This window comes from Cryptomeria japonica, chromosome 8, assembly GCF_030272615.1.
Source record: "Cryptomeria japonica chromosome 8, Sugi_1.0, whole genome shotgun sequence".
NCBI lineage: Eukaryota > Viridiplantae > Streptophyta > Pinopsida > Cupressales > Cupressaceae > Cryptomeria > Cryptomeria japonica.
Genome location: NC_081412.1, coordinates 635,966,191 through 636,110,369, shown reverse-complemented (window position 1 = coordinate 636,110,369; position 144,179 = coordinate 635,966,191). Strand labels below are relative to the sequence as shown.

Genomic DNA, 144,179 nt, shown 5'->3' with positions numbered 1-144,179 from the left:
TTGTAATAGTCTACCTAGATGATATCCTTGTATTTAGTAAGTCTTGGAATGATCATGTGAATCCTGTAAAGAATTTTTTTGATGTTTTGAGAAAAGAGAAACTTTATGTAAAGATGTAAAAATGTGAGTTGGCAAAGACATCTCTAGTGTACTTGGGCTATGTCGTAGGAAATGGTCAGTTGAAAGTTGACCCTATGAAGGTCCTGTTGAGCATTGAATTTAAATCAGTAAGATTCCATGGTTTTAATTGGAGCCACAAAAGCTTTCTAAAAAGAAGGCATCACTTGGGCACATTGAAAAGGAGCACTAAGTAAATAATTTCAGTAGAATGCAATTGCAAGGCATAAAAAAAGCTTCAAACAATGCACTTGGCAGGCATAATACCAAACTCCATGACCTTTGACAACACTTCCCTCCCTACGGTAAGGGTAAAGCATTTAGAAAGTCTCAAATAAATGCAAGTGGAATGTGGAATGGCATTGTAGAAAAAAACTGTTAAAACTTTCAAGCAATGCAAACGTAGCCATGAAAAGCCTTTATCCCACATTGGTCGCGAGGAGGAAATTTTAATACCTAAATACAAAGCCACATATATCTTTAGTGTCTAAAGCTTAAAGGATTTTTGACAAAAGGAAGCCGAGCGCCTGGTGGACCCCACGCACATGCACACATCTCGAGATGTCCAAATTTTGTAGTAAAAAATGGAATAAAGAGTGAGAAGATCTGATGATTGGGAAGATGATCCAATGGTGGTCACTAATCCAGAATGGGAAGATGATCAATGGTTAACTATAACGGATCAACAACAAAACACGTGCGGTAAAGAATGAAGATTAACGACTGAGCAAGTCTGAGGAAGATCAACGATGGTCGTTGTACCACAATTGAAAGATGCTTGACGGTTATCCATCGTGACCCAGTGACAAAGAAGAACCAAGGTCCAATGGTGGGTCTGATGGTGTTGAGGTGAATAACATGTGGCAGGTTAGGAGGCACCTAGCTGGATGTGAGGACAAATCAGGAGATGCCACATGGCATGGGTCTGCAGGCAGATTAACGGGTGAGCAAGTTGGAGATGATCTAATGACTATTGTTGTACTGCAATGAGAAATAGCTTGACAACTACCAATCGTGACCCAGGGACAAAGAAGAACCAAGGTCCAAATGGTGGGTCTGACAGTAGTGAAGTGGCAGATGAGGTGGCAGACATGTGGATCTACAAGCGATAGGAAAAAGTGTGGCAAGTTGGTGAATCATCGGGAAGAGCTACACCGATAAGGTAACAAGAAGGTGGGGGTTCATCGAGAACAAGGAAAAAATGTTAAACCGATACCTGATGGGGTCATCGGTGGAACTCATGCCGATATTGGATGAGGCAGAGCACTTTTTGGCAACATCATTGGGTCATCAAAAATTATCAATTTATGCTACCTCGATACCTGATGGACTAAGTGGAGAAAGCGATGCTATCGGAGAAACTTTCTCTGATGAAGCGGTACCAAGCAAAGAAGGGAGCAAGGCCATCGAGATAACATACATTATCGAGAAGCTGTGCTTTGATTCATCCTGATGCCCGATTGGAGAGATGAGCTCGTTGCAAACAAGGAGATTACATCAGGAAAACTCTCAATGATAGGTAAGCAAAGGAAAAGTTCCATCGGCATAACATCCCATATCAGAAACACATGAAATTTGTTATGCCGATAGCTGATAAGGCTATTGGTATAACATTCACCGATAGAAAGAAGGAAGGTCTCATTGAAATTACTTACACCGACATCACATAAGATTAGAAGCAGTATCTAGTCGAGTTGTTGTGATAATGTGTAATCATCAGAGAATAACTATTAGAGTTATGCCGATCCCCGATGGGGGAAGGCACTGAGGTGGTGTTATCGTCATGACCTATGCCAACAGGATAATCTGGAAGGATCAAGCTAGAGGGTCTATCGGGATAACTTATAGCCATCGGTGAAAGAGATTCTGTGTATCCCAAGACGCGACAAAGAAGTCAAACATGTTGCGAAGGTGGACATTTCATCGGGAGGAGTTGTGTTGACGGAGCAGAATGACCAAAGGGTGCACAAATTGAGACTTGATGTCATCGGGCCATCGGATGAACACAAAATGAGTTACCCCAATGCCTGATGAGGTGACTCGGATAGATGAACAGGTGGAGGTCATATCGAGATTACTTTTACCGATATAGTAATAAAACTTAAAAGTAAAGTCCGATAGAAGGATGATTCCTCGGGACAACTAGAATCCATTGGCTAGAGGGAAACTTAGTCATACCGATACCCGATGGAGTGATCGGTGAAAGTTATGCCAATGAAGAAGATTTTGCAAGTGGATTCAAAGTGAACAGAAAGACAGAAACTGAAGGTGGTGTGCGATAAGCGGATGGCAGTAAGAAGAGGGTATCATTGCGGAAACTTGCGCCGATGATTTTGGTCGACATATCAGAAGGCAAGTAAGATGGAACTCACAAAGAGGCATGTCAAGGGGGGACGAACTAATTAGAAGAAGAAGGATGGCACCCAATGAATTTGATTTTGCACTAATGATAACTATGTTAGGATTAGTTAATATATTTCCAATGACTAACGAATGTAATCAAGCAGTCCAAAGGATGCACCTCTTCAGGAAAACAACCTTGCGCTCTCATATGTATAGGGGTGAAATTTGTAAACAGGGGCGAGAGATTCTTTAGATATAAGAAATATAATACAAACTTTGGATAATAATGTACTATTTTGGACTTTTAATACAATCAGTTGTTTTCCTTCGCATATGTGCTATGAGTTATTTAATTTTTTATAGGTAGTTATTTGTGATATTATCTCTGAGAAGATAAGGTTACTTGTATTCTTGCAGTGAAGTTTATGTTCTTATGTTATAAACCTAAATAAAAATATCTACTAATGAATTATCATTGTTCCTTTTAGTTCTTTCTTGAATGGTCCCTTAAGGTTAGGGTTAATTTCATTCAAGCTATCTATAACATAAACATTTGACAGATCTCATTTAAGAAACAGTAATTGACAAATTTACCAAAGGGGTAAGTTTAAGAATTGTCTCATAAATCATACATTATGTCCTAGAAGAATATAAGACTTTGTAGCCCAAATAACAAGGAAGGCACTCATAATTCATAAACAACAACTTTTTACCATATCAATTACCTTTACTTTAAAGCAATAGGAATAGTTGAGTAGGATATATGTACAAATAATTAGCAATAGTGTATACATATAAATTTCAAGCACAAATATCTTATAGCTTTCACAACAACAATTTTGAACTCATCTAAAAGCCACCTATCCTAGGAACCTATGCCATTCTAAGATAGGGAAGAATTTAGATCAAGATACTCAATTTGCTATAAAAAGCATTAATCATCGAAAGCCACTAGTGAATAGGTATACTCGCCTAGGTCTTGTAGAGCCTAAAGTGAGAGAGTTAGTAGCCAAATAGGTTCAGTCTATAAGTTGGCCAAGTCAAATTGGAGGGTTTGATCATAGGAGTTGGCATTTCCTTAGAACCTATCCAATTTGTTGATTTGAGATCCAATAGGTCCAGGTAATTGTAAAATGGCCTAAGCTAAGTATAGTAACCGAAGTCAGAAGCTGCTAAGGTGTTGTTCAGTACTGGAGAAATTTTATTTCTAACTTCTCCTATATAGCATTGTCATTGCATGCATAAAAAAGTACAAAGACAAATTTCTAGTGGGGAGGACCTCAACGGAAGTCTTTCAACACTTTGAAGGAGAAGTTGAGCACCGCATCTATTCTGACTTTGCTAGATTTGCAGAAACCATTCAAGATTGAAACCAATGCAAGTGGGTTTTCCATGGGAGAAGTTATAATGCAAGGAGGTAAGATGGTATGTTATCATTCTAAAACTTTCACATCTCTAGTCAATAACTATCCTACTTATGATAAGGAACTTTATAAACTAGTTCAAAGTGTTAAAAAATGGAAGCACTATCTAATGGGCAAAGAAACAATCATCCACATTGATCACCAACCACTACAATATCTACATTCACAATCAAAATCGCAGCAAAGTAGGAACTTTAGATGGATGGGATTCCTTCAAAGATTTCATTTAGTAATTAAGTACAAGAAGGGTGTCCATAATAAGGGAGCATATATGCTTTCCAGACCTCCTATCATGAATGCTTTGGTTATCCTTTAGGGAAAATCCATGGTTCACAAAAGTTTCCAGTAACAATATGTTGTAGAAAAGAATTATGTATAACTATTCACATGTACTAAATAATCATGCAGATATCTATGTTAGGAAAATTATGTAGTTTACTTTCACAAAACACCTTAGGGTTATACAAAACAAAAGTGTGCAAGCACACCAAACACTTCAAACAAGGGCTTTTTTTAATGCACCAAATTAAATTGTTATCTAATCTAATGCACACTCCCAATTATTTATGTCATAAAAGAAAACAGGTCTCCAAAATGGAACCTATATGTAGCCAAAATTAACATCTAAGTTATATAGTTACACAAATAAAAGCAATTTCTCAAAATAATTCTATAAATAAGCGTAAAATTATATTGAATCATTATTTTATTTAATCCATCATTAATTGAAACAATAGATATTTTCTTTATTTAATAAAGAAAAAAAAAATTCCATTCATATAGTGTTGTTATAATAAACAATGTCCAAGTAAATTTCCTAATTTTTGGCATTATTTTAAAGAAAATATGATCGTATCAATATGTTATAAATAATAGGTCACTTGAACAATTAGATATTAATATTAACCTATTCTCTAAATTAATAAACTTAAATCCGCATAAAGGAAATAACAAGTTTCATACAAAATATACCTTAAAATTTACGACCAAATTCACCTTCAAATTAATGTTCAAATTCACCTTCAAATTTACATTCAAATTCACCTTCAAATATACATTTGTGAGGCCTCACCTCGACTCAAACTGACATTTCAGTGATTTTTATATTGAGACTATTACGAATACTTTATTTTGATGCATTTTGGAATTTAGAACTTATATGATTTTAGGATTTGGATAACATTGCTATATATTGATGATTTATTTATATGCTTTATGAGATAGAACACTACATGATTTTTGAATAAGATGAAATTGCGGTGATAAATGTCGATATTGAATTTGCAAGACTTTACTATGATAATAGAATTATGATGTATGTTTAAGCTTATGTGATTTAGGATGAATTGCTTATGTGAAATTGCTTGGATAAAAGATGTATTTAATTTGTTCAGATGTAAATTGTACGCAAGTGATGATGTGTATTATTATTCATTTGAATTATATTATATGTGGATATTTGAAAGTACTAATGTGTAAATTGAGATGCGCATGAAGTTATCCATGTGACCATGGAAATATTATGGAGAACCAAACCTAGACCTATGTATGTTCATAAGCCAGAGTTTGTCTATTTGGAGAGACAACACCCCGTTTGTGTTGTATTTTATTCGTAACAATATATGATGCATGTGTGTTAAGGGTTATTTAATTGTTTTGTGTAAAATCCACAAGAGACGATTTCATGTATTAAATTGTAAAAGTGTTTTCTTTGTGTCACTTGACACATTTGTGGATTTAAGTTTGAATTTTTATTTTTGTCTCTTGGTGGGAAAGTGTTCAAGTATAGCTTTTTCAATTAATGTAACGTGATGTCATAAATACCTTGGGTAAAGAATCTCTGGGGTGGTCAACATAGGTTTGACCCGAAAATAAACTTTAGAGCGGTTTAAAATGGGTTAAATGAACACCTAGGGGTAGTTTAATGGGGTTTCCTAAAGCCCATAAGGTATACCTAAGGGTTAGGGGTAATTTAAGGCAAGTTTCTACTCCTAAGTGACCTTTTAGACACCCTAAAAATTGACTTTTCTGAGTTGTGCGAAAATTGAAATTAGAAGATTGAACCTAGTTGTAAACTTTCCTTTTGGAATGAGAGTTCCCTTTCCCATTCTATCTTACCTTCCTCTTTAGTTTTTAGAAACTTGTGAGAACTCTCACAATGGGCTTCTTAAGAAAGAATTAGAAAATTTGTGGGTAATCACCCACTCTCCATTTTTGGAGACAAGAGAAATTTTGAAAAGAATAGAATAGATATCGAATAGAGAATTTTGGCTAAGGGTAGAAGGAGAAGAACCGTGGAATTGGGCAGCTCATCCTCAACAAAATTAACCTACCTTTGGGCAGATTAAGGTTGGTTGTATTCTTCTTAAAATGGCTTCTTTTTGCATGTGTTTGAAAATATGTTGGTGTAAGAAAATTTGCTTCCTTGTATGTCCTTTTTGGGGATTTCATTTGGTATTTTGTATTATGTTTTGTATGTTTTTTTTTGGGAGTCTTCAAGAACTCTTACTATTGGGAGAGAGGAGGATTTTGTGGGTGGTAGAAGTGACAACCCTTGAGTGAGAGACTCTCATTATGAGAGCGATCACAAGGGATTTTTGTGTGACCCTTGCTGCATGGCCTGTTTGTGCAATGGGGGTCATAAGGAGGGAAATAAGGTTAGAATGCCTTGGGGGGCATAAGGAATAAGGGGTTGCAATTCTTGATGTATTTGTTGTGCCATGAGGTGGCTACATGTTTTCCATACTTGCAGTTCTCCTCAGGGTATTGGTCCACTACCACCCTTAAAAAAAGGAAATCACCAAAGTGTGGTGCAGTGTAGCCGAGATGGGAGTGTATTTGAATTTGTGTGCATTCTGTCTTCTTTGTGTTTGCATGTTTGTTTCCCGTCTAAGGCTTGGTTCTCCGAGCTCGGGGGTGGCTACCAGTTAGCCTAGGCTGGGAGGTGAGCTCTCCATGGTCATATCTTTGATCTTATTTGCAGGTTGTTGGAAGCAAGGGATTAGGACAAGTGGAAGTTTGATGAAATTATTTGTTGTAGAATCCTTTTGGAAATATGTAATAGTTTAGTTGCTATATTGCAAAAGCAAAAAAGAATGAATTTGGATTCAGTTTTCTAAAGTGTTGTATTCTGAATTTTAATGATTATTGTGCCTATATTTTTAAAACAAAAAATGGAAAAGCAATTGAATTCATTTTACCCCTATATACTTGTGAAATAAATCCAGGGAATAAAGAAAGGATTTGATGATTGTATGCATGTTGCTTGAAATGTGAATATTGCAGTTTAGTCTTCCAAATTGCATGATCTAAGTTTATGGATTCTAGATAATGAAAGTTGCAGAAAATAAAATTTCATAATTAATTGCAGAAATAAAATCTAAAGTATTACTTTTCTATTTCTATAGTTTTAATTTAATATATCCTAGACTTGTTAAGTTGCTATTAAAATTATTGTTTTTCTAGGAAATTATCCTTTCATTTATTTCAGAAAATTAGTATCTAAATAGATAGTTCATCTAGTAAATGTAAAATTTTAACTTGTTAAATTTGCTGTATAAAATTAATTTAATTCAGTCAGTTACTTTATGCAGAAGATAAACCTAAGGTTAATTTAGTACATCTATGTTTTAGCAATAAAGTATTTTGGTTTTAAAAAAAAAAAAATATACCCTTGCTGTAAATGAATTAGGAAAGGATAAATCCATTTATATTTTTTCTTATATCTAAAATCAGAATAATGGTCACCAAAATAAAAATAAGGTATTTATGCCTGCATGTATATAAAAATGCTATGAATAATGTATCTATATATATATATATATTTTAAAAAAATAAAAAATAAAAAATATAACAAATTATATTTTGTTTTAAATAAAACAAAAAAAAATAATTAAAAAAATAAATTAAAAAAAAACAACCTTGGTTTCGGCCGGACACACTGTGTTAAACACAGTGGTCGGCCAGCCGAACCACTGTGTTTAACATAGTGGGATGGCGTGGCTCCCACCACTGTGGGCAACCACAGTGGTCGGCGCCACTGCGGCCTCCCACAGTGGACAACCCTAAGGCCGACACTGTGGGCGACCACAGTGGTCGCCGCCACTGTGGTAACCCACAATGAGCGGCGCCCATGGGGAATCGCCGCTGCCTCCTTCCCCCCCTCTATGTATCGTGCGCCCAATGAAAGGCAGAAACCCCGCCCTCTGCCATTTTTCTTTCGGCCCTGCATAACAAAAAAAAAAGAAAACCCTACCCAGTTAGGGTTAGGGTAAAACATGGTTAATGATAATAAAATAAAATAAGAGGCTTATTTTATAGATTAAATAAGGGTTAGGGTTTGCATGGGTAAACCTTTTAGGTTATATATATATATATATATATATATGGCTGAATTGTTTAATTTTAAATTTCAAAGAGATTGAGATGTTATGAATCCAATAATAATAAAGTAATATTTGATTTTAAATTTAAATAAGTTGAGTTGTTTAAATATTAATGAAGTTAATATTTATTTTAAATTTAAATAGATTGAGAAGTTTATGAACTAAATATTAATGAAATTAATATTTATTTTAAATTTAAATAGATTGAGGTGTTCATGAAATAAATATTAATGAAGTTAATATTTATTTTAAAATATAAATAGATTGAATGTTTATGAACTAAATATTAATGAAGTTGATATTTAATTATAAATTAAATAGATTGAGCGACGATAAAGCTAGTCCATTTTAAACTGTATTTAATCTTAAATTATTTTCGTAATTTAAGTTAGTAGATAAAGTTCATTCTAAACACAGTTAAGACCAAAACTGGTTAGTGCATTTCGTGTTAGCGAACTTATTGTTATTTAGTTGTTATTTAAAAAAAATAAAATTATTTCGTTCTTGCCCTAAATTTTGGGCATGACAACATTCAATTTACTTCCAAATTTACTTTTAAAAAAAAGGATATAAAAGGTCATATAGGAACTTGGTCGCCTGGGAAACAGTTGTGGGCCAACCACTTCCCGACAGAAAGGTGTTCGATCGAAACTGTTTCAGATAAAAGAGGTTCGACTGAAACCATTTTGGCCAAAATGATTTTGACCAAAATATTTCCTGCCAAACATGCTTATTGGCATCCTAAGTGACAACCACATCATCATTTTTCAATAAATTTTAAAACTTTTCACATTTGCTGTATTTTTCTACAGTAAAAAATCTAAGAATGCCCTTTTGTAGAGCGGAAAGTCAAGAATCTAGACATATATATTTTTTAATGTTTTGATAATTAATTTTAATTAATTTTATTTTTTAAATATTGCAAGTAGGTTTCTAAGTTTGAGAAGAGGCTAATTTGAAACTAAATAAAATATTAAATCATATTAAAATATTTTACAAAATATATTTTTCACTAGAGGATAAAATCTTTTCCAAAAGGGTATAATTTGTTTTTTGCTAATGATAAAGTTAAAAGACTAAAAGTGACACCAAATGAAAACTATCAAATTCAGCTATGTTGGACTTTAAAATGTTATTGCGAGGAAAAAATAGATCAAAATTTTCTTTTTCTTTTTTTCTACACTACATATGCATGTCATTTATTTGGAGAATTTAAATCTCGAAAAAATAAGTGTGTTTTCATTCTTTTTGGTGATGCTGACTAGACCTCCTAATTTTCAACATTTTCAGCAATATAAAATCTGCTTTTAAATATATAAAAAAAACATTTTTTTAATATTCAAAACATCATAGGCATAAATTTCCTGAATATTTCTACATTTAATTAGTTTATATCATTTTGAAATTCAAATTAGAAATTCCACTTTTATGTGATCAAAGTTGAATAGTTTTAGTTGTGTTGGCCACTTCCTTTATAAAAGTGTGACACGGGTTTTTGCTTTTACGCATGAAACCATAAATCAACAGTTTATAATATAAGTTAAAAATAACCCAAAAAATGGTACCCAAATTATCTCCAATCCAATATTCTCTATGATCTACAAAAATACGTACTAACATGTGTGACTCCCCCATAGAACTCCTTTACGTATCTAACAAGTTTTTAAATCTCCTATTTTAAGAGATCCAAATTTCAAACGACATAAGTTTTGATCAAAAATTTTGATTGATGAACTATTTGAATTGTCAAAAAGCTCATGAAGTTCTCTATCAATACATAACTCGCTAAATTGGTTACCACCACTCTTGGTCCCAAAAAGTTTCTTTAAGGCATTCAAATTGGAGAGGAAATTTTTTGACATTATTTTAAACTCACTAAAAATAATAACCTTATGTAATTGGAATGTTGGGGCACCATTTTCCCAACAAGATTGAAATCAATGATAGTTGGGATGATATGGATGAGGATGTTTTATGCATATTTATGAATGGTTGAGCCATGTTGATGTAGGAAGAATGTTTTGTGTAGTATGATACATGATAGATTATGATATGATATGTTATGCTATAGATGTAGGATGGTGTTATAAACCTAGGATGATAGTTGGATGTGAATGTCAATGATAGTCTTCTCGCTAAAGAATGAAAGGCTCAGACATTATAGGAACCAAGTATGGAATGAGATTGAATATTTTGATGCTTTCTCAATTGTAGCAATTCCTAGAGACCAAAATTGCTGGGCAGATTCTTTAGCAGTGTCATCATTTCTGTTGCTCCCACATCTTGACTTTGGTACGGATGTTTACAAGATTGAAGTTGTATAGCATCCTAATGTACTTGACAATTCAAATTTCTAGCAAGTGTTTGGAAATGATAAACACATGAATCAATTTTTATAGAATGCTAAAACATTTGCCTCATCTTTCTTTGAAGGTTATGAGAACGAGTGTAATGAATTTTGTTCAAATCTAGGGGAAAGACTTAAAAAAGAAGTTGTTCAATTGAAGGGAAATCAAATTCCAAAAGGCCTTGTATTTTTAGAATGCCTCTTTGATCGCAATGACATGTATGTTAAAGAAGATGTTTCTCAAACCACTGACACATTGGGAGAATATGAAAAGATTAATTTAGGCGATGAAAACAACCCAAAGATGGTCAATTTAGGCACGTCCTATAACCCTAAGGAAAAACATTTGTTTGTTAAATTGCTACAAAATTATTTAGATGTTTTTGCCTAGTCTTATGAGGATTTGAAAGACTTTAGGAATGGTCAGTTTCAACATCATATCCCTCTAAAGCCTGCAGTAGCTCCTTTTAGACAAAAATTAAGAAATTATAATCCCAAAGTTGTAGATGCTATTTTCAAAGAAATAGATAAGATGCTCTAGGTGAGGATTATTTATCCTATTCATCGTTCCACATGGGTGGCCAATATTGTTCTGGTTCCCAAAAAGAATGCAGAAATAAGGATTTGTGTGGATTTCCGAAACTTGAATTAGGCTAGTGTAAAGGATAATTATCCATTGCCATCGATGGATCATACTCTCCTAACTGTTGCTGGGTCAGAGATGATGTCTATGCTTGATGGATTCTCTAGTTATAACCAGATAAGTGTAGCAAAAGAAGATCATCATAAAATGACCTTCACAACCCCTTGGGGAACTTTTTCTTACAATTGAATGCCTTTCGGCCTAATAAATACGGGGGCAACTTTTCAAAGGGCAATGAACCTCTCATTCAGTCACCTCATTGGTAAGACTATAGTTATTTATCTTGATGATTTGACATTTTTCTCTAGAAAAAGGAAAAATCACTTAAGAGATTTGGAGACTTTGGTACAAAGATGCAGGGACCATGGTACTTCTCTCAACCCAAAGAAGTCAGTTTTCTGTGTTACAGAGGGAAAGTTACTTGGACATATAGTTTCACAAGGAGGTATCAAGATAGATCCTGATCGGGTAAAATCCATTCAACAGTTAAGTTTGCCATCAGATAGAAGTGGTGTCAAGTCATTTTTTGGGCAAGTGAGTTTCCTTAGAAGGTTCGTACTAGACTTTGTTGAGATTACTAAACATATTGTAGGGATGATGAGTGATAAGCAAATTTTCAAGTGGAAGGAAGAAGCAAAATTTTTTTTTGAAGAGGTTATAAAGGCAATTGCTCATGCTTCGACATTAATAAATCTTGATTTTAAGAAATGTTTTATCATGTATTGTTATGCTTCGAAACACACAATGTCTGGTATTCTTCTAAAAAAGAATTAACTGAATGAAGTCCCTATCACATTCATGAGTATCCCACTCAAAAATCATGAATTGAACTACTCATTGGTAGAAAAGTAGGCATTTGCAGTTCTTAAAGCTGTGAAGCATTTCAAATATTATGTCCTACATTCCCATTCAATTGTCTTTGTACCAAATCCTACTATGAAAAGTATCTTGACTCAATAGGAGGTAGGGATGAATAATAGAGTGACTTGGGTTTCAAAGGTTTAGGAATTTGATCTGGACATCTGACCAACCAAATTAGTTCGGGGGCAAGGGTTATGTCATTTGATTGCTGAAAACAAGGAAGAGGATGACAAACTCCCACTAACCTTATTTGTTAGTTTGCAGGATGAATGGCTCACTGATGTGGCTTATTACTTGACTTATGGAGAATTCCCTCAATATCTAACTGCCCAAGAAAAGAGAAATTTGAGATTAAAGGCTGCAAAATATGTGATTGTTGATGATATCCTATATAAGAAAGGTTTAGATGGGTCATTCTTAAGGTGTGTTGACAAAGAGCAGCAGAAGAAGCTTCTACAAGTTTTTCATAATGAAGCATGCAGAGGACATTATTCATCCACTATAATAGCATTAAAAATTCTCAGGAGTTGTTACTACTGGGGCAGAAAGTTCAAAGACACCTATAAATGGGTTGTAGGCTACGAGAAATGCAAATTATTCTCAAGAAGGCCTCAGTTAGTTGCTTTTCCATTAAGACCGGTAATCATAGATGAAACCTTCAAGCAATAGGGATTAGATTTTGTAGGCCCATTTAATCCTTTGTCAAGTTCCAGTCATACCCATATCCTCACAACCACAAATTATTTTACGAAGTGGGTAGAATCAGTCCTTGTTAGGAAGACCACTTAATAAATTGTTTGTACCTTCTTGAAAGAAAATATCATGACTAGGTTTGGTGTACCCTGGAAAATTGTGACCGATATTGCCCTGAATTTCTCTTTTGAAGAAATCATTTTTTTTTGTTATGATCATGGCATTTACTTATCTCATTCTTCAGATTACTATCCGCAAGGAACTAGCCAAGCCAAATCTAGCAATAGGAATCTGATTTCTATAATGCAAAAGTTGGTCGTTGAGAATGCAAAGGATTGGCATAAAAGGTTATATGAGGCATTATTGGTAGATAGGACCTCACCCAAAAGGGCCATAGGTATGACATCATTTGAATTAGTACAAGGAGTTGAAACTTAGCTATCCTTACCTCTGGAGTTATCATCCGCTAGGTTGCAGAAAGTAATAGAAGATGATTTCTTTCAAAGTGCCCTGGAGAAGAGAATTTTGTACCTTACAAAAATTGAAGAGGAGAGAGAGGAATTGGTAGATCACATCACTGCTCATCAGGAAAGGGTTAAGAAATTTTTTGATCACAGAGCTAGACCACAACAGTTCATGCAGGGAGATCAAGTTTTACTCCGAGACAAACGCAAAGAACTGAAAGGAGCTCATAAGAAAGTTGATTCTCTATGGAAAGGACCATTCACTATCTTGCAGATACTGGGTCCTAACTCATTCAAACTTGGGTATCCTAATGGGGTTTCCCTACCTCTATCTTATAATGGGCAAGATCTAAAGTTGTATCAGTTGTAAGTAAATCTTTTTCTGCTTTGTACATAATGTTTTTCTTGTGTTGTTTGTCTTTCTTGGTGAGTGTTTGTTGCGATCAGACCTTTTTGTTCTTTCCCACTTGCATGCGAAACTAGAGACTCCAAGTTCCTTTCCTAGTCTTTTTCAGTCCCGGTCCCCAATCAAAGCCAATGCTACCTCATTATCTGTTTTGAACCAAATAATTTGCATTTAATTTTATTTCCCTTTTTTGGTTCTATCCATCTTTAATCATGCACCTTTTGTTTCTTATGTTTTGCCTTTCCTATCCCATTGAACCCACCGGTTGAACCTACGAGTCAGTTCAAGGTTCAAGGTTCAACCGGTCCTCTTGCGTGGATCTCAACTTTGTAATGTTATTAAACGAGAAAGTGTGAAATATGTTAAGTCGGTCTTGAACTTGAACTTTGAACCATTTACAAATTAGTTCAAGGTTCAAGGTTCAATGTTCCCCTTTATGTTTGTTAAAGGTCATTTCTCATTCCCAATGTTGTGTTGAGCCGCAAGTTGAGAATTCTTTGTTTTGTTCCTTGAATTGAACTTGAACCATTGAACTCCTTGAGAGTTGGTTCAAAGTTCAAAAGTTCATCCAAGTTTGGACCTAAGGACTTTAATAACATTGAAGGTGGCATGATAAAAGGAATATTCTTGGAATATTCTAATTGAAAATTCTAAATTTGGAAAGAAATCATGAAAGCAATAACCGTTTGTGCGGAGTTGATATGTAATTAAGAAAGTGTCAGGTTCCTATCATATCATTGGTTATCTCACACGTTTGAATGAATCATTATGAGGTGTGTGTAGATGTTACTCAGTTCTTTTCCATTTTTCTTTAACATGTGAATTCTCAAGTTGTAAAAGTTGTAGCTGCTATTATTGAAGGAGCCAGAGATGCTGAAGGTAATTTCAGCTCCATTCTTCCAAGGGTTTCATAGATTTCATGGTGGTTATAGGTGACACAAGGCTAATTATTGAAGAGGTTCAACCCAGAAGATCAAAGAGTTCCCCACTAAGTTCTTCAATAGTTCGAGTTACTTTATCAAGGAGCAAAAAGAAGAACAGAGAACCAGTGGTGAATCAAATTGTTGTGGACTTGGATCCAGGTGAAGAAACTGAAGTGACAATGGATCAATAAGTGATGAGTAACATTCTAGTGCAGGATATAGATGTTGGTAAGGAACCTGAAGAGGAGCCAAATCCAATGAGCACTATGACTATTGTCAACTCCCCTGATGCTCAGACACCTCCACCACCTAAATAAACTTCCAGCACTTCTCAATGGCTAGGGGCTTCGATTGGGAAGAAACGTAACATTGTTTCCATTACATTTCCCATGGAGGATATGGTAAGAAAGTACCTTGGGAAAATATCTAAACCCAAAAAGCCCAAAACGCAGGCAATAATGGAAGTTGATGAGGAAATAGGTAATTGGATAGCTAGAGTGGCTAAGCCCATCACAGATAGAGATCCAGAAAAGGTCATCGAAGATGATTTTACTATGGAGAAAATTGACCTGGGAGTTGCTTCAAGGGCTACAAATGCTAAACATCTGGAATCCTCCACTAAGAGGATGATATCTAGGTCTTGGAAGGATGAGAAGGACAAAAAGGATCCAAAACAGGTAGTCACTCAGATGGCAGAGTACATCAATGCCATACATCATCCAAGCCCTCAACCCTTGTCCTTGATGACATTGTCCTTTGACCCCAAATCACCGGTGAATCATAAACTCTTAGATCAAGTCCAAAGGAGCGACATAATAGCTGAAGTATTCGATGAATGGCTTGATTCTATAGTACAACAAGGTACAAACTACATTGCCAACCTGGTCAAAGTATATGACAACGCCATAACTGTGAGCAAAGAGTTAGAACTAGAAGTCGTTGCATGGGAAAAGGAAAGAACCAAATGGGTAGTGGTCTTGGCATAGATGAATGATGTGCAAAAATTTGGCATTATGAAATTCCTAAATGAGAAATCAGTAGAAAACCTAGATGACAACATGTTGTATGTGTCAAAGAAGAATGTCGAATGGAGGAATTCTATCATTAAGCAAGGACATGAAGAATCTGCCAAATTGCTTAAAGGATTAATGAGACTGATTGATACAATGCAGAAGGATCTAAAGTGCATCGATATACAACTCTTAAAGGAGGATGGTCAGACAATTGAGCCTGCAACAAATATGGCCAAGATCTTCAAAGAAAGGATACAACTTGTTAAAGAGACAAATTCTCCAACCACAAATGATTTTTCTAAAGTGGCCAGGATAGAATCGATACTGACAGTTTGATTCAATCACTTGGAAACACATAAAGAAAAAATTATGTAGGTGAAAATGGACAAGGAAGTTTGGAAGCAACGCATCCTACATATTGGACTCCCGCACTTTTAGGTCATCCTAAATTTCTCAGCAACACATCTGGCGTGGCAAAATATGCATGGTGTCATGGTAAAGCAAGACAATTCAGCTGCCACTTCTTCACGATGGAGTCCTGATCGGCTTACAGATGAGTTTTCATCCTATTTATGGCCTTTGTTTATTTTAGTTTGATAGAGTTAAAAACAAACAGTTTCTTTAAACTCTTGGTTAGAGTTTAAAAGTTTAGGGTTATTTCCAAACAAACTATTGGCCCGGGGGCTATAAATGTAATTAAGAAAGCTTTGTTTAAGGTCCAAAAAACTTTGATTTATAGGAATAGACTTATTGTCTTTGGATTTTCAGTGTAGATATTTTTTGGAATGAAATAATATTTTGATGCGATCTTCAAATATGTGTGTTTGAAAGATTGGCAATCTTTGTTGGGATAAATTCTTATGTGTGGAATAAGCTATTTCATTACCAGTTCTTTCTTAGTTTGTGAATCCATTGAATTTTTTTGTTTAAAAGGTATTTTATTATTGTTTAAATGGTATTTTATTATCGTTTAAATGACTCTGATCCCCTTTGTCTTGTGAGGCATGAGCGAGAATTGATCAACATTTACACTCCTTTGAAGTATTTTGGGTGGAATTATTTGTAAATTGAATGAATATGTGCAGGAGTAAAGTCTGTGAGATTTACGCTTATAAATAAATATTTTGTAGCATTCTTTTGTGTTGATGAATGAATGTGAAAGACTTTCTCGCTTTCTGGTGAAAAGTGTGTTTGGTTCTGAGTTATCTGCATAAAAATTTATTGAAAATCTTACGAGGAGCTGCACTCTTATGCAGAGGATGAACCTCAATTTGGTTCACCCAATTGTTGGTTCATTTTCTTTTTCATAAAAGGGTATGCATGAGTCATCATTTTAAAAACATATAAAAATTAAAGAAAAGGCCAATCTGTTAACCAACAATGGGGATGTATATGCGACATATGAATATGGAAGCAATATAGAAAGAAAGGTTTCAATTGATGAGAGTATTAAAAAAAAGAATAAATTGTTTTATTAAGCTACATGTAGCGTACATAGTATACTCTTAAGGAAGATAATTTTTTGTATTTCCCCCCTTCCTTTGTATTTTCCTTATGTCTAAATATATGCTTACTATTTTTTTCTTATGTTATAGATGTACATTTTTATATATATTATGTACATATTCATGAAGACATATCTCACTATGAAAGTTGAAACTATTGAGCTTCAATGTGTAACATTTCATCTTTTGATGCTTAGAATTCTAGTTTTGCAATATGAAAATAGATAATCGGTATTAAATGGCTCCAAAATTTGAGTTGGAGTGATGAGTGGTATTTTAAAATGTTGTGTGATAATATGTATTAAAATATAAAATATGTCATGTGTTCATTAATAGTAATAATTACAAATGTAGCATGAAACTCAAATAGAATTATCCATAATGTTTTGTGGCATGATCCTTAACATTTCACATGACACATAATATAAAAATTTATTCAAGATTCAAGATGTTTCTTATGAGTTGTGGCCCATGAAGTCTGAGTGTTACAAGAATGGTGCATGAATCAAGGAGCTATATTTGATGATGTTGTATGATTCTTGATATAAAATAGGGAGCATGAATGTTAGAGGGAATTACATGTGTTGGTGTGACATGATTATTAGAACAATGTGCATGGAGTATGGTGCATGGAGTTACATGCCAAAATGTGTATTATTTTGGATATGATTAACACTAGTGCATAATCTTGTGTAGTAGCACATGAATCAAGTAGGGTAGTGTTTATAGGCATGCCATTTAGGAACTTAATAAGCAAGGGTCATGTTCTCATTAGATTAGTCATTAAGTGGACTAAATTAATGGTGATGAACTATGATTAAAGATAATGAGAAAGTATGTATGATAACTAGAATGATGTTGCAAGCTAATGATGCCCTTACTAGGATGCTCCATGATGTTTATATTATGCATTCATGTGAATATTATTTTGATTATGTGATGATATTTTAAATGAAGGTTAGTGGGTATGTGCACGATCATGGTGTGCCAAAATAGGCCCTTAAGTGGCAATGAAAATTTCAAAAAATTATAGTTATGCAACTTGACATGAAAAATTGAATAAGTTATGAACATTATTTTTAAAATATGTAAGAAGAGAATCTATAGAAAATTGAATTTAGTTTCTAAGCTACTAGTTGTATTTTGAAAAGAAAAAATCCTATTTGATGAAAATTTCAAATTTCAATGCAGTGGTACTAAAATTTCAAGAAAAAGATAAGAAGTAGGTATATGTCTAACCACTCTAATCACAATCAAATCATAATATTTTTTTATATGATTTATAATATAATTATTAGACTCATATCTAGATGTGACACATATTTTTTTATAATTTTTTATAAACTAAATAATTATTTATGAATTTTTTACTACAACTTTTCATAAATTCAGAAACTCCTACGTTTGACCACCTTAACTTCGTCAAAAACTTATGAAATTATTTAAATTTTTTTTTTTTACCTATAGTAGACGAAGCATAGGATGTGACGCATGTTTTAGATTCAAAAAATGTTATACAGTTTGAAAGTTATGAGTGTCTTTCAATCAGTCTATCAAACAAGACTTTTGTCAGAATTCAATTAGAAAATAAATAATAATAATTTATTAAAGTCAAAATAAGACAAGCCTTATATTGTTGGAAAGCTGAGAACATCCTTGAAAAACCCTTTTTGTTTTATCAATTTTGGCTATAAAAAAATGTCGTTAGCCACCAGTATAAAGTCTGGAAAATCAAGGAATACTGAAAAAACACATTTTTTCAGTTGACGTTCCAGGCTTGTCACTTCCAAACCAAATCCCAAAGCAAACCCGAATGAAAAGATGGAGGGAAAAATTATGTTTAAAAATTGGATATCCGTTTTTGAAAAAATAAAAAAATATATTTTAGTAAATTGGGCACAACTTTTGCATTTTTTATCGAAATTTTGATTTTTTACAGGCATTGGAAAGGTAATTAAGAGCTCTATGATATGGAATAGGTATATTTTCAATTATTTTTTTTAAAAAATAATTATAATTCATTTAAATTCATCCTTCATTTTTAAAACATAAAAAACTCGTGACTTTTTCATATGATTTCCCCATTGCATGAATTTTTGTAACAATCATCTCAAAATAAACTAAATAAATAATTAATAATAGAAAATTTATGAATTTTATTAAGTTCAATAAATTTTGATAAGCCATGTTATCTATGTTTGTTCCTTTCTCCACCTCTCTCTCCTAAACCTATCACTCCACCTGTTTGTTTCTTCCTCCCTCTCTTTTGTCCATATTTATACATCTCTCTCTAGACCTATATCTCTAACTGTCATTGAATACCTCATTCATTCTCTCAAGCTCTACAAGGTGCTTACATTTCTCCCTCTTCATAATTTCCTCCTCTATGTCACTCTCTCTTCCCTAAGATCTAGACTAGTCTCTCTACATTTCCTTCTCATCTCTAGCAACAAAATTCAGAGGAGACAAGGAGAGGCGTAGGGAAGTATTAAAAAAGTAGAGGGGGAAAGAGGTGAGAAGGAGAGATTAATTAGGGGGAAGAGAGAGTGAGAGAGAGAGAGAGAGAGATAGAGGTAATTAGGTGGAAGGTGAAGAGAGAGAGAGAGGGAGGGATGATTGGGGTGAAGAGAGAATGAGATGTGAGAGTTTGAGATTATTAGGGGGTAGGAGGAGAGGGGGAGAGGGGAAAGTATCAACAAAGAGAGAAGAGAGATGGGGACAGAGGTGAAGAGAGACATAGAGAGTAATTAGGGGGTGGGGAGAGGGGGGGAGAGAAGTATCTATAAACCCATAGGAGGAGAGAGTTGATCGAGGGTAATTGAGGGAAAGAAATAATGTGAGAGAGAGTTGGGTGTAATTATCGGATAAGAAGAGAGGGAGAAGAGTAAGTATCAACAAAAGGAGAGAGGGAGAGATGTGGAGAGAGGTGAAGAGAGTGATAGAGAGAGGAAAATTAGGGGGAGCAGAGGGGAAGAGGGAAGTATTAACAAAGAGATGGACTAGAGAGAGGGTAATTAGGGGGCTCTCTCCCCATCTCTCCCTCCTCTTCCTTTGTTGATACTACCTCCCTCTCTCCCCCCCTCCCCTTCCCCTAATTACCTCTCTCTAGACCTCTCTCTTTGAACCTCTCTCATCATCTCTCCCTCTCTCCCTTTGTTGATACTTTCCCATCCCCCCTCTCCTCCCAACCCCTAATTACCCCAACTCTCTCTAATTCTCTCTTCCCCAAATGCCATCTCTTTGTCATACCTATCCTCACCTCTAACTTTACCATATGACCCCTTAGGTGTCGTTAGGGGTCATATTGTGTCCTAATGAGTCATATGGTGTCCTATGAAACCTTAGGACACCATATGATGTTGTTAGGGGTCATATGGTGTGCTAAGGAGTCATATTGTGTCTTAAAGGGTCATATGGTGTCCTATGACCTCTTAGGACACCATACGACTCCTTAAAACACTATATGGTGTTGTTATGGGTCATATCGTATCCTATGACCCCTTAGGACAATATATTGTGTCGTTAGGGTTCATATGGTGTGCTAAGGGGTCATAAGATATCATATGACCACTGAGGACACCATATGACCCCTAAGGTGTCGTTAGGGGTCATATTTGGTCCTAAGGGGTCATATGGTGTACTATAGCCCCTTAGGAAACCATATGGTGTCATCATGGATCGTATGGTGTCCTATGACCCCTTAGGACAATATATGATCCCTTAGGTGTTGTTTGAGGTCATATTGTGTCCTAACAGGCCATATGGTGTCCTATGACCCCTTAGGACACCATATGATGTCGTTAGTGGTTGTATGGCATGCTAAGGGGCCATATTATGTCTTAAGGGGTCATAGGATGTCATATGACCACTTAGGACACCATATGACCCATTAGGTGTTGTAAGGGGTTATATTGTGTCCTAAGGGTTCATATGGTGTCCTATGACCCCTTAGGTGTTGTCAGGGGTCATATTGTATCCTAACGAGTCATATTGTATCTTATAACACCTTAGGATACCATATGGCACCTCATAACCCCTTACAATACCATATGGTATCATTAGGGGTTATATGGTGTGCTAAGGGGTTATATTTTATCTTAAAGAGCCATAGGACATCATATGACTCATTAGGACACCATATGACCCCTCAGGTGTTGTTAGGGGTCATATTGTCTCCTAAAGGGTCATATGGTATCTCATGAACCTTTAGGACACCATGTGACACCTTAGGATGCCACATGATGTTGTTATGGGTCTTATGGTGTTCTAAGGGGTCATAGGATACCATATGATACCATATGACCCCTAATGACACCATATGATACCATATGATACCATATGACCCCTAACGACACCATATGGTGTCCTAAAGGCTCATAGAACACCATATGACCCCTTAGGACACCATATGACCCCTTAGGTATTGTTAGGGATCATATTGTGTCGTAACGGGTCATATAATGTCCTATGACCCCTTAGGACACCATATGGTGTTGTTGGGGGTTGTATGGTGTGCTAAGGGTCATATTGTCTCCTAAGGGGTGACAGGGCATCGTATGACCCCTTAGACACCATATGATCCACTAGGTTTTGTTATGGGTCATACTATGTCCTAAGAGGTCAAATGGTATCCCATGACCCTTTAGAACACCATATGACCCCTTAGGACATCATATGATGTCTTTATAGATCTTATGGTGTCCTAAGGGGTCTTATGGTGTTCTATAACCCCTTAGGACATCATATGACCCCTTAGGACACTATATGATGCTGTTGGGGGTCATATTATGTCATAAGGGGTCATATGGTGTCCTATGACCCCTTAGTACACTATATGATGTTGTTAGGGGTTATATTGTGTTCTAAGGGGTCATATGGTGTATTATGATCCCTTAGGGCACCATATGGTATCATTATGGGTCATATGGTGTTCTATGACCCCTTAGGACACCATATGGTATTGTTATGGATCATATGGTGTCCAAAGGGGTCATATGATGTCCTATGACCCCTTAGGACACTATTTGATGTTTTTATGTGTCATATGGTGTTCTATGACCCCTTAGGATACCATATGACCCCTTAGGATGCCATATGGCATCATTAGGGGTCGTATGGTGTGCCAAGGACTCATATGGTGTCCTATGACCCCTTAGGAAACTATATGACCCCTTAGGTGTTGTTAGGGATCATATTATGTCCTAAGGGGTCATATTGTGTCTTATGACCCCTTAGGACACCACATGGTGTTGTTATGGGTCGTATGTTGTTCTAAGGGGTCATATGGTGTTCTATGGCCCCTTAGAACACCATATAATGTTGTTATTGGTCGTATGGTCTCCTAAGGGGTCATATGGTGTCCTATGACCCCTTAGCACACCATATGGTGTCATTATGTGTCGTATGGTGTTCTAAGGGGTCATATGGTGTTCTATGATCCCTTAGGACACCATATGACCCCTTAGGACACCATATGGTGTCATTAGGGGTTGGATGGTGTGCTAAGGGCTCATATGGTGTCTTATGACCCCTTAGAACACCATATGACCCCTTGGGTATTGTTAGGAATCATTTTGTGTCATTAGGGGCCATATGGTGTCCTATGACCCTTTAAGACACCATACAGTGTTGCTAGAGGTCATATGGTGTCCTATGACCCCTTAGGACACCATACAGTGTCATTAGGGGTTATATGGTGTCCTATGACCCCTCAGGACACAATAAGACCCCTTAGCTATTCTTAGGGGTCATATTGTGCCCTAATGGGTCATATGTTGTCCTACGACCCCTTAGGACACCATATCATGTAATTATGGGTCTTCTTGTGTTCTAAGGGGTCATATGGTGTTATATGACCCCTTAGGATACCATACGACCCCTTGGGACACCATATGGTATCGCAAGGAGTCGTATGGTGTCCTAAGGGGTCATATAGTGTCCTATGAACCCTTAGGACACTATATAACCCCTTAGGTGTCGTTAGGGGTCTTATTGTGTCCTAATGGGTCATACGGTGTCCCAATGGGTCTTATTGTGTCCTAATGGGTCATACGGTCATATCTAAAATAAAATTTAAGGTGACATTTACAATGGTCAAGAATTTGAACTTTTTAACCCATATAATACTAGAACTAATTTAACTCAAATGAACTGGTATAGGATGGTATCCAGTAAGGAAGAGTGTGTCATTTAGCACAATGCCCATTGGAGTCACCAGTACACAAGTTAGTGTTTGACTTGTGTTAAATATATGGATAGGAGATCGATATGATTAAACAATTGGTAAATGATGACATCTATAAGAGGGCAAGATGTTGGGCTATTGATTGTTATGAAGAGGGGGAATGTTACCAAAATCACATCAACATCGGAGGTGAAGTATGGGCAGGCCACCGGTGTGTTGTGTGGATGTAAAATTGGAGTATTCCCACAAGATAAAGATGTAGCCACCATTTGAAGAGATGACTGACAGTGAATGTGCCCAACTAGTTCACATATGCCTATTTGAAGATATGTTGCTCAAACAGGGAAGCCACATTGGTGCATTGCAGGATGCAGATGACAAGGATCCACTCCCACCGGTAAGTGGAGGTTATCTCCTATTATGCATGGAATGCATCATAGTTCTTGGAGATAAGATAAAAGAGTTAAAGGCAAGTGTTTGAAGGCTCACACCAGATCAACTGGTGAAACACTAAATTGCCTTAGGTGCATGAGATCAAGGATATGCACCGGATTCGCTGGGTAGACAATGATGAGTTCTTGGTACAAAGATTGAAGGGTATGTTTGTCACTATGACAAACCTATTGATACGAGAACCGATCTATAGATGAAGAAGACATATGGAGATTGGTAAAGGCCGATGACACGATGTCATCAAGGTGTTTACCGATAAGTATGTCCATCAACTCACAAAGTACATATGCAAAAGGCTCCCATCTAATGAAGATGTTCGTGAGGTAGGTTGGCATGTGTGCTGACCGGTTTAGGTGCTCCATCGGAAGAGAAGAAAAGCACAAGGTTGAGGGCAGACTGGTTAGGGTATAACTGATAGGGTCTATGAACCGGTAGATGAACTCGAGTGTGTGGTTGGTTGATGATCCTATCCAAATCGACATAACCAACCTAGAAAAGGTAGATGCCGATAGAGGGACCACGTGGAGCTGAAGTGGCATGCATGCACAGGTCAGTGTAGTGAGTCGATAAAGTTGTTAGTGTCTGGTCCAACTTTTATGATGACTGTGAAGCTCGAGGATTGTGGCTCAAGATTAAGGAAACAATATAGATCCAATACAAACTGATCTTGCAGATCAAAGAGGATGAAGGAAACCACATCACACAGGTGATTGATTAGACAAAAGGCCGAAATCATGCTATAAATGACAAAAAGAGAGAAGACATGGTTCACAAGGTAAACAGTTGGGTGATTCTCATTGATTGAGTGTTAAAAATTGATCAAGGACATGATATCATATTGGATATGATATGTCACAATGATCAGAGATCAGATCGTATGCAGATTCAGTACATGGCAGAAACCCTAGCGTGCAAATGTTCAAACTCAAGTTTAGGCAGGAAAATCAAGCTATAAGAGTGCGAGCCAAAGATGTAGTTGGCGTTGATGCATGAGAGAAGAAGGATAGTGAAGAAATCCAATCATTCAAGTGCTCAATGATAATCAGAGAAGAGACTGAGTGTGAGAGAGAGAACTGGTTAGAAGAGTTCAACCGACATGAGTGAGTTAACCAGTAGTCTGCCATTAAGATTGATAGAGGAGTGCACTGGTGGTGATTGAACCGACCTAGAAGATTGCAATGAAGAACTGGTAAGATGAGAATCGACAGTGATAAGATAGAAGACAATTGGCAAAGTGAATAATACCAGTGGAATCTAGCAACAATGTGATAGAGAGGAAGCAAAACCAGCAGAGAGAAGAACATACAAAGAAGGAGAAGATGTTGAACTAGTATGGTTGCAATAGAGAGTTAGTTTCAGTAGGAGATAAGGTTGCTAGAGTGAGAAGGTGAGTAGAGAACTGACATAGGATTAAAGAGAGGAGAACTGATGGAGAGATTTGCATAAGAGTTACAAAGTTCTTTTGTAACAAAGATATTACTTTTGTATCTAATATATGTTTATTGCAGATCACTGAGTTGGAGCTCAATGCTCCTTGGGTTGGTGCCCTAAAGAAGGAGTGGTACTCCTTGGGTTGGTTCCCTAAATGTTGTAACCGAATGTTTCATTGTGAGGCTGGATTGGAGCAGTAGTCTTCAACAACATTTCTCACTGAGGTTTTTCCCATCTTGGGTTTTCCTCATACATATGGTATTATGTGGCATCCCTTTTATTTGTGGTTGCATTTGTGTCATTCTCCCTTCTAACCGGTATGTCTGTTTTATGTTATATCTGCTAACCAGTTTACACACAGGCTAGAAAAGGGTTAAAGTTTGGAAATCACTGATTCAACCCCCCCTCTCGGTGACATCTAGTGTTCAACAAAAAATGGTTGATCTAAACTTGATAAGAAGCTTGATTTTCTAATTGAATACTTCACATAAACTTTCACTTTTACTTCATAAGAGGCTCCTTCAATTGCTAGAGTTGTTAGATCTTTCAAATGAGGAAAGGAAAGGTTATATGTATAAAAACCTAACTTTGTTTTTGATCATAGGCCGACCTAGAAATCATATAATTTTACACGAAGTTGATTTTAAATATTATAATATATCCAAAACATGATCCTAAAATTTGAGGAGAAAAAGTAGGGGCCGATGTGAACCACATTGGTCTGACCAAATTTTTTCCAAAATTTTAGGGATGCAAGGTATCGTGACTATAAGGCGATCCCCAACTCGATGCAATGATGCAAGATGTTTGGATATATGAAATTAGGCTTGAAGGTCAAAATATGACATAATTAGGGCTTTGATGAATGAATTAATTAAAAAGATAAAATAAAGAGGGGTGCACTTATAGTTAAGGGCCCATTTTTATGATGTGTGAAGTGATAAAAGAGGATTTTCGATTTAATTAAATTGATTAATTAAATGCTTAAAAAGAATTTAAAATACAAAATGCAACACACTAAGGCAGGTGCTAACCTAAACATGAAATTGAACCACCCAATTAAGGGTGAACAATTTACGACGCTACAATCTTATACTATTATTTTAATATTTTATTGTTCTTAATGATGTTGACATTATTGTTATCAACATTCATGATTTGATGAATTTATGTGCTATAATAGTGTAGGGTAAAATGTGTTAAGCAAGTGTTTGGTTAATTTTTTATCGGGTTTTAGAAGTATCACTAACTAAACATCCAAAGGTAATTGAATACCTATAAGACTCTTACACATAACCTCCATCTCATGCACCTAATTTATAGGATATAACAAATGCCATCCATACCAAAACCAATGATTTACATGGGGAAAATCCTTTCAAAAGAAAAATAGCACACTCCAAAGATTCCCAATTTATTATTTAGAAAGAAATAAAAGAATACAATATACTTGCATAGCAAGTTTTTAATAGAAGTATCAATAACTAGACATCTAAAGGTAATTGAATATCTATAAGACTCTTACAAATAACCTCCATCTCATGCACCTAGTTTATAGGATATAACATACAAGAAACCGTCAAATGGACAATACAAGAAACTATCAAATGGTATTACAAAGCCATGAGCTAAAACCAACTAAAAGTGGTGTCCAAATTGTTTTTAATTGAAGATTCCCTATGATGTGTTAAAACACACACCAACACATGTAACTCCCTTTTACAACTCATTTACGCTCCAATACATTTTTATATTTCCCATTTCAAGAGACCCAAGTTCTAGAGGTCATAAATTTTGATATGAGAGTTTGATTGACAAACCACTTGAAGAGAAAAAAATAACATGATGTGCTCTATCAATCTAAAACCCAATGTGTTAGTTAAAACCAATTTCAGACCCAAAAATGCCTCTAAGGTGTTCAAAATTGACTTTGAAGCTTTTTTCAAACTTAAAAAAATGGAAAACTTAATGTGTTCAAATCTAGGCACGATCTTGAGAATAAATTTTACCAACATGCTTATTTAGTAATCTGGAGCTTTGGGGTAAATTTTAGACCAATTCATGCTCAAATATAAAATTACTATAAATAGGAAAATTATGTATTTGCAAGGTTGAGACACCATTTTCCTAACAAAAATGTGGAACCATATATAAAAAATGCTATTTTTTTGACATATTAAATAAATGTCATCTCATTGAAGAAAAGATTGCAAGATATGAAGAAATTAGATTTTTCAACAATGTAATAATCTCACAAGAAAACCCAATGAATAGATGGAAAGCTAAATTCTTAAATATAAACATAATATCCCATTTATAAACTTAAGAATGAAATGTAGAATACAACATAATTCCTCGATAAAACTTAACGAATGAAGAAAGTAAAAATATACAAATAGTAGAAAGGGATCAAAAAATATAAACAAGACAAGGCTTGGCACCTAGCTTAATTGGTAAGAGCTTCCTATGGTAGGCACGAGATCACAAGCTCCAGTCTCTTGTAGCCTACATGCTACTAGAGGGTATGTTGCATGAACAACATAGGTTACATTAAAATTTTAAGAAAACAAATGACTTGCTTCTACCCTATAATGACAATAAAAATATTTACCAAACTATCATAATCCTTAAAACCATTGCAACATTGTAGGGAGATGGGATATGAACCATTTTGATACCAATGATCTAGATCTTATGGGGTCCAAGAGATAATAATCTAAATAAGGATGTAATTATGACATATGAAAGTTGAAGGAATATAGAGACAGGTTTATATTAAGAATAAATTTAAAAAATAGAATAAACAATCTTATTTATCTATACGTTGGGTACATAGTATACTCCCAAGGAAGATAAATGTTTGTATTTCCTCCTATCTTTCCTATTTTTCTTATGTCAAAATATATTCTTACAATTATTTTCTTATGTTATCGATGTACATCTATATATTGTGTACATGTTCATGAAGACACTTCTCATTATGGATGTTGAAATTGTTAAGCTTCCATGTGTTAGAATTCATCTTTTAATGATTAGAATTCTAGTTTCTTAATATGAAAATAGATGACCAATATTATGCAATGGCTCCAAAATTTGTGTTGGAGCATTGTGTGGTATTTTAAAATGTTGTGTGATAATATATATTATAGCCCTTTTCATTCTTAAATTTATTGATCTCTCAAACAACAACTTATCAGGGAGCATTCCTTCTAAAATGGGATCTCTTCAAGGCTTGATAGCCCTTAACCTTTCAAGGAATCATCTTAGTGGCCGAATCCCAAAAACATTGGGATACATGGATCAACTAGAGTCTCTGGACCTCTCGCTAAACAGTTTGAATGGCAACATCCCCTTAGAACTTGAGTTCCTGAGTTATTTGGAGTTCTTGAATATATCTTACAACATACTTGATGGAAAAGTACCCCACGGAGGACAGTTTCTAACTTTTGGAGAGTCATCCTACTTAGTTAATTCTAAGCTAAGTGGGATTCCATTTACCAATATAACCGTCTGCAACAACTCTTCTGGCTATGGCAACTGCACAAGTATTGAGAAAATTGGTGAAGCAAAGAATTCAGATGGTGAAATGATAAGATGGGCAGTCGGACTTGGATTGAGTTATGGTTTGGGATTCTCTATTGTGATTGGAGTATTGACTTTAAATAAGAGGGTGAAAAAGAGAGCCTTCGATAGTTATGATGTTGTAATTTTAGCTATTGATGGGTGTATAAGAGGTTGATCGATGAAAGTAGATACAACTGTATAGAGGGTTTTGTTAGTATAATGATAAAGTTTTATGTTAGTATATGGCCACTGCAAATTGATTAGCATGAGGTGAGCTAGAAATTGCTGGTGTTAATGATGATGGAAACATTTCAATGTGTATTATATGAAATTCGATATGTTTCCTTGGTTTTAGCTTTACAAGCGTAAAGGTGTTTTTTCTTCCTCGGTGTAAGAAAGAGGTGAGCATGAAGTTTTTAAAAGTGTTTTTGTTTTAATAAATAATTTAATGTGTAAAATGAAATTTTATGGGATGGATTTGTATATTTTATTATTTAAAAAAATTATAGTATTTAATTTAATTTTTTTTGTTGAAAATTTATTATGTTTTATTATAATTTATTTTGATCTCTAACAATTTTTATTAATAATATTTTAATTTAGAAATATGTTATATTATAAGATTATTTTTTTGGACCAGATCATATAGTTCAACCCAATTTATGTCTATTTCAAAATGTAAATGTCTTGCTTTGTGGGTGATCTTTCTACAATATGTTTTTGAGCAATTGAACATCCCATCCCCTCCATAGGATGAAGCTCACAAGCCCTTATTTAAAGGATATATCCTAAGTAGTAAAATCTTTCCTAAGGAAAAACTAAGATTGATAAAAAATAATAATCATAATCTAGACTTTACTTGGTAAACTTCCCAACTATGATACCGCTTAGATTTATTGATAATTCAATTAATGATTTATTCATCTTTTTAATTTTTTAAATTCGTGAATGTAAAAACTTTTAAGAATGATCACATATTTACATCAATTAATTAATCTTATTTCTTTCTCAATAATATATTTCATTACAAATCAATATACAATTATTGTAATATAAAATATTATTAATATATTTATTTTATAATCATCTATAAATACAAAGTTCACTTAACACATACCAATCAATTATTGTCTAAGAATTATTTGCATTTGATTATTATTTTCTAATCTACATTTAAAATAACCTTGTAATTCCTATATAAAGGACATCTTCGATCATTCATAAGGCCCTAAGGTAGATACGACTATCTAGCAATCACATTAGAATCTAATCAAATCTAAAGCTATCAACATATAAAGAGTAGACTACGAGAATTCTATATTCAAGTATGGATTCATATTTGTCATTTATTTTCATTATTTTATTGCACTATTATTTGCAGGACTTCCAAAAGAGAATCACATTACTAAAGGGAATCATGCCATTTCAACATTTCACCATTGATTTAAATTATATCTTTGCAAGGGCATGCACTCTATCACTCATCATAGTTGTTGTGGAGGTGGGAACACCAACATAGGGTTTGACTTAGGCAAGCCCTTATACAAAACAACCATTTCCCCCTTTTATGTGTGTGCAGGTTCAAATCTAATAGTGAGAGAGCTATAGAAGAGCACAGTAAATAGTGATAGACTATGATGGATGTTGAATAAATGGAATACTAGGGTTCCTAACACCCTTGTTTCTCTATAATGACCCAATTTTTTGAGAGATAGATGTGTAGAGCCTCCTAATTACATTTTTAGTCATCTTCCACAACCTTCATCACTTTCAGACTAGGGCACCCAGAGCTTATATCCTATATAGTTAGCTTCAAAATTTGGATCATAGTTCCTCTATGTATTCTCATCTCATATCTATCTTGTTGTTCATGCTTTTCATCCTATATCTACTGTATACAATTAAATTTAATAATTTTGTCATTTTTAGTCTAGATTACATGCACACACATCACTATCTCATTCTTTTTCAATTAAAGAACATAATCTCAACACCTAGCTCTCTTGTTGCGGACAATAATAAGGCCTATTTATGTTCCAATGTTACAAAAGGACCTTGAGATCTTTTTAGCTTAGAGGTCTCAAATCCCATTGCTTCAAAAATATTACTAAAATACCAAGGCCTCTACATCCTAATGTTGAATATACAATTACCATTATAATAATGTTATAGCATAAATATTTTATCCATCTACACATTATTAAAAAAAACTTTTGAATTGTAGTGTAAAAAATGATCAACAATAGTACTCTAATAAACTACAAGATGATATCTTTTGCATTCCAATTTAATTAGTACTAGCAAAATTGATTCCCACAAATAAGGTTCTTACCTAAATCTATGTATGCATTTAGCATTATGGTATTCATTTCACGTGAATTAACTTTGACATTTCTTTTTTTTATTGATTGTAAGCTGATGTGAGTGTCCGCATTATGGTATTCATTTCACGTGAATTGATTGTAAGCCGATGTGAGTCTAAGGACAATGGGTGGTGAACGGATCTCTCTGTTTCAATAATAAAGAATGAAAATGATACGAAAATTGAGTCCATCGCTTTGATTAGAAAATTTTTATGTTTTTTTTTGGGTATTGTAGAAGATTTGAATTCAACATTATTAGATGTGTGCAACATGAATTTTATCATTAAAACAAGTATGATTTAACAAAAAAAATTATTTTTATAAAAATGAACATTTTATTTAGCATGTTATTTATTTTTGTGAAAATGAACATTTTATTTCTAATTTTTTCTAAAGTCAAAAACTACCAAAACAAAATAGTAGTCTAAGGATGGTGTGTGATGAACCACTCTATTGTCTCAATGATAAAGAAAGAAAATGAAAAGAAAATAATGTTTTACAAAGGTTTAATTTAGTAGTTTTTGAGTCCAATATATTCATTTATATTTGAGAAGCACTCATTTGAAAGGATGTTACTTTTATGATTATTTTTTATGCTTAATAAGATGAAATATTACATTTTTTCTTATTCAATTATAATAATGTATTATTTTAATTCAAACATATTTAATCATGCAATTTTTTTAAATAATTTTATTTTTTATTTCTTCTAAATAGAAAACTTACCAAATCATTTATGAAAAATATAATACAAAATTTTAAGTGATGTTTCCATTGGTGAAAAATTCCTTCAGTCCTTGCCTATCCAATACAAGTATTACTTTGTCTCAAAATTTAAAATGATATTTAGTGAGGTAAAAAATTGAAACTTTGTTATCCATCTATTAATAGCACTACTTTGTATCAAATGCATTTAACCATAGTTTTTTATTCAAAATAAAGAAAAATTTACTCTAAAGACAAAACCTACTAGATAGTAGTAGAAAATTTCATGTAATCCTTATAGGAGTGAAACATTGAAACTTTCCTTACCCATCTAGTACTAGTACCACATTGCCTCAAATTTGTTGGCGATGTTTGTGGGATTGGAAGCATTGAAAATTTTCTTACCCATCCATTACTATCCAAATGAAAATCTAAGGTGAGATTTACATTGGTCAAGAATTTGAAATTTTCAACCCATCTACCACTTTAACTCAAATGCACTTAGTTATGAAGTTACTTTAAAAATCAAGGACCCTTAACCTTCCTCTAAAGTCAAAATATATTAAACCATTTTAAAAAATGTATTACAATATTTTAGGTAATGTTTACAATGGTCAAGCATTGGAATTTCGGTTACCTATTCATTATTGGTACTAATTTGATTCAATTGTGTTTAATCATGGATTTTCCTTCAAAATAAATAACACTTTAACTTTTCTCTATTGACAAAATCTACCAAATCAATTTAAGAAAATGTACTACAAAATTCTAGGTGATGTTTAAATGAGATATGTATTCAAAATTTTGTTAACCTTCCATTAGTAGTAGTACTTTGAATCAAATACATTTAATCATGGAGTTCACTTCAAAATCAAGAATACAATTTTCCACTAAAGACAATACTTAGAAAACCAGTTTAAAAAATATACAAAAGTTAAGGTGGTAACAAATTAGTGCCCATGTATTAATAATACTGTTCCAACTCAAAATTTTAGCTAATATTTATTTTATTGCAACAACCCAAGAAGTACATTACAAAGGAGCAATGTTGTTAATATACAACCAAAGAAGAAAAGTCAACAATACCACTAAAGGTTGCCCAAATAATATAACAAGCCTTCAAAATGAAATGAATGTTACAACTAGCCAAAGGTCTATAGAAAGAGATGTTCAAAACTACATAGCAAGACAAATTTAATTTTTTTTTTTTTTTTTAAATTGTACCTAAATAGATAGGTTACAATATCTTTATGTCGCTAAAGAATTTGGTTCTTAATCTTGTCCAAAAAAAGGGTTGTTTTTATCTCAATCCTTGGTGAGTTCCTCCAATTTAAAATAAAGGGAGACAATTTGAACAATATGTCAGCATAAAAATTTAGCATTTATGCTTGTGGATGAATTGATTAGAAAAGATAGCCAAAGATTTTAGGAGATTTTAATTTTGGCCAAAGATGCAGACTGATATCATAAAGTTTGTAGAGAGTTTTAATGTGTGTCAGAGAGAAAATGAGGTCTCAACCAATCCACGACTATGCCAACCTTTGCCTATACCGAGTAGACCATGGGAAAGTTTGAGTATGGACTTTGTGATGGGATTACCCAAGATAAAGATAGATCATGATAGTGTGTTTGTTGTGGTAGATAGCTTCAGTAAGATGGCTCACTTTATTCTTTGTGAAACCACAAATGGTGCTAGCTATATTGCAGGATTGTTTTTCAGAGAGATTATTAGAATCCATGGGTTGCCTTTGAGTATTGTATCTGACTGGGACAACAAGTTTGTAGGTAATTTTTTGGAGAACCTCATGGAAAAGGTTGGGCACAGATTTGTCTTTTATCTTAGCCTATCACCCTCAGACTAATGGCCAAACTAAAGTTGTGAATAGGTCATTGGGAAATATTCTTAGATGTTTGAAAAAGGATCATGGTAGTAGTTGGGATGTGGTGATACCTCAGGCAAAGTATGCCTATTATGATTCCACAAACAGAAGTACAGGTTTGAGTCCTTTTGAGATTGTGTATGGTAATCATCCAAGAGGAGTTTTTGAATTGAGAGATGTATAGGAGCTAGACAAGAGGAGTGGACATGCTAATGAATTTGCAGAGGCTATGAAAGAGGTGCATCAACAAGTCAGAGATACCTTACAATAGAACAACCAAAAGGTTAAAGCAAGAATGGATCAGAGAAGAAGAGATGTGCAGTACCAAGTGGGTGACATGGTCATGGTTCATCTTAGCAAGGACAGGTTGCCCAAGGGAAGCCATAGCAAGTTAATGATGAGAAGAATTGGACCTTGTAAAATTTTGGCTAAATATGGTCCTAATCCTTACAAAATTGAACTCCCTGATGATATTGCCATTTCACCTATATTTAATGTGTCTGATCTAATAGTGTATAGGAGTCCTACTGCAGGTGAATTTGTTCAGAAAAACTTGAAGAATGGATAAAGCACTTACCACCTAAGGATCTGCCTAAGATAAAATGCATTTTGGATAGTAGGGAGGTCAAGAAAACAAGGCACAAGACCTATTTTGAGCACTTAATTAAATGGCGGGGCCTTCCTGACTTATAAGATACATGGATGCTGGAGGAAGATATCAAAAAGCAGGGTGCTGATTTCAAGCAGTTGGTCTCTAAGAGGACTTGAGACAAATTTCACCCAGGGAGTATGGTGCAGGAGAACCTACCTATGAAGACATGAACCAAGAACAAGATGATTTATTAGCCTAGAATGAATGTAATAAGACCGCATGGGTCCTTTTTTTGTATTAAGTATCATAGAACAATTACAAACTTATTACAATTACCAGCTCCTTTCGAGCAAGCTTATTACAAATACTAGCTCCTTTCGAGCACAAATACAAGCTCCTTTCGAACACCAAACTAGAAACAACAATTGGAAGACCAAGGGTCACAACTTAGAAATCCAGTTTAAACAATGTGACAAATACAACCAATGGAAGACCAAGAGTCACAACTTAGAATTCCACAAAGATGTCCCTCTTGGGAGTTGAACTTGGGTCTCCACATTGAGAAATCAGTGCTTTAACCAACTAAGCTCAACCCCTTGGACCCTATGGGTCCCTTTTGTAATTAAATGTCCTAGGAGTGCGACAAGTTTGTCCATGTTTGGGTCAAATTGTCATCTAGGCTCTAGTAGAGCAAATTGAGTCAATAAGGGTCACAATGGTCTAAATTGAGGGATCAAGTGACCAAAAGTCTATTTGAGTCATTTTTTATATTTTAGAATCAAATCTAATCATTTTGGGAGACTATGATAGTCTAGAGTCTAAGTTGATTGAATTATGCAAAAGTTGTCATATTGTCAATTTGTTATCATGACAATTTTGCACTTTTTGTAAGTCGTGATTTTCCAATGGTCGGTCAGTTTGAAAAATAGTTGGAGGAGGTTGTGGTTATTTGGGAAACATCTTCAAAGGCACCAAACACCAAAGAATGTATGTTAGCTAAGTTGGTTGATTTGGAAAGAAATTGAAGCATCAAGAACTGTTGGAAACTCGGAAAAACTATCTATTTTCTGTTGATTGCATACTAAAGGTGGATTGGCAAGAATAGTCATGGCATAGTTACTATAACTAGATTGTTTTACCTTTATTTTTCTTTGAGTGTGAAGTCTTGAAGTGGCCGTTACCCCATTCAACAAGCAAATCTTTACAGGGTAGCCTAAAACCCTTAAACCCCTAGGGTTTGACTGCAATAATGGGTTTTGGCCTATCAATCATTAATTGGACATTATGTTGTTACAGGAGATGATAGGCCACTGTATCATATATTATTACCCAAAATTCATTAAGAGGATACAACAGGGTGAAGAGGATGGAGAACTAACCCTAGGTCTGGCATCTCTATGTGACAGACCAGTTTGATGAGTGCAGTGCGAGAGAATTGAGTGGTAGAACACTGGAAAAGGGTTTGAATGTTATAGAAGAGTAATTTGGAGGTTTAAAAAATATTTCATGGTGTGTGATGGTCACCCATTAGGATAACCAAACTATTTTGTGAAAGGCGTTCAGTCAAATAGGTCTAAAAGCCCTATTAGGTCTATTAGTGCAACACTGGTTGGAATATCTACAAGTTGATTCGCTACCAGAAACTGAGATATTGTTGAGAACTCCCAAAAGGGTATCTGAATATATATTTTTTTCTTAGATCCTCGGGGTGTCAAAATTTATCACCCAATTCCCTCAAAAGGAGGCCTAATTGCAACCGATTCTGTTTATGGGCAAGTGAGTCAAAATTGATGTTCCAGTGGATCTAAATCATGAAATCATGTTTCATTTGTGTTAAGGTGTTGTGAGGACACCCCCCCAAGGATTGTTGTGTTGAATTGGTCAAGTGGGCCATTCAAACCTTAAAGTCTAGTAGTAGCGCACTTATGAAAGAAAGGATGTGTGTTGTCACACAAGAACTTGAGAAGCGTTAGCTCTTTTTAAGTGGAAATAGTGGATCCTTTGGATCTCCCGAGGTGTTGTTTGGTGACATTGAACCATTTCTTGACTTGGTGCTATGTAAGGATCTTTAGAATTAGGGATTGCGGATTGAGTTTGTGTGCCTTAGAGATTGGTTGGAGCAAGGTTACCCTCCTTCTGGTCTATTGCTTCCTCATCACATCCTAATTGACAACCACATAATCATTTTTCAATTAATTATTAAACTTTTAACTTTTGCTGTATTTTTCTGCAGTAAAAAATCTAAGAATACCCTTTTGTAGAGCTCAAAGTCACGAATCTAGACATATATATATTTTAAATTTTTGATAATTAATTTGAATGTATTTTATTTTTTAAATATTGCAAGTAGGTTTTTAAATTTGAGAAGAGAGTAATTTGAAATTAAAAAAAATATTAAATCGTATTAAAATATTTTACAAAATATATATTTCATTAGAGGATAAAATCTTTTCCAAAAGGGTATAATTTATTTTTTGGTAATGATAAACTTAATAGACAAAAAGTGACACCAAATTAAAACTATCAAATTCAGCTATGTTGGACTTTAAAATGTTATTACGAGGAAAACATACATCAAAATTTAATTTTTCTTTTTTTCTACACTGCATATGCATGTCATTTATTTGGAGAATTTAAATCCCGAATAAAAAGTGTCTTTTCATTATTTTTGGTTATGCCGACTAGACCCCCTAATTTTCAACATTTTTCGACAATAAAAAATCTTCCTTTGAATATATAAAAAAATCATTTTTTTAAATATTCAAAACATAACAGGCATAAATTTCATGAATATTTCTACATTTCATTAGTTTATGTCATTTTTAGATTCAAATTAGAAATTCCACTTTTATGCAATCGAAGTTGAATAGTTCTAGTTGTGTTGGCCACTTCCTTTATAAAACTGTGACACGGGTTTGTGCTTTTACCCATGAAACCATAAATCAACAATATAAAATATATGTTGAAAATAACCCAAAAAATGGTACCCAAATTATCTTCAATCCAAGATTCCCTATGATCTATAAAAATACATACTAACATGTGTGACTCCCCCATGCAACTCCTTTATGTATCCAACAAGTTTTTTCATCTCCTATTTTAAGAGATCCAAATTTCAAACACCATAAGTTTTGATCAAAATTTTTGATTGATGAACTACTTGACCTATCAAAAAGCTCATGAAGTTCTCTATCAATACATAAGTTGCTACATTGGTTACAACCACTCTTGGTCCCAAAAAGTTTCTTTAAGGCATTCAAATTGGAGAGGAAATTTTTGGACATATTTTAAAACTCACTATAAATAATAACGTTATGTAATTAGAATGAAATGGATGATACTTGGGATGATATGGATGAGGATGTTTTATGTATATGTATGAATGGTTGAGAAATGTTGATGTAGGAAGAATGTTTTCTGTAGTATGATACGTGATAGAATATGATATGATATGTTATGCTACAGATGTAGGATGGTGTTATAAACCTAGGATGATAGTTGGATGTGAATGTCGATGATAGTATAAGTTTATAATTATGGATGTATATGATAATATGATAGCATTATTAGATTACAAAACCTGGGTGATATACTTTTAATGCAAATAGTGGTATGGTATTGTATGATTGTAAATACAAAATGTGATTGTCTATGTAGATTTCAACCTAGCTTGTGGACAAAACAAGGATGTATGAAGGTTGATTCCTACAATAATAGATGCATAAGCTAATGTAAATGACAATGGATATTATAATGGAGATATGGTATAGATGTAAATATTGGTATGATAGGGATATCGATTATTGTCTAATCTAAGATATTAATGTCTATGAAGGATGATATGTGACTATGGATGTTAAATTATGTGATAATATGGATGTGAAAAGTAAAGTGTAAATAAAGGATTGTCCAAGATTTAAAATAATGGACGTATATTAAATGATAATGGATTTTTATGATGTGGATGGAGATAGTAGTCTAACTTATGTCAAATGAATCTATGTGAAGATGGAAACCTAGAACTAAATCAAAATACTAGTATATGATGCATATAGATAATTATCGAAACCTATGGTGATGGATGTATGTTCTAATTTAATTAAAATGGATGGGGAATAAAACAAAGGTAAGTGATGTTCAAACGTAAGGTATGATTGTCTAAGAATGATTATATATGAATATGAATATTAATGTACTTGATGGTATGGTTTTGACAAAGTGGTGGTATGATATGGAGGTGAAAAGAAAAGTTTATGCGAATGATGGTTGAAGATGTTGGATAATGGGTGTTTAGAAAATTAAAATGGATGTTTAGGATGTGGATGGCTTTGATTGTTTGAATTAGGTTATGGATGCATGTGAAAGTAGACACCTATGAATTAGATAGGGTAATGGTATATGATGGATATAGATGATGGTTGAAACATATGGTATTGCATGCATGTTATAATGTAAGTGACAATGGATATTATGATATGGATGTATATTAAGGCACATTATAGGTTTAGGTGATAACCTAATCGAGAATATGAATACCTAGAAGTGGGTAATTTGATCATGGATGAGCACCTATGGTATAAGTCTATATTATGTACTAGGAATGATATTATGTGGATGTGAAAGGTAAAGTGAGCAATCTAAGATATGGATACATATGAAGATGATATGTTAAAAGAGGATTCTATGATATGAATGTATATGAGGATATGGTATGTGTGTAAGCTATGATATATTCTATGAGAAAAAATATATGGTTATGGTATGGCCAAATGATGAAAAATATATGGATGATAGTAAAATAATGCATATTTAGAGTAATATGAGGCTATGGATGTATTTTAACTAAATTGCATTATGCATGTGTATTTTTTGATGTGGACATATAATAGATAGATACGATAAGGGCTAATATAGTTATGAATGAACACATTAGTCTAAATAATGGAGGTAGGTGTTAAATTAGGTTGTAGATGAGATGATGATGTGATAGTGGTAGAAAATTAAACATTTACAAGAGGGAAATAATGTTAAGAATAATAGTTTTATGATAAATTTCAAATGATATTGATGTGAAGAAAAATATTCTTTAGATATATATAATACGAAGTTAATAAGAGGTAACCTTGTCTAATAAACCTATGGAACCTATAATCTCTTTAGGTATTTTCTCATATTTCTCAGATGTATTATCTGGAATTTTATCTTTTGCATACATGTCTACTAGGAACTTTCTTTTACATCATTTACTAAAAATACCCCTTATTTTAACCTTTGATAGATGTCCTTACATGATTCAAAGGATACATATTTGGCTAGACTATAGAGCTCATACCATAGAAGATACAAAATAGCTCATGTAAGATTTCCATCCTAGCTATATCCACTAATTGATATTATCATAGTGTAGCCAAAACGTATGAGATATTTTATAGAATTCTAGGTTGTGTAAGAGTTGAAACTTGGTGACTAGTGAACTGATGAAAAAACATTGGTTTTAACCTTTAAAAAAATATCTTATTTTTACAAGATTTAAATTATAAAATGATGATGAATCATGGTTGCGTAATAAAAAAATAAAACTTAAATTTTACATATGTAAGAAATGAAATATTGATATAGAATTTTTAGTTAAAGAGAGAAAATCTAACTCAAGAAAATTAACACTTTTTTTTTATCACATTAACTAATATTACATCCACAAACAAAGTGATGAGCGAGAAAGGAGGAGCGGGGCAAGCTAGGGTTTCGACACCTGCTAATTCATGTGATGGAGACGAGGACGACGATGAGGTAGATAGTGAAGGGGGGGACCTCTTCTCATTGGCCCAGGTTGGTTGCCTTGAATTCTATGCAGGCTTCTGTGGTTTGCAGATTGTGTGGTTTGATCACACTGAGGTGGGCGGTGTGTCCTTTCCCCTTTTCATGTTTTTGTGTAGTGAGATTGTTGTGCTTCCGGTTGGCTGCGATTCTTTGCTCACAGGAGATGTTCCTTGTTGGGTGTCTTTGATCTCACATTTAGGTGTTTTGGCTTTGGTGCCCTATGTCAGGCTAGGCTATGGGTCCCTTTCAGGGGTTGGCGGATTTTTTTTGCCCACCCTCTTTGTTTGGTCCTATCTTTTTGGTGGTGCAGGTTTGTCCTTGGTGCCCTGCAATGGGTTGCAGACTATTCTGCGTGGCTTTTTCTTTCTTGAGTCTATGTGGGGGGATCCCTTGTCCCTTTCTATTTCTTTGGGCCTCAGGAACAAGGCTCAGTCTCGTCATGGTAGAGTATGGTTGTTTTGGAGGGGTTTCATTGTTTTAGGGGTGAGAAGACCCTTTGGTCTTCTCATATTTTATTCTGGGTTAGGGTTTCCTCTGCTTAATCCCTTTTTCTAATCCCTATTCTAGATAGTCCTCCTTCTGAGGTGGAGGAGATTTTTCTTTGCTGGTCCATGACTATTTTTTGGGGACTTTTGGACTACTCTCTTCCCTGCCTACCCATTTTTGGTTAAGGGTTAGTTGTATTGTTGGTAAGCTGATGACTATGCTACTAGTTATGGGAGCCTGGGAAAACCCTTTTTTGCTGGTTTTGGGAGCCAGTTTAAAACCCTTGATGAAGGTTAGAGTAACCTTTCAAAACCCCAATATTTTGTAGGTTTAGGGAGCCTTGTAAAACCATTGTTATGTGTTAGGGACACTTTGTGGCTTGGTTTTTGGTTCGCTGATGTTCTTTTCTTTTAGTAGCATTGTTATGTGGGTTCCAGATCTTGGTAAAATTTGAAGGTTTCACATACCTTCAAAACCTGGGGTTTCGGGACCCCTCAAAACCCATTTACCCTTAATCAAAAACTAATATTACATCCACATTTAAAAAATAAATAAATATAAAATAAACCCAAAATTTGGTGTCCATATATATATATTTGAAATTATTCAAAATGCATTAAGAAATTGACACATTCCCTTTCAAACTAACACAAATTTGATGTAACAATAACAAGAAGGTTGCTATAGAAACTAATTTCTTTGAGTACATTAGAAAGATAACCAATTTTCATTTTAGTGATGAAACCCCTTCATATCACTATAAATTTCATATTTTTATAGTGTATTTGCTGGAATTGTGAAAGGATCCAATTCCCACACATGAATGCTTTCCATATAATTAAATCCCCATTTTTATTTTCAGCAAAGATTACAACACCAAAAACCACTAGATATAGATAGAAAATAGAACTCCCACATAAAACTAAACATCATTGGACTCAAACAAAAATGAAACAAATCTTATTCTCTAATTTAATTCATATTTTTCTGTACAATGGCAAAAGTTGAGAGAGAGAGAGAGAGAGAGAGAGAGAGAGAGAGAGAGAGAGAGAGAGAGAGAGAGAGAGAGAGAGAGAGAGAGAGAGCTCAATTGAGCTTTATGTGTGCTTCTGCCTTCCACAAGTTACATTCATATCTGAGGACAAATTAACTATGACATTTGGTGAAATTCATTTATCCTTTATACTTTAATGAATATCCATATCCTACTCCAAAACATTGAATAAGATATACTTGTAGACAAATTTAATAGGATATGCACATATAAATATTAGAAAATAATTTAATTATATAATAAATACAATTTAATTGATTACTTCTTTTGTTTTTGTTTATTAATTTGAAAAAATGTATCCATTATTTAATAGAACACCAAGATCATGTCACCTCAATGTTAAAATGGAAAAGAATTAACTCATCATATGATAAAATTTATGATAAATTAGAAATTAAAAAAATTAATTTAAGATAAAAGAAATGACATTTATATTGAATATTTAATGATAGAACTAAAACTTAAATATGCACGTGGCCCCTTTGTAAGATAAAATTTGCAGGATAAAATTTGCGGGTAGTAACAAATAAAGTTTATCATTTCTGTTGGTAACAATTGTATTTTCAGTATCGCACGAGAATCCTTTTTTCTGGTTAAGTCCAACACGCGGGGCAGAAAATTCAGAGCTATAGCACAGAGGTTCCTTTCATTATATCTTTCCTTGTACTTATATACTGCATTCAAAAGGCAAGAGCACGTGAATTTTTTCTAAAGACAAAAACTACCAAATTATTTCAACAAAATGTAATGCATAATTTTAGGTGATGTTTACGTTATATAAGCATTGAATCTTTCCTCATCCATCTAGTACTAGTACTATTTTTGTGTCAAAAATTTAGATGAAATTTAGATGATATTTAGATAGATAAAGAATTGGAATTTTTATTTACTATTCATTAATAATGTTATTTTAACTTAAATACAATTAATGATAGTGTATTTTTTAAGATTGATAAAACTTAACTTTCCAAAGATAAAATTTATCAAACTACTTTAAATACAATAGTATAAAATTTGGCTGTATAATTTCCTAGTCGAACTATTTTGATTTATATTTTAGCAGTAGTGACTAACAATAATTCATTTTTTGAATATGAACATTTTATTTAATATTTATTACATTTCTTTGATATTTGGTAGGGTAAGATATTGGAATTTTCCGTACCCACCTACTATTGTTAAAATTTTGAATCAAGCACATTTAAACATTAAGTTCCTTTCAATATCAATAATATTCAACTTTCCTCTAAAGATAAAATATACCAAACCATTTAAGAAAAATGAAACACAAAATTTCAGGTGAAACACAAAATTTTAGGTGATGTTTACATTGGTGAAAGCATTAGATAATTCCTTTCACATCTAGTACTACTATGTCTCAAAATTTTAGGTGGTATTTAGAAGGGTCAAGCACTGAAACTTTTATCATTCATCCATTATTAATACTAATTTGACTAAAATGCATTTAGCTTTAGAATTAGGAATACTCAACTTCCTCTAAGGACAAATCCTTCCAAAACATTTATAAAAAATGAAATACAAAATTTCAGATGAAGTTTTGAGAGTCAAGAACTGAAAATTTTATTATTAATTCGTTATTAATATACCTTGACTCAAATAGATTAAGAATACTTAATTCTTCTCTAAGGAAAAAACCCTACCAAACCTATTAAGAAAATAATATTGTTTTAATAAAATGAAAACTTTGACACCGTTGAGGGAAAAACATGGTCCTGCTTCTTAAATTTTGATGAAAGGTAAACTAATCACCTCAATAATATATAAGCAAAATGATGAGGAAATAATTCTTTAAGAAATTTTAATTTTTAAAATTTTGAGTAAATTGTATTGATTTAAATTTTAGGAGGAATAACTTAGAAGAATTAATTTTTGTTCATATGAATATTATATTTCACTTTTTTTTATAATCATTCGATGTTTAATCGAATGAAATATTAGAATTTTTTATACACATATACTAAATGTACTATTTTCACTCAAATTCATTTGATCATAATGTGTTGAAATATGTAGCAATGGTCAGATGATTCTAAACTGTTCAAATGTCTAAATGGCCTAACGACCTTAGACATTTGAAAGTTAATTCCTTATTTCTATCCTTGATTATACATCACTACAGATTAACATTCTGATCACAGAGTATATTACTGTATGATCGATTTGTTTCAATCATCACCTACATGAGTATAGGATTATACATACCATTGATTCTATGTACAATTGATAATTCCTTATATTATCGATCATACATAACATCAATGATATTAATATAATCAATGTATATATATATATATGTGATGATTAATGTTAGTTATCATAACATTGTATCGATTATATTAATCATGTTGATTACATTGTTAAGCAATGCTTATTGTTATCAAGGGTCGTATCTCCACATAGGAGTCACGACTCTATGTGTGACCGACCGAGAACATATAATACCAATACTATTGCCTTCAGTTGGTGAGAGAATACTATAACAGTGCATCATTACTATGAAGTACAATACGATAGGAAATATAGATACAGTTCGACCCAATATAAAAGTGCATGACAATATTCCGCAGTCGGAGAATATAGATATACAACTATAGAAAAAGGAAGTCAACATTAGTTTGTGCGGTCCGTGAAGAAGACTCGCGTCTTTCAATTATCTCCTGTAGATCATCAAAGGATATATACAACAGTCTGTATTAATAATCTACAGGATACTGCAGTACATAGATTTAATGATCTACATCAAATTATTATTATTAGTCCCGCCTATCTATAAGCAGAGATTAATGTTTTCGTTTCCATCGCTTTTTCAATTTACTTTGCTCCGAAAACCATGTCATACATTTATCCTATAGTTTATCCTATTGTTGACTTAATTTATTTATTAATATCATTTTTCTCATATTTTTCAGATTTTCCTGATTGGCTAGTGTACTTTTTCTTGGGTTTTTTTTTTCTTTCTTTAAAATATAAATAAATGTAAAATAGATGACCAATCAAATGTTGAGCAGGGAAAAAATTAAAATGATTTTCCAATGTTTGTAAAAATTGAAATCTGATCATGCGAAAGCTTATCTTAAGCAAGATTAAAAAGTCAGTCGGTCCCACTAGTCATGGTTTTTTATTTGGTAGGATTTTTGCCAGTTTGGGTCGCATAGGAATTATCCTCTACATTCACGCTATCCATTGTAATTTGCTGTTCGACAACCACATATCCATATTGCACTCTTCCCAGTTCAGGAAAACGTTCCACATTGTCGGTCACAGACAACTAATAGCAAGACCTTAAAAAATCTCATATAGCTCACACACGTATTTTTTAAAATTTGTAAAAGATTAATATGTTCAAGAGCAAATGAACTTTAAATAAAAAATTCCTAAATTTTTTTAAAAATAATATTTAACATTATTTTTTATATCAAAAGATAATTAAAAAATTATATAACCAAAATTAATTTCTTAAAACTATTTAAATATGTTTTTTTGTATTTTTTGTTTTTTATTGTGATTTTTTAAAATATTTTTTTGTATTTTTAGTTTTTTATTGTGATTTTATTTGTAAAATAAGTTCTTGAATCTAATAAAAAGTCAAAGAAAGAGACTATTTCAAACAATCAATAAAAAATAAAATGAGAGTCTATAGTCAAACACAATCAAATAACAATTATACCCCAACATAGAGAGTAATCATAATAGAAGCATATAAATACATTGAAAAATGATAGATTATATCAACTCAAAAAATCAATGAAAGCTAGATTATATAAACTCAAAAAATCAAAGAAAGAGACTCACCTTCAAACATAAAAAAAATTAACAATCAAACAATCAAATCACAATTAATAGTCTAATAACAATCAAACAATCAAATTACAATTAATAGTCAAACAAATATTAGTAATTACACCTTTTACAGTGTAGTGATTAATTTTTAAAATCACATAAAATACATGAATTAATGATAGATAAAATCTATTAAAAATAAAAGAGAGAAAATGTAGAAAGACCTCTAGACATATTGTAAGGGAATATAATCCGATGTTGAAAGTCAATAATTTTATTTTATTTTATGTTACAAAAGTAATCAAATACGATATATTTTATTCTGAACCCTAAAGAAACCCCTTCAAAAAAGAGATTTGTTATCCATTACTCCTCTAAACATGGCTTTGATGAGAAAAAAATCCCAGTGAGCAATTCAATCACCAAAAAAGTTTAGGATTAGTTGGTAATCCAGATTAACTAACTAAATACTTAATGAAATTAAAACCTCCGTGATAGAATTTCCAAGCCTGGAAGACATGACGTCTCATTCATATCATTATAAAATTCTTGAAGAGGATACATCCATTTGTATATAATGTCATGAAAGATTCTCCAAATTATTTATTTTAATTACAACCATCGAAGTATAAACCAAAACTTGAAGCAAAAATCATGTACAACATATAAATTTTTACAAAAAATTGTATTTCTAATCACTGGCTATAATCCCAAACAAAACATATACCACTAAATCCAAAAGTCCTAAGAAGAAAATCAATTAAACAAAGCAGGAATTGGAGACACAACTCATTTTGATCAAAGCTCCTCAAGCTCAAAACTTTGATTATTTTTTCCCCCGTATTTGTTGCAGACTCTCCCTTTCTCATAACTCTTAGAAACTGAGTCCTTCACTACTTTCCTATTTTCTTCCTAAAAAAACAAACTCGATATCTTACCAACACAATTATACAAGACTTATTCACCAACACCACTTCATTGTTACTACTATGTATTATCTTAAGTAGCTGCAAATATAGAAGGGTAATTTTGTGTTTATAGATGTTGTTTCCCAAATTTTTGTTTTAGCAATTAACACAAGAAATATTATTGGCCTAGAAGAACACGATACATGTGCAGTAACTACGAACAATTTACATGAAATATTCTTTTGAATACATGATGTATCCATGTTGTTTTATCCTCTCTATTGTTACAAGTTTTCTTTGTATATAGTTGCAATGCAAACTTAACCATTAAGTTCTACACTTTCACAGTATATACAAACTTAACCATTAAACCCTAAATAGTGAAAAAGTTTGAGTAATTTTAATTAGGCTATGTCTTTACAGTATAGTTAACTATCTCTCACAACAAACATTCGATATTATGCATAGTTTTTGTAAATGCAAATTTTGTGCATTGTTCAGTTACATGTAGAACACACATAGTATTAGACACCATACTTTCCAAACTATCACTTTCTATTAGGTTTGATAACTCGCTCTTCCAACACTACAACCACTTATGATTTTAGCATTGAATTTCAGTTGTAAACTGTTTCTGAAATTACATTATATGAAAAGAAAAAGTTCCTAGTATGTCAAATATAAGCTCACCCAAATTTAAAAATTTATCATATATAATATTATTTATTATATACATTTTTTACATGCTCAAAGTAACTTTATACTACTTAATTGTTCTCAACAGTTCACTGCATTGCTAGCATGTTTTTAGCTAAAGGCAGGGACTCATGCTGTCTCACAGCTCTTGTTCAAAGACAATGAATATACAAACCCTATAGGTCATCATAAATTGAATTAATATCAAACTGAAATACAAAGTTAAATAAGAATCTTATCAAAATTCTAACATAAAGTTTCTTTCAAAATACAAAAACACTTAACTTTCCTATAAAGTAAAACATACCAAATTATTTAAGAAAATACAATTCAATATTTTAAGTGTTATCTATATAAGTTTGAAGCATTAGAGATGCTCTTAAATGTGTACTACTAATACAATTCTAATGCGAAAATAATAATGTAACTCGTATATGATCCAAGCATTAAATAATTTATTTCTCATCTAATATAAGTACTGCTATGACTAAATTAATATGTCATAATAGAATTTCCTTGAAAATTAAAATATTTATATTGCTTTAAAAATATAACAATACCAAGCTATTAAAAAATACCTAATTTTGTATGGGTCATAATTTAGTTTCAATAATTAGTTTTAATAAATGGCATTATCACAATAGATAAATTTTCTATAAACATAAAGAAAATTATCTGTTTTAAATATTTCTCGTTTCAATGTTGGTTAGGATTTTATGTTGTTTGTTTGCTTTTAATTGTTTTCACTTGTAGGAGTGAGTGATCTATTATCTAAGGATTTGGTGTATTTTTACTAAAACTTTGACTCCATCCATTAGAAGTCTAAACTGATTATCTACTACTATAATTCAATGGATTAAAAGATAGAAAAATACAAAAGTTATAGGTAACCAAATGTTTAGCTTTTATTAGGAACAAGTCAGAGGTTTTGCTAGTTCTAAGAACCCTTGTATCTGACGATGATTTCTAGTTCTTACTGAAATTATCAATAAGAATGTTTATTTATTTTTCACAATTTAACATATGTGGAAAGGAGGGCACATAGATGTGTAGTTCTCAATTTTGAGTTGGATATTTGTCCCGAATAAAAAATAAATCTAAGAAATGGATAATTTTAAGAACACTTGTATCCCTAAATGGAGTTTCAATTTCACCTTGAATTCCTGATAGGTGGCTACCCAATTCCTACAACCTAAAAAAATACAAACGAGATAGAGTAATTAAAAGAAAATGACATTTCTCATAGAAGAAAAAGAAAAAGGCACTTTCTTATACCTTATAATGATAACAGAAGTATCTGCAAAATTATCATAATCCTTAAAGCCATTGCAACATTGTAGGATATAAGATGAATCATTCAGATACCAATGATCTAGATCCTAGGTGGTCCAAGAGATAAAACTCTAAATAAGAATGTATATGAGACATATGAATGTGGAAGCAATATAAAAAGAAAAGTTTGAATTGATGAGAATATTAAAATAAAGAATAAAATGTTTTATTAAGCTACATGTTGTGTACATAGTATACTCTCTAGGAAGATAGTTTTTTGTATTTCCCCCCTCCTTTGTATTTTCCTTATGTCTAAATATATGCTTACTATTCTTTTCTTATGTTATAGATGTACATTTTTATATATATTATGTACATGTTCATGAAGACATAACTCACTATGAAAGTTAAAACTATTGGGCTTGAATATTTAACATTTTATCTTTTGATGCTTAGAATTCTAGTTTTACAATATGAAAATAGATAACCAGTCTTAAGTAATGACTCCAAAATTTGTGTTGGAGTGATGAGTGGTATTTTAAAATGTTGTGTGATAATATGTATTAAAATATAAAATATGTCATGTGTTCATTAATAGGAATAATTACAAATGTAGCATGAAACTCAAATAGAATTATCCATAATGTTTTGTGGCATGATCCTTAATATTTCACAAGTGACACATAATATAAAAAGTTATTCAAGATTCAAGATGTTTCTTATGAGTTGTGGCCCATTAAGTCTGAGTGTTACAAGAATGGTGCATGAATCAAGGAGCTATATTTGATGATGTTGTATGATTCCTGATATAAAATGCGAAGCATGAATGTTAAAGGGAATTACATGTGTTGGTGTGACATGATTATTAGAACAATGTGCATGGAGTTGCATGCCCAAATGTGTATTATTTTGGATATGATTAACACTAGTGCATAATATTGTGTAGTAGCACATGAATCAAGTAGGGTAGTGTTTATAGGCGTGCCATTTAGGAACTTAGTAAGCAAGGGTTATGTTCTCATTAGCTTACCCATTAAGTGGAGTAAATTAATGGTGACAAACTATGATTAAAGACATTAAGAAAGTATGTCTGATACCTAGAATGATGTTGCACGCTAGTGATGCCCTTACTAGGATGTTCCATGATGTTTATATTATGCATTCATGTGAATATTATTTTAATTATTTGATGATATTTTAAATGAAGGTTAGTGCTTAAATACACTAATGTAGCTTGTAATGTGGAATAAATTACAATCTAATTGAATCATGATGGTTAAAAATGGATGAACCTATCAACCCAATTTTAAAGTGTTTGGTTAATATACGCATGCATAGAAGTGGCCTATGCCATTTATGCATTTGTGGGTCTAAACTAGGATAATGAATGGTGCATATTAGATATGATTAATTTTGTTTCAATTGAGTTTTTTTTTCAATCAAAATTTTGCATCACACCATTAATTTACCAAAATGTCGATTGACAAGTATACATTCCTAAAATCAAAAGCAACAATATCAATTCTTCATGGACTAGGGAAAACTCATGTCAGCTAATGGTGGAGATTATTTATCATGTTCATACCTTTGAGATGCATGGAGATGGAATTATATTAGGATAAAATTATTGAAATTCTATGTAAAAGTATGCTACGACATATAATAATCAATACATAAAAGACAACCTAATCAAAGTAGACCTAAAACATAAAAGAAAAGGACATGAATACACAATTTTTTCAATTACATTATGGATGGACATAAACTTGAATACACAATTTTTTCTATTACATTATGAATGGACATAAACAATATCATAATTAAAGAAAAAAATTAAAACAAAGAAATTCAAAATTTTCTTGCCAATCCTTGAATTAGTTTCAACAAAAGGATGTTTCTACTTTATGCATGACTATAATTTTTTTCTTTTAAATGTACAAGATTCACAAACAAGAATTGAAGGTAAGATTACAACTTCTATAGGGAATTTATTTTCCTTGCAAAATCTTGATTTATTAGTGACCAAAATTGAAGGTGAGATTCCAACTGCTATAGGGAATATGTCATCTTTGAAGGATCCTCCTCTCTCAAATATCAAAATTGAAGGTGAGATTCCACTTTCTATAGGGAATATGTCATCCTTGGAGAGTCTTTATATGTATGATACTTCTATCGAAGGTGAGATTCCAGATGCTATAGGGAATATGTCATCCTTGAAGGATCTTATTCTCTTAGATACCAGAATTGATGGTAAGATTACATCTACTATAGGGAATGTGCCATCCTTGAAGAATCTTATTCTCTTAGATACTAGAATTGATGGTGAGATTCCATTTGCTATAGGGAATGTGTCATCCTTTAAGTGCCTTGATCCATATGATACCTCTATTGAAGTTGATATTCCTCACTCCATGGTCAATCTCTTTAAACTTGTTGAATTTATCTATCTATCCTAAAACATGTCAACTGGGGTAATCCCACCTTCATTGGACACACTTTCTTGCCTTGTTAGTATTCAATTTTATGCCAATGAACCAAATGGTATGATTACATCTACAATGTCAAATCTTGTTAACTGAAGAAGCCTTTGGCTCAACTGCAATAGTTTAAGTGGTTTCATTTCCCTTTCTATATTTGATAATCTCATTAGACTTAAAGAGTCACATCCTTCTGTATATGGTGAAAATGGACAACAATAAAAACAATATTGAAAGGCTAAATGAATTCAACCACAAAAACCCTAGCCTAACAACAACAAAGATCCACCATAACATATGAAGATTACCTAAGACAATGCAAATCAAATGAAATCACAAAGATTCTACCATCACATGTCCAATAGGGTTTTGATCTCCATTCTTCCTATCTCCATTGATCTTGCTTGATATATTTGCTCTCAGATTTTATGTGCACAAGAGCTCAACAAAGAACAGAATGTGGTTGCAAGTAGGATCGTAGTGTAGTCTATTGATCAAGTAGTTAGGATGCATAGAATGATTAGGGTTTGATAATGAAGGAAGCATCTGTTTATATAGAAGACACAATATGAAATGGAGGGATAAGATTGAGAGGTGTAAAAGGAGGTCGGCTATGATTAGAGGGTAGGTAAAAGAAATAATAAAATAATGAAAGGGGTAGGTAGTGTATGAATTAAGAGATGAATGACATGTGTCATGGGTAGAAAAGGTTAATGAATTAATTAAATAAATAAATATTTATTTAATTAATAGAAGAAGTGGGATAATTAAATAAATAAAATATTTATTTAATTTAGGAAAAGGATAATTTAAATAAATAAATGTATTTATTTAAATGAGAAATAAGGCTAGAAGAGGATAAATGAATTAATTAAATAAATAAAGATTTATTTAATTAATAGAAGAATTAGGCTTAGGTAATTAAATAAAATAAAATATTTATTTAATTAGACATGACAATTTTAGGTGTCTACATTTTGCCCCTCTTTGAGACAATGTGGCTTGTCACGTTGTTTCAAAGTAGATAAGATGAACTGATACAGAGTTGCCCCAGGATGAGAATGATATTCCCCCTCGAGAGATTGGATGAAAATGTCTGAAAAGATTGCAGACAATCTCTCAATAAGAAAGACGGGATAGAATGGACTGACCGGATAAAGTGACAAAGTCACGGGACAAAGAAGACTGACTCGGGAAACGAAGGCGAGGGCTAGGGTAGGCTATAAGATAGACCACGAGGGAAAATACATCCTCATTGTCATCTACACATCCACGAGACCATATTGCAGAGTGAAAATTTAGCAGGAGCAGTCAGCAGCGATGGCTTTCACTCACAGATTCGACTGCATTCGCCGATTCCAGAGGCCAGCAGAGGTAGGAGAGCCAGTAAGTACCACCAAACCTCCTCATACTTTGACGCATTTAATTTTGTCATTAATGCATGTCGAATAGGGTAATAAATGTGCTTAGACTAGGGTCCAAAATGTGTCAAAAAATGTTTAGGCACGTCTGTGTTGGTGCCAGGCGCGTCTGTGTTCGTGCCAGGCGCGTCTATGTCTGGACCCGTGTTTGTGTCAAATGTGGCCACGTCTGTGCTGTTCAGGCGCGTTTGTGCCAATAAGGCATGTCTGTGTCTCCCAGGCGTGTCTGTGCAGAGCATAGGCACGTCTGTGTCAATCAGGTGCATCTATGTTTTTCAGGCACGTCTATACAATCTTTGAGCGCGTTTATGTCATGTAAGCGCGTTTGCATTTTGAAAAGTATGAATTTGCATCTTCTAGGTCAAATCGGTAGTTTTGTGATGAACATACGCTGTCGATTGGATAAGCTGCTGAGAGGATACACTCAAGCAGGTCCTTTAGGAAGACTAGGATAGATCAAGGCACTTTGTGATGAACAGTGAGTACCAAGATAGAGTACTTTGTGATGAACAGGGAGTACTGAAATATGAGCAGCACTTTGTGATGAACAGGGAGTGCAAATGTGAGCAACAGTTTGTGATGAACAGTGAGTGTCACACACGTAGTACTTTGTGATGAATAGTGAGTACTACTAGGATAAATAGCAACACTTTGTGATGAATAGTGAGTGTCACTAGGATAGATAGGCATATGCATTTAAATAGCGAGTAACATTTTGTGATAAACAGTGAATGCCACTATGACTGACATGATTTGATTTGTTTGACTGCAGGAGTACTTGCTGATGCTGGAGTCACGGGAGAGATTCCCGTCGACGCAGAGGTTGCGACCTAAGTTGTCGTTTGAGGACAGAGCTGGCATCGAGGAGATGGGATTGAGACATGTACTGTATGTGCCTGAGTTTCAGGCAAACATGGGTTTGCTGACTACACTGGCTGAGAGATGGCACTCTGAGATGTGCACATTCCATTTGTCGATGGGTGAGATGACAGTCACCCTAGAGGATGTATACAGGATTCTGTGGGTGCCGATCGATGGGGAGCTGATCCCATACGATTGAGATGGAGATAGGGAGGCATTGAGATGGGTATTTCAGGACCTTGGATTGGAGATGAGAGCAGGACACGTGGCATGGGACACCATGACAGCCACAGGGTTAGCATTGCCAGCAATGGTCGGAGGAGCTATCAGTGGGTTCCTGTGTCCGGACAGGGCGACACAGGGGTTGGCTGTGGGCTGGGGGGGAGCACTAGAGACACTGGTGACGCAGCACACCAGATATGCCTGGGGACCATGTGTGCTGGCCCATTTGTATTATGAGCTTCATCAGTTTGTTTATCATGGATTAGTGGGATTGGGCTGTGGAGTGACACTGCTGCAGGTATGGGCCTACGAGCATCTGCCGGTTACCCAACCGATACACTTCAGGGGAAGGGGTCATGGACGCAGCTTTGTACATTTGTATGACATGATCAAATCACAACCGCAGATTGGCAGGTTAGAGCATTGGCGGCAGGTGATTGATGACATTGATGTGGTCATATGGAGACCATATCTGGGCTGTGAGGAGTGGGAGGATGATGCAGTTGAGCTACCTTACACCTTTTGGAGAAGGTACCTATTGGGCGAATTCCCTATATGTTAGGGAGACAGCTGGTAGATAGGGTTGGCTGACAGTTTGGCCAGATTTAGAGGATGCCCCGAGGATCAAGCATGTATGCCCGCACAGTCAGAGATCAGGCACAGTTTGGGCCGTTGCTGTCATATGATCAGGTAGTGACTCAGCTTGTAGAGATGATGCCCCTACCCTGGGATATGTGGCCTAAGATCGAGGACGCTAGGATGGATGCTGAGTATACAACATATTAGGAAGAGCATCCATTCCCTCGATTGATAGATCCAGGAGAGGCACTGGAGGGAGATGGTGGTGTTGACGAGGATGACGGTGGAGGCGATGGGGGTAGAGGCTGACGAAGGAGGAGAGGAGTAGTTGGAGAGAGGCGAGTTGCACCTCGGAGAGAGGGTGGAGAAGAGAGGCAGGCTCGGGTGATGAGGGGTCGCGGTGGATTGCCTGTACAGGTGCCAGCAGCACAGGGTCCTAGGCAGGTGCAGATACTAGGACAGGGACAGAGACAGGTACCAGTACAGGCACAGGGGCAGGCACCCGTAGAGGAGGAGCCACAAGAAGAGGCAGAGACAGAGGGGGTTGACCCAGTGGAGGTTGAGCTGCTGGATCTGAGGGAGATCTGCCAGGGCTAGGCAGATGAGATCCAGGAGCTAGAGAGGGAGAGGGATCGGCTCAGGACTAGGCTCAGGGATACTGAGTGAGAGCGGGATTAGGCTATCCAGTGCTACACAAAGGCTGAGAGAACACTGAGGGCTGGGAGGTAGGCAGCAGAGGACACAGGGGCTGGATATGCTTATGTCCTGTGGGCAGGAGAGGAGATAGCCTACTGGAGGGACCTCTACTATGGAACAGTGCTAGCAGATCAACGGGCGAGGAGCTTCCATAGACCGTCGCGTACAACGACAGCTATGGGAGAGAGCCGGAGGAGACAGGCATCGAGTGGTGGGGTTATGGGCCCTCCGCCACCACCAGATAGAGGAGACAAGCAGGATGATCCCGGGGCGGGTCCTTCAGGGGCTCAGATTCCACCGAGGCCAGGTAGCTCCGAGGGAGGGAGTTCATCATAGCCGTAGAGGGCTCCCTTTGTATCAATTTTGTACCATTTTTGTATTGTAGACACCTGTGGGTGCTTTTGTAGCCATATGATTTTGACATCATTGTATCATGACACTTTATTTATATATATGAGATGATTCATTTTTTGTGGCAGCTATATGCATGCATACCTATGTGATGAGATGTTCTAATGTGATGTATGTTTCTATGTGATGGATGTAAATATGTATATGATGCAATGCCATATTTTTGTTCTTTTTATGTGTGTTTATATGTATATGCATAATGCAAATGTGAATGTATGGAATGCAAATGAATATGATAATGCAAATGATTATTTACATGATAAGAATAAAAAATGTGCTGACATGTGTTCTGTGCAGCATGTGATGCAATTTTGATATCTATATGTATGTATGAAATGCTTATGTGTGGTAATGCAGGTGCAACTATATGAAATGCAAATGTTTTTGGTGTGTCATTATACTCAGTCATGTGATAGCAAGTTACGCGGACTCGAGAAGGATGATGGAAGTCAATCAAGAAAGGGGGATGAAAGACAGAAGATATGAAAGTGAAAGAGCTTCTTGTGCGTTATCATCATTGAGCTTTATTATGGCAAAATAGGTTATGACAATCGAGACATATGTTTGACCTAGAAAGTCATTGTACCTGTTTGCATGGAGATAAGACAGTCACAAACAAGGAATGCCCCAGTTCACACTAGACTCACAGTGTCCTCATATCCTTGGACAAGTCATAGCATTACTAAGAGATAATCCATAGACAACAAATATAAATAGGTGACGATACCCCATCCTCGCCTTTCTAGTCAAAGACATCCTGGAGATAGAATCTCTAGTCAGAGACATCCTGGAAAAGCTAAAAGACATGTCACCAAAACATAAAATCAAAAGAAAACCGAGACTCGACACCAATATCCATTGTAGTCCTCAAGTTTAGTGTCTCTTGTCACCTGTATAAGTCTTATTTGATTGTGGTCACAATGTTTACTTTCACAAAAATGATAGATAGCATGGAACCATATGTTGTCTGAGTCTATTGAAAGATTTGATTTGTTGAAGCCCATTGTTGCTGTTGTGTCTCATCTAAAACTGATACTTTATTGCAAAGAAGATGAAACTTTATTGTGGATCTGTGATGCAAATATTGCTTTATTGCGGATTGTGTGCAGATAGACTGAAGGAAGCTGGAAGAAACTATACTCCTCGAAACATGTGATGTTCTCAGTTCCACACCCATTACTAGATGTAGGATTTGCCTTAGCCATAGATAGGATCTGATTTATTATGGATGGAAAGGGGTGAAAAGGGATGGTTTATTATGAACGGCTAACCAATCTTGGGTAGATTAATAACAAGCCATGATGGGAATGGGTAAGTTTATTATGAATGAATAGGTTGTGAGTGTGTGCAAAGTGAAAGGATGAAAGAGAATCTTGAAGGAGAGAGGAGCAATGTCTCTACGCATGGCGCCGGTGACCCAGTTTTCACCATGGTACTTGCCCAGGGTGCCACCGAAGTGGTTTTCACCGTTGGATGAAATTATTTCTCTTTACTTTTTCGATTTTTTGATTTTTTTGTGTCGTAAGGCGCCTGTTTGCCAGGTTTTCACCAAGTAACGATTTTTTTGTTTTATAATTTTTTTTTGTATTTTTGAAAATTTTTTTGGATTTTTTTTGGTATTTTTGAAATTAGGATACTCTGAAGAGCTATGTGTAGAACCTGCGAAGGTGCATGCTATTGATAGGATCCTCCAAAGGTTCTCCATCTGTAGTTGAGAGCTGATATGCACCAGATCCATATGCTGCTGTAACAATGTAGGGACCAAGCCAGTTTGGTTCGAACTTGCCCTTCTTCTCTCTATCTTGCTGATTTTTAGGATTTTCTCTGAGAACCAAGTCACCTACCTCAAATGTGCGAGGCTTGACCTTATGATTGTAGCTGTGACTCATTCATTGTTGGTAAGCCTTGAGATGATTAAAAGCAGTTTGTCTTCGTTCATCCAGTAGTTCCAGTTCTTGTAAGCGAGAGACCCTATAATCTTCATCATCGATGATGTTTTGCAGAGAAACCCGTAAAGAGGGTAGCTCAACCTCAATAGGAAAGATAGCTTCGGTGCCATAGACAAGTGAATAGGGTGTAGCTCCTGTAGGTGTGCGGACACTTGTGCGGTAGGCCCAAAGTGCAGGATTGAGTTGGATATGCCAATTACGACCAGCATCGTCGACTGTCATCTTTAGGATTTTAAGGATTGTTTTATTAGACGCCTCAGCTTGGCCATTGCCTTGGGGGTAATATGGTGTGGAGAAATGATGGGAAATATGGAAGTGGTCACAGAGTTCATGAACATCCTGATTTTTGAAGGGATGCCCGTTATCAGTGATAATGGAAACAGGAAAACCATATCGGCAAATGATATAGTTATGGATGAATGTAGCAATTTGTTTTCCAGTGACTTGTGTGAGAGGCACGGATTCAATCCATTTTGTAAAATACTCTGTGGCAGTGATAATGAATTTATGACCATTGGAAGAAGGAGGGTGAATCTTGCCTATGAGATCGAGTCCCCACTGACAAAAGGGCCAAGGAGACGCAAGCGGTTGAAGTTCTTGTACTGGCGCATGTATGAGGTCTCCATGAATTTGACATTGCTTACATTTCTTGACAAACTGGTATGAGTCTTTTTCCATATTCGGCCAGTAATATCCAGTCCTGATGAGTTTCTTGGCCAAGGTAGGACCACTAGCATGTGGACCACATATCCCTTCATGCACTTCCCGTAACGCAATCTGAGCTTCGTCGCTTTCTAAACATCTAAGAAGAGTGCCATCTAGACCTCGCTGGTATAGGATATCAGCTAGAATGACATATCGAGAGGATTAGCGAATGAAAGTGCGACGTTGATTATTTGATAGATCAGGAGGTAAAGTATTGTCACGTAGGTATGTGAAAATGGAACCATATAACTGGGACTCAGGACCAACAATGCATATAATCTCAGTAGGCATGATCTCATATGAAGGGACCAAAAGGTTATCCACCAAGAACTCATAGCGGGTCTCGTTTGGAGGTAGATCAATCAGTGAAGCAATTGTGCCCATGGCATCTGCGGCGCGATTCTGCTCTCTTGGTATCTGCTCAAAGTCTATCTTAGTGAAGTGTTGTTTTAGGTCATCCACCATTTGTTTATAAGGCATTAATTTTTCATATTTTGTTTGGTAATCATCAGTTGCTTGACGGATGACGAGTTGGGAGTCTCCAAAAACATGAAGTTCCTGGATCTTCCATTGAACTGCAATTCGTAATCTGGTTGTTAATGCCTCATATTCTGCTATATTGTTGGTGCAAGGAAATGATAAGCGGTATGATTTTGGTATAAAATCTCCTTGAGGAGTTATAAAGAGGATGCTAGCTCTTGCTCCATGCTGTGTGTAAGAGCCGTCAAAGTATAGTTGCCATGGTTTTGCATGTGACATTGTCAAAATGGATTCATCTGGAAATTCTGAACTTAGAGGAACATCATCTATCATGGGAGCATCAGCTAATTGATCTGCGATGGCTTATCCTTTTATTGCTTTTCTATCCACATACTCGATGTCGAATTCACTTAGGATCATCACCCATTTGGCCAGTCGCCCGGTAAGTGTTGCTTTATTGAGAAGGTATTTCAATGGGTCTATCCTTGCAACTAACTTAGTCTTATGAGTAAGCATGTAATGTCATAATTTCTGGGAAGCAAAGACCACGGTGAGACATGCATGCTCAATTGGTGTGTAATTTAGCTCGTATCCCACCAATGTGCGACTGATATAGTACACTACTTTTTCCTTGCCTTCAATGCTTTGTTGTGCTAAGAGTGCCCCCAGTGCTGTTGGAGTAGCTAATATGTATAGTAACAGTGGTTGATCTGGAACTGCTGGCATCAGAATTGGTGAATTTAGAAGATAATCTTTGAGTGTCTGGAAAGCTTGTTGACAGTTATCATCCCATTTGAATTTGATGTTTTTATGTAGCAGGTGCTGAAACGGATTACACTTATCTGCCAGTTGTGCTATAAATCTTCGAATGGACTGGAGTCTGCCTTGTAAGGATCGAAGTTGACTGATATTTCTTGGTGGTTGCATTTCCAAGATGGCCTTGACTTTTGCTGGATCAGCTTCAATTCCTCTTTTGGATACAACGAATCCTAGGAGCTTCCTGGAGGTTACTCCAAAGATACATTTCTTGGGGTTTAATCTTACTTTGTATTTTTCCAACCGATCAAAGACGACTGAAAGTATGTCCAAATGTGTATTTCTGTCTATTGATTTGCCCAAGAGGTCATCAACATAATCTTCCACGGTTACGTGCATGAGATCATGAAAGATAGTAGTCATGGCTCTTTGATATGTAGCACCTGCATTCTTTAGCCCGAAAGGCATGACATTCTAGCAGAAAGTTCCCCACGGAAAAGTAAATGATGTTTTGTGTTGATCTTCAGGTGCGATCCTTATTTGATTATAACCAGAGAATCCATCCATCAATGATAACATTTCATGACCTGCTGTGAGATCAACGATCAAGTCAATGTTTGGTAATGGGAAGTCATCCTTTGGACAAGCTTTGTTGATGTCTCTAAAATTTGTACATATTTTGATGCTGCGATCTGGTTTGCTAACAGGTACCAAGTTGGAGATCCATTCGGGAAAATTGATTGGGCGTATGAATCCGACATCCAATAACTTCTCAAGTTCTACTTTTACTAGTAATGCCACTTGTGGATGCATTTTTCTTAATTTCTATTTCACTGGTTTTGCCCCCAGTTTGACTGTCAAATGATGCATTACCAAATCCGGATCTAATCCAGGCATATCAGCGTATGACCAGGCAAAATTGATTTTTCGTTTTTTGAAGAAACTTATGAATTTTGACCTTTCGGACTCTGTCAATGATTGAGCTAGGAATATGTTGTGTGGAACCTCTTCTATACCAATGTTTGTTTTGATAGTCTCCTCTACCAACATGGATGACTTTTCCTCATATGATGTTGGGAGAATGTCGAGCTTTCCATCTTTGGGTGCCTCAGAGAGGTTTTCGCCCTCATATACGTCCTTTCTTTTTACTTTTTTGGTGTCAGACAGTGCCACAATGTGGTTTTCGCCATAAGACCCTTGATTTGTTCTTATTTTCACATTTTTGCGACTGGAAGGTCCGACTCCCTCGCCCAAATATGCCACGCTATTGAGTTCTATAGTGTATCCCGCTTTATGGTCTCCAAGGGGAAGATCATCTCGTATGCCCAAATAGTCAATAAAAGCTTCATCATTTTGGAATGTATCAAATTGTGCAGGTCCTTCATGATCCTAGTCAATGAGTTGGTGATGAACAAGGGGGAGGCCGTTAATGTCTTCAAAGTTAGGGGAGCTAAGAGTGAAGATGTGGTTATATTTGGGTATGTCAAGGTAATTATCAAGGTCATCGATGGCAATCTCCTCATTAGTCTCGATCACGAGTGAATCCAAATTATCATCACTAGTAGCACATTCCGAGATAGGTGTTCTCATTCTATGTGATTTCAACCTAGAACCTTGAGACAAGGACTGTGTAGAATCATTAAGGGTTGTTTCTTGACCAACTCTGAACTTGTTATAAAATTTCTCTTCTTCTGTAGGTTCATCTGGTTCTCTAAATATCTCGGTGAGCTCATAGTCACTGGAAGATTTGTCTGAACCCCATTCCTATTCATTAGAATCTGTGGAATAGCGATCCTCTTGTTGCATTTTGGTAGCTTTGATTTGTAAAGCTTCTTCTGTCCTTTGGGTGTGGACCTTGGAAATTGAGAAACCAAGTCCTTTCGAGCGTTCCTTTTTGAAGGTCAATTCAGGTTGTAAAGGTTCCATGATGCCTTCCTTTCGTAATCCCAAAGGGCTTTTTCCATCATACCCGAATTTTTGTAGCATTTTGAAGCCTTTGCCATATTTCTCACATGGTAGGTTGATTTGGTCTTGTGTTTCCTCTTCATTGTCCCTGAAAAGCATTTTCTATAAATCTTCCTCTTCTAGTTCACCCCATCTTTGAAAGGTAGTAGGGTCCCATTTGAGCACCATGATGGATATTTGTTTGTTAGGATGTGGTCTTCCATATTCTTTTGGGGAACTCATGACTTGTCATAAGTACATGGTCTGATTGAAAGTATATTCCCCCATGCCTTTGTCCTGAAACTTGCCTTTAAGCTCACCTTGTTTTGATGTAGAAGGTTTTAATGACTCAGGATCAATATATGTCGACGAAGGAACAACCTCACGATTACTAGGAATGATGGTCTCAGTTTTTGATTTTAGGTTATTGCAGTATATGAATGGATTAGGATCACCGTTAACTGTTACTTCGACTCCATTATGAGGAAACTTAATGCATTGGTGATATGTAGATGGGACTGCCCTCATTTCATGAATCCAAGGACATCCTAGCAATATGTTATAAGTGAGATTTAAATCCAGGACTTGACAAACCACATCCTTTGTAACCGACCCAACTCTGAGAGGTAAGGTGACTGTGCCCTTGGATGAATGCTCTTCATCATCATAAGCCTTAATGGTGATTTGATTTGTAGAATTCACAGCTTTATCAGAATATCCCAATTGTGTAATAGTGCTTAATGTGCAAATGTTTAGACCTGCTCCTCCATCTATCAGGACTCTTTTTATTCGATGTTTGTGTATGAAGGCTTCAATGTGCAATGGCGCATTATGTGGCTGACTTACGGATGCGTCATCAACTTCTATGAATGTAAGGGAGTGTGGAATGGAAAGGTATCCCACCATGGCTTGAAACTGGTCCACATTCAGATCAGTAGGAATAGTGGTGTCTCTCAAGATTTTGTCAAGAATGGATTTATGTGCAGGAGATATGCGTAATAGCTCAAGGATTGAAATGAGCGCAGGTGTCTTCCCTAGCCATTCTACAAGGTCATACTCAGGTTTGGTTGATGAAGAAGTGATGTTTTTAGTTGGAACACCTTGCAAAGTGAATTTACTTCGGCGGGTTGTAACATGACATTTAGAGGTAGGCTCTGAAGAAGATCCAACACCTTTTAAGACAATCTTGCGTCTCTGAGTAGAATTCTCAGATGCTTTGTCCTTGATGATAAAGGTAGAGATGTAATTGTCCATCGAGATGTGATTGATGGTTGAGTCATAGTTATAAGATGCTCTCGTATAGTTAGTTTGGTCCTCTGTGGCTTTACATTTTCCCTTGTCATGTTTTGGGAATGGTTCCTTAAACATCTCATGTTCTTGATTAGACGAATGTCCCTCAATCTCAATGTCACCTCTATCAATGAGATCTTGTATGATGTTCTTCAGTCGATAACAATTTCCTATCTTATGACCCTTGCTCTTATGAAATTCACAATACTCATCATCGTTCCACCAATTTGGTTTAACCTTTGGTTCATATGGAGGAAAATATAGAACTGTGATTACCTTGTTTGCCACTAGCTTCTTGAAGACTGACTCAAGTGGTTCTCCCAATGGAGTATACTTCCTTCGTGATCTGGAAGTTGTTTGAGTATTCACTTGGTTGTTTGTAGAACTTGATCCCGAAAAGATGAATTTGGGTTGCACTGTGTTGGCATCAACAACACCATCATTGACTGTGTTCTTGTTTTTATTCCAAAATCTTGGCTTGTCTTTTCCTTTAAAGTCATCTTTGTTGTCCTTGAATATCTTGATGACTCCTTGTTCAATTAGGACCTTTTCTGTCGCTAAGCCTTTTTCAATGACATCCTTGAAAGTGGACAAACAAGCTTTTCTTAGATCATAGCCAATGTCTTTATTAACATTTTGTGTGAACATCTCTACCATTTGTTTTTGTGGAATTTCACAAGAGCATCTGCTGGCTAGATTTCTCCATCTTTGTAAGAATGATGCAAAAGACTCTCCCTCTTTTTGCTTGGTGTTGCACAAAGTAGTGACTGATATGTTTGTTTCTATGTTGTAGGAGAAATGTTGAATAAATGCCTCTGCTAAGTCACCCCATGACTTAATACCAGGTGGAAGTTGGGAGAACCATTCCATAGCTTGATCGCCTAGGCTCTGTGGCAATAATCTCATCAAATATGTCTCTTTTGCTGATACCTCAATGCAAGCTGTGAAAAACTGTCTTATGTGTGCCTTAGGGTCCCCCTTTCCTCTATACTTATCAAATTTAGGCATCATAAAGTGTGTAGGAAATGGAGGCATTGGAATGCTCTTGTCAAATGGATAAGGACATATGTCTCTCATTGTGTATGTTGGCTTCGGTGTATTTATGTCCTCCATTTTCTTTTGTAAGTCCCTAATTTGTTGTTCCAAACTGCTCTTAGGTGGAGATCGACTTCTTGGACCATACCCCATGTTTGAGGCGCCAATTGGAGGAGGTGCATGTTGCATATATGGATGATATTGATCATACACATGTTCATATGGAGGAGGTCTATAGTGATGTTGTGCATATGAACCACTTGGTATAGATTCATGTTGAGGAACACCATATCTATTTTGTGCATGTATACCATATTCTACAGGCATGTCATGTTCTATTGTGTTGCCCCCAAATTTGACATGAGGTTTCCTTGTGTCCAAATTTTGAGCATGCCTTTGAATATCCAATTGCTTTGGTGGTTGATCCTTAGCATTAGTATGTGATTGAGCATATATGTTTGCATAAGACTTCCATAATGGTCTACGAAGGTGAGTATCATATGCTTGACCATGTGTATGGGGGACCTTTGGTTTTTGAAGCAAAGTCAATGGTGATTCAGGTACCATGTGTGGTCCTCTATTTCCTCCACTATTAGGTCTCCTTTGATCCATGTTGGAGTGAGGTTGTTGCAAAGGTCTATGTTCCATTATTTGAGACATGTCAAAATCATGAGGTATCTTGGCTCCACTTTGTGCCATCATTTGTAAGAAGTATTGTCTATCCCTCCTCATTATTTCCTCAACCAATCGATTGAAATGGGGATTCATAATGGATTCTTCCACATCTACTGAATGTACTGAAAAGTTGTCCACATTGTCATTTTGTGTAGCATTGTTGTTTATAGTGTCCATGTTCTCAACATTTGGAATGTTTCTATAGGCATCCATGTCAGGTAATGTAGTATGATAAGAATTGAAAAATATATCATTGTCATACTCATAAGAACTTATGTTTGCGGACTCTTGAGCCTCTTTAGTTTCTCTCCTAGATTTTTGAAGACGGGTTTCAACCATGAACTAGGTATTGACCAAGATGTTTGAGACTAGATGAAAATGGAAAGAGTATGGGAGACCAAGAGTTGGATGGAATGTGAATGAATCTGAAGTGTACTTGCAATGTCCAAAGTGTAAGACCAAGTATGTATGTAGTAGAGTAGGTGTGACTTCCAAAGAGAGGATAGTTTCTCTTGATGAGGTAAGTTGACCTTGACTCTAAGTAAGACCAAATGAGACCCAAAGGTAAGAAACCTTGATGAGGGACCACTTAGCAAAGTGTTGTTGTGTGTAGTGTGTTGACAAAGTACGATGAGGACAAGCAAGTGACCTTTTGACTCAAGTTTAGACAATTGTGAATGTAAAGTGAGATGTAAAGCAATGATGGACTTTGTGAGACCCAAAGACAGGTTGAATGCTAAATGAAACCCTGGAGAAATGACCTAGGAAGCTCAAGAATTCCAAAACTAACTGTGTTTGTTTGCTGGACTGTAACAATTTTTTCAATTCTAGACACAGACGTGCCTGTATACTTCACAGACGCGGCTTCCCAACATAGACGTGGCTCTATTTAACGTAGACACATTTCTGAGACTTTTTTTGCAAAGTGTAATTTTTACTATTGGGACACAGACGCGATTCTGTCCTTCACAGACGTGGCTAGACAACATAGACGCTATTATGCTCGACACAGACGCATTTCTACAAATTTTGTGCAATTTTTCCAATCTGTGAAGTTGTTTTGTTGTGAACAAATCTGACTGTTTGTCTGTTTTTTTTTTTCGTGACAAGAGGACATAGTGTTGATGAGGACTCAATGTTTGCAAGTGTCTAGACTCCAAAATGACTCCAAGAAAGTGTGTTGTTTGATGTAAAAATGTTTTGCATACACTTGAAGACACAAAAGACACAATGTTTTTCTGTTTGGTCTTGAATGCTTTGAATGTTTAACATAAGTCAAGCACAATTCTTATGGTTGGCCAAGACAATAGTTGTTGATCCCACATGGGGTTTTACCCTCGAGGCTACGCTATTCAGAGCGGATACTTAGATGCTTGACCTCACTGGCTCCACCCTCGGCACTCACTTCTCAGGTCAGCCAAGCATCAGTCCCCACGAAAACTCCCCGTGGCGAACTTTGTATCTCTACTAAGAACCGTATGTGTGTGGGCCGCTACCAGAGGTCCGACCTCCTGCCCCAACAACTAGAAGGATTTGGGCTTCTAAAACAAAAAGGTGCTAGTAAGGGCATCTGCTCATGTGGCCATACATGCGGCACTTTCAGCTCTATAAATATAGAAGGCTCCCAGCCGGTAGGGGTTACGCCCTACAACTGATCAAATAAATTTGATCAAACGGGTTTATGGGGAGACATAGTGTCGGTATGAACTAATCAGCACACGTTATTCATAGTTTTCACCATGAATACAGTTATTTATAGTGGTTTGGAAGAAGATGGCTTTTCTTTTGCTACCACTTGGGTCATTCTCTTCTCACTAGTAGTCCTAATGACCACATGGGAAGACATGCCCTCTAAAGATTAAACAAAAAGAGCCTTTTTCTCAAGACACAAAAGACAATGATTAAATTTTAGTGCACCAATTGAAGTGTTTGCTAGTCTATGAAAACAAGGCACACAATAAAAATCTAAAAACCCTTGCCAAGGTCCTGCAACAAAGAGTTGTTAGTAGTTTGGATTTGTTTGAAATAATTACCCCTTCCTGCAAGCACACAAGTTAGGTAAATTTTAAACCCAAAAGACTTTGTGAAAATAGGGGCCTTCAACCAAACGATTTAGCCTTCAAGACAAGCTGCACCAATTTTTGTTAGCTAGATCTGAAAATGTTAGCTCAAAATAAACCAGATCTAAAACCCTAAATGCAAAATCCGAAAAACTGAATCAATGAATAATCCAAAATTCAAAAATGGTGAACACAGACATGGTTACCCTCTACATAGACGCATCTTTATGACACAGACGCGGTTATGTGATTCACAGATGCGACTAAAGAACTCAGACGCGCTTCCTGGGCATAGACGCAGTTAAAAACATCACAGATGCGCCTTTAAAACACAGACGCGCTTTCCTGGAACCTGCAAAAATAAAAAATATTGCCAATAACACAGATGCTATTCCAGATGTCGCAGATGCGCCAGAAAATCAAAAACGCGATCCGAAAGTGCGCAGACGTGGAAATGTTGAGAATATTGTCGAAAACGTCAGATCTGCAACTTCAAAATACAAAATTTGCAACAAGATGTTAAATGCAAAAAGGGACAAGAGTCCCACCGGGTGTGCCAAAATGTATATGGTGAAAATGGACAACAATAAAAACAATATTGAAAGGCTAAATGAATTCAACCACAAAAACCCTAGCCTAACAATAACAAAGATCCACCATAACATATGAAGATTACCTAAGACAATGCAAATCAAATGAAATCACAAAGATTATACCATCACATGTCCAATAGGATTTTGATCTCCATTCTTCCTATCTCCATTGATCTTGCTTGATATATTTGCTCTCAGATTTTTTGTGCACAAGAGCTCAACAAAGAACGAAACGTGGTTGCAAGTAGGATCGTAGTGTAGTCTATTGATCAAGTAGTTAGGATGCATAGAATGATTAGGGTTTGATAATAAAGGAAGCATCTCCTTATATAGAAGACACAATATGAAATGGAGGGATAAGATTGAGAGGTGTAAAAGGAGGTCGGCTATGATTAGAGGGTAGGTAAAAGAAATAATAAAATAATGAAAGGGGTAGGTAGTGTATGAATTAAGAGATGAATGACATGTGTCACGGGTAGAAAAGGTTAATGAATTAATTAAATAAATAAATATTTATTTAATTAATAGAAGAAGTGGGATAATTAAATAAATAAAATATTTATTTAATTTAGGAAAAGGATAATTTAAATAAATAAATGTATTTATTTAAATGAGAAATAAGGCTAGAAGAGGATAAATGAATTAATTAAATAAATAAAGATTTATTTAATTAATAGAAGAATTAGGCTTAGGTAATTAAATAAAATAAAATATTTATTTAATTAGACATGACAATTTTAGGTGTCTACAACTTCTACCAAACACTTAATTGTAAATATTTATTCAACATGAATTCCATAGTTCAAGCTTCCGTCTTTGGGACTAGTTTCCTGCAATTTAGGTCAAGTTAATTTAGTCACACTTCCAAATTATTGATCTTTGTGTAGGATGAAAATGGAATCTAGTAAACTAAGAGCTAATCCCACTCTCATGCACACATTGGAATACAAAAGAGCCTAAGGAAATGATTCACTTTCACTACTTCTTGTAAGAGAGAGTCAAGGAATATCTTTAGGGTTTATATTTGTTTGCTTCTATGAAAAGGAGATGTGTAAAATATAATTTTATGATAAATTAAGCTAGGGAAATGACTTAAAGTGGAGATGTAAACTGAAATACATCAAAATACAGATTTGACACTGAGATACAAAGTATAGAACAAGATATTAAACTCAGATGTGCACCTATCACCAAAATTTGAGCCTGATTCAGCATGACCAGGGTGCTAGGTGCATTGGTCCCTAATACTGCATGGAGTTGGAATCCTGAAAACTATAGATTAAGATCCTTGCAAGTTGAACTTCTAAAAAATGAGAAAAATGTTGAGCACTAGGGTGTTGGACACCTTGGTCCTAGTGTTCTGGGGCATATTTTTGGATTTGGGACTGCACTTGTGACTTCTATCTTTCTGAAAGATTGTGCATCTATCAAATTCCTGTACCTTCACCTGAAACATGAAAAATGGTGTTTGGGTGGCTATATAGTGTTTGACCTTACTCAAACCCCTCATTTTGGTGATTTTCACCTCCACAATAGCCAATAATATATTGAAAGTTTATGTCCAAGAACCTTATGTGTGTATAAGATCCTAAATGTGCTAAAATATAAGAATAAGAGTTCCATCCTATGATATGAGCATACAACCCTAAGTGAACATGATGTAAATGAGAATGCTTGAAATAAAAAATACAAAAGTTGATCTAAACCACCAATGTAGATCTGAAAATAAGTATTGTGAAACTCATACAAAGATATGAAAATAACATTAAATTATACCAAACCCTAAGGGAGAGGTTCAAGCCAATCAACAGTCAGTGATCTATTATTCTTCAATATCTTCAAAGCTTCAATTGATGATGAAAATATTGGTATTGTGTTGTCATTTATGTCAACTGGTATAGGATGGTATCCGGTAAGGAAGAGTGTGTCATTCACCACAATGTCCATTGGAGTCACCAGCACACAAGTTAGTGTTTGACTTTTGTTGAAGATATGGACATGAGACTGATATGATATAACAACCGGTAAATGATGACATCTATATGAGGACAAGATGTTAGGCTATTGATTGTGATGAAGAGGGGTAATGTTACCAAAATCATATCAATACTGGTAGTTAAGTATGGGGAGGCCATTGGTATGATATGTGGATATGAAACTGTAGGATTCCCACCAGATAAAGATGTAGTCACCATTTGAAGAGATGACTGGCAGTTAATGTGCCCAAATAGTTCACATATGCTTGTTTGAATATATGTTGCTCAAACAGGGAAGCCACATTGGTGCATTGTAGGATGCAGATGACAAGGATCCACTCTCGGAGATAAGATAAAAGAGTTAAAGGCAAGTGTTTGAAGGCTCACACCAGATCAACTGGTGAAACACTAAGTTGCCTTAGGTGCATGAGATCTGGGATATGCATCAGGTCAACCGGGTAGACAATGATGAGTTGTTGGTAAAAAGATTGAAGGATATGTTTATCACTATGACAAACTTATTGATAGGAGATCCAGTCTATATATGAAGAAGGCAAGTTTGAGTAGAAGAAGGCAGACGGATATTGGTGAAGATTGATGACATGATGCCATCAAGGTGTTTACTGGTAAGTATGTCCACTGGTAATATTGACAAAGTATAGATGTAGAAGGCTCCCATCTAATAAAGATTTGCATGAGGTAGGTTGGCATGTGTGTTGACTGGTTTAGGTGCTCCAACGAAAGAGAAGCAAAGTGAAAGGTTGAAGGCAAACCGACTAGGTTATAATTGGCAGGGTCTATGAACCAGTAGATGAACCAGGGTGTGTGATTGGTTGGTGATCCTATCCAAACTAACATAACCAACATAGAAAAGATGGATTGTGACAAGGGGACCATGTGGAGATGATGTGGCATGCATGCACAGGTTAGTGCGGTGAGTCGGTAAAGTTGTTGGCATCTGGTCCAACTTTTATGATGATTACGAAGCTCGAGGAATGAAGGAAGAGGATTATGACTCGAGATTAAGGAAAAAACACAGATCTAGTAAACACTGATCTTTTAGATAAAAGAGGATGAAGGAAACCGCATCACACATGTGATCGATCATACAAAAGGCTAAAAATCATGCTACAGACATCAAAAAGGGAGAAGACGTGGTTGGCAAGGTAAATAGTTGGGCAATGCTCATTGATTGAGTGTTGAACATCGATCAAGGATGTGATATCAGATTGGATATGATATGTCATGATGATTAGAGATCAGATTGTATGTAGATTTAGTGCATGGTAGAAACCCTAGCGTGCAAATGTTCAAACTCACGTTTAGGTGGGAAAATATGGATATAAGAGTGCGAGCCAAAGATGTAGTTGGTGTTGCTACATGAGAGAGGAAGGCTAGTGAAGAAAGCCAATTAGTCAAGTTCTCAAGGACAATTAGAGAAGAGACTGAGTGTGAGAGAGAGATCCAGTTAAAAGAATTCAATCGGCATGAGTGAGTTAACCGGTAGTCTGCCATTAAGCCTGATAGAGGAGTGCACCGATGGTGATTGAACCGGCCTAGAAGATTGTAGAGAACATTGCAATGACGAACCGGTAAGATGAGAATCGACAGTGATTAGATAGCAGATAATTGACAAAGTTAAGAAGACTGGTGGTGTCTAGCAGCAGTGTGACGGAGAGGAAGCAAAACCGACAGAGAAGGAGAAGATGATGAACCAATATAGTTGCAATAGAGAGTGAGTTGCAGCAGGAGATAAGGTTGTTGCAGTGAGAAGGTGAGAAAAGAACCGACAAAGGATTGAAGAGAGGAGAACTGGTAGAGAGATTTGCATAAGAGTTATAAAGTTATTTTGTAATAAAGATATTACTTTTGTATCCGATATATCTTTATTGTAGTTCACTGAGATGGAGCTTAGTGTAGGGTAAAATGTGTTAAGGAAGTGTTTGGTTAATTTTTTATTGGGTTTTAGAAGTATCACTAACTAGACATCCAAAGGCAATTGAATACCTATAAGGCTCTTACACATAACCTCCATCTCATGCACTTAATTTATAGGATATAAAAAATGACATCCATACCAAAAATAATTGTTTACATTGAGAAAATCATTTCAAAAGCAAAATAGCACACTCCAAAGATACCCAATTTATTATTTAGAAAAAAATAAAAGAATACAATATACTTGGATAGAAAGTTTCTCTTAGAAGTATCAATAAATAGACATCAAAAGGTAATTGAACATCTATAAGACTCTTACAAATAACCTCTATCTCATGCACCTAGTTTATAGGATATAACATACAAGAAACTGTCAAATGGACAATACAAGAAACTATCAAATGTTATTACAAAGACATGAGGCTAAACCAGCTAAAAGTGGTGTCCAAATTGTTTTTAATTGAAGATTCCTTATGATGTGTTAAAACACACACCAACACATGTAACTCCCTTTTACAACTCATTTACGATCCAATACATTTTTATATTTCCCATTTCAAGAGACCCAAGTTCTAGAGGTCATAAATTTTGATATGAGAGTTTGATTGACAATCCACTTGAAGAGCAAAAAATAACATGATGTTCTCTATCAATCTAAAACCCAATATGTTAGTTAAAACCACTTTCAGACCCAAAAATGCCTCTAAGGTGTTCAAAATTGACTTTGAAGCTTTTTTTCAAACTTTAAAAAATGGAAAACTTAATGTGTTCAAATCTAGGCATGATCTTGAGAATAAATTTTACCAACATGCTTATTTAGTAATCCAGAGCTCTGGGGTAAATTTTAGACCAATTCGTGCTCAAATATTAAATTACTATAAATAGGAAAATTATGTATTTGCAAGGTTGAGACACCATGTTCCTAACAAAAATGTGTAACCGTATATAAAAAATGCTATTTTTTTGACATATTAAATAAATGTCATCTCATTGAAGAAAGGATTGCAAGATATGAAGAAAATAGATTTGTCAACAGTGTAATAATCTCTCAAGAAAACACAATGAGTAGATGGAAAGCTAAATTCTAAAATATAAACATAATATCCCATTTATCAACTTAAGAATGAAATGGATAATACCACATAATTCCTCCATAAAACCTAAGGAATGAAGAAAGCAAAAATATACAAATAGTAGAAAGGGATAAAAAAAAATACACAAGACAAGGCTTGACACCTAGCTTAATTGGTGAGAGCTTCCTATGGTAGGCACAAGATCACAAGCTCCAGTCTCTTGTAGCCCACATGCTACTAAAGGTCATGTTGCACGAACATCATAGGTTACATTAAAAATTTTACCTAGTGTACTACAATTTATAGGGGACTACCTGATTCTTGTGGTCTCAATAAATACAAAAAAGAAAATATAATTTCTCAGAGAAGAAAAAAAATTACGTGCTTCTACCTTATAGTGATAACAAAAATATTTACCAAACTATCATAATCCTTAGAACCATTGCAACATTGTAGGGAGATGGGATATGAACCATTTTGATACTAATGATCTAGATCTTAGGTGGTCCAAGAGATAATAATCTAAAATATAGAGACAAAGGTTTATATTAAGATTGAATTTAAAAAATAGAATAAACAATCTTATTAATCTACATGTTGGGTACATAGTATACTCCCAAGCAAGATATATGTTTGTATTTCCTCCTATCTTTCCTATTTTTCTTATGTCAAAATATATTCTTACAATTGTTTTCTTATGTTATAGATGTAAATTTATATATTGTGTAAATGTTCATGAAGATAAATCTCATTATGCATGTTAAAATTGTTAAGCTTCCATGTGTTAGAATTCATCTTTTGATGGTTAGAATTCTAGTTTCTTAATATGAAAATAGATGACCAATATTATGTAATGGCTCCAAAATTTGTGTTGGAGCATTGTGTGGTATTTTAAAATGTTGTGCGATAATATATATTGAAATATAAATAGTGGCATGTATTCATTAAGAGGAATAATTACAAATGCTACAAAAAACTGAAATAGAATCATCCATAAAGTTGTGGCATGATCCCTGACATTTCACGAGTGACATATAATATAAAAACGTTATTCAAGATTTAGGATGCTTCTTATGAGTTGCACATTATGGTTCCAAGTGTAACAAGAATGGTGTATGAATCAAGGAGCTAAATTTTATGATGTTTCATGGTTCTTGATATAAACTAGGGAGCACACATGTTATAGGAAAATACATGTATTGGTGTGATATGATTCTTAGAACTATGTGCATAGTGTATGGTGCATGAAGTTGCATGCTAGATTTTGTATTTTTCAGAGATGATTAACACTAGTGCATTATCATGTTTAGTACCACATGAATCAAGTAGGGTGGTGTTTATAGACACCATTTCTAGGAACTTAGTAAGCAAGGGTTATGTTCTTATTAGCTAGTGCATTAAGTAGACTAAATTAATGGTGATGAATGTGGATTAAAGACATTAAGCAAGTATGTAAGACACCTAGAATGATGTTGCAATCTAATGATGCCCTTACTAGGATGTTACATGATCTTTCTATTATGTTTTCATGTAAATATTATTTTGATTATCTCATGATAATATAAATGAGGTGAAATTAGTCCTTACAAACACTAACCTAGGTTGTAATTTGAAATAAATTAGACTTTACTTGAATAATAATGGTAAAAAAGGGATGAAATTATCAATCCAATTTTAAACTGTTAGGTTCAAATATGCATGCGTGCAAGTGACCTACGTGAATTATGCATTTGTGGGTCTAATATAGGATGATGAATGGTGGAGATTTGATATGATTAATTTTGGTTTTAATTGTGTTTTTTTCAATGAAAATTTTCGATCACGATCAGATAAAATCAATTTGTCAATTCATAAATATGCATTGTTAAAATCAAAAGTAATAATATCCATTCTTCATGGACTATGAAAAATCATGCTAACTAATGGTGGATATAATTGATTATTATCATACCTTTGAGATGCATGGAGATAGAATGAGATTAGGATAAAATCATTGAAATTCGATGTAAAATTATGTCAGGACATATAGTAATCAATACATAAAAGACAAACTAATCAAATTAGGCCTAAAATATAAAAGAAGAGGACATGAATATACCATCTTTTCTATTTCAATATGGATAAATATAAAAATTAGCAAAATTAAAGGAAAAATTAAAACAAAGCAATTTGAGATTTTGTTGTCAATCCTTGGATGAGTTTCGACAAAAAATGATGTTTATACTCTATGCATGATTTTTTATTTAAATATATTAGAAACTTGAATTTATTACTATATAATCATATTTAATTTTTTACTCATAAAATAATTTATTTATTTTTATCAAAATTCTATTACCTATATAATTTTTATGTAAAAGCTTTTTCTGGTTGATACGAATATTTGTGGAAAGGAAAGGCACAAGATTTAAGTCTAATAAAATTTTTCGGTCAGTGTGGGAAATAATTGGAATGAAAAATATATAGTCACAATTTACATAGTTAATTTTCCACATTGACACGCCATATTCTTATTTCACACGATACCCATCACATTCAAATTGGAATTATCACTCAAGGACCCTCGAATTTGTTGTGCCTTACCTTCACCTGACACTGCTTAGCCTATTATTTGTAACATTTTTCTCATAAAAATGAGAAAAATATTACAAATAATAGGCTGAGCAAAGTCATTCCTCCTCATTTAACTAGGAAATGTTCTTCTCTTAGTGTTCTAGATTTGGAAGAAAATCATTTGCAAGGTAAAATACCAGCAAAATGGGGCAATATTTTTTGTATTATTTATTTTTTTGGACTAGGTCATATAGTTCAACCAAATTTATGTCTATTTCAAAATGTAAATATCTTGATTTGTGGGTGATCTTTCTACAATGTGTTTTTGAGCAATTGAACATCTCCACCCCTCCATAGGATGAAGTTCACAAGCCCTTATTTAAAGGAAATATTGTAAAGACTAAAATATTTGCTAAGGAAAAATTAAGATTGACAAAAAATAGAAAAACAAACCAGATTGAGGTAAATAATGAAAATGAACATGGAAGAAAAGTTTTAAAGTTTCTTGTATGAGCTTCTTCAAAGTAAATAATGTTTGAAATAAAGGTAAACATCTTTAGAATGAGAATCTAGTTTTAGTTGTTATAATTATTGATCCAATGCAGAACCAAATAGAGATAATAGGAAAACAAAATAGGGAAAACAAAGGAAATAAAAGAATATAAGAAAAAAACATATAATATAATATTTATGTGGAGATATATTTTTGAGAAAAAAATAAACACAAGAAGAGATGTGCACTAGTCTATATAAATTTCAATAGAGTTTACAATGCATCACTAACACCCTTCGCTTTTTGTCTTCATTTCAACAACATCTATTGCAAAAATCAGGATGTCCAAAAAGTGGGAACCAACTTTGTGAGTTCACCCCATAATTTCTATGACCTAATGATGAATGATCTAGATTGACTAAAAAAATATATAATTTTACAATGCAATTTTTTAAAAAATTCCATTTGGCAGTACTACCCTAGAACCCCTTCTAGGGAGAATCTTGGAGGGGCAACAGTAGTGGGGGTTAAGTGCCCCACACCCCTTTTTAGGTATTGGGATCTAAACGTAGCTAAAATAAGATCATTACTTAGTGAGTACATATTCCATTATGCAATTTTTCAAACAATAGGAATAATTAATTATAGAATATTTACAACGTTGATGGCACCTTAATCATAACAAATGAGACATATATAAATTGCATTCATAGAACTTTGGCCATTAAATATACTTGGCTTTCTTTTGTTGTACCTTTGGACCTTTATTAAATATAAATTTCCAATTGAAACATTGAATCATTTGAATGAACTATTTTTGAAAACAATATTATATAACCTCATTACATGTATGCAATTCTATTACATCTAAAAAAATAGTGGATGAAATGGATCATATTTTGTCTATAATAACTGAGCTTAGGTAGACTATTTTGAGATTGTACAAAGTAAATGGGTGAACTAAAAGTGCTCTACAAATATTTTATCAACTTACAATTGCCCTTTGTATGGCTTCTTGCTTTCATAGAACTCTCATTGTTATGACATTAAATGCAACCTACATTAACTACAATACTATTCATATTTATTGATATTTCAATTAATGATTTATTCATCTATTTAGTTTTTTAAATTCATACATATAAAAGAAACTAAGAATAAATACATATTTATATCAAATAATTAATCTTATTTCTTTCTCAATAATATATTTCACTACAGATCAATATACTATTATTATAATTAATCGATAGGCTATCTCCTGTGGGACACCCCAAATTCCTCCCAAAAACTAAAAATTTCTCACATTGTTGTTGTTTCATTTCAGTTGTCTAAAAAGGTGCAGTTACTGATTTTTCTATTTCTTCACCTTTACATAGGTTTTTCCTTGTCTCCATGCATTTCTATGCACTCCCCTTTCAACATTACACTCTTCTTCTCCTCGCACACCCAACCATGCTTATCTTCATCTTTTGCGCAAATTACACACACTCTCCTCACACAACCATCAAATAATGAGTTCACTATTTTATTTTACACAACCTTCTTTTGTCTTCTCCTGTGCTATCAACTCTTCTACTTTTCATTGCCGGGTCTCTTCCCCTTCCTCACACACTAACCCTCTCTATTTTTGTGCATGTTCAACCAATTTTCTTCACCTCTTCTGGTTGCTTCTTTCGTATGAGTCTTAACATTTTTTGTGGTATATGCCTTATCTTGATCATTAGATAGTATAGTGTGGGCCATTAGTGTGATCCTTTTTCACACTCCCTAAGGTTTTGATTGTCTATGATTTAGCCAACATAACATAAATTTCTGCCAATGACATCCATTTCATATGACTCATCATGATCATCTAGTATGACATGGCTTGTTATTTTGATCTCTATTGTTGTTTAAACTCGATAAAGAACTCATTATATAGTAGAGTGTGTCTTGCTAGTTTGATTTTTGTTCTTGTTTATTCTTCTTAAGGAATTGGTCACCTAATATAGTGTGGTTTGCTAGTTGTGATTGTTTAACATAGCAATATATGGATCATCCAACATAACATAACTTGTTGGCTGGTGGAATCCATATCGTATATGTGTTCTTGCAAGAATTTGAGTCCACATAAAGTTCCGAAGTGGAAGTTATTTTTTCCGATTTTTAAAATTTCTCACAATTGATCTAAAAAATTGAAATACTTAAAGATTGAATCTTGAAAAAGTTTAGAAATATGAAATATATTACTCCAAGTCTAGTTTTCAAACATGTAATTTATTTTAATACCCAAATGATATAAATTGATTTTCAGAAAGCATTTCTAAAAACTACTATTTAAAATTGTATGTTTCAAGAGCATACAATACATGTGTATGGTCACCATATTTTGATCTAATTTATTTATTTCTCAAGCCTATTGGGAAAATTATGTGTAAGACATTGAAGATTGTTGAGTATTTTTTTGGTACTTTTTTTCTAAATGTTTCAGATATTGCTTTTTACAATTCTTATTCTAAAAACCTAATAAATAATAATAATAATTTAAGCTAACACAATAAATTGTATACTAACAAGAAATTAATTATAGATTAATTAATTGTGATAGTAATTGAAATGTGAGTATTTTGAGGTTAAAATATGTTGTGTGATCAAATTTGATACTAGCAAGTTTTGACACTTATAAAATTTGATGTTGGTAAGTTTTGATTATAAATTGAAAGGAAAAATCTTACAATATGTTAGTATGTTCTAATTTTAGTAATTGTTCATATAATCCTATGATCGTAATGTTGTACTGATGTTCTTAATTAGATTTTAGTATGGATTGATCTGGATCAAAACTAATTGATTAGATGGCTACAAATGACTTAAGGTTTGCCTTTCCATGCAACACTGTAATGTGCAAATCACATTTCCATGCTTATGTCAACAACGACTTCCAAAAAAGAGGTATAAGTTTGGGTCAATTTGTTAAGGAGGTCAAAATAACAACAATAATTATAAATTAGATTATAATCTCTTTCCGTAAAAATGAGGGACGTCAAGACATAGATGATACACAAATCAATTCCAAATTCCTTAAATTTCAAATAAAATTAATTCCTCAAAATTAAAATTAATTCCTATTATTGTCAGGAATACGATTGTTCAGCGCGTGTTGAGGACGTTTCCTAGTGGGCTTTTGGAGTTGAGTCAAATAGTATGTGTCAAATTTCATCATAACACATGATTTGATTTTATGGGTAAACAATCCTTTTTCCGTTGCCGTATTGCATGGGTTCAATCAAAAGCACAGAGATGGGTAAGCACCAGTGGAATCCCCCATTCTTTATTTTTTTTTTGTTTCTTGGAATCTTCTTTCCTCGCACATGGGTTTTGTTTCTTGGAAATATGTAAGATGAAGAAAATTCATTGCCGTATGACATGCATTTGGAAAATTCAAAGTCACAGCGAAAATGGGTGCCTTTGGACAACATGCGCGTATTGTATGGCATTTAGCATTGTGGTATTCATTTCACTTGAATTGACTAAGTTTCCTCATTTTCCTTACATAGGAGGCAGATTGAAGGCCCTTCGTAACCTCTAAGTTTGAACTGTTCTACAGTGAGAACCCTTCCTTGTATTGTAGCCGAGGAAAAGAGACCAACTTTTGAGAGATGGAATTTGTCCCAGCATAGTATAGTCGGGATATATATATATATATTATTTTGTATATATATTTGTCTATATCCTCTCATCCTTGTAGGTAGATGTAGGTTGGGATTCTCGCTTCCTTTATTAATTTTTCCATGGCTAGGTCTCCTAAATTTGTCTATGGCTGTCACAGCTCTAGACTGGGTTATGTTATGGATACTTAGATTTGGCAGCTAAATCTTGCTTTGGGTCTTTCTTACCTTGATTTCTCTTCGATGCGTCGGTAAGTTTTTGTCAGGCAGGTTTGAGAGTATATCGATCTATCTTGTTTTGAAATCTTTGGGTATGTTCTCATAGTGGAAATCTATGGAAATGTTGGTATTAAGACAAAACAGAGGAATTTATCAATTTTGGGTTACAATTTCTCGTAATTCTTCATTCAAACTAGCCTAACAGTGTGCAAGAAGAATGTGGTTTCTGTTTTGGCAATCTGACTCTACAAGATGGAATGAGTATGGTATTCTCGACAGCAATTATCAATTGTAATTTTCTTTATTGGCATCTGACCATTTATTGTATTACCTGATTATTTCCAAGAGTTATTTGTCCTTGGGCAAGACCGAAGGTTTTCTTTGCTCAATTCTTTCCTACCGGTTCCCACATTGAATCAGGTTGTATACTTTCATGTATTTTCATTTTATTAATACAATTATTCGCACACGACCTATTAGCCATCGAAAAAAAAAACACTAGTGCATAATCTTCTTTAGTACCACATGAATCAAGTAGGGTGGTGTTTATAGACACCAGTTCTATGAACTTAGTAAGAAAGGGTTATGTTCTTATTAGATAGTGCATTAAGTAGACTAAATTAATGGTGATGAATGAGGATTAAAGACATTAAGCAAGTATGTAGGACACCTAGAATGATGTTGCAAGCTAATGATGCCCTTACTAGGATGTTACATGATCTTTCTATTATGTTTACATGTAAATATTATTTTGATTATCTCATGATAATTTAAATGAAGTGAAATTAGTCCTTACAAACACTAACCTAGGTTGTAATGTGGAATAAATTAGACTTTAATTGAATAATAATGGTTAAAAAGGGATGAAATTATCAAATACAATTTTAAATTGTTAGGTTCAAATATGTATGCATGCAAGTGACCTACATGAATTATGCATTTGTGGGTCTAATATAGGATGATGAATGGTGGAGATTTGATATGACTACTTTTGGTTTTAATTGTTATTTTTTTTTCAATGAAAATTTTGGATCACACTTAGTTAAAATCAAATTGTTGATTCATAAATATGCATTGTTAAAATCAAAAGTAATAATATCAATTCTTCATGGACTATGAAAAAATCATGCTAACTAATGGTAGAGATTATTGATTATGTTCATACCTTTGAGATGCATGGAGATAGAATGAGATTATGATAAAATCATTGAAATTTGATGTAAAATCATGTCAGGACATATACTAATCAATACCTAAGAGATAACCTAATCAAATTAGGCCTAAAACATAAAAGAAGAGGACATGAATATACAATCTTTTCTATTTCAATATGGATAAATATAAACATTAGCAAAATTAAAGAAAAAAAGCAATTTGAAATTTTATTGCCAATCCTTGGATGAGTTTCGACAAAAACGATGTTTCTACTCTATGTATGATTTTTTTTTTAATATATGTGATTCACAAACAATTTATTTATATATATATTAGAATTTAATTACTATATAATCATATTTAATTTTTTAATCATAAAATAAAACTATTTTTTTATCAAAACTCTATTACCTATATAATTTTTATAATGATAAACAGTTAAAATTTATGCAAAATTATTCAGATATATAATTAAATTTTATATAATTTAACTTGTTATAAAATATAACATAGTGTTCAAAGATCACATGATTAAACCACAATTAAAAAAATTGTTTGATATTCAACATATATTTTAAAAAAAAATTCTTTGCTTGAAGACATCTAAACTCTGAAAATTGAGATTGTGCCCTTGATTTCCTTATTATTCTTGTATTTTTTAAGTATGTACTATTTTTGTGTGAGTCATATGATCTGATTTGTGTTTTCCAGCGATCTCAACTTTATGTGAAAGATTTTTCTGGTCGATAGGAATATTTGTGGAAAGAAAATGGATGAGATTTAAGTCTATTAAAAATTGTTGGTCAATGTTGGAAATAAGGAAAGAAAAATATATAGTTAATTTTCCATATTGACACAGCATTTTCTTGTTTGACCCCCGAATTTGTTATGCCTTACCTTCACATGGCTTTTCCACCCATTGAAAAATACACAAAAATGACAAAAATGTTACTGTGTCAATGGGACACGCTTTCTTTGCAGACGTGGCACTCTTCGGACAACAATATTTAACCATAGTTAGCGATATATTGATCATCTTTTTTCATTCAAAGTAAATTTAGTTTGTGCCCCTAATTTCTTTATTATTGTTGTATTTTTTAACTATGTTCTATTTTTTAAGTATATTCTATTTTTGTGTAAGTCGTATGATCTGGTCTATGTTTTCCAGCGATCTCAATTTTATGTGAAAGCTTTTCCTGGTCGATACGAATATTTGTGGAAAGGAAATGCACGAAATTTAAGTCTAATAAAAATTGTCGTCAATGTTGAAAATAATTGAAATGAAAAATATATAATCACAATTTACCTAGTTAATTTTCTATATTGACACACCATATTCTTGTTTTACACGATACCCATCACATTCAAATTGGAAATATCGCTCAAGGAAATTTGTTGAGCCTTACCTTCACATGACTTTTCCACCCATTGAAAATGACAAAAATATTACGCGGCACTCTTCACACAACAACACTTTATAACCACAGTTAGCGATATATTCATCATTCTTTTCCCATGATTTCTGATCATCTCTTTTCTTTCAAAGTAAAGATAATAAGAATTTTAGTGTCCGAAAACATGGAAGCTATGTTTTCATGTGGCAGAGTTGCATTTGCAATCATAGCAATATTATGTTGCTTCACTTCCCCTGCAATTGCATGCCCCTTCCCTGAAAGAAATCTTCTCCTGGATTTCAAGGCAGCCGTTGTAGATGAGTATAACATTCTCAGTTCCTGGCACGGATTCAATTGCTGCACGTGGAGAGGAGTCAGTTGTAATCTCCGCACAGGCCATGTTTCTCGACTGGATCTGAGTGGATACTATTTGGAAGGTAACATCAGTTCGTCGCTGTTCCAACTTGCACAGTTGGAGCACCTCGATCTCAGTCACAACTCCTTCAAGGGTAAATTCAGTCCTCCCCATAATCGAAAGTTGAAGACTCTCACTTTTCTTGACTTGTCATTTGCTGGATATGTAAATGAAACCTCTCTGGGTTTTGTAAGGGAATTTTATGTGAGTTTGGAAAGCTTATCAAATCTGGTGAGCTTGGAATACCTCTCTCTTGCTGCAGTGAACATCTCTGAAAGCAAAGAGTGGGGTGAAGCTGTTGGCAGTCTACCCAACCTTCAAAAACTCCACATGTCTGACTGTGAGCTTGGAGGACCAATTCCCAATTCCCTTCTCAACCTCACCTCTCTCCTTCACCTCGATCTCTCAGAGAACTATTTGTCAGCACAAATACCAGCTTGGTTTGAAAATATGACTGCCCACTTGCTCTCACTTGATCTCTCTTGGAATGATAATCTTGGAGGAGACATTTCTTTCATTGGACAACGAGAGTCTTCTTTGTCACTAACCAGCATTGATCTTTCAGGGACAGCCATGAAGGGCCGAATTCCATCTGCTGTAGGAAATATCTCATGCTTGGAGCATCTTCATCTGAGAGAAAGTAGAACTGAAGGTGAGATTCCAGCTGCTGTAGGGAATTTGTTGTCCTTGCAAACTCTTGATCTGTCAGATACCAGAATCGAAGGTGAGATTCCAGCTGCTGTAGGGAATTTGTTGTCCTTGCAAACTCTTGATCTGTCAGATACCAGAATTGAAGGTAAGATTCCACCTGCTATAGGGAATTTGTCGTCCTTGCAAATTCTTGATCTGTCAGATACCAGAATTGAAGGTGAGATTCCAGCTGCTATAGGGAATGTGTCTTCCTTGAAGAGTCTTGACCTGTCGAATACCAGAATTGAAGGTGAGATTCCTCTCTCCATAGTCAATCTCTCTAAACTTGTTTCTTTGGAGCTGTCCCACAACAAGTTAACTGGGGTAATCCCACCTTCATTGGACTCACTTTCTTCCCTTGTTAGTCTTCACCTTTATGCCAACGAACTGAATGGTATGATTCCATCTACAATTTCAAATCTTGTTCACTTAAGAAGCCTTTGGCTCGACTCCAATAGTTTAAGCGGCCTCATTTCCCTTTCCGTATTCGATAATCTAACTAGACTTAACGACCTGTATCTTTCTTACAATCACTTAACTGTAAACATTGACTCAACATGGATTCCGCAGTTTAAGCTTTCCTTTTTGGGACTAGGTTCTTGCAATTTAGATAGAATTCCATCGTTTCTTGTGACCCAATATGACTTGAAAGTTCTGGACCTATCTGCTAACAGTATCCAAACAAATATTCCATCTTGGATATGGAACTTACCCAGCCTTTATAGTTTGAACCTTAGCTGTAATCAATTAACTGGGTCATTGCCATCTAGACTAACCTTACCCATGTATTTTGACTATCTAGATTTGCACAATAATAGCTTAGAAGGTGCTCTTCCTCTTCCTCCTGCTGGTGCTTATCTGCTAGATCTGTCGATGAATCAGTTTAATGGTTCTATTCCTAGTCACAACGGTGCGTATCTTGAAAATGCAAGGTTCTTATCCTTGTCGCGGAATAATCTCAGCGGAGCGATTCCAGATTCTATTTGCACTCCATATTTGCAGGTTCTTGACCTTTCAAAAAATACGCTGAGCAGTGTCATTCCTCCTCATTTAACCAGGAATTGTTCTTCTCTTAGTGTTCTAGACTTGGCAGAAAATCATCTGGAAGGTAAATTGCCAGCAGAGTGGGGAAAATCATCTGGAAGGTAAATTGCCAGAGAGGAGTTATTCCCTCATCCATTTCAGAAGGCCGATCTCTGCAAGTATTGGATTTGGGAAATAATGATTTGGAAGGCACCCTTCCCCAGTGGATTGGAAAGCTATCACAGCTGCATGTGTTGGTCTTAAGGTCTAATCATTTTCATGGCAGTATCCCATGCCAGGTAATTGGCCTTCCGAATATTCAAATTCTGGATCTTTCTGGCAACCACCTTTCAGGAGCTATTCCAAGCAACCTTACAAACCTGCTTGCAATTGTCAATGCATCGCAGAATAATTCAAACCATTTGGAAGACGTTAGATATACAAATAAAATTACAATTTCCTGGAAAGGCTGGGATGTTGAATTTGTGAAAGTTCTCTTTATTCTTAAATGTATTGATCTTTCAAACAACAACTTATCAGGGAGCATTCCTTCTAAAATGGGATCTCTTCAAGGCTTGATAGCCCTTAACCTTTCAAGGAATCATCTCAGTGGCCGAATCCCAAAAACATTGGGACACATGGAACAACTAGAGTCTCTGGACCTCTCGTTAAACAGGTTGAATGGCAACATTCCCTTAGAACTTGAGTTCCTGAGTTATTTGGAGTTCTTGAATCTATCTTACAACATGCTTGATGGAAAAGTACCCCATGGAGGACAGTTCCTAACTTTTGGGGAGTCGTCCTACTTGGGCAATCTTAAGCTAAGTGGGATTCCATTTACCAATATAAGCGTCTGCAACAACTCTTCTGGCTATGGCAACTGCACAAGTATTGAGAGAATTGGTGAAGCAAAGAATTCAGATGGTGAAATGATAGGATGGGCAGTCGGACTTGGATTGAGTTATGGTTTGGGATTCTCTGTTGTGATTGGAGTATTGACTTTAAATAAGAGGGTGAGAAAGAGAGCCTTCGATTTTTATGATGTTGTAATTTTAGCTATTGATGGGTGTATAAGAGGTTAATAGATGAAAGTAGATACAACTGTATAGAGGGTTTTGTTAGTATAATGATAAAGTTTTCTTTTAGTATATGGCCGATGCAAATTTATTAGCATGAGGTGTGTTAGAAATTGTTGGTGTTAATGATGACAGAAACATTTCAAGGGGTAATATATGAAATTCAAAATGATTCTTTGGTTTTAGCTTTTCTAGTGTAAAGGTGTTTTTTCTTCATTGGTGTATATGAAATTTTTTTTAAGTGTTTTTGTTTTATTAAATAATTTGATGTGTAAAATATAATTTTAAGGGATGAAATTGTACATTTTAATATTTTAAAAATTATAGTATTTAATTTAATTTTTTGTATTATTTGATTTTTATTTTAAAATTTATTATGTTTTATTATAATTTATTTTGATCTCTAACGATTCCTATTAATATATTTTTTTAATTTACAAATATGTTATATTATAGGATCATTTTTTTGGATCAGGTAATATAGTTCAACCAAATTTATGTCTATTTCAAAATGTAAATATCTTGATTTGTGGGTGATCTTTCTACAATATGTTTTTGAGCAATTGAACATTTCCTCCCCTCTGTAGGATGAAGTTCACAAACCCTTATTTAAAGGAAATATCGTAAAGACTAAAATCTTTGCTAAGGAAAAAATAAGATTGACCAAAAATAGAAAAACAAGCTAGATTGAGGTAAATAATGAAAAGGAACATGGAAGAAAAGTTTTAAAGTTTCATTTATGAACTTCTTCAAAGTAAATAAAGTTTGAAATAAAGGTAAACATCTATAGAATGATAATCTAGTTTTAGTAATTATAATTATTGATCCAATGCAGAACCAAATAGAGATAATAGGAAAACAAATTAGGGAAAACAAAGGAAATAAAAGAATATACGAATAATATAATATTTATGTGGAAATATATTTTTGAGAAAAAAATAAACACAAGAAGAGATGTGCACTGGTCTATATAAATTTCAATAGAGTTTACAATACATCACTAACACCCTTCACTTTTTGTCTTTATTTCAACATCGTCTATTCTTTTATCTGAACTCTCTGTCTTGTTGCAATCTTAATACAATGCCCTCATTAAAATGTGTTTCCTTCTAAGGAAACGATTCCTACCATAATTTCTATGACCTAATGATGAATGATTTAGATTGACTAAAAAATTATATAATTTTACAATGCAATTTTCTAAAATATTTCATTTGGGAGCACTACCCTAGAACCCCTGCTAGGGAGAATCTTGGAGGGGCAACAGTAGTGGGGGGTAAGTGCCCCCACACCCCTTTTTAGGTATTGAGATCTAAATGTAGCTGAAATAAGACCATTTCTTAGTGAGTACATATTCCATTATGGAATTTTACAAACAGAAGGAATAATTAATTATACAAGATTTTCAAGGTTGATGGCACCTTAATCATAACAAATGAGACATATATACATTGCATTCATAGAACTTTGACCATTAAATATACTTGGCTTTATTTTTTTGTACCTTTGGACCTTTCTCAAATACAAATTGCTAATTGAAACATTGAATGTTTTGAATGAACTATTTTTGAAAACAATATTATATAACCTCATTACAAGTATGTAATTCTATTACATTTAAAAAATATTGGATGAAATAGATCATATTTTGTCTATAATAATTGAGCTTAGGTAGACTATTTTGAAATTGTACAAAGTAAATGGGTGAACTAAAAGTACTCTATAAATATTGTATCAAATTACAACTGCCCTTTGTATGGCTTCTTTCTTTCATAGAGCTCTCATTGTTATTGTGTTAGATGCAACCTACATTAACAATCACAAAAGTGATAATCTAAATTTTTCTTGATAAAATTCCTAACTACAATAGTATTCATATTTATTGACATTACAAGTAATGATTTACTCATCTATTTAAATTTTTAAATTCATACATATAAAAGAAACTAAGAATGATTACTTACATCAAATAATTAATCTCATTTCTTTCTCAATAATATATTTCACTACAAATCAATATATTATTATAATTAATCGATAGGCTATCCCCTGTGGGACACCCCAGATCCCAAAAAAATAAATAAATAAATTTTGCATTGTTGTTGTTTCATTTCAGTTGTCTAAAAAGGTGTGGTTACTGATTTTTTTGTTTCTTCACCTTTACACAGGTTTTCCCTTGTCTCCACGCATTGCTACACACTCCCCTTTCAACATTACACTCTTCTTCTCCTCGCGCACCCAACGATGCTTATCTTCATCTTTTGGTACTTTTTTTCTAAATTTTTTAGATATTGGTTTTTGTAATTCTTATTCTTAAATCTAATTAAAAATAATAATAATTTAAGCTAACACAATAAATTGTATACTAACAAGAAATTAATTATAGATTAATTAATTGTGATAGTAATTGAAATGCAAGTATTATGAGGTTAAAATATGTTTTGTGATCAAATTTGGTGTTGGCAAATTTTGACACTTATCAAATTTGATGATGATAAGTTTTGATTATAAATTAAAAAGAAAAATCTTACAATATGCTAGTATGTTCTAATTTTAATAAATGTTCATATAATCTTATGAGGATGTGATAGCAATGTTGTATTGATGTTCTTAATTAGATTTTAGTATGGATTAGTTTGGATCAAAATTAATTAATTAGATGACTAAATATGATTTGTGGTTTGCCTTTCCATGTAATACTATAATGTGCAAATCACATTTTCATGCTTATTTCAACACGACTTCCAAAAAAGAGATATAAGTTTGGGCCAATTTGTTAAGGAAGTCAAAATAACAAAAATAATTCTAAATTAGATTATAATCTCCATCTATAAAAATGACGGACGTCAAGACATAGATGATACACAAATCAATTCCAAATTCCAATGGTGCCGTGACGGACTGTTCAGCGCGTGTTGAGGACATTTTCTAGAAAGCTACTATTGTTGGCCATAGCAAACTGACTTCCAAATAATATTCAATGTTCACATCTACATAGTTGTAAATTATTTTTCTACAGGTAGACTCTTCAAAGTCATATTTTAATATTAAGAAAATATGTTTCCTACAAATTTCATCATAGCACATGATTTGATTTTATGGGTAACCAATCCTTTTTTATGGGTAGATAGAGATGGGTAAGCATGGCGGTCCCAGTGCAATCCTCCGTTCTTTAATTTTTTTTCGTTTCTTGGAATATTCTTGTTATGGCCGAAATTTCATTGCTGAAAATTCAAAGTCATAGTGGAAACGGGCGCCTTTGGACAACATTAAAAATATAAAAGTGAAATTGGGGTAATCCTTATGTAATTTAGTAATATAATTTTCTTAAATATAATGAAAATAAATTATTTAAATATTATATAATAATAATATACTACTAAAAAAGATGTATATAATATTATAATATAATATCTTAACTTTAATTATTTCTTTTCAATTTAATATTTCTAACAAATACATTTTCACAAACTTTAATTAATTAATGAATTAATAGTCAATTAGTCCTCTTATGTTATTGTTTGATTCAATTATACTTAGACACTTTAGTTCTAAAAAATTAATGACATGCAAGTCAATTTTTATTTATTAAAAATGCAGAAGTAAAAAATCATATTTTGGCCCATTGTTATAGGGAATAGTTTTTTTATTTTCTCTATACAATATTTTTTTCAATTTCACATCTAATGATTACATACTACACTATACAAATCTAATTTCAATTTTTTAATGTGATTAAATAGGGATAAGAAGTATAATTTTTGTTGAATTTGGTTCATAATTTCAATTTAGAGTTTGAAACATTCATCAAACTAAAATAACTAATCTTTCAACAGTGAAAAAATATTCCAACCAACACCTACCACATTTATTTATCATCGATTCTAAAACTACGTACACCTATCCCTTTATTTAATTATAATACATAATTCAATTTCGATTATCCATCCTAGCTCAATTATTAGATAATTATTTTTATTTATTTGTTTAATCTAGATTTATAGAAATAATGTTTTTTCTTATAATAAAACTAGCTAATAATAATAATATCCATAAAACGTTTTTAAAAAAATACAATTGATTTTTTTTCTTTCCTAAATGTTAAACTTAATCTAACTTCTCATACATATTGCACAACTCATCATGGGCTTCCTCGACATGCTATTGTTAAAATTAAAGCAAACAACATATATACTTCTCTCTCTCTCTCTCTCTACACACACACACACATTTATCTATCTCTTTCTCTCTATCTCTCTACCCTTATATATCTCTCCGCCTCTTCCTCTCTATTTCTCCCTCTTCCTCTCTATCTATTGTTCTCTATCTTCTTCTCCCCCTCTATTGCATCTCTACTTTCAACTACTCTAAACTAACCATATTGATGATAGGAACTCAATGCTTTGTGTCTCTTGTTAATATTGTAGAAGATTTGAACTCAATACTATTAGATGCCTACAATATAAACTTTATCATTAAATAAGGTATGATTTGACAAAAAAATTCACTTTTATGAAAATGAACATTTTAATTAGCATGTTATTTATTTTTATTTTTTAGGCTTTAATAAGATGAAATATTGGAAATCTTCTTATTCATCTATTATAGGTATTATTTTAACTCACGCATTTAATCATGGAGTTTCTTTCAAAATTAAGAATTTTTTTTTTTTTTTGTAAAGACAAAATCTACCAAAACAAAATAGTAGATGGTGTGTGGTGAACAACTCTATTATCTCAATGATAAAGAAAGAAAATGATAAGAAAATAATATTTTACCAAGGTTTAATTTAGTAGTTTTTGAGTCAAATATATTCATTTATATTTTAGGAGTAGTGATTTGAAATAGTTTCACTTTATGATTTTTTGATTTTTAATACGATGAAATATTATATTTTTTTTATTCATTTATTGTAAGTATTATTTTATTAAATTGTATTTAATCATGCAGTTTTTTTAAAATAAAAAACATCTAATTTATTCTAAAGAGAAAGCTTATCAAATCAATTATGAAAAACATAATACAAAATTTCAAGTGATGTTTATAGTGGTGAAGCATTCGATCATTCCTTGCCTATCCAATACTAGTATTACTTTGTCTCAAAATTTAAAATGATATTTATCATGGTCAAAAATTGAAACGTTGTTATCCATCCATTACTAGCACGACTTTGTATCAAATGCATTTAACCATAGCTTTTTATTCAAAATTAAGTAAACTCAACTTTACTCTAAAGACAAACCTACTAGATAGTAGATCAAAATTTCATGTAATCCTTATAGGAATGAAACATTGAAACTTTCCTTGCCCATCTAGTACTAGTACTACATTGCCTCAAATTTGTACACGATGTTTGTAAGATTGGAAGCTTTGAAAAATTTCTTACCCATCCATTAATATCTAAAATAAAATTTAAGGTGACATTTACATTGGTCAAGAATTTGAACTTTTTAACCCATATACTACTAGAATTACTTTAACTCAAATGAACTTAGTTATGAAGTTCCTTTCAAAATAAAAAAAAAACACTTAAAACTTCCTCTAAAGACAAAATTTATTAAACTGTTTTAAAAAATATTTTACAATATTTTAGGTAATGTTTACAATGGTCAAACATTGGAATTTTGGTTACCCATTCATTATTGATACTAATTTGAATCAATTATGTTTAATCATGGATTTTACTTTAAAATAAAGAACACTTTAATGTTTTCTCTATTGACAAAACCTACCAAAGCAATTAAGAAAATGTAGTACAAAATTTTAGGTGATGTTTAATCGAGATAAGTATTCAAAATTTTGTTACCCTTCCATTAGTAGTAGTGCTTTGACTAAAATGCATTTAATCATGGAGTTAACTTAAAATAAATAATAATTAATTTTCCACTAAACACAATACCTCGAAAACCATTAAAAAAATATACAAACGTTTAGGTGGTAATGTTACCAAAATTTTATCACACTTAAAAATCTTGGTGACCTACAATAGGTCTTATGTATTGCAGAGAAAAGGTACACAAATTTTTTCCAAGTTTACTATCTTTATTAAAAAAATGGATGCTATACAAGTATCTTATTTCCAATATGAAATATATGAATCAAGAAAGAAAACATCTGCATGTAATATATCCTTATTTATAAAGAGAAAACTATTCAGAAGATCCCACACAAGTCGTGGGAATAGCTGAGAAAAGATCACATTGATCATAGAAATGCAAACAGAAAAGGAATAGAAGAATGTAGGAAGAAGGGAAAGAAAGAACCCATCATTGCTTGAATAGGTTGATGAGTTCTGGAGAAGGGTCTTCTGGTCAGCTTCGTAGATCCAAGCATCCTATTGTCCACTCCATGAGATGACTTGAAATAAAGAGAAAAATAATTTCGTTAGAGCTTCGGGTTACTCCTACATACATAAACCTACTCCTACTGTGCATGCACTGCTATATCAGATTCAGAACAGAGAATATCAATGTAGAAAAGATGTCATGAGAAAACAACAAGTATCATGTTTTATCTAACTTGTTTGTTCCATGTGTAGCTATAGGTTTCCATTTAATAAATATCAAGTATGTGGGTTAAAATGGGCTTTCGAAAGGGTTGAGCTAAGCGTACATGTTACTACTCACAAAATATTTACAAGGTTGATGGTAATCCCAGCAAACAAGAGATATATAGGTTGGATTCCTAGAACTTTGACCATTAAATATACTTGGCTTTTCTTTATTGCTTCCAACATTTTACCTTTGGATTTTTTTGAAATACAAAGTGTTAATTGAAACATTGAATGATTTGAATGAACCAATTTTTAAAATAATAATATATTACCTCATTACAAGTATGTAATTCTATTAGATTTAAAAAATAATGCATGAAATAGATGATATTTTGTCTATAATAATTGAGCCTAGGTTAACTATTTTAGAATTCTACAAAGTATTGAGTGAATTAAAAGTGCTCTACAAATATTATGTCAACTTCCAACTACCCTTTGTATGGATTCTTTCTTTCATAGAGCTCTTATTGTCATGATGCTAGATGCAACCTAACTCTACAATCACAAAGTCACAATCTAGACTTGGTAAACTTCCCAACTATGATACCGCTTAGATTATTGATATTTCAATTAATGATTTCTTCATCTTTTTAATTTTTTAAATTCGTGCATGTAAAAAAAATTAAGAATCATCACCTATTTACATCAATTGATTAATCTTATTTATTTCTCAATAATATATTTCATTAAAAATCAGTATACTATTATTGTAATATAAAATATTATTAATATATTTATTTTATAATCATCTATAAATACAAAGTTCACTTAACACATACCAATCGATTGTTATATTTAGAAGAAACACAACCACTAGTTGTCACAACAAAACTAAACTATCCATTCAAAATTAGAAAGTTTATTGTGTGATGCATTTGTCTTTCCATTGTTCAAGATGGCAAAAGACATGTCGATTTAAGAATGAATGCAAATTGAATGTTCAATTGCATATTCCAAACATTTTCTAGGCAACAAATTATAAGTATTCATGATCAAACCAAACGTTGTGTGCATTTCTAGTCATTGCCGACCACTATTCCCACTAAATAAAATGAAAGTCACATAAAAAATTTTACTGACTAAATTTCTTTTAGAGCGACTCTTCCCAACAAATAAAAGTCACATAATTGACTTAGAGAATGTGATAAACTAGAATTGTATTAAATAGATATTTTGTGAGCTTACACAAAAATGAACAACCTTTTAAATTATAATAAAATATTTTAAATTTTTTATTAAAAATTATTCATCAAAGATATATATATTTAGTTGAAAAATATTATATATTTGAAGAATATAAATTAATGGTTATAAAATTAATCTAATTTCTAAGATAATAATTTTATTATAATGTTATTTTGATTTTGTACATTAATTAAAGTACATATAGAAAAATAGTTAGCTATAATTATAATTATTTTTAAATTTTTTTAATAAAATATTATGTTAAAATCATGTAATTTTAGGAACAACATTTTTAAAAAGTTTTCTTTAGTAAAAGTATATTATTCATGTTAATCACTTTTCATTAAAAGCACTCGATAAATATTCCTAAATATTCTTGATCTTTTTGTTTACCTATATCAAGATATGAGAATGTGTTATGTGATATAATTTGAACAATTCTTTTCGAGGAAAATATAAATTTTCAATGTGAAGACTAAAATACAAAGTTAATTAAAATTTTAAAAATCCATAAAAAATATTCAACTCCCTTGCATTCACCATATATAGTTTCTCTCATTAGAAATAAGAAAATGTCCATACAATAAGTTTAATCTATATATAAATTATATGATGATGTACTAAATGTGATGCTAAAATATATTATGTAATTAAGGGATTCTCTAGAATTTATAATTCATTCTCATGTTTATGCATTCATTTTATATTATATATATAAAATACCTATTTCATTCTTAAAAGTTGCACAACATATACTAATCTATTAATCTTCCCATTGCTATACTCTTTAGTTCTCACTTATATGCTTCCTACACTTTAATAAATAGATCCTCGAGTTTATGATTCCTTGGTTGCATATATTCACTCAAACCAGTTTTACACATTATATGGTACATTTTTTTTTTACATTATAGAACTAGAAAGCTGCTAGATACAGTTTAAACTAGTTTGCTAGGGTGGATTCCTAATTTTTTTTTAAGAAGGTAGGTATTCTTAGATAATAATTACCCCATATTTTCCTTTTTGGAAGGTATGTATCCCTAATGAGGATCCCTTCTCTTTGTTTCAAAATGTATATCCTTGATAAGGATCCCTTTACCCTTATTTAAATACATATATATCATTTGTGATGATTCCTTCCTTTCTTAGAGGTGTGTACATCATTCATAAGGATATGTTACTCACTTGGACACATGCATCATTATTGTGTATCTCTTCTTCATGTTGAAGGTGTGTTTTCTTGATATAGATCTCTCTCTTATCCTTGAGGTATTAGTATAAAAATATGATAACATATAAAGGGGAGTATATGACCTCCTTTTTGTGTATTATTTTCTTTGGTGTGCCCCATAAGTGGTGGCATTGTGTTGCATAACACCCCCTAAGGTGTGATCATCAAATCTATCTCTTCCAATTTTTGTGGTATATGACTTCTCTTGATCATCTACTATAGTGTGAGCTATTAGTGTGATCCATTTTTACATTCCCTAAGGTTTTTATTGTATATGATTCAACCAATATAACATAAATTTCTAGCCAATGACATCCATTTCATATGACTCATCATGATCATCTAGTACGACATGGCTTGCTATTTTGATCTCTATTGTTGTTTACATTCCATAAAGAATTTATTATATAGTAGAGTGTGTCTTTCTAGTTTTTTTTTTTTGTTCTTGTTTATGTTTCTTAAGGAATTGGTCACCTAATATAGTGTGGCTTGCTAGTTGTGATTGTTTAGCATAGCAATATATGGATCACCCAACATAACACAACTTGTTGGATGGTGGAATCCATACCGTATACATGTCATTGCAAGAAGTTGAGTCCAATAAAGTTCCTAAAGTGGATGTTCTTTTTCTCAATTTTAAAAATTTCTCACAATTGATCTTAAAAATTGAAATACTTAAAGATTGAAACACTTCACCTAGTTGGTGTTGCTCAATTCCACCAACTCACCAGGCCTAGTTGCACTCTAGACCTCCAATTCCTTCTCAATATCTTCTAGGGGTTGATTCTTTACCATTCTAAGCTGTTTTCTTCAGGTGTTTTGGTTAGGAACCCTATCAATTCACAGTGCTTCTCAGGTGCTCAATTCTGGCCTCTTGGCTTCAACTTGTCAAACTGACCTCCTACTATTGTGGGATGATGCAAATGTGTGGAGGTGTCTTCTAAATTTTTTTGAATGCATATAGGATCCATTAGTGGTTTGGAATCATTAGGTTTCTTACCGATTTCAAAATCTTGCCTAGAAAAGGGCTACAAGGGATGAGCCCTACTTTGGTCTCCAAATCCAATTTTCTAGGGCTTGAAGGAAAATCATGCAAAAGACCCTCAAATAAATTTGAATTTTATTCAAAGAGACACCTAAACCTGAAGGATTTTTGTGGTTTTGGCCCCTCATTTCACCGTACAATGTACTAACCCCAAAATGAGGGCTTTGAAGGGTTTACTAGGCCTTTAATCGGCAGTGAATGAACAAGTTGGGGTTTTGGCATCAAATGGATTTGTAAAATCTCCTCCCTTAATGAAAAAGTCTATCCCAACTCCATGGACCCCTCCAAACTCTGAAATGGTGATTTGGCACACACCCCTGCAATTAGCACTTCATTTTCACCTTGTTTCCTCTTGTCGGGTTGCTCCTCGACTCACCTAGAACAAGGTGACAGTCATACTTCAACTCTTCTCCATAAATTGAACCTGAATATTTAAAATGTAAAGTTGGTTGCCTACAATTTCCCAACTAGACGTGATGGCAGCATGTGTGGAACTCATGGGGCAACCATATTTACAAGAAAACTATTATATACAAGCCAAAACTGGCTACTTGCAAACTTAAGCAAGAAAACACCAATGAACAGTATTTATAAAACTCTAAATTGAACCAAAAACACAAAAACACACAAGAGTAACTCAATCCATTGCTGGATCAATCGATTCAACTCATATTCAATTGCAAAATGAGTGAAATCAAGCCAAAATCATGTCAACAAGACTGAAAATGAGTAGTTTCAGTTGTTGAACTTAGCTCACACACTTATCTAACCTTGGCAAATGTGAAAGAGAGGGTATTTATAGCTTTTCCACATGTGGAGTCCTCCTAGGGTGTTTGAAAATCCCTAACTCCACCGCTAACCAATTCAGGACAAAAGTTGTCATGACAACTTTCCAAAGTTGTCATGACAACTCTTTGCAAGTTTGTAATTTTTGCACTTTTGGTCTCTCCAACCTATAAGACCTATTCCAACACATATGAATTTTCAAACATGTCTAAGCCCTATTTAACCCTCCCTAATTCCTATATCAATTTTTGACACTTTTGACCATCAAGAAGGTCAACCACCTACTCAAACCCACTATTTACATAAAAATGCAAACCTAAGAAGAACTAACTCAGCCTAGGCCTACATTGAAATAGAATACTATCTCTTGGACCCTCCTAGAGTCCTTATTCACTACTGACTTCATTTGGGTCAATACAAGCCAAAATTGTGAAAAATATTTTGCGTAAGTCCTAGGTGCTCTTGCACCATTCTCCCAAACAAAAGAAGATCATGTCACCTTTTTGGAAATCAGATTCTGATCAATCCCAAGCTTCTTAAACTCTATCTCAATCACCCATGTAGCTTCAACATCATACATACCCTGCCATTTGATGAGGTTCTGCCAATAGGCTTGATGCCTTGTCTTCTTGGCGATCCTTGAACTCAACACCTTCTCCGCCTGTGGATTTGGTTTGGCTGGTAATTGAAGGTGGTTCACATCATCTGATACCTCTGAGTGACTACAATATGAACCTTTAATTGGTCCCTTATAGGCAATTAAGTCTGCTATGTTGAAAACCAATGACAATCTTATGTCACTAGGTAGATCCACCTTGTATGCATTTTCTCCGTACTTGGCTAGAATGTTAAATGGACCTATCCTTCTCATTTGTAACTTGTTAGGCACTCCTTGCTGTAGCCTTTCTTTTTTTAGGTGCACCATGACAAGATCTCCCACTTGAAATTGTAGATTTTTCCTCCTTTCATCAACTTTTTGCTTGAGTTTTCTTATGTTCTCCTTCAATGCTTGCTTGAGTTTGCTTGTGTTCTCTTTAAATGCTTGCTTGACTGATTCATGTACTTCCTTCATTGATTAAGCAAAGTCTTTTTCATATCCACTTCTTGCTGCTGCACTACCTAAGTCTCTCAACTCCAAAATTCCTCTTGGGTGCACTCCATAGACCACCTGAAAAGGGCTCTTGTCGGTAGTCCTATTCATGGTGTCATTGTATGCATATTCAGCTTGTGAGAGTACTTGATCCTATGTTTGACCATATCCCTTAGTAAGGCACCTTAATAAGTTTTCCAAGCTCCTATTCACCACTTCGGTTTGCCCATCTGTTTGAGGATGATAGGCTAATCCAAAAGAGAGGTTGGTGCCAAGATTTTGCCAAAGTGTCTTCCAAAAATTACTCATGAACTTTGAGTCTCTATCTGAAACAATTCTCATGGGTAAACCATGTATCCTCACTACCTCTTTGAAGAACAATTGAGCTATTTGGCATGCATCATGAGTAGTCTTGCAAGGCACAAAGTGAGCCATTTTGCTAAATCTCTCCACAATGACATAAATGTTGTCATATCCATGTTTTGTCCTTGGTAAACCTACTACAAAGTCCATACTAATGCATTCCCAAGGTCTATTTGGTATAGGAAGAGGTTGTTATAAACTGGCATTTGTAGAAGTACCTTTGGCCTTTTGGCAAACTATGCAAGTCTCCATATACTTCTTCACATCTTGACTCATCCTTGGCCAATAGTAGTACCTTTGAACCAACTCTTGACTCTTATTGAATCCAAAATATCCACTAAGGCTGCCGTTATGCTTCTCTTGTATGAGATTTTCCCTCATTGAGCCTCTAGACACACAAAGCTGCCCACCTCTAAACAATAGTCCATTTTGCAAAGTAAAATCAGAATACTCACTATGGAAGTGGTTTTGATACTCCTTTTACACCTTGTAGGCATTTGAGAAGTCTTCATCCTCTAGATATAAGCCTCTAAAACTGTCAACACCTATGCTTCTCAATTGGATCTCTTGGACTGTCAAAAGTCTTCTACTGAATGCATCAGCTACCCGGTTTAACTGCCCTTTCTTGTGCTTAATGGTGAATGTATAGGCCTGCATATACTCCACCCATTTCATATGCTTATGACTAAGTTTATCTTGTGATTTTAGGAAACTCAATGCTTGGTTATCTGTATAGACTACAAATTCCTTAGCGAGGAGATAGTGTCTCCACTTTCTCAAAGCCTGCACTAAAGCATGCAACTCAAGATCATAATAGGAGTATTTCTTCTTGGAATCATTTATCTTCTCACTATGGAAAGCTACTGGTCTTTCTTATTGTCTTAGAACAACACCTACCTCAACATTGCTTGCATCACATTCTACAATGAAAAATTTCTCAAAATTAGGCAACACTAGCACCGGTTGTGTAGCTATCTTCCCCTTCAAGGTTTCAAAACCTTTGTTGGCTTCCTCATTCCCCTGAAATTTTTCCTTCATTCCATCTCTAATGGTGTCTAACATTGGTGCACATATAGCACTGAATTGCCTAATGAACTTCCTATAGTACTGAGCTAGTCCATGGAAGCTTCTCACCTCTATTGTTGACTTAGGAGTGGGCCAATTTACTCTGGATTCAACCTTGCTGGGATCCATCTTTAGGTTTCCTTGAGACAATACAAACCCAAAGTAAACCAAATCCTGGTTGACAAACTCACACTTATCCAAGTTCATGGTTAGCTTTTTATCATACAATCTTTGTAATACATCTTGCAAATGAGTAATATGATCTGCCCTATTCTTACTGAAAATGAGAATTTCATCTAGATATACCACCACAAATTTACCTATGAAATCTTTCATCACCTCATTCATGAGTCTCATGAAGGTGCTTGGATAATTGGATAATCCAAATGGCATTACAAGCCACTCATAAAATCCCTCTATTGTCTTGAATGTTGTTTTCCACTCATCACCCTCTTTAATCCTAATTTGGTGATATCCACTTTTAAGGTCACTCTTGGTAAAGCACTTAGCTTCCCCTAAACAATCCATGAGGTCTTCTATTCTAGGAATAGGGAACCTATATCTGATGGTGATCCTATTTATGGATCTATAATCAGTACACAACCTCCAAGTACCACCTTTCTTTGGGGCTAACATAGTAGGGATAGCACAAGGGCTACTGCTTTTCCTAATTAGGCCTTGGTCTAAGAGCTCTTGGATTTGCTTGGCAATCTCAACTTTTTGTTGGGGAGTCATCTTATAAGTTTCCTTGTTAAGTAAGGATGCTCTGGGAATGAAGTCTATTTGATGGCTTATGGCTCTTTTAGGAGGTAATGTGGCTGGTTGTTCGTCACTTACTACGCCTTTGAATTTCTTCAACAAATCTTGCACCTCTTTTGGCAAATCTAACTATTCTTTCTTGTCTTCCTCTTTAGGGTTCATCACTAGTGCAAATCCTACACCTGCAAATCCTACACCTTCACCTTTCTCAAGTGTCTTCAAAAACTATTTTTCACTTACCAAAAGAACATTAGGACCTGCTGCCCTTTTCTCACCTTCCTCAAGGATAGAGTGAATCTTGAATGTGACTCCATCTTTCTTGAATTAGTATGCATTCTTGGCTCCATCATGGATAGCTTGTCTATCAAATTGCCATGGTCTTCCTAATAGGAGATGACATGAATCCATGGGTAGGACATCACATAATACCTTGTCCTTATACCTTCCAATGGTAAAATCCACCTATGCTTGCTCATTGACTAGAACATGTTGACCTTTGTTTAACCAAGTGAATCTACAAGGACTGTTGTGAGGTATCCTTTGTAATTTGAGTTTACTCACTACCTCTTCTAATACAATATTGTCTGTAGACCCTGAATCAATTATCACTTTGCACACTTTGTCCATAATCTTGCATTTGATTCTAAATAAGGACCTTCTTTGGCTAGGCTCTTCTCTGACCAGTTCTTTGATCAAAGTTCTCCTTATCATCAAGTTGTCACCTACTTCTGACTCTGAGGCAACCTCTGAGGTCTTGCTGCTTGAAGACTCTTCTTGAAGATAGTTCACTCTTATTTCACTACTTTGTGATGATGATCCCTTCTCTGGACACCTATATGCTGGATGGCCAAGTTGGTTACAATGGTATCACTTCATTGTTGCAAAATATGAGGAACCTCTACCTTGTCCAGTACATCTTCCCTTGGAACCACTATTTGATCCCCTTCCTCAATTGAATCCTCCTCTACTAGTGCCACTCTCTTGCTGCTCTATGAGTTTGGACTCACCTTGTGTTCTTTGTTTAGTACTTCTTCCTCCAAAGCCTCCCCTATAGCCTCTATTGCTGCTTGAGTCATGTTTTCTTTTCAGTTTTTCCTCCACCTTAAGGGCAAGTTGAAAGGTTTGATGGACTGTTTTTGGGCTCATTAGGCTGATTTCTTCTTGGATGTTCCACCGTAGACCATTTAGGTACCTAGCAACCTTGAGACTCTCTTCTTCCACCACATGAGATCTAAGGCTAAGTTTGTGAAACTCCTCCATGTAGCTACTAACATCAAGGTCTTTTTGTCTTAAATTTTGTCTCTTCCTATGAATTTGCACTTCATAGTCATCAGGGAGGTAGACTTCTTTAATTTTTACTAGCATCCCTTTCCAAGAAGAGATGGGTGCTTCATCCATTTTCTTCCTCTCATCTTTTACAAATTGCCACCATGTGAGAGCAACTCCTCTCATCCTGGACTTGTCTACCGTGACTCTTTGGGCTTCAATTATACCTTCATATTCAAAGTGGTTCTCCATACCTTCTATCCATTCTAAGACCACTTCTACCTCCATCTTACCAGTGAACAATGGCGATCCTTCTAGTGATTTACCACTCAAGGCTTTCAACGCCTTCAGGAAAGGTTCTTTCTCTAGGACAGGATCTGGTTTAGGCACTTTGTCTATCTCTAACACTTCTTTACCCTTCCCTTCTGCTCCTTCAACCTTTACCAACACTTCATCAGCCTTAGTTTCAATTGCACCAAGCTTACTCTCCAATTCAATCAATTTCTCTTTCAGGAGTCTATTCTCTTCCTCCTGATCATCCACTTTCCTTTCCAACTCTGCATTGGTCACCATGATTTTTTCTCTTACATATTCCATTGAGGACATCATCTCTTTTCACCCAAATCTTATAGGCTCTGATACCAATTTGATGGGGTTTACCAAGCCTGCTCAACACTTCACCTAGTTGGTGTTGCTCAATTCCACCAACTCATTGGGCTTAATTGCACTCTATACCTCCAATTCCTTCTCAATCTCTTCTAGGGATTGATTCTTGACCATTCTAAGGTGTTTTCTTTTGGTGTTTTGGTTAGGAACCCTATCAATTTACAATGCTTCTCAGGTGCTCAATTCTGGCCTCTTGGCTTCAACTTGTCAAACTGACCTACTGCTATTGTGGGATGATGCAGACATGTGAAAGTATCTTCTAACATGTTTTTAATGCATTTAGGGTCCATTATTTGTTTGCAATCATTAGGTTTCTTACCGATTTCAAAATCTTGCCTAGAAAAGGGCTACAAGGAATGAGCCTCGATTAGGCCTCCAAATCCGGTTTTCTAGGGGTTGAAGGAAAATGATGCAAAAGACCCCAAAATAAGTTTGGATTTTCTTCAAAGATACAGCTAGCACTAAAGGATTTTTTTGGTTTTGGCCCCTGGTTTCACCGTACAATGTACTAACCCAAAAATGAGGGTTTTGAAGGGTTTACTAGGCCTTTAACGAGTAGTGAATGAACAAGTTGGGGTTTTAGCATCAAATAGCTTTGTAAAATCTGCTCCTTGCATGGAAAACTCTATCCCAACTCCATGGACCCCTCCAAACTCTGAAATGGTGATTTGGCACACACCCCTGCACTTAGCACTTCATTTTCACCTTATTTCCTCTAGCCTGGTTGCTCGTGGACTCGCCTAGAACAAGGTGACAGTCATACTTAAACTCTTCTCCAGAACTTGAACTTGAATATGTACAATGTATAGGTGGTTTCCTATCATGTCCCAGCTATCCATGATTTCAGCACGTTTGAAACTCATGGGGCAATCATATTTACTAGAAAACTCCTATATACAAGCCAAAACTGGCTACTTGCAAACTTAAGCAAGAAAACACCAATGAACAGTATTTACAAAACACTAAATTGAAACAAAAACACAATAACACATAAGAGTAACTCAATCCATTTCTGAATCAATGGATTCAATCCATATTCAATTACAAAATGAGTGAAATCAAACCAAAATGTTGTCAACAAGACTGAAAATGAGTAGTTTTAGTTTTTGAACTTACATCACACACTTCTCTAACCTTGGTAAAAATGCAAGAGAGGATATTTAGAGATTTCCCATGTGTGGAGTCCTCCTAGGGCATTGAAAAAACCCTAACTCCACCGCTAACCAATTTAGGACAAAAGTTGTCATGACAACTTTTTGCAACTTTGTGATTTTTGCACTTTTGGTTTCTCCAACCTATAAGACCTATTCCAAGTCATCGCATATGACTTTTCAAACATGTCTAAGACCTATTTAACCCTCCCTAATGCCTATACCAAGTTTTGACACTTTTGACCATCTAGAAGGTCAACCACCTACTCAAACCCACTATTTACACAAAAATGCAAACCTAAGAAGAATGAACTCAACCTAGGCCTACATTGACACAAAATAATAATTCTTGGACCCTCAAATGTAAATAATACAAAATTTATTAAATAAATTAAAAATATGATTTTCATAAAAATAATAATTAAAAAATAGAAAAAAAAATTCCAAAAATCCAAAAAAAATTACATATTTGAAATCTACACACCATAATCTATAATGTGTTTTAATTTCATCAAACAGTTATGTCAAAGAAGGCTATAGATATACGTTGAAAGTCAGTATTTTCCATTGTTATTGACATATCCTTGTACTTGTAGGTCCAAGGCTAAGGGTCGGGCTCACCAAGCCTAGTTGCCGAGCTGAAACCTAATGCAAAGGGCAGGTTGGAATTTCAAACTTTAAATAATAGGTACCCATTATTTAAATGTAATGGGTACTCATTATTTATGGTGTGAAAATGAGTTTGTAGGAATTAATAAAAAATACTTAAAAATAATGGGTACCTTTTTAAAAAATATATATATTTAAGATAACATTACTTGTTTTTTAAATAATGGTTACCTACTATTTAAAAAATGGGCAATCATTATTGAATTTTAGTCTCAGGCTTTGAAGCATAATAGGTACCCATTTCTAGTGGTATCTTTCCCAATGCACAAACTTCCCCAAAATTGTGCTCATCTTCTTGCACTTATCCATATATGAATGACCAAACATAACACGACTTATTAGCTAGGTAAATTCATGTAGCTTGGAATGTCTGTGGACCCCCAACACATCACACTTGTTGATTTGCAAACCATGGAATATCGTCTTAGTGGTGTATGCTTTTGCCTCTTTCTAAAAGTCCGTGTGTCTTTACAATAGCATTTTGGGAATAATACTTACTATTTGGCATAAATTTTTAATTGAAGTATCTTCACCTAGTTGAATTGGAACCTTTGTTTGTCTTATTACTACTATCCTTTTTTGTGCTTTGTGTTCCTTTTGTGTCCTTAGTAAGTGTATCCTTCTTTGAGTATTCTTGTGTAGGTTGAAAAGATCCTAGGCTCTAGAGCTTGCAAATCCCTCAACTTAGTGTTATCCTATCCCTAGAGTGCCTTGCTCTCAACTTCTATATTTATTTACTATGAGTATGAGCATAAGATCATACTTTCACTAAAGTAGGGGCTAAATATTGCGTCATAAATTGTTTACGTTAAAAAATTTAAAGTTTATCTAGTAGCTACTTTAGTGAGGTTTCTATTAGATCATTTTAAGACCATTTGTGCTCTATCCTACCCTATAATTTTACTGATAAGCCTATAACTTAATCATCATCAAATATAAAATCGAAGACTAGGTCCTATGTTTAGGATCCTGACATTTTAAGTTTCCCCTTTTGAAGGTTCCCTTTTAAGTGGACCTATTCCTTAATGCTCTAGTCCCTCTAAAAGAAGCTCAAATTTTATTATTGCAAGTGTCCACCTTCATTATTTGTGATTTGGTCTAAGAATTATTTGCATTTGATCATTATTTTCTAATCTATATTTAAAATAACCTTGTAATCCCTATATAAAGGACATCTTCAATCAATCATAAGGCCCTAAGGTAGATAAGACTATCTAGTAATCACATTACAATATAATCAAATATAGAGCTATAAATATATAAAGAAGTAGACTACAAGAATTCTATATTCAAGAATGGATTCATATTTGTCATTTATTTTCATTCTTTTATTGCACTATTATTTGCAGGACTTCCAAAAGAGAATCAAATTACTAAAGGGAATCATGCCATTTCAATATTTCACCATTGATTTAGCCTCTATCTTTGCAAGGGCATGCACTCTATCACTCATCATAGTTGTTGTGGAGGTGGGAACACAAACATACGGTTTGAATTAGGCAAGCCCTTATACAACACAACCATTTTCCCCTTTTATGTGTGTGTAGGTTCAAATCTAATAGTGAGAGAGCTATAGAAGAGCACAGTAAATAGTGATAGACTATGATGGGTGTTGAATAGATGGAATACTAGGGTTCCTAACACCCTTCTTTCTCTATAATGACCCAATTTTTTGAGAGATAGATGTGTAGAGCCTCCTAATCGCATTTTTAGTCATCTTCCACAACCTTCATCACTTTTAGACTAGGGCACCCAGAGCTTATATCCTGTATAGTTAGCTTCAAATTTTGGATCATAGTTCCTCTATGTATTCTCATCTCATATCTATCTTGTTGTTCATGCTTTTCATCCTATATCTACTGTATACAATTAAATTTAATCATTTTGTCATTTTTAGTCTAGATTACATACACACACATCACTATCTCATTCTTTTTCAATTAAAGAACATAATCTTAACACCTAGCTCTCTTGTTTAGGACAATAATAAGGCCTATTTATGTTCCAATGTTACAAAAGGACCTTGAGATCGTTTTAGCTTAGAGGTCTAAAATCCCATTGTTTCAAAAATATTACTAAAATACCAAGTCCTCTACCTCCTAATGTTGAATATACAATAACCATTATAAGAATGTTACAACATAAATATTTTATCCATCTACCCATTATTAAAAAAAACTTTTGAATTGGAGTGTAAAAAATGTGCAACAATAGTACTCTAATAAACTACAAGATGACATCTTTTGCATTCCAATTTAATTAGTACTAGCAAAATTGATTCCCACGAGTAAGGTTTTTACCTAAATCTATGTAAACAACATACACCCCTATGACCTATAACATTCTCTTCACCTTTGATATCTAAAATTGTGGTGTCTATAGAGAATAGTGAGAGTTTATCGTGGAGGGATTATTCTTCTTAGTCAAACCCCTAAAGTGAATTTAATGGTTTGAATAAGGATGAAATACTTGTTATGAAATTTTTCATGCTCAACACATGGAGCTTTTATGAATTGTGAAGGTTGCATAAGAAAAGACACGAATTGCTTTCCCCCATGCACGAGTCAAAACAATTTATGGTTGCAGGAAGGAACATTCAAAGACAATGACATGATGTATTGAGATGGAGTACAATTTTTGTTTTCTAGAGTCTGGGGGTATCTAGTGTTTTCTTGAAAATAGGCACAGTTTATCTATATGTATTGTTTTGTGGGTTGCAAGTCCATTGACTCTAGGATGAACTACTTACAATATTGTTGCCATCGTTGAATATAGTTTACTCTATTGTTGCAAGATCAATTTGGACATCAGAGATAGTGTCTCTATGTTGTTGTTTTGTTGTTGGTTGTTGTTTCTGATATTGCTTTTCACAATTCTTATTCTTAAACCGAATAAAAAATAATTATAATTTAAGCTAACACGATAAATTGTATATTAACAAGAAATTAATTATAGATTAATTAATTGTGATAGTAATTGAAATGTGAGTATTTTGAAGTTAACATATGTTTTATGATCAAAGTTGATGTTGGCAAGTTTTGACACTTATCAAATTTGATGTTGGTAGTTTTGATTATAAATTAAAAAAATAATCTTACAATATGCTAGTATGTTCTAATTTTATTCATATAATCCTATGAAAATGTTGTATTGATTTTCTTAAGTAGATTTTTAGTATGAATTAGTTTGGATCAATATTAATTGATTAGATGACTAAAAACGACTTAGGGTTTACATTTCCCCTGCTTATCTCAACAACTAACAACTAGTTGGAAGGAAGTAAGATAAGTTTGGGGCAATTTGTTAACGGGTTCAAAATAACAACTATAATTAGATTATCTCCATCAGTTAAAACGACGGACGTTAAGACATAGATTATGTAGTCACATAAATCTGTCCACTTAATTAAATGAATATTTAATATTTATTTGATTATTTAACCATCAATTAATAATTAATTAAATTAATATATTTAATTAATTCATCTTAACCCTCTTCTCCTATTAATTAAATAAATTATTCAATTTATTTGATTTAATTCACTTAACCAAATTCAGACCATTAATTAAATAAATAAATCATATTTATTTAATTAAAATATTCTCTCACATTTAAATAAATTAATATTTGTTTAAATCCCCCAAAATCCCACCTCTCACATTTAAATAAATTAACATTTATTTAAATAACCTTTATCCTCTACCCACTTGTATTTTCCTACAAAAGCAAGTTGCACAACTATTTTAAATAAATTATTTATTTAAAATCCTATTTATCCTCACCCACTTGAAACCTTTAATGGTTTCCCTTAAAGTATTCAAACTTGATGGCTTTAAAGTCTTCAAAATTGATGGCTTCCTTCTATAGTCTTCTTAAAGACTTTAATGGTTTTCCTTAAAGTCTTCAAGCCTTTAATGGTTTCCCTCAAAGTCTTCAAGCATTTTAAATGCTTTATCTTCTTTTTCTCATTTAAATAAATTAATATTTATTTAAATATTTATCCAAATTCAACTTACACCATTTAATTGAAATAAATGATTTTATTTTAATTGAAAATACCAAAATTTCTCCCACTTGCATTTTCCTACAAAATCCGCTTGTATGCCTAAACCCCTTCTAGATTCTTCTAAACCCTTCCTAATTAGCCTAATCCATCCCCTAAATATTGTCACATTCCTAAGCAAATTGGAGTCACTTCTCAAAGACTCCAAAGTCTTTGAAAAGCAATTAATGCTTTGTGTGTTCAACAAATTAACCCTCAAAGTCTTTGATAACCATTGAAGGCTTTCAACCTTCAACCACTTAATCCCCAAAGTCTCCAATAACCATTAATGGTTAATTCAACCCTCCCACATGGTTAAAACATTTGTTTTGACTCAACCTCTACCCAACCCAAAGGTCTCATCAAGCCTTTAATGCTTTGACCATGATTATCTCTTAATCATTTGCACAAAGGTTTATCCTTGGATTAACTCTTAATCCAATGGGTAATCTTAATTTAGACTTGACCCTTACCTTCTAGATAACCATGAGGTCTTCTCAGGCCTTTAATGCCTCCAACCTCTTCTCTCAACCCAATCCTATGTTGACACTTGTCACCATTTTATTGGTGCCAATTGTGCACATGGATCCCCAACTTTCAAACTTGGCCCTTGATTAAACCATTCAATCTTAACCCTTCATTTCCCCATTTCTTCTATAAATAGAACCCTTCTCCTCAAGCAAAGAGAAGCATTTTTAGAGTATTGTTGTTATACTGGCATTAGCATAGAGCTTTTTCATAGCATCACTATCTACTCTTGCATAGTATTTGCTTATCATATTCAACCATCTTGAATCTCCATATGGCATCCATGGCTAGTGCTAAAAGCTGAGAGCTACACTCATTTGGGACTTGGAGAGGAGAGAAACAAGGGAGAAGCATCAAAAGGCATCATGGAAGCATCTTAGGGAGGCTCTTCTCCTTTCTTTTATTTTGTTAAACTTCTTTCATGCTTTTTGAAATCTCTCTTGATATGTTTGGAATGGTTTTTAGTTCTTTGTTTTGTTTTTATGGTTGAAACTAACTTATTAACATTGAACTTTGTTGTTGCCTTGTCCCCATTTCCATGACATCATTTGGTGAACCCGACGTGAATCAAAGAGCAATCATTTTGAAGACTACTAACTTTTGAATGTTTTAATTGACACACAGGTCATTCTCTTGCATTTTTCTTCTCAATTTAGCACCTTCGCAAATTGATACTTTAACGCTATTGTCTATAATGTTGCTCTTTCATGTTAAATAGCACTTCTGTTTTCACACAGAGTAGAGCTATTGTAACAAAGAGTTGTAAGAAAATTCCTTGTAACCGAAAACCAAAAATTTTAGGCTTGTAGAAGCCCACCAAAACATGCAGATTTTTCTAACTAATTATCTTTTGTGCAGGTTTTAACTAACCCCTACAATAGCATTATTTTTAGCAATTTTAGCTTAGGAAATAAATTTGTTCATATTGCTAACTTTGTCTTTCAAGTTAGGATAAAATAAATTCATTTTCCTTTTGGGTTAAAATCAACTACACTTTCATTTGGAGTTTTAAAAAGAACCATATCTTTCGTTTGGAGCTCTAAAAAAGAATCACACTTGTTCAAAGTTAAAAAGAATCACAAAAGCAAACACGCAAATTTTTTTGTTGCAAAGTTAGGAACAAATTCTTTTGGTGCTTAAAATCAACAAGGCAAATTTTATTTCTTGCATCAAGATAAAACTTACAATCCACACTTCCATTTTGGTGCAAATAAAATTCACAATCAACTTGTCTCATTTTTAAAGCAATTTTACTTCATGCAAATGTGTTTTTCATTAAGTTGACCAGGATTTTCAAATTCTAGTTTACTCCAACAATTGCCTTTGAAAATTAAAAAGAACACCATGATTGTTGGAGCAACATCTCCAAATAGATAGAAGATCATTGCGATGACAAATTAAAAGGAACAAGTGAATTTTGTGTTTGGCACACTTGTGGAAAAGAGTTGGTCGAGTGGTCCTACCTCTAACACACACTATCCTCTCCCTTGGCTCTCCTGGTCCTAGGTGCAAGAGAAAAGTGTTAGTAACGCTCAAATTTTATCTTTTTAAGAGAGGCCTGCCAAGGGATCGATACTCTTGGGAACGACCTCGAGTGGTAAATCCTTCGAGCCGCTATAGAAATCAGGTGAGAGCAAAAGCTGTAGCCTTGGGTATAGCTGTTCCTACAGTGTAACTGGCCGAAAGGACAAATGGGCCCCACCACCAGTTACAAGGCTCTTAAGTGAGTCACTGCAGAATGAACTTATGTCCAAAGCCATCGAACATGACTAAACACCTTTAAGTAGTAGCCCACCTGTTCTATTGATTGAGGATATTTGAGGTATAATTTAGTGCAAGAGCATAGAAGGTTTTTCTCCCAAGATACTCACCATACATATTTCCTTGAGTAGAAACATAGCTTTTTGAAAAGTCACTTGTGGCTTGATAAAAGTGGTGACTCCCCCATCATAGGGATCATCTATTTGTTATGCTCGTGCAAGACTTAGTATATCACATCCTTACCTGCCACGGCGGGATTCATAAGGTATGTAGTACCAAAGTCGAAGAAATATCAAGATGTGGGCTAAATTTATCACAACTGGCCATTTGACCTTAGGGATAAAAAGTGTTTGAAGTGTGTTCATTTTACAGACCTAGTGCGAATTGAGCCGACTTCAGGCTTTGGAAATACACCTTAAAATACATCTAAAGGAAGGGTCAAAAACAAGTCCAAGAATTGGGTTGATCTAGACCCATACTCATTTGTGCCTTTGAGGCTACAATCTTGTGTTTGTGTGCTTGCTTTGTTTTCTTGTCAAAGGAAAATCAGAAAATCAATCCCAAAAACAAAGTATTCATCCAACATCTGTCAACACAACCAAAAATACCAAAAACAAAGTGCAAACAAACAAAGAGTCAAAAATTTATGACCATTCTTCACATCTTGCGAAAGAAGAAGTGTCATCAGAGTATCACCTTGAAAAGGAGACCACTAAGCTCAAAGGCTTTAATCAAAAGGAGGAAATTCTTCTATATCAATCGACAAATCTTTGTCTCCCATAGAGTCTTTCTACATCGCATGCGTCTATACCTTCAAGGTAAAACAAACGAGTTTGATTCAGAATCATTGAACCGCAGAGCTTTTATGCAATATAGAGCTCTGAGTTATCACAAAAATCAAGGAGGAAAGATTAATCCCAACTTCTTCCCAAACATCTGTATCACCTACAACACAGCTTGAGAAGTGCCACCAACACCTGAAAGGGAAGAGATAGAGTTTGTCCCATTTGTAACACAAAGTTTTTATTGAAGTTGAAAACATTTTCATCCATCATCTCACTCATACATCATCACTTCATCATCAATCCGTCCCAACTCTCAAAACATTAAGAGGTTCTTGTCCCAAGTTCTCTTTTAGATATTGCTTGAAATCAAACACATCACATCACTTTTTAGATTGTTTCTACATCTAGGATAAGCTCATCCTAAAAGACACATCTACGCAGGTTAAAACTAGTTCATGAGTGAATCCTCTCATTACTAGGTAGTCAAAATCTGTAACACATCTCAGATTTCTCTACACCTTATCACATCCAAACTCCTCAAAACAAACAAGCAATTCAAAGAAGGAATTTCGGTTACATCTACCTTAAAGTGCTAGAGATCCCCATACAACACAAATCACCAACCATCAATCTTTCATTTCATCGACAACTCATCATCATCTTCAATCAACTTCACACAAAACTTGCAAACAAAAATGGCTCAAACCCGATCACAGTCGAGACAACGAGAAATAGAAAGAGAAGAAGAAGAAGAGGAAAATCTCAATGAATTTCAAGAAGCACTTGGAGGAAATGTAGATGATGAAAACCCAAGTACTCCCACTCCTGCAACAATAGAAAGGGCTCAGCATAACCCTCTCTTTAACAGATTATTTGATGAAATATTAAGGAGCAATGCGGATGCTCACTTTTTAAGACTCGCTCAAGAAGGAGCCAAACTCCCCTCGGACTTTGATCTTGCCCAATTAAGACAAGCATCAGAAAGACAAAGTCGCCATGAGGAGGAAAGAGGTAGAAATCACACCAGATATAACATCCCTCGAGGTAACCCACCACCTCCTCCTCCAAATGAAATGGAGATGTTGTGGCAACAAGTCGAGAATCTCGCCCAACAACTTCATAGTGGTGTTAAGACCAATCAATTCTCACTTAACGACATCTGTCCCTATCCGTTTGATAGGAATCTTTATATGCCACCCTTTCCATGCGGGTTCGAAACACCAAAATTCGAAAAATATAGAGGAAAGGGAGATCCCCGCGATCATGTCCGAGAATTTCATTCCGCTTGTCTCGAAGTCACTTATGAGGACACATACCTAATGCGCCTTTTTCCCCAAAGTTTGGGAGGAACAACCACATCATGGTTTTCCCGACTACCAGGTGGCATAAGAACATTTGAGGAACTCATCCAGAAGTTCCTATCTCATTACTCTTATAATATTGAACGCGACATCACCATGGCTGATCTGTGAAACACCAAACAAAAACCAGGTGAATTATTCTCAGTATTCCTGCAACGATGGCGCCAAATGTCTAGTAGACGTTCTCTTCAGTTACCTGAACGAGAACTAGTGGAAATTTTCATTTCCAACTTAAACGAAGAAATGGAATTTCACCTGGATGTCAAAGACACAGACTCTTTTAACGATATGATCACCAAGGGTATAAAATGTGAAAGGGCACTCATCAAAATCTTTAATGAACCCAAAGATGGTCCTCGCCCGTGCTTCAATAGTGATAAACCGAACTTCTGGAACAAGAATAAGAATATCGTCAATGATGGAGTTGTGGATGCTCGAACTATCCAAAATGCACAACCTGTGGTTCGGTTTGCAAGACAAAATCCTCCACCTCAGAATAACAAAAATGTTCCTCCTAATCAAGGTCGCATCACATCTCATGATGAACCAAGACCTCATCCACAAAAACAAAAACGCACATACACTCCCTTAGGGGAACCCATTGAAACAGTGTTGCGACAACTCCTTTCTCAGAATTTGGTCACTCTACCTAAACTATCCAACTATGAGCCTCAGGTCAAACCAGCATGGTGGAGAGATACTGAACACTGTGAGTTCCATCAAGGACGAGGACACAAGACAAGTAATTGTCACCGATTGAAGGATCTCATTCAGGATCTTATTGATCGAGGAGAAATTGAAATTGAAGGACATGACCCAAAAACGACCAATAATGATCATCTCATGTTCAAGGATGCACTTCCCTCACAAGATCAAAGGGGTCCTTCCACTTCCCGGCGAGGCACTGATACCACTGATTATACGCAGGATGCGTATAACTACACTGTAAATCACCTGTATGATGCCAGTGAACAAATTGCAACTATAACCTTCAAAAATCCCACCTCAAATTGCAATGTTGTTACACGTCGTGGCAAGGTCACCATCAAGGCAGCTCCACAGGGCACCACCTCCGTCCCAAAGCAATATAATCTTGTGGAACAATTAGATAAAACGCCCGCGCTCATATCCATTTTAGAACTATTGCGCCTATCGCCATCTCATAAAACAATCTTGGATCAAGCACTCCAAGAGGCGTCAGTCCCTGCAAACTTGAACACAGACCAATTTCAAGCCATGGTTGGAAATCTAAAGTCATCACCTTGTCTCACTTTTTCTGAAAGTGACAACTCTTCCTTCCAACAACCTCATAACGCTTCACTACACATTTAAGGCTTTATCAACCAACACAGGATCAAGCGAGTCTTGATAGATAATGGAGCAGGCCTAAACATTTGTACACTACAGTTGGTCACAGCATTGGGATATGCAATAGAATCAGTGGATCCTCGCAAGAAGATCACCATCAAGGCCTATGATGATGCAGAGCGTTCATCTAAAGGAGCGGTGGTGCTACCAATCCGAGTGGGCCCTGTGGTAAAACACATAATTTGTCAGGTTCTGGACCTTCCTCTGCCATATAATCTATTATTAGGAAGACCTTGGATACATGCCATGCAAGCCGTTCCATCTACCTACCATCAATGTATCAAGTTCCCACATAATGGTGCAGAGATCACAATCCTGGGTGATGCAAATCCCTTTGCATTTTGCCATAATATCAGCCATCAACCAGAAATTACTGTTCCTAATAATAGGGAAGCCATTTCCTCTACATCATATGTAAGTCCCACCTCTCTTGCCAGTTCGAACACCCCTATACCCAAGCAAGAAAATCTTAAAATGAAAGTCGCAGAGGAAGGTCCCGGGGAATATAACTTAAGTCAACTCTTTTGTGTGGGACAAATGCCTACTTCTCCTAGAACACATGGTAAACCACAGCAGTTACTCCAGCAACCACTAAACACGCCTGCATGTGCCTTAACACCTTTCATCCTTGGAAAGAGTCAAGAGGAAGAGACACAAGATAAGGACCTAGCGGAATGGATCTATAAAGATCCCATCACCACTGACAAACCGCGAGTTACACTTCCTACAGAACAGTATGGCAAAGGCCTCCTCATTATGCAAAGAATGGGATATGATGGTTAGAGTGCTTTGGGATACTGCAAACAAGGATGACATGAACCGCTACTGCCAGAGTTCAAGCCCAAAGGTAATACAGGCCTAGGCTTTGAAAAAGAGATCCTTCCTAAACTCAGATTTAAAGGAAAACCTAGCAAACCATTTTGCCCACCTACTGTAAAGAGGACACCTTTCATAATCAAAGCACCATCAAGCAATATTGTCACTGCCCCATCGAGGCTCACAAACCCACCGCAACCGTCATCAGTGCCAAAAATCCCACCAATCGAACTAGTAATCCCATCCACAACAGTCATCACATCAATAAAACCATTCATAGCAGCAACTATATTGGAACTCGTAGCAGCATCTATGGCACCAGCCGTTCCAATAGAAGCCACTAAATCAACACTGTCGATACTTCTAGTGACAAAACCTTTAAACCCCATCACAGTTCCTGCAGCACCGATCACCTCAAAGGTACATAAACCAATCACACCTGCAGTATTCAACTCCAGCGACATCCCAGTATGGTATAGCAATCGGATGCTGGAAAGTGATTCAGAGACCGACTCACATGAGTGGGAATTTGATTCTGTATAGCTTAACACTTCAGATGAGGAAGACATGTCACCACCTCCGCCACGCAAAGACATTCCTGTTTACGGAGAAGCACAGATAAAGACCACTTGGGTACCTAAGCTGGAAACATCTTCCACAGACCCTACGTCTCATCCTACGCCGAATTCTGATAGGGAGAGTACCATCAACGACCTTCACCACACTGTCTTAACCCTCACTGATACATCTCCCGCACTTAACTTAATCGATGAAGTAATGCCCATTATCCACCCTGAACTCATCGAATGGAACCAACCAAATCCCCCATGTCTTGACCTCTTCCAAAACGATGAGGCTATCATTGACCTTTTGGAATTAAGGGATAATCTACCAAGCGGGGATCACAAAGCTGGATTCGCCATTGAACTTAATAGCGCAACATACTTCGGGGCGGATGCCAAACCCTTCAGCTGCAAAAATATAACATTAAAACATGGATCTTCCAGTGAAAACCACACTATGGCACTGTTTGATCCAACAAAAGTAAAAAGAAAGAGCGTATCCAATGGTGAAAACCTCTCTGAGGCACTTGAGGATGAAGGGTTTGACATTCTCCCTGCTAGTACACAACAGGAACGATCGATGATTCTCATTGAGGAGACTAAAGAATACAATGTGGGGACTCCTGAAAACCCTCATATCATACATCTGGCATCTCTTCTCACTCCAGAGGAACAACCTCAATTTATAGAGTTCTTCCAACAGCGTCAGATCAACTTTGCATGGTCATATGCAGACATGCCTGGGCTTGATCCTGATTTAGTCATGCATCATCTCACAGTAGCAAAAGGAGCCAAACCTGTCAAGCAGAAGCTTCGTAAGATGCATCCTCAGATTGCCGTGCTAGTCAAAATAGAACTCAAGAAACTCCTGGATGTTGGTTTCATTAGACCAATTGATTATGCAGAATGGATCTCCAACATTGTACCAGTTGGAAAACCAAAAGGGGGCATCCGCATTTGTACAGACTTTAGAGATCTGAATAAGGCATGTCCTAAGGATGACTTCCCTCTACCAAATATCGACATCATAGTAGATTTGACAGCAGGACATGCCATGCTTTCACTCATGGATGGCTTTTCAGGATACAATCAAATAAAGATCGCACCAGAGGACCAACATAAGACAGCCTTCACATGTCCATGGGGCACATACTGTTGGAATGTAATGCCTTTTGGTCTAAAGAATGCAGGAGCGACCTATCAAAGAGCAATGACCACCATCTTCCATGACATGATGCATACTATGATGGAAGATTATGTGGATGATTTACTAGCAAAATCACTTACTAGAGAAGGACATCTTCACATCTTAGATAAAATCTTTGATAGACTGGAACAATACCATGTTCGACTCAACCCAAAGAAATGTGTCTTCGGAGTGACCTCCGGGAAGCTTCTAGGATACATTGTCTCAAGTAAAGGTATTGAGGTCGATCCAGCAAAGGTTAAGGCAATCATGGACATGCCACCTCCAAGGAATATCAGTCAGCTAAGGACACTACAAGGACAGCTTCAATCCATCCGTAGATTCATTGCACAATTGGCTGATAAGTGTCACCCATTCACACACCTGCTACACAAGAACATCCGCTTTCAGTGGGATGCCCGATGCCAGCAAGCATTTCAGGCGCTTAAAGACTATCTCATGAATCCACCATTGTTGATGCCACCAGATCCAAGTAGACCGTTGTTACTTTATATCTCAGCGACAAGTACAGCATTAGGTGTATTACTGGCACAACATAATGCAGAAGGCAAAGAGTGTGCTGTATACTACATCTCTCGTACACTGGTTGGCTATGAACTCAATTACACACCTATTGAGCGAGCTTGCCTAGCAGTAATCCTGGCAGCCACTAAATTGCGGCACTATCTATTAACACACAAGGTACAACTCATTGCAAAGATTGATCCACTCAAGTATTTACTCAGCAAAGCAGCATTGACAGGTCGCTTGGCCAAATGGGTGATGATTCTAAGTGAATTTGACATCGAATATGTGGACCGTAAAGCTATCAAAGGGCAGGTCATTGCAGATCAGTTGGCCGATGCACCACTCATAGGCGATCATCCCCTCATTTCCAATTTTCCAGATGAAGAGATATTCATGATCACAACAGCACAACCATGGAAACTATATTTTGATGGTTCATACACTAGGCACGGCTCGGGGGCAGGCATTCTGTTTATCACACCTCAAGGTGACAGCATCCCAAAGTCTTACAGGCTCACATTTCCATGCACCAACAACATAGCAGAGTATGAGGCCTTGATCATAGGACTCAGGCTAGCCATACAATGGAAATTAAAAGAACTGCAAGTATATGGCGATTCCCAACTAGTCATTCGACAAGCAACAGATGAGTATCAGACCAAAGATGATAAACTCATGCCATACAAGCAAATGGTGGACAATCTAAAGACATCATTTACTACTATCACTTTTGAGCAGATACCAAGAGATCAGAATCGAGCTGCTGACGCTATGGCTACCATCGCATCTCTACTAGATCTTCCACAAAATTCAACACGCTACGAGTTCTTGGTAGAACAACTTTGGATCCCCGCTTATGATATCCCCGAATCTGAAATGATATGTTGCCTTGTTGGTTCTGAATCCCCATGGTACGGTGAGTTCTACACCTATCTCCGCGATCACACCCTTCCTCCCAACCAATCAAATAACCAACGTAAAACCTTCATTCACCAAACTGCTCGATATACCATTATTGCCGAAACCCTATACCGCCGCGGTCTTGATGGTACTCTCCTTCGATGTCTAGAACAAGGTGAGATAACAAAGGCTTTGGAAGAGGTACATGAAGGAATTTGTGGGACTCACTCAAGTGGTCCATCACTAGCCAAGAAGATCATGCAAGCTGGATACTATTGGCCATCTATGGAAAAGGATTCCTACTACTTTGTCAGGAAGTGCAAAAAATGTCAAGTTCATGGCGACCTAATACATGCACCAGCTCAAGAACTGCAACCAATCACAACACCACGGCCTTTTTGTCAATGGGGTCTTGATCTTGTGGGTAAAATCCATCCATCTTCATCCAATGGCCATAAATTTATTATTACTGCCACTGAATACTTCACCAAGTGGATCGAAGCTGTTCCACTTACCCAAGTCACCGGCAAGCAGATCGCCTCATTCATCCTCAACTACATCATCTGCCGGTATGGTGTGCCCATGTCCATTGTCACAGATAACGGTCTTCCTTTCAAAAATCAGGATGTCCGTGAACTTTGTGAGATATTTCATATCCAACACCGCTTTTCCACTCCCTATTACCCACAAGGCAATGGTCAGGCCGAAGCATCCAATAAAAACATATTGAGAATCCTAAAGAAAACAGTCAATGATGCCGGCCGTGATTGGCATGTTCAATTGAATCCAGCGCTATGGGCATATCGAACTAGCATTCAGACCCCTACAGTTGCAACTCCTTATTCATTGGTCTATGGTGCTGAAGCTATCTTACCTATTGAGGTCGAGATACCATCCTTACGAGTTTCATTGCACAATCTCATCGATGATGAAGCATACAGAGTATCCCGTCTTCAAGACTTAGAGTTACTAGATGAGAAGCGACAAGCTGCATACAATCACCTCAAAGCCTATCAGCAGCGCATGAGTAGAAGCTACAATCACCGAGTTAGATCTCATACATTTGAGGTAGGTGATCTTGTTCTTCGAGAAAATCCTCGCAACCAACCAAACAAAGAACATCAAGGCAAGTTTGAATCAAACTGGTTGGGCCCATATGTTGTCACTGCTGTATTCGGGTCCGGGGCATATCAGTTGGCTACATCAGACGGAGAACCGCTCGCAGATCCAATCAATAGCATGCACCTCAAATGGTTTTATACCTAAGGTATACAGAGCATCAGGCTCCCCTACATATCAGAAAATATCAAAAACATTCAGAAAATGTCCTAAAGAAAATACAAAAACATTCAAAAAAAGTAAAGAAAAATCATGCATCCAAACGGTGAACAACCACTCCGGTGGCACCTTGGGTAAGTGCGATGGTGAAAACCTGGCAAATAGGCGCCACTCGTAAGGGCTATGACTCCATTATCTTTTTAGACTTGTTGCGATCACATTTACTTCATACATACATCCATCCTTCCAAAGCCATGGCTTGTTATTCATCTATCATTACGAAAGTACTCCATGCGTCTAGCATCCCACCTTTTCATAGTCAGGTCTAAAAACTGGGGGCAATACCCTTAACCTATTGATGGAAGTGGATTCTACATTGTCTTATGTGTCATTACGCTCTTCATTCAGGCAATCATCAAAAATATCAAAAACATTCAAAAATGTCCCAGAAAATATCAAAAACATTCAAAAACAATACAAAATCCAAAAACATTCAAAAATGATTCACAAAATCCAAAAACATCGGAAAAACCATCAAAAATCACCCAAGAACATGAAAACACCTTGTACATATTCATCCGATCAGATACAAAACAAACATTGACAAAATACTCACACAAATGACCACTTATCACTCGACCAACACAATCAACATCTACAATCCAAACTGTCTTAAACAAGGATGCATCCTTCCTTACCAAAACAAAGACAAAAGTGACGTTTTCTTTGACAAGAAAATTATGTTAAGCTATCAAATGCTTGGTTGATTCGTGAGTAATTCATTTGTTTATCTGTATTAGGATCTTTCAGCATTGTTTTGTATCGTTTGTGCATTACTTCCAATGAAGTACTGGGGCATGTACTAATGGTGTCTACGTGGGAAGTTCACTAAGCTATGTGATCATAGACAAAAATGCAGTCATAGATCACTACGGCTTGCTGACTACAGCGTATACCTCAACCATATGAGCATGAACCATTACCAAGGATCCATATTCTTTATTCTTTATGCATATATACTATTTGGTTGCAGGTACAAAGCTTTTTCTTTGGTTCCTCCTACCTCATCCAAACTGGATAAAAGTTTTATCTCTTATTACGGTATGCACTTGTCTCAGGATATGATCAGCCTAAGATCAAGGAGGACGATCCAAGTCATGCATGAAAGGAGATAATCCTTGCCTGTTCCGCAAGCAATACTCAGGTCAACTTGATCCATTATATCAAGTTGCTTGTATTAACTTGCTATATCAAAATCCATGTAAGAAAGACTCTGGTCATCTTGAATCTTTATGTCAAGTTGCTTGTATTTTCTTACAACATTTTAAAGCTCAATGATGAAAAATAATGCACCATGGATCATCATTCCATCTCATTTGTATATATTGCATTCCGTTGCATTCCATCCATCCATACATTCATAAATAGCTGCATATCATTCATACATAGTAATGACAATGGATACTCTATTTTTCCTCTTCTTCCATAGGAATGTAATAGGTCCTCCATTTCTTCTATCTAACATTGAACCCCCCCCCACCCTCCCCATCTCGATAATCACCATCACATACCCTACATCATGTCCCAATCAACCTAATCAAGCCACGTTCATCACCATCCATCTCTAAATAGGAGGGATTGTGTTTCCTATCCTAAGTCATCCAATAAGTCAAGAAAGTTACTCTATTTGCACAGATACATCGACTCCCACACACTTAGACTATCAACAGATACTCTGATCAAGTATCTTCGGGTCTCAACAGGTAATCGATCATGGTAATCCTAGACTACATCAGGCATTTATCATAATGACCTAGTCTCAACGGGGCTGCTATGATTCACCACAATCATCCATCACACGCACACACTATCAATTGATCAACCAATCAAACACAATCCAACGGACAATTACATCAATTGTCTACGTCTCAACGAGTATTTTGCTTCATATACCTTGACTTCATCGGGCAATTACATCAATTGTCTAAGTCACATCAGGTCACTTTGATTCACTTACTCAGACTTTATCATGTCCAAGCGATCAACTGACATCAACTGTCACGCTTTGACTTGACCAGGGCAATTAAACCGATTGCACCAGATTGTCCAACCAATTTTGATCAATTGTATAGCATCAATCAAAACCCCACACTACATCTGCTATGTATCTCTTGCATGACCTTAGGGTACTCGCTGGCTTGTTGTTTCTTCATAGTCACTCCATTTTCTCCCATTCTTTCATCATTAGTTCTAATTTCTTCTATTCTACCTCCCCTCCACTTTGCATTCTTTTTTGAGAGATCGCCCGATTTTTCAAAACAAAATTTGACCCATCTCTCGAGGGGGCATACCACCCATTAAATTTACATTTTATGGGGCATTTCTTCACACCTATTTTTCTTTCTTTGAAATGACGCGATACTGCACCGTCTCAAAGAGGGGCAAATGTAGTCACATAAATCTGTCCACTTAATTAAATGAATATTTAATATTTATTTGATTATTTAACCATCAATTAATAATTAATTAAATTAATATATTTAATTAATTCATCTTAACCCTCTTCTCCTATTAATTAAATAAATTATTCAATTTATTTGATTTAATTCACTTAACCAAATTCAGACCATTAATTAAATAAATAAATCATATTTATTTAATTAAAATATTCTCTCACATTTAAATAAATTAATATTTGTTTAAATCCCCCAAAATCCCACCTCTCACATTTAAATAAATTAACATTTATTTAAATAACCTTTATCTTCTACCCACTTGTATTTTCCTACAAAAGCAAGTTGCACAACTATTTTAAATAAATTATTTATTTAAAATCCTATTTATCCTCACCCACTTGAAACCTTTAATGGTTTCCCTTAAAGTATTCAAACTTGATGGCTTTAAAGTCTTCAAACTTGATGGCTTCCTTCTATAGTGTTCTTAAAGACTTTAATGGTTTTCCTTAAAGTCTTCAAGCCTTTAATGGTTTCCCTCAAAGTCTTCAAGCATTTTAAATGCTTTATCTTCTTTTTCTCATTTAAATAAATTAATATTTATTTAAATATTTATCCAAATTCAACTTACACCATTTAATTGAAATAAATGATTTTATTTTAATTGAAAATACCAAAATTTCTCCCACTTGCATTTTCCTACAAAATCCACTTGTATGCCTAAACCCCTTCTAGATTCTTCTAAACCCTTCCTAATTAGCCTAATCCATCCCCTAAATATTGTCACATTCCTAAGCAAATTGGAGTCACTTCTCAAAGACTCCAAAGTCTTTGAAAAGCAATTAATGCTTTGTGTGTTCAACAAATTAACCCTCAAAGTCTTTGATAACCATTGAAGGCTTTCAACCTTCAACCACTTAATCCCCAAAGTCTCCAATAACCATTAATGGTTAATTCAACCCTCCCACATGGTTAAAACATTTGTTTTGACTCAACCTATACCCAACCCAAAGGTCTCATCAAGCCTTTAATGCTTTGACCATGATTATCTCTTAATCATTTGCACAAAGGTTTATCCTTGGATTAACTCTTAATCCAATGGGTAATCTTAATTTAGACTTGACCCTTACCTTCTAGATAACCATGAGGTCTTCTTAGGCCTTTAATGCCTCCAACCTCTTCTCTCAACCCAATCCTATGTTGACACTTGTCACCATTTTATTGGTGCCAATTGTGCACATGGATCCCCAACTTTCAAACTTGGCCCTTGATTAAACCATTCAATCTTAACCCTTCATTTCCCCATTTCTTCTATAAATAGAACCCTTCTCCTCAAGCAAAGAGAAGCATTTTTAGAGTATTGTTGTTATACTGGCATTAGCATAGAGCTTTTTCATAGCATCACTATCTACTCTTGCATAGTATTTGCTTATCATATTCAACCATCTTGAATCTCCATATGGCATCCATGGCTAGTGCTAAAAGCTGAGAGCTACACTCATTTGGGACTTGGAGAGGAGAGAAACAAGGGAGAAGCATCAAAAGGCATCATGGAAGCATCTTAGGGAGGCTCTTCTCCTTTCTTTTATTTTGTTAAACTTCTTTCATGCTTTTTGAAATCTCTCTTGATATGTTTGGAATGGTTTTTAGTTCTTTGTTTTGTTTTTATGGTTGAAACTAACTTATTAACATTGAACTTTGTTGTTGCCTTGTCCCCATTTCCATGACATCAGATTATACACAAATTAATTCCAAGTTATTTAAAATTCAAATAAAATTAAATTCAATGATACGAAAGGTAATACAAAGTAGCGAACTGTTCGGCGCGTGTTGAGGACGTTTTCGAATCAAGTCAAATCGTAACAGTTTCTTTACAACAAACTGACTTCCAAATAATATTCAATGTTCACATGTAGTTGTAAATTAGATTTCTAATGGTAGACTCTTAAAAGTATCATATATTAATATTAAAAAACATGTTTCCTACAAATTTTATCATAGCACATGATTTTATTTTATGGGTAACAATCCTTTTCTCATTGCCGTATTGCATGGGTTCAGTCCAGAAATTTAGGGGGGAAGAGATGACTGAACGAGACGTGGGTCCCAGTGGAATCCTCCGTTCTTTATTTTTTGCTTTCTTCTTTCCTCGCACTTATCGGGTAAGACGAAGAAAATTCAAAGTCATAGCAGAAAGAGATGATGCGCGTATTGTATGCATTTAGCATTATGGTATTCATTTCACCTGAATCAACTTTGACATTTCTTTTTTTTATTGATTGTAAGCCGATGTGAGTGTCCACATTAATTATAATAAAAGAACAAAACAGCAGTCTAAGGACAATGGGTGGTGAACGGATCTCTCTGTTTCAATAATAAAGAATGAAAATGATAACGAAAATTGAGTCCATCGCTTTGATTAGAAAATTTTTATGTTTTTTTTTGGGTATTGTAGAAGATTTGAATTCAACATTATTAGATGTGTGCAACATGAATTTTATCATTAAAACAAATATGATTTAACAAAAAAAATTATTTTTATAAAAATGAACATTTTATTTAGCATGTTATTTATTTTTATGAAAAAGAACATTTTATTTCTAATTTTTTCTAAAGTCAAAACCTACCAAAACAAAATAGTAGTCTAAGGATGGTGTGTGATGAACCACTCTATTGTCTCAATGATAAAGAAAGAAAATAAAAAGAAAATAATGTTTTACCAAGGTTTAATTTAGTAGTTTTTGAGTCCAATATATTCATTTATATTTGAGAAGCACTCATTTGAAAGGATGTCACTTTTATGATTATTTTTTATGCTTAATAAGATGAAATATTACCTTTTTTTTAATTTAATTATTATAATGTATTATTTTAATTCAAACATATTTAATCATGCAATTTTTTTAAATAATTTTTTTTTATTTCTTCTAAATAGAAAAATTACCAAGTCATTTATGAAAAAGATAATACAAAATTTTAGGTGATGTTTACATTGGTGAAGCATTCCATCATTCCTTGCCTATCCAATACAAGTATTACTTTGTCTCAAAATTTAAAATCATATTTAGTGAGGTAAAAAATTGAAACTTTGTTATTTATCTATTAATAGCACTACTTTGTATCAAATGCATTTAACCATAGTTTTTTATTCAAAATAAAGAAAAATTTACTCTAAAGACAAAACCTACTAGATAGTAGTACAAAATTTCATGCAATCCTTATAGGAGTGAAACATTGAAACTTTCCTCACCCATCTAGTACTAGTATCACATTGCCTTAAATTTGTAGGTCATGTTTGTAGAATTGGAAGCATTGAAAATTTTCTTACCCATCCATTACTATCCAAATTAAAATCTAAGGTGAGATTTAAATTGGTCAAGAATTTGAACTTTTCAACCCATCTACTACTAAAACTACTTTAACTCAAATGCACTTAGTTATGACGTTCCTTTCAAAATCAAGGACACTTAACCTTCCTCTAAAGACAAAATCTATAAAACCATTTTTAAAAATGTATTAAAATATTCTAGGTAATGTTTACAATGGTCAAACATTGAAATTTTGGTTACCCATTCATTATTGGTACTAATTTGATTCAATTATGTTTAATCATGGATTTTCCTTCAAAATAAATTACTTAAATTAACTTAGGATAATGCATCTCATCGTAGTTTGAATATGAGACACTTAGGGAAGTGTGCACATAGAAATGTAGCTTGTACGAGAAATTCCACCTTTTATGGTCTTATCTTGCTATTACATTCCACATTTGGTGGGTGATCCACCTCTTGTGGAATATTATATTATTTCTCCTACCTACCCCTACTTATTCTTACCTACCCTTGTTTCTCATTGAGCCACATGTCATGATTGTGTGCTAACATATCCATTTGGCCTTCCTATATATGTAGGCCTATATTCATTGTATTGGTTAATCTTGTTGATCATTTTCATATTGATGAGAATACAGTTTGTTCTTGTCAAATTATTGTCTCTCTTTTGTGTGCTTTTCATTGTGCCCTTGATCTTGGCAAAATCTCACACTTAGGATAATGCATTCATTGTAGTTTGCATATGAGACACTCAGGAAAGTGTGCATCTAGGGAAGATGGTTGTAGGAGAAAGTCCACCTTTTGTGGTGTTATCTTGTTATCACATTCTACCTTCGGTGGATGATCAACCTTTACTGTCCAGAATATTTTGTTATTTCTCCTACCTACCCCTACTTACCTTTGTATTTCATTGAGCCATATGTCATGGTTGTGTTCTCTCATTCCTTTCCTTTATAAGTAGGCTCATTCACATTGTATGCAATCCAATGATCTAGTTGATCATGTTTTGCATCTTGATGAGAATACAATTTGTTCTTATCAATATTTTGTCTCTCTTGTTTGTGATATTCATTGGGCTCTAGATCTTGGCTACTTTTGACAAATTCTCACATGAGTGAATAACGTCTAGTCCCTAATTAAGATCACATACCTTGTAAATTCCTAGTAAGGAGACATATTCACATGTTAAGTTAACTTAGTTCCTAGATGTCATTGTAGAAGTTAGTTATAATGGGGCCATGCTCACCTCATTTATTTTTAGTTACCTAGACATTTAATATTAACATCGAGGATTTAATCATTGTCATAATGTAATTTCTCATCCTACATCTCACCTTGCCTATATAAGCAAGGCTAATGTATATTTGTAATCTATCTCATATCTCATATCTCAATATTGAGGAAATCTCATTATGTAGCATACTCTCTTGTGGAAGGCATCATTTTTTTTGTAGGTGATCCTAGAGTTTTTAGCTCCTACATGAGCTCCTACACTAAGCAGCCTCCTTGGCTTCAATCCTTGAAGCTAATTTTTCTTGTCATTTCTTTCACTTTTTCTCATTTCATTTTCAATTTTAGTTGATGTTTGTAGGAGCCAACATTCAAAATTTCCTTACCCATAGAACATTAGTACTACTATGAATAAAACACATTTAGCTATATAATTTCCTTGAATAAAAAAAAAAATCATTCCTCTAAAAATATAACCTTGCTAAATCATTAAATAGATTGCATCATTTTTTTATTTTCCATAATTTACTTTTACTATTTTAAAAAAAAAATCTCATGAGCACAATGGACAAATTTTTAATCACCATAAAATAAAATATATTTTTAAAATATTTTCTATTTTCAATGTTGTCAAAATTTTATTTTACTCTTATATAGATTATGTCTTTATTTTAGTAGTTTAAATTTTACTAATTTAACAAAGATTTAATGGTTATAGACAAAACTATTTATAGCTATATTGGCCAAGAACTACATATATTTTGTTTGTTCCATAATCCACTTTTTGTAGTTTTTAGCATATGGGACTACAAATATTTCTGTATTGGCCATTCTATGGTACCTTTAGGGGTTGTTGTAGTAGCAAGTAGTCATGAGATTGTGTAGCAAACTTGTGTAGATTTCTCATTACTGGAAATGTTCAAAATAGTTATACAAGTGTCCTTGATAACCCTTTGCATATTTTAAGTTATCATATATAAATGGATGACAACATTAGACTCATGTGGGATGTAAGAGAGATTACTAAGTGGAAACTTGATAATGTGTTTTTTTTGGAAGTTAAACTTAATAGCCTCTATATTGCATCTTTTGTATCCCACATATGGAGAGAGGTTACTTTATTTTACATGTCATATAATGAAGGTACGAGGATAAATATTGTGATGGCTTCATGGACATATAAGTTTGTTATTGATAGCGGGGATGACCCTTCACATAGTTGTGTGTGGGTCCTTTCTTTTATCAGTGGATAACCTATTGATTTTTGTTTACTTTATGCTTCTAATGATGCATAAGATAGAAGTGAATTATGAGAGTGGATGTACAAAATCCTTCATAGAGATAGAAGTGAAGTGGTGTACAAAATGCCTAATAGAAAGAAAAAATAATAACAAAATTATATTTGTTTAACTAGTTTATTTCACTAGCTTACTACTTAGTTATTGTCTTGATCACATATGTTATGATTAATTAAAAACTTCAATTAATTACCCTACCCATTAAGATATCGTATATATTTTTGAGGTATAAATTCTATAATAATCTTGAAAAATTCACTACGAAAAAGTATAATAATTAAAGTAATTTTTTCAATCTTTGACGCCTCTTACAGGGCCTCCCCTCGAGAATAGAACACAGAACTCTGGTTTTGATGAAAGAGGTAACCAGGTAGAGTCAAATAATACAGTAGTTGCAGATGCAGAAATAATGGAAGTGGCAGTGGGATTATGTTATGGGGTGGGATTTATTTTTCTGATTGCTTTGTTGCGCTTTCACATAGAATGGAGGTACAGATGCTTCGTTTTTCTGGATGGTGTTGTCAATATTTACAGATCTTTGTGAGCGTTAACAATATTTACCTGCGTTATCAATATTTACCTGCTTCGTTTTTCTGGATGGTGTTGTTTAGAGTGTGAATTGTGTTTAGGTTGAAGGTGTGCTTATAAGCTTTTTCTACTTACAGTTTTAGAACATTTCTTTTAAAATATGAAAATTATGTGGTATTTTTTAAAAAAAAATTCACATTATATGGTGAATGATCTATTCTCTTAGTTTTCTTATTGAAATTTTGACAAATGGTAGGTAAATATCTACATCAATTTGATATCATACTATTGTTGAGTAAAGAGGGATCTAATTAAATTTAGGTGATAGTGAAAATATAATTTAAGGACTTTAATATTACACTTGCACAATGATTATATAGGTTTAGATGGGATTATTTTTAATTCCAAATAATTGAGAATGAATATATATTCTTCCTACCCTATTTATTTGTATATGTTTGGAAATCATATTATTATTGGAAAAAAATCTAATTTGAGCTCTTATTGCACATCCACAGGGGGATATAGTTTATTTTGAAACCCAAACCATTTACATGGTCATACTAGTTGAAAATGATGATCATACATATGATCTTGAAAACTATGTAAATGTTTACATCCTTAATAGCTAAGATAGATATGCCATATACCTTGCATGAACTTTGTACAAGGGAATATACTCCCTCCTTACTAGCCTTTTTCTTCAGGAATTCATTAAAAAAAAAATTGTCCTTATCTCAGTTATGTACATCCCCTCTCACTTGTTGTAGGGAATCTTAGTGATTTCCTTGATGAAGAGGGGTGTTCACTTCAATATAGTTATTGTTTCTAGGGCTAGGTGAGATTCACCTTACAATCCTAAGAATAATGTATTTCATTTCATTACTTTATGAGAAATAATTTTGTGCCTCCAACAATCATGGAGAGGGTAATTGGATGCCCTACACAAAGAAGAGAGATAAATATTTAGTTATCCTCTCTTAGTGACATAGGAAATGCATGTAAGCTAAAATAGAATTAGAGTGGGGCACGAGATTTGTCTCATTCCAGATGAAGGGTATAGCTATGGTAGCTACATGATATATTACTATGATAACATGTAGTAATGGTTATGAAAATGTGTAGGAGCACCTTCTGTCCTGTATGACAATTATGACAAGTTATGACATATTCCTTACAAAAAGATAAATGCATACTATTCTAAGAGTTTCCACATGTGTATGTGTATGTGTATATGTGTAGGTGGGGAAATTAGTATTTTTTCCACATATGTGTGAGTTACGTTTGAGCCTGAATGGGCATTTTTAAGATGTGATATGGGGTCATATTTTATCACATTCTTCACAATACCATTCATGGTATCTTGCACTATTTTTTCTTATAAATTAAAACCTTGGGTATAGAAAAGTATATTGTTTGTAGGTTAGATTGATTTATGTCAACTAATAGTCTCTGTGCAAGAGCTCTCCATCATATTTATCAACTATGGTAGATGCTAAATCTCTTATCTTTTCTTGAACTTCATTAATTCTCATTAACTACACAATTGTGGCTCTTTTATGAGATTTGGGTTTCTCCTCCTACATAGAAGTATTTTGTAAACTAATATTATTGATGAAAGCATGATGTCTCTTTTTCCAAATCGAACTTTAACCTTGTGGGAGTTAGCAGGCTAGGTTATAAATCTTGTTGTTTTTTCTTTTATTTTCTTGTTTATCCTTCATTAGAGACTCCTCTTGCTACTCCTATTGTTAATATTTCACTATGGTCTCTTTCTTTGGTTGTTTTCACTTATTAGGAGCATGTCCCTTTTGACGATGTCTCCCTTCTCTTGGTATTACTAGGATTGTCTTGTTATTGCCTTTTTCTATCCCTCTATTGAGCTTATAAGATTTTTTTGCTCCTTTGTAGTTAGGACCAAATTAGAGGAATCTAAAACTTCACTAAAGGTGTGTAACCTAGAAATATACTTCAAAATTGAACTTGCAAGATTAATTAGTTTTCACAAATAACAAGAGAATCCTACAGAATACTCCAAAAGTTACCAATGAAACAAATTATAAAGGATTTAAAACTTAGAACATTATACCTTCACTTACTGTCCCATTGTGTCCTATCACCATTTGAACTTGGTTCTAGATATTCACTCTCAGACTGCACTATAGTTGCTTCCAGGATAAAAAATTTGATGAATAGACCGATAACTAGATTTTTGATATGCAAGTTGCAATGATTATGAAAAACTACATGAAAATGATTAAGCCAAAGGCACACTTCTAATTTTCTTAGAATGCTTGATTGCTAAAACTCATGGATGCAAGATAACTATTAGATGACTACTAGACTTAGAATTCTTAGGGCATGCCCTTTTTATAGATATTTATGAGCAAAATCCCATGTGGCAGAGATCAATGATTGAGATTAAATCTTGCAAGATTGATGGCTATGAAGAGATTGTTTGGAATGTGAGAGAAAAAGGTGGAAGGAGAGGCTAAGTGTTAGAAGGCTCACCTTGATTGGAGTTGAAGACTTGAGAGAATATAGGATGGTTAGAGGAGATTTAGGGATGTTGAGACAAGTGGACTCAACTTACTCCAAGAATGTAGGGATGTTGGAGAGAATATAGGGGAGTTGAAAATGTGTGTACATACACATTATTTTATTTAGGAGATGGAAGTTGAAGATAAATATGGCTATTTAATAATTGAAAATTAATAAAAATTTTAGCAACAAAATTGTGAGTTGGCAACATTGAGTGATGTGGAGATGAGTTGAGATGGAAAAGAAGATTAAATAATTATAAAATTATTTAATTAATGGAGACCTTAGAAGAATGCATAGTGCATGATTAAATATTAAATATTTAATAAGATTGAATTAGAAGAAAGACTAAATGAATTAAATTAATTAATTTTTTTTAATTTAATTCTTTAATAGAGGAATTATAATTAGATAAATAATAAATATTTATTTAATTATTCATATAAAATTTTGAGTGTATACATTTTGCCCCTCTTTGAAATATTGTTGAAACAACATTGTTTCAAAGAAAATCAAGTCTCGATATTTTTGCTCCCTTAATAAATCAAAAAGGTAATTATTTAAATCACATTGGGCCCATTTCCACCTTATTTGCATTTTGTCATTTTGGAGAGTGAAAGTAGGAGAGCTAACTTGGAGTGTTAAGCTATCACCATGGTGGTACCATACACGATTCACCACTTTGAGTGAGTGCAGAGATACGAGAGACCGACTATGTATGGAGCCCCGATAGGTACCCTAAACTTATTCTTGCATTTCAATTTGTACGATTTTCTGATTTTTCCAATGTGTTAGTTAGGTTTTTAAACTTTTTTACTTTTTTTGATCTTGATTTAGCGCATTTGTTTGATTTTTTAGTCCTTTTACTTGTTTTTTTGCGCTTTCACTTTTCTGGCGCTTTTGTGCAAAGTATTTATGCTTTTGTTAAATTTTTTCACATATTTGTCATTCTTGCGCATGCGTTATGTGTTTTCTCATATTTGTCGGATTTGACAACACATTCATTTAGTCTTGTGCATACACTCAATCTTTTCATTCATTTGTTAGATTATATAGCGCATTTGCTTAGTTTTACACTTTAACTCAAAGCTGTCATGCATTCATTACATGTTATAGCGCTTTTGTTTGTTTTAGTGCAAATACATAAAGTTTTCATGTTTTTGTGGTTTGGTTTAGCGCTTTTACATTTTTACCTTGCACAATTATGTCTTAAGTCAATTTTGTTTGATGAATCGATGAATTTTTATGTGTCGAGATAGATAGATGATGTGATTGATAGATTGATAACCATGATTCATGGTTTTAGATTGGATAGAAGCTCAAAGAGACCAGTTTAGTCTCTGATGAAGAGCTTGATGAATAGATTCCTTGATAGATAGGATAGATGAATTGATAAATGATGATTGACTTAGACAACATTGTTTGCGTAAATAAGAGAGATTAGATTAGATGTTCTCGAGTGTTGTGAGCAGTTTCCCTCGATGTAACATTTAGTTCCTGAGTTAGATGCAGTTTCCTTGAGACATATTGATGCCTATGGTTTAAGATAGCTCCTTTATATGCTTGATATCAGGATAAATAGGGGATTATTGATAGCCAATTAACCAAATGGTATGATTACATCTACAATTTCAAATCTTGTTAACTTAAGAAGCCTTTGGATCAACTCCTATAGTTTAAGTGGCTTCATTTCCCTTTCTATATTTGATAATCTCACTAGACTTAAAGAGTCATATCCTTCTACCAAACACTTAATTGTAAATATTTATTCAACATGAATTCCATAGTTTAAGCTTTCCTCTTTGGGAGTAAGACCTAATCCCACTCTCATGCACACATTGGAATACAAAAGAGCCTAAGGAGATGATTCACTTTGACTACTTCTTGCAAGAGAGACTCAAGGAATATCTGTAGGCTCTATATTTGTTTTCTTCTATGAAGAGGAGATGTGTAAAATGTAATTATATGATAAATTAAGCTAGGGAGATGACTAAAAGTGCAGATGTAAATTGAAATACATAAAAATCTAGATCTAACACTGAGATACAAAGTATAGAACAAGAAATTAAACTCAAACGTGCACCTGTCACCAAAATTTGAGCGTGACTGAGCAGGACTAGGGTGCTAGGTGCCTTGGTCCCTAATACTGCACTGAGCTGGAATCCTAAAAACTATAGATTAAGATCCTTACAAGTTGAACTGCTAAAAACTATAGAAATATATTGCGGACTAGGGTGCTGGGCACCATGGTCCTAGTGTTTTGGGGCCTGTTTTTGGATCCGGGACTGCACTTGTGAGTTCTATCTTTCCAAAAGATCGTGCGTCCATTAGATTCCTTTACCTGCACTCGCAACTTGAAAAATGGTGTTTGGGTGGCTATATAGTGTTTTACCTTAGTCAAACCCCTTGTTTTGGTGATTTTTACCTCCACAATAGCCAATAATGTATTGAAAATATGTGTGCAAGAACCTTATGTGTGTATAAGATCTTAAATGTACTAAAATATAAGAATAAGAGTTCTATCCTATGATATGAGCATACAACCCTAAATGAACATGATGTAAATGAGAATGCTTCAAATTACAAATACAAAACTTGATCTAAAGCAATAATATAGGTCTGAAAATAAGTATTGTGAAACTCATACAAACATATAAAAATAACATGAAATCATACCAAACCTTAAGGGAGAGGTACAAGCCAATCAACTGTCAGATATCTCCTATTATTCTTCAATATCTTTAAAGCTTCAATTGATGATGAAAATGGTTGATGTAGAATTTATAAGAAGCTTAATTTTCTAATTGAATACTTCATATAAACTTATAGTTTCACTTCATAAGAGGCTCCTTCAATTGCTAGAGTTGTCAGATCCTTCAAATGAGGAAAGGAAAGGTTATATGTATGAAACCCTAACTTTACTTTTGATCATAGGTTGACCTAGAAGTCATATAATTTCACACCAATTCAGTTTTAAACATTATAATATTTCCAAAACATGATCCTAAAATTCAAGGAGAAAAAGTAGGGACCGATGTGAACCACATCTGTCTGACCAACTTTTTTCCAAATTTTTAGGGATGCAAGGTATCGTGATTATAAGGTGATCCCCAACTCGATGCGATGATTCAAGATGTTTAGATATGTGAAATCAGGCCTTGAAGGTCAAAATAGAACATAGTTAGGGCTTTGATGAATGAATTAATTAAAAAAATAAAAAATAAAAAGGGGCACACTTATAGTTAAGGGCCCATTTTTATGATATGTGAAGTGATAAAAGAGGATTTTAGATTTAATTAAATTGATTAATTAAATGCTTAAAGGGGATTTAAAATGCAAAATGCAACACACTAAGGTGGGTGCTAACCTAAGCATGGAATTGTACCACCCAATTAAGGGTGTATAATTTACGATGCTACAATCTTATACTATTATTTTACTGTTTGATTCTTCTCAATGATATTGAAATTATTGTTATCAACATTCATGATTTGATGAATTTATGTGCTAGAATAGTGTAGGGTAAAATGTGTTAAGCAACTGTTTGGTTAATTTTTTATTGGGTTTTAGAAGTATCACTAACTCGACATCCAAAGGTAATTCAATACCTATAAGACTCCAAAATCACCTAATTTATAGGATATAAAAAATGACATCTATACCAAAATCAATGATTTACATGAGGAAAATCCTTCCAAAAGAAAAATAGCACACTTTAAAGATACCCAATTTATTATTTAAAAATAAACAAAGTAATACTATATACTTGCATAACAAGTTTCTCATAGAAGTATCACTAACTAGACATCCAATGGTAATTGAATATCTATAAGACTCTTACACATAACCTCCATCTCAAGTAGCTAGTTTATAGGATATAAAATACAAGAAACTATCAAATGGTATTACAAAGCCATGAGCTAAAACCAGCTAAAAGTGGTGTCCAAATTATTTTTTATTCAAGATTCCCTATGATGTGTTAAAACACACACCAACACATGTAACTCCCTTTTACAACTCATTTATATTCCAATACATTTTTATATTTCCCATTTCAAGAGACCCAAGTTCTAGAGGTCATAAATTTGATCTGAGAGTTTGATTGACAAACCACTTGAATAAATTTGGTAAACACATTTTTATACAAACAATAATTTTTCAATAACTTGAGTTTATATTTTATATTAAGTATATGAAATATGGTTGGATATGATGAGTTGTGCAATATGTATGAGAAGTTAGATTATGTTTAACATTTAAGAGAGAAAAAAAATCAATTGTATTTTTTTAAAAACGTTTTATGGATATTAAGATCATTAGCTAGTTTTGTTATAAGAAAAAACGTTATTTCTATAAATCTAGATTAAACAAATAAATAAAAATAATTATCTACAATGGTGATGCACGAGGATTAAAGACATTAAGCAAGTATGTAGGACACCTATAATGATGTTGCAAGCTAATGATGCCCTTACTAGGATGTTACATGATCTTTATATTATGTTTTCATGTAAATATTATTTTAATTATCTCATGATAATTTAAATGAAGTGAAATTAGTCCTTACAAACACTAACCTAGGTTGTAATGTGGAATAAATTAGACTTTAATTTAATAATAATGGTAAAAAAGGGATGAAATTATCAATAAATTTTGAACTGTTAGGTTCAAATATGCATGCACGCAAGTGACCTACGCGAATTATGCATTTGTGGGTCTAATCTAGAGTGATGAATGGTGGAGATTTGATATGATTACTTTTGTTTTTAATTGTGGTTTTTATTTTCAATGAAAATTTTGGATCACACTCACTTAAAATCAAACTGTCGATTCATAAATATGCATTGTTAAAATGAAAAGTAATAATATCAATTCTTCATGGACTATGAAAAAATCATGCTAACTAATGGTGGAGATTATTGATTATGTTCATACCTTTGAGATGCATGGAGATTGAATCAAATTAGGATAAAATCATTGAAATTCGATGTAAAATTATGTAGGACATATACTAATCAACACATAAAAGATAACCTAATCAAATTAGGCCTAATACAATCTTTTCTATTTCAATATGGATAAATATAAACTTTAGGAAAATTAAAGAAAAAATTAAAACAAAGCAATTTATAATTTTGTTGCCAATTCTTGGATGAGTTTCGATAAAAATGATATTTCTACTCTATGTGCGATTTTTTTTTTAATATATGAAATTCACAAACTTTTTTTAAAAAATATATTAGAAACTTGAATTTGATTACTATATAATAATATTTAATTTTTTAATCATAAAATAAAATTATTTTTTATCAAAACTCTATTACCTATATAATTTTTATAATGATAAACAATTAAAATTTATACAAAATTATTCAGCTATATAATTAAATTTTATATAATTTAACTTGTTATCAAATATATCTTAGTGTTCAAAGATCACATGAATAAACCACAATTAAAAATGTTGCTTGATATTCAACATAGGTTTTAGAAAAAATGCTTTGCTTGAAAATATCTCAACTCCGAAAATTTAGTTTGTGCCCCTGATTTCTTTATTATTCTTATATTTTTGTAGTATGTTCTATTTTTGTGTGAGTCATATGATCTGGTCTATGTTTTCCAGCGATCTCAATTTTATGTGAAAGCTTTTCTTGGTTGATACAAATATTTGTGGAAATAAAATGCACGAGATTTAAGTTTAATAAAAAATTGTCGATCAATGTTGGAAATAATTAGAATAAAAAACATATAGTCACAATTTACATAGTTAATTTCCATATTGACACACCATATTCTTGTTTTACACGATACCCATCACATTCAAATTGGAAATATCGCTCCAGGACCCTCGAATTTGTTGTGCCTTACGTTCACATGACTTTTCCACCCATTGAAAATGACAAAAATGTTACTATGTTGATGTGGCTCTTTGCATACGCGACACTCTTCACACAACAACACTTAACCATAGTTAGTGATATATTCATCATTCTTCTCCCATGATTTCAGATCATCTCTTTTCTTTCATAGTAAAGATAATAAGAATTTTAGTTTCCAAAACAATGGAAGCTATGCTTTCATGTGGTAGAGTTGCATTTGCAAACATAACAATATTATGCTGCTGCACTTCCCCTGCAATTGCATGCCTCCTCCCTGAAAGAAATCTTCTCCTCGATTTCACTTCCCCTGCAATTGCATGCCCCCTCCCTTAAAGAAAACTTCCTGGCACAGATTCAATTACTACACATGGAGAGGAGGTGGCTGGTGTGGGCCCATAGCTTCTCCCAAATCCGTTCCGTCGAGTCCCGTTTAGCACCGTTAATGTTTGAATTCAAACTTTATTCCTGCCTAATGATTCCCATTTATATCACCGCTATCATGAAATGGTCAAGGATTTTTACAGCCCAGCACAACACAACCCAATAATTATCAAATATCATAGTTGGAAATGCTATGGTAGAGATTCAATCAAAATGTGGAAGCACAGACAAGGTACATGAACGGTTTTACCGAATGCCTTGAAGAAATATGGTCTCACGGAATGTTGTGATTGCAGGGTATGGAGAAGATCCATTTCTTGAAAAGGATTAAGATGATTTCAACCAAATGAGATGGGTAGGTGTAAAGCCAGACATCGCAACCTTTGCCAGCTTCCTCTCAGCCTCTGCGAAAATGGGAGCTTTGGAACAGGGGATGGACATCCATCACAAGAATTTATTCAGATCCTTTAGTTGCAACTATCTTGACTGCCCTTTTAAATATCCGTGCAAAATGTTTAAGCAAAGACAAGGGACATGAACTGATTGATAGAAGGCCATGATTGCAGGATATGCAAAATCTATAAGCATAGGAAAGGCACCTAACCTGTTTGACAAAATGCCTCAGAGAAATAGAAATATCTTCTCATGGAATGCCCTGAATGGGATACTAACAAAAGATTTCATTTATATCCACCAAGTTCTATAAAAGATTGCATTGGACAAGCCATGGGCAGATAGTTTTTGAGCTTATCAATAGCTTTACAATACTTTGCAATTTTGAAAGATACCCTCGAAACAACATTGTATTATCCATATTTCTAAATGATACTGTATATGGTGAAAATGGATAACAATAATAACAATATTGAAAGGCTAAATGAATCCAACCACAAAACCCTAGCCTAACAATCAACAAAGATCCACCATAACATATGAAGATTACCTAAGACAATGCAAATCAAATGAAATCACAAAGATTATACCATCACATGTCCAATAGGGTTTAGATCTCCATTCTTCCTATCTCCATTGATCTTGCTTGATATATTTGCTCTCAGATTTTATGTGCACAAGAGCTCAACAAAGAACGGAATGTGGTTGCAAGTAGGATCGTAATGTAGCCAATTGATCAAGTTGTTAGGGTTTGACAATGAAGAAGGCATCTCCTTAAATAGAAGACACAATATGAAATGGAAGGATAAGATTGAGAGGTGTAAAAAGAGAGGTCGGCTAAGATTAGAGGGTAGGTAAAAGAAATACCAAAATAATGAAAGGGGTAGGTAGTGTATGAATTAAGAGATGAATGACATGTGTCATGTGTAGAAAAAGCTAATGAATTAATTAAATAAATAAAGATTTATTTAATTAATAGAAGAAGTGGGATCAATTAAATAAATAAGATATTTATTTAATTTAGGAAAAGGATAATTTAAATAAATAAATGTATTTATTTAAATGAGAAATAAGGCTAGAAGAGGATAAATGAATTAATTAAATAAATAAGGATTTATTTAATTAATAGAAGAATTAGGCTTAGATAATTAAATAAATAAAATTTAAATAGACTGGACAATTTTGGGTGTCTACAGATACCATGGATACCCACTTGCTCCATTTCTTCCTAAGCAAAACAAACACTCTCCCATGTTCTGCCATCATGACCTACCTAATAGTTCTAAAAGACAATTTTGTTCATTTGTAATAACAATGCAAGTTCTTTTTCTTATCATAAGGACTGTTTCTTACCATTCAACCCAATTATATGTAACCTAAATTACTATTTTGTAACAATCAAGCAACATTATAGTTCGAATTTTGCTCTGAAACTAAATTGAACCTTTCCTTGTGGGGTTTCCACAACCTCAATTTAATTTTCTTACAAATCCTCCATTAAAAATCTTGGAGAATGAGATGATAACAAAAACACAAATTAATTAAATTACAAGGCTTCCAAAAGCAACAATTTAAATGCATCTTGAGTAAACAAAAATATTCCACCCATGCTTCTCATGCCACTACTACTTATACTTTTAAATCTTCAATATATTAGTGAACCAATTTGATCAATTTAAGAAGAAAATGGATGCTATCTCTGCAACTTTGACTCGATTATATTAAATAGATGTTTCTTATGAAGAAAAGGATTGAAATTATTAACTATAGTCAATGGGCCCTTGAATTGTTGGTGAAGTCGAATGGTTCTTAATGAACCCATCAAGGATCAAGTCTTGCTAAGTACATGGCTCCAACATCTTGAAATAGGATGAGGTTGAGATTGTGCCTTGGGTGAATTTGGATGCCCCTTAGTCCTTGGTTCTTATGATAACTCTTGTTCTCTACCAATAAAGAAAGAGGAGGACAATTTCATTCTTCAATATATATGAAAAAAGAGAAATTTTCATCTTTATTATCCAAAGAAGAATAAGAAATCAACTTTTAACAATCTCAATGCTAATTGATTTGAAGGCACTACTTTATGGATCAAATAGTTTATTTAGGATATTTATAATCTCATCATTTCCTTTAATATTTGTGTTGTGTTGATTTTTGATTCCTTAGGCTTGCCTAATTCTTTTCTGTATCATTTCATTAAAAAATTTGTGAGATATTCTATCTATTATTTTTTCTGTAATGAATTTTTTATTTATAGTGCATGTACAAAAGATTGGTTTAACCTAACTTCCTATAAACTAATTATAGCTAGCTATATTAAATTATACATTTGATTAGCATTTGGACAAATCTCTCCTTATACATACCCTTGCATAAATCCTTGAATCTCCCTACACAATTAATTCATCTAAGATTTCAATTTTTTTAAAGTGAAATGTCAATCTACTCCAAGATTGTGAATTACCACTATTCTTGAAGAAGACTATAAATTCTAAATATATTGAAATTTATTGGATTTTAAGATCTAATAAGTCAAAACAATTGACAATTTTTCAAGATTTGACATCCTTGGCCTCCATTAAGGTCATTATCCCTTTCCATTTTATTAGATAATTCTACTAGAAAGAATCCTCTTGAGAGGAATTTTAGTGTATAGGATTCTCCTATTTGATTTTCAATTTAATTTTTCATTTTCCTTTTTCAAGATAGGAGCCAATAAAATTTATAATTTGAGCAAACTAAATGAAAGATGAATTTCATTCTCTAGTCAAGAGCAAACCAAATGAAATATGAATATCATTCTCTAGGCACAAATTATTAGATGAGGATCTTGATTGATGGAATAGAATTATTGTTAACTTTCCCTAGCCTCACTTGCTTCTCTTAACGTTGATTTCCTTTCTTGAAAGATGAAAGATTCATTAGTCTGTTTCAAGAACTATTTTCATGGACATTATTTATAAAAAAAAATTGTTGAGATATGATTGATTATTATAAAAAAATGACATTCTTTTCTTTCCTTTTTGCCACTCATGATATTCATGTATTCTTTTTGTATAAGTGTACTTCTTCCTATGGAGTTGTTCAAATTAGAAAGATTCTTCTTACCTTTTTGTGCACCTTTTCTTGGAATTTTTCCTAACCATTGCTAGTTTATTTCTCAATTATATTTTTCATCAAATTCAAGGTGATTATGCTAATGATGATTTACCAAACCCTCAAAATTGGTTCATAATTTGTTGCTCCAATTCACTCACATGTGGTTTCTCACTATTTCTTATGGAATATTTAAATTATTTGCATAGTTAAATGGATATTTTAAGAACTCATTATATATTAACACGTTACAGTCACTATTATTATTTATAAGTTTATAGAGCCATTTTTTATCAACTTGGAGACAATCTATAATTGGTTATAGAGCTTACTAGGAATATTTTCATAATAAATATGCCCTCAATCATAAACCCAATTAAATCAAAGTTGCACACATTATGTTTCTATCATCCTTGAATTTATGCTTCAGTAAACTAGTTTATTGAATGGTTCAATATAGTGCATGATTAAGGATGATTAGGCTCTGTAAATCTAATTAAAATAAATTAGCATGCCTTAGGGATTTATTATCTTTAATTTGACATGTGATGTGACCAGTAAAATTATTTGTTTAACCAAGTGTTGAATTGCAACAAGCCCTTTATATGAGTAAGGGAATTTGTTATGTTTTATGAATTAGTATGTTAAAAATGTATAATACCTTAATTGTTATCATTTAAGGAACTAGAGTTACATCAACTAAAACTTGATTTAAAATTAAGGACATTCAACTAGGTGAAATCCAAGTACCGTGACACATCATGATAAAAGAAATGAATAGCACTAGCCTTTGGTCTAACTTTTAAACTTGAAGTACATGAAAGTGACACAAATTTTTAATGCATTTTATGTTTTTATTTAAATTTTAAATAAAAATATTAAATTATATTTCAAAAATTTACATTTTCTTTGATAATTAAAAATTTTCAAAAAATGATACCATCTCAAGATATATTATGTTCTCTAGAACATCATATTTATTTATTTATTTTAAAAATTATATATATATATTATATTTTAATTTTAGATAAAAAGTAAGAGACCATCAATAATAAATATATTATTTAAAATTCAACGGCTTGTCTGTGCTTCCACAGTTTGCATACGTTTGTCAGAGCATTTGCAACCGTGCCAGCTCACCACATAGCTCCCATTTTGGTACAAGCTGGAAGAATGCTAGGAAATAAAAATTGCCCAGAGGCTGTCAGCAAACACGTACTGAATTCACTATACTTACTGCGCGGGAGAAATTTTAGAATTTGAATGCTAACGGAAACGGGACAAACGGCAACGGATGGTGGCAAAGGGAATGGGCCCACACCTGCCATACTAAGCGGTCAACGCTTAGTGTGTGCTGTTTAAGGGTGGCCGTATCTTTCTTAAATCCCAAAAACAATGGGACGCATGGATCAGCTAGAGTCTTTGGACCTCTCGCTAAACAGGCTGAATGGCAACGTGGGGCAGTTTCTAACGTTTGGGGAGTCGTCCTACTTGGGCAATCCTAAGCTAAGTGGGTAACCGTCTGCAACAACTCTTCTGGCTATTGTGATTGGAATATTGACTTTCAATAAGAGGGTGAGAAAGAGAGCCTTCCATTTGTATGATGTTGTAATTTTAGCTCTCGATCGGTGTATAAGAGGGAATAGATAAAAGTATATAGCATTGTATAGAGTGTTTTGTTAGTATATGGAGTAAGTTTTCTGTTTGTTTTGTTAGTATATGGAGTAAGTTTTCTGTTAGTGTAGGGACACAAAATTTAATAAGCATAAGGGGAGCCAGAAATCGTTGGTGTTTCTATGATGTAAACATCGCGAGGCGTAATATGGGAAATTCCATAAATTTCCTTGATTTTAACTATTTTAGTGCCTAATAATGATTTGAATTCAATTTCAATTATTTTTGTATAATGTTTAGTATAAAAACTAGCCTCTTATTATAAATGCCTCACTTTTATGAAATTTGAAAAAAAAAAAAATCCATAAGGTTCCTTCTTATCCTCGTATCTATGGGGATACTGATCTTAATAACCCCTTGCGAGAGTCTATTGAGATCGAACTAGGCAGCTTGCATTGGTTTCAACACTTGGATTGTGAAGCTCTTCCTTAAATAGGTGTTAGCTTTCCCAAGTTTATGAGAATCTCGTATGGAATTGTCTTAAGAGGGCCTCTGATGTTTGTCCCTTATATTCTATGTCTTCCAAGTATATGTCTATGGTAAAGGGCAACAAACTAGTGTCTAATATGTGTACGAAGTCTATTGAGTTTATTCTTGTAAGAGATTTGAATAAAGTGAAAAAAGTTGCTTGAAAGAAGAAAGGTTTATCTAAAGGATATTTTAATAATATATTTGATGTTTTAGAAACGTTTGATGACATGAATTTAAATGTGCTAGGCAAAATTTTAGAAATTTCTACTTTGCGTCCTTCTTCTTTTGTTGTTGATGTATCTAAGGAAGTCTTGACTCCTTCTAGTGTGCATTCTATTATTGGGCTACTAATCATAAAATGTCTGCTCCTTCCAAATATGACTTGGTGGATTCCTTCAAATTGATCTATTGCTTATTTTGCAATTGTTCCCTTTAGTTATCCTACTTATACTTTACCTAATGGTTGTAGGATGGTTCATGCAAATGAGAATCTCAAGAAAAATATTCCTCTTCCTTTGGGTCTTTAGTAGTAGAATCTCAAAAAAGATACTTTGGACAAGAATAGTAAGGTTGGGAGGAAAAGTTATCAAAATAAAGTAAAGTTTTTGGGTGAAGCTTTAGTAGAATTGGATGATGTTCATCCTCTGGACTTGCATTTCATTGACTCTCACTAATGATTATCCTTTCATGCAATGCAAGGGTTTGGGTAGCACCTCTTATCAAACAATTTTTTGCAATCTTGTTCAACTTCATAAGATGGTTATTTTGTTCCTTCAGGAGACTAAACTTTCCATGGATGATATATAAAGTCTTTCTTCCACTTTGTCAAAGGGATGCTAATGTTAGTATGTGGGGGTGATAGGGGGAAAAGGAGGAGTGACCTCATCAACTTACTTCTATATTTTTCATTGCTTCCAAGCACTCACTATCCTTGGTGGACAAATATTTTTCTTCTACTAATCTTATTCTTCTTTCTGACATTAATGTACTAACATATTTTTACGATAAGCTTAGGTTATGGTCTAATTTATATCTTTTGCACACTTTATTTGTTTCTCTTCTATGGATTCTGGATGAAGACTTTAATTCTATTCTTTCTCTTGAAGACATTATTAGAGGTCTTAGTTGACTAGATCAATCTTTTATCCATTTTAAAAACAATATTTCATTTCTCAATCTTGTGGATGTTAATCCTATTGATGCTTCTTTTCCTTGAGTAATTGTCATTCTTTGGAATAAATTTCTAAAAGATGAGATCATTTTTTTTTCTTCTTATTACATTAGTGATAAGTGTCTCACAACTTCTGAAAATTTGGATTCAATTCTTCTCTTTTTCCTATGAAGAATCGTGTGTTTTTTTAAATTTCAATTAATGTGGCTACAAGATCATGCTCTCTATGAACACATGTCATAATGGTGGAATTTGGAAAAACCTCCATGTGGTAATTCCAATTACTAATTCTCCAAGTTACTCCAATTTATAAAATTCCAACTCAAAAGGTGGCACAGTTCTAGATTTTGGAATATATTTATATAGATGAAGCCAGATTCAATCTCAGTTGAATAATGTTACTTCTCTTATTACAGATTATGGTATGACCATGGATCACCTTCGAAAGGAGTTTTCTTTATTGAAACGACTTCATGAATGGGAGCTTTGTGAAGATATTTTTTGGAAACAAAAATATTGCATCACTTGGCTTTAGGAGGGTAGTCAAAATACTACTTTCATCCATAATTATGTCAAGGATAAGAATTGTATTAATCCTCTTTTATATGAGGTAGAGGAAAACCCTTATTCTTGATGCTCTCAAAAGAGCATATAATCAAAATCTTCTTGACAAAACCAAGAGGAAATCCCATCACTATGGAAGTGGAACTTATGAGGGGTTTGAAAAAAGAGTCCCTAATCCCAAAAACCAATATATAGATCAATGTAACTTTGTTGAGTAACTTTGAATCAATGTCAACACAAACACATTATAGTAAAAAGAAAACAACTTCTAGATTTTGTGATATCATTAATATAAATGAACTGGCCAATTGCATCACCAACTCGTTGGATGATACGTTAATTCTATAACTCCAAGGGGAGTTATGAAAATTTAACTCATATAATGGTCAAATTAAATTTACTAACATTAAAATCAATAGACCATCTTTGAAGGTGAAGAGAATTCTTACCAGAAAACCAAGGACCACCCTAAAGAATGCAAGAGAATCCCTCATATAATTTGAAGGAGAATATGAGAAATATGTTCAACAAAGATTAAATATTCCGTCTGAACCATTCCATCTATTAAATGGGCTCCTATAGATAGAATCAATGTTTGGCTTGTGACCAAGAAACCTCCCAATGAGTGAAGACTGCAACCTAGAAGAAGTTTTGCAAGCCCAAGGATCTAATAAAGAGTAGAGTGAAAATAATCCAAAGAAGAGATCCTTTAGAAATTACATTCAGTGGTATTGGAAGGAGAAGACACTCTAAGAATTGAGGGTCTGCATAGGTGAAGGAAACAATTTGGTGAAACCCAAACCAATACTAGGTAGAGGAAAAAAAACCCTTCTGTACCCAACAATAGGGGACAACACCAAAAATAGCTTTACAATATAAATAACCTTAGTTAAATGAGAAGAGGACCCAACATCTAACTTGCATTAATAAATAGGCATCTAAGGAGGATCAATGTCATCGTCCACAACCTCAAAAAAAAGTTTGTAAAGTAGAGCCCTTCTAGCCCCCAATGACTACCTCAACACAAGACTCCTGAACATTGGGATTATTCATCATTAATAAACAAGCCCTTAAAAATCATGCCACAAGCCTCTATCAGGATTTCGTAAAAGTGAATCAAAATTTCAAAATCATTAACATACGCGCCTAAACTTGTCCCCTAGATAGTTTTCTTCCCACAACACATGGTAGAACTTGACATCTTTGAGAGTAGGATGGAGAGCATGACACTTGATAATAGCGAGTTAGATTTATAGTTTGGTTTAGCCACACGTTTAAGCATCATTCTTGTATTGCAAGAATCGCCTTCAATAATGATGCATCGAAGCTCCTTTTCCCTTGCTACAATTAACCCATGATAGACCGTTGCCACTTCAGCCAGTCTCAAAGCTTGAGCACCAAAATTTTCCACACAAGAAAGGATGAGGTTGCCACGTGAGTCTCTAATCACTTTGCCCCCTGTTGCCTGACCTTGGTTACCACGAGAAGACCCGACGATATTCAGCTTCAGCCAACCAGTGTGAGGGATAGTATTAATAAGACATTAGTTTTTCATATTTTTTATTATATTTTTAGGATAATTTTAATTTATATTGATTTTAATATATATTCATTTATATTATAGATATTTTGAAGACTGACATTCTAAATATACACATATAATATAATTTTGTAATTGATAACTTACAATTTTTTGTAGCGATTAAAGAACTAGTTACTTTTCAAAATTTAGTGGCTCCAAAATTTTATCATTATTTTAAATATATTTCACCATCGCTAAACAATAAAATCGTTCTCTTGAATAACTTCCTTGTGAATATATAATTTCTTACCTATTGAGATAAAATCTCTAAAATTTTATTATTGAATATTATTACACAACAAAATCATACTAGTTATAGTATTCTTTCAATTTTTAATTTAATTTTGATAAAATTCTATGCCTTATATCTTCTATGAGTCATGAAAGAAAGGATACTAAAGATCACAAAGCAAAACAAGGGTCACTAAGTAATTCTAAGTATCACAAGAAGGAAAGTATGAGCCGAGTGTATGCCCCCATGTTAAAGTGATCGCATGCA

The 144,179-nt window shown here is 34.1% G+C and overlaps 1 protein-coding gene across 1 annotated transcript; it reads left to right on the top strand.

Annotated features, from left to right (window-relative positions):
- The first annotated feature begins 81,122 nt into the window (after nt 1–81,122).
- LOC131036889 (receptor-like protein EIX2) lies at nt 81,123–139,723 on the top strand. Its single transcript, XM_059210656.1, has 6 exons — nt 81,123–83,188; nt 83,353–84,143; nt 125,715–125,839; nt 125,935–126,014; nt 139,316–139,433; nt 139,475–139,723. Exons 1-6 carry the CDS (start codon nt 81,123–81,125, stop codon nt 139,721–139,723), a joined length of 3,429 nt encoding a protein of 1,142 aa, XP_059066639.1.
- The last annotated feature ends 4,456 nt before the right edge of the window (nt 139,724–144,179 follow it).

What these genes read in the sequence shown, in the direction of transcription:
- LOC131036889 (XM_059210656.1), top strand. Translation starts at nt 81,123, where the DNA reads ATGGAAGCTATGTTTTCATGTGGCAGAGTTGCATTTGCAATCATAGCA. An exon ending in CAGTGGGATTATGTTATGGG is followed by an intron (nt 125,840 to 125,934) that starts GTGGGATTTATT and finishes CAATATTTACAG; the next exon opens with ATCTTTGTGAGCGTTAACAA. An exon ending in CAGAGGCTGTCAGCAAACAC is followed by an intron (nt 139,434 to 139,474) that starts GTACTGAATTCA and finishes GAGAAATTTTAG; the next exon opens with AATTTGAATGCTAACGGAAA.